The sequence below is a fragment of the Perca flavescens genome, chromosome 6 (genome assembly GCF_004354835.1).
Source record: "Perca flavescens isolate YP-PL-M2 chromosome 6, PFLA_1.0, whole genome shotgun sequence".
NCBI lineage: Eukaryota > Metazoa > Chordata > Actinopteri > Perciformes > Percidae > Perca > Perca flavescens.
In genome coordinates this window covers 16156658-16300836 of record NC_041336.1, presented here as the reverse complement: position 1 = coordinate 16300836, position 144179 = coordinate 16156658, and the positions used below count along the sequence as shown (strand labels likewise).

Below are 144179 nucleotides of genomic sequence, written 5' to 3'. Positions count from 1 at the left end.
TTCATCAGGAGAGGGCAATGTTCACAACCTAACTTCAAATGTATGTACTGGTGGGTAGGCATCTGTGCAAGGCTCACGTTGTGATATTACTTTCATATTCTAAGCATGCTGAGTTTTGTGAACTGTTTCACCTTTATCCAAATCAGTTTTGCATTGCTGCGTTTCTTATGAAATGTTTTTGATTTCTAATCCCCTGGCAGCCATGGAGAGTTCGTCAGTCTACATGTGCTTCCCTTGCTACCAGGAGTTCAACACCCTGGAAGAGGTGCTCGAGCACCAGTTGACGTGCACAGCTGAAGATGAACAGACGGAAACACCTGGAACCAACGCTGTCACTATTCCACTGCTACAGACTCGGGTAAATACTGGCACAGTCAACAATTTCCATTTATCATTATCTAGATTTTAGCTGGGAATAGAACCGAAAAAAAACATCAATATTGTGGTGGTCTGGCCTAAGGCTACATTTACATTGCTACATTTTGGTTTAAAAACAAATATCTTTTGCTACCTTAACACCTCACATTCACACTGCTCTGGCGTGTCAGAGCCCCTAAACTGTAGAAAACGGAGACCTTTGGCAACACTGACGCCAATGTTTCGCCGCCTGATTGGCTCATGACGTCTCGCTCTCTGAGACTAAGCTACTAACGTTACCATGGCAACTACCAAGGGCAGAATATACATGCTGCCTCCTGTTTATCCCGGCACGCGCATGCCCAGTATACAAGAATGTTCATGCTGTTTGACAGAGTTCGCTTTTTCTCAAAACTCCACTTAAAAACCAAAATGTAGCAATGTAAATGTAGCCTGAAACAACCAGCAGTGTGATTGCATAAAAGCCTCTGACTCAGATCTGGAGAATGATCTTGAAGTGACAAGTATAACTTTAGTAATAAATTGACAATGTTCTTCTACTCATCATAGTAATGGTGACCTTGATCAGAGCACTTAACATTGAGTTGTTTGCTCTGATTTACCGACTCATTTCAAGGGGTTGCTGTGTATTAATATCTGATTTAGGTGTACGCTGACATCATATGTTAAGTCATAGAATAACCAGTAGGTGTTTTTTCGCTAAGATAGGAATAGTGCTTATTAGGTAATGAAAAACAGCTATAATATACACCCCAGTGAATTAGTTTTAGCTAGGTGTACCTAATATACTGGCAACTGGGTATAAATGCCAACGCTGATTTATTTTTGACAATGTTCAGTTGAGATGCATAAACGCGCCGTATGAGTTTCCAAAATTATCTTAAATTAAGTAAAAACTAATATCATCATAAGCAATCACAAATACTGTATGTTAGAAGACTTGTAAACCATACCTTTTGTAAAATGTGAAGTTTGTTTTATTCAAAGTCTTTTTGAAGTCAAGTGGTCAGTAGACATGGAGATCTTGACATTACATATAATGTCTTGGGCTTGAATGGCTGGAACAAGTACATGTGCATACTTTATGCAGGTAAATGAACCTATTTAAACCAAATATATGGCACTGTGTCATTGCACCAGTACATTTGTCAGACCTCTATCTGATCTGATCTATCCCTGATGAATTGGCAATGGCTGTGTAGTAAGGCCTGCTGATTATTTAACAGTTTTCGAAGTACTTAAGTGCTACCTGGAACTTCTTTCTGTCTAGGGTAATGGCAAAATAACACATTAGCACGTTGTTTATCAGAGTAATGACTTACAAGAGAGGCAAACAGGTATAACTGGCAAAAGTGTGGCAGCGCTAAAAGTGGATGGATTATGGAGTGTTGGACTTTAAAATCAGGCTTTATTTTACAGAATCTAGCGCATGATATAGATTTGAAATAAGCTCTGTTATATCATACATATCAGGTTGTATATATGATACAGTCCAATAGCAACGTGGTTAAAAGAAATATGTCAGTACTGCATTTTGGGCATACATTTGATAAATCACAGTATAGGTAAAGATGGAAAATTGGGAGCAGAAGGGGATGACGTGATAAAGGTCGCAGGCCAGATTGAGGTCAAGGATGCCACATTAACGTGGTACATGACAATAACAATGAATAATTAGTTTTTGTGGAAATTTTCTTTCTTTGGGGTTTTCCTTCTTTGTACTACATGTATGGTTCAGTGTGTAAATTCAGTTGTATTTCTATGGTTTTGCCTCATAGTAAATTTGAGAGGTCTGTGGATTTTTGCATTGTATAATTTAACATTTTTTCCATTATGTGTCCTGTTTGGTATATATTCTTTTGGGATGAATTTCATTGAAATGCTGAGCTCTATTCTTTCTGAATTCTGCAAAGATATTTATTTGAATTGCAGAGTTTGTAAGTTGTATAATGGGGCAAGTTATTCCAGTTAACTTTGACATATTGAGCTCAGTCTTGGTGCAACTGGCACCTTTTTCTTTGACAGCTTTAGAAAGCCCTCGGGGTTGAAAGCAGTCATTGGCTCTCGTTTGGCAGTAGGGTGCATGACTGTCTGAACCTGTGCCTGAACTTCCATCCTTACAGTCTTCAACATATGTCCATAAAGGACCTTACACACTCATGACAGCCAAATTGCATCCTGAGTCGCAAGCGGGAAGAGGAGCATGAGAAATGCATCAGTCAGTGCCACCCTTTCTCCTGATGGATCGCTCATTGGCCTTCTCATAGATGAATCAGCTGGAGAAACACTATAAAACCTGGCGACCTTATGGCTTCCTTAGCCCCACTTTGCTTTTAAGCTGGTTTACTGCAAGCATCCCCACCTCATTGCCATCATTTCTGTGTATATAATGTGACTTTGCTATGAAACAATGACTTTTTATATCTGAAATGGAGACAAAGAGCTCTTTTAACAAATGTTTCTTCCCATTACTTAGATGAGTGATGGAATTCAGGCAACTATAAGGATAGGACATAAAAACCAATGTGCTTTAGTGTAACGGACACTTAGTTTTTGTCTCCTGTATCTGGAAGTGAGAGGATCAAGCACTAAAGGAAAATGCTGCAGAAATGTCTCCTCAAAACGGTCCACTAAACAGGTCAAGGTTTGCCTTTTCACCTTGCTCTGACTAAACACATTCACCCCTTCTTCTGATTTTCATTTTGGACCAAAGTATGACTCATCTGCTGCATCTGTAAACGTCCCTATCGACATACTAAAATATGCACTTCACCATTAGAAGCTCTCCAACAATGATTTAGTAATTTGGTAATAAAATTCACTAGGGCTGCTCTCTGAAAGCTTAAATCCTTTTCTTAGTTGTAAAAATTATAATACGTTAACTGCATGGTCATGTGTTGTTAGACCCTAAGACTCGAAATGTATGTGTATTCAGTCTTCGTGCACTAGTTAGTGGCTTGCTACCTGCCTTGCTGATAATGCTAATAATAATCAGAGGCATTGCATAGTAACTACTTTTAGTAGTTTAATTAATTGTAATCAACAGCAAAACGTAAGCAGCAGATAAACACCACAACCTGTGCAATACATTATTCAAATAAATAGAGAGGTTTGATGTAGTCTTCTGCAGCAAGAAAAATATATGTGAAATATTATGGCAGGTTTATATAGCATTAAATTAGCCCGTCCATGAGGTCAGTTGCTAAGTGGGTGCAGACAAACCTTGTAGGAGAGTTAAGGGTCTTATATACTATGCGCAGCTCAGCTGGTGCGTGCAAATGTGACGTCATGAGATCGTTGTGACTCTTTTATACACGTTGGTGCAGTCTTCTCCTGAACAGCAGTGGCGCTAATGAGCAAAGGCTACCGACGTTGCATTTTCTACGGACTACAAGAAGAAGAAAAAGGTAAACAACGGCAGAACTGGCAGCAGCATTGCCGTCAATGATCCGATTTGATTGGATGACCTACTTGGTGGGATCACGCCTTTCATTCACCATAAAAGAACTCATCTTAACCCTGTAAGTTTACAAGACAGACTTGCAGTCACTCTGAGAGTCCTGGCATCTGGTTGTCGGCGAACTCGTTCAGGCTTCCTGTTTCCGCGCAACCTCTGCTCGCGCGCTATAAATCGGGGGCGCCGGCAGGATATTACGTCATTTTGACGCCACGATGGCGCGCGCCACCTTGGATGCATCTGGTATATACAGTGGGGAGAACAAGTATTTGATACACTGGCAATTTTGCAGGTTTTCCCACTTGAAAAAAAGCATGTAGAAGTCTGTAATTTTTATCATAGGTACTCTTCAACTGTGAGTGACGGAATAAAACAAAAATCCAGAAAATCACATTGTATGATTTTTAAGTAGTTAATTTGCATTTTATTGCATGACAAAAGTATTTGATACATCAGAAAAGCAGAACTTAATATTTGGTACAGAAACCTTTGTTTGCAATTACAGAGATCATATGTTTCCTGTAGTTCTTGACCAGCAGTTCACTGCAGCAGGGATTTTGGCCCACTCCTCCATACAGACCTTCTCCAGATCCTTAAGGTTTCGGGGCTGTCGCTGGGCAATACGGACTTTCAGCTCCCTCCAAAGATTTTCTGTTGGGTTCAGGTCTGGAGACTGGCTAGGCCACTCCAGGACCTTGAGATGCTTCTTATTCCTTAGTTGCCCTGGCTGTGTGTTTCGGGTCGTTGTCATGCTGGAAAACCCAGCCACGACCCATCTTCAATGCTCTTACTAAGGGAAGGAGGTTGTTGGCCAAGATCTCGCGATACATGGCCCCATCCATCCTCCCCTCAATACGGTGCAGTCATCCTGTCCCCTTTGCAGAAAAGCATCACCAAAGAATGATGTTTCCACCTCCATGCTTCACGGTTGGGATGGTGTTCTTGGAGTTGTACTCATCCTTCTTCTTCCTCCAAACACGGCGACTGGAGTTTAGATAAAAAGCTCTTTTGTCTCATCAGACCACATGACCTTCTCCCATTCCTCCTTCTTCTCCTACTTATTAGGCTACTTGTAGTCCACCACAATTCAGAGTCAAGTAGGCTATTGAACGTTTTACTTAACTATTTATTTTATAGCTTTAGTTACTTTGCAGCGTCAGATTAATAATACAAAATAATATGAATAAATTATGACATATTAAAGTGGATAAAGATGAGACTTTGTTGATCCCGTGGTGAAATTCACAAGGTACCTGCCAAGAATACTTCCGCTTTTATTTTGGTGAAAGTAATTCAAAAGTAACATGAGCATTACAATTCAGAGACAGTAGTGTTGTAATATAACTAATTACTCTCAAATGACAGTAATTAGTAATCAATAATGTATTACATTTTGGAATTAACTTGCCCAACACTGGTGTCAATAGGCTAGCCTATCACACCGTCCATCCTTCCCATTATTTGGGGGCAGTTAGAAAAGTGGTGGAATGGCTAGAAAACTAAAAGGTTTTAGAAAGGCCAGGTGCTGATTAACGTAAGATAAAGGTAACAGTTAGGCTCTTTATGTGATGTGATGGCAACTGACATAATGCAATGTCACCCATGTCAAATTTTTAAAAGCGTATCTGAAAATATCTGACCCATGTTATTTATTAGCCTATAATTGTGTTTCTGTCAGGCTTCAATCTTGTGCTTTTTTAGTAGTTGCTTTAGGCCTATTTAAAGTTGCTTTACTTGGACTACTTCATTTCCCTTCAGTAATCAGAAGAAGGCTACGTGTTAACCCGGTCTAACTCTCATCTTTAACACAGAAGTACTTAGGCATATTTATTATCTCTCTCTGCCTCCTGTTGGTTAGACTAACAAATATATGGGCAGGATATAAGAAAACATTTGTATAGTAGTTTCACTACGAGTACAGCCATTCATCCACTCCTCTACACAGTAATAATAATTTATTGTAATCTAGAAGGTAGTGATGAGCCAAACAATGTACTTTCAGGAGGAAGAAGTTTCCATGGGCTATGCCTCCTGTACAACAGTTTGTTTTCAATTTAATGTTAGGAGTGATAGCAGTAATTGTATAACATTTATGGTCTAGTTGTATATGGTTATGGAGTAACTAATAAATCTTGATTGGTGAAATTATATTATGTAGTATGGTGTTGGGTATCTCATAGGTTTCTCATTGGTGTGTGCAACGGTGGAGCATATATATTGGCGGTGGGCTGTCGGTGATTGGTGCGCGCGGGGAGGGCGGGGGGGGTGTTGTACTCAAAATTTATTCAAGGTTGGCAGGTCTGCTAACGCTGTGGTGACGGTCCATCTGCCTCTGATGTCCGGCTGCAAGTATAAAAATGTATTAAAAAAAAAAAAAGAGACGCTGTATTAACGTTACTGTTTAAAACGCTTTCCAGGTTAGTGGGGTTCATACCACTCAAAACCAACATTAAAAACGTAGTAATCTTCCCTCACCGTTTAGTTTGTTGCTAAACTGTGTGTAAAATGAGTGGTGACGTTTATGTTTTCAGGTAACGTTATTGTTGACGTTCAAACAGGCCTGTGTGTGTTTTGAGAAATATCTTTATACTGCAAGACTATATTATATTAAGTTGGATATTGGATGTGAAAAGAAGGAAATGGTTCTAGCGTTGCACTTTAGATGTGTGTGAATTTCCCACACCAGGAGTAATTTATATAGTTATATTTTATAGTGATTCATTATCTATTTTAAAAAATGTTCTATGTAAAATGTTCTATTAAAGAAAAGATAGAAAATAAATATTTGTGTGTGCTGTAGAGTGGTTAGAAAAAATTAAATCGGAATCGGCTAAAATCGGTATCGGCTGGCCTAACTCGGAATCGGCCTAGAAAGTTGTAATCGGTGCTTCTCTAGTTGGTAGGTGATCAAATACTTTGTCATGCAATAAAATGCAAATTAATTATTTAAAAATCATACAATGTGATTTTCTGGATTTTTGTTTTAGATTCCGTCTCTCACAGTTGAAGAGTACCTATGATAAAAATTACAGACCTCTACACACTTTGTAAGTAGGAAAACCTGCAAATTTGGCAGTGTATCAAATACTACCCACTGTAAGAGCCTTTAGGGTCTCCTCACTTGTGTGTACCATTCACTGTATGCAAATGTGTATTCTTTGTTTGTGGTATCATCCTCTACTGAAACTTCAACACCACCCAGCAATACACAGTCAAGTCATATTAATTTTGAGTAGTCATCTAGCTGTATTTTGTCTATTTAAAATAATGTACAGAAGCCAGTCAGTCGTTTAGTATTAATCACAATACGAAACAACAAGCGTATAAACTTTGTGCACTTATCACATAGGTCAAAAAGATTACATTACATTACATCCATATGCAGGTTTATCAAGGCGGGCCCCCCTACTGCAGCACGTCATGATGGCACAATGTCTATCCAGGATTTCGCTAGCCTCGTGAGACCGTCCTGATCTCGCGAGCTCCAGTTTTCCACTCGCAGATCAAAAAAAATAAATTTGGAGCCGTTAGCCAAACGACCGGGCCAATCAGCGTTGGTTTTGAGGTGGGTTAGGTGGTGATAGACCGATGGTTTATCCAATCAGCTAACCAGTATTATCAGCCAGCGGTAGCCCTAATTCTGTTAGCCGCTCGCTAATGCTTTTTTTCTCTTGGATCCTTCTTTTGGAATATGGTCCGGGAACCTGAAATGGTGCCTTTTCTTCCTAAATTCTCGTTACACAAACGGCAAATATCCTTTACCGACACGTTGCTTGCATGCTGAGCTTACGAGCTATGCTTTGCCTGCAGCAGCAGGGGCGGGCTTGTGGTTGTATTTTCATACGCTTTGTGGATCTGATTGGTTGATTTGGCCCGTCTATCACCAACATAGGTGATAGACAGATGGTTCATCCAATCAAATAACCAGTATTCCGCCCCTTCCCAAAAGTTCTCCAACGGAAAGTTCCCAGATGGATATGCCGAGCAAATGCGAAGCAATCCATCTGGCGGAGTCAGGTTAGGATTTCTTTTGTATGTTTGTTGCAATGAAGTAGCAAAAAACAGTGAAAGTTGCAATTTTTTTTGTATAGTTCTTTAAAAATAAAAAGGAAACTTGTTTTGGGGAGAATAGTAATTATTACTATTAATAATTAAAACACGTCAGTCGCGGGGGAAATGGAGCAGCAGCCCCGCCCGCTGCAGAGAGCAGACAGTATTGAAACAGCAGCAGCTTCAGTGACTTTATAGTGAAAAATCGAGGCATACATTGATTTTAAAATGTATACAGGTTGGCAGGACGGTCTGAAATGTTTTACACGGTCTTTCGCTGTACGTTTTGTTGGTAAATGTGAGTTGTTCGAGTCACACACGTCTCGTCTTTATAACAGAAACGAGGAAATTAATTTGACCCGTTCTCATTCCCGCTTGGTCAGTGGCTGCACGTGGGACTGCAGGGATTATCGCGAGTAATGAAAATGCGATAGGGGGCCCCGGCTGTCAATCAATATCTTCCAGTTATGCGGGCCCCTGATTGGTCCGGGCCCGTAAGCACCGCTTACCCTGCTTACCGATAGTTACGTGTCTGATGTTATGCTTTTTCAGACATTGGGATTGCGTGGAGGCAAAAAAAACCAAAATCTATATTTGAAAACTGGCTCTACTTCTTGCACAATGTAAAAAACGCTTCATTGAGAATGGTAAAGGCCTGTCCACTTATCAGAAGAATCACAAGTTCAGACTTGTGTGGTTTTTTTATAACAACTTTATTTTAAAATGAAACCTCTAACATTGCTAGGTTGCTGCAGTTATTGAGTGAGGGAGTAGTTTTTGGTGAGCCACTGTAAAAAAAAGAAAAAAAAAGAAATGCTATTGTATCAGCCAGACCACATTTGAAGGTGGTCTTCAGTATTCACACAACTAGAATGCTGAAACAAAAGCCCATAAATCATTAGAGTATGTGAAACATGTTGAACTGTCGTAATTGAGAATGTTTCAGACGTCTTTAACCTCAACCTTGATGTTCTGTTTTTATCATCCAAATAGATTGAGGGAGCAAATGTAAAACCCTGTGGAGTGACTCATTGGACCCTGATGGGCCTTTGATAGTTTTTCGGCCAGGCTGAAGCCTTATCGTGGCTGTCTGGAGCTCTCAGAGGAACCTTGGCTCTAAACACATGCTGCTCTAATTGACCTCTGTACCTCTGAACACGGACTTCTTATGCCTCATCTGACAGAAAGAACAGAATAAAATAAAAACTATGCAGTTTGTATTTACTTGATTCAGCTAATGTTTAGTATTACGAGGAGTCATTTCCTTTGTACACAGAAACAAGCGAAACATTAAAGATAATCTCTGATTTCTTTTTTTTCCCTCCCTTGTCTTTGCAGCAACAGGTAATAAATATATCAAAAGCAGCCCCACAGACTCATGTCCAAGCAGTACACTCCTCCGTGCAACCTGTTGTCAAGCAGGCTGCAGTCAGTGCAAGTGTGACATCAGACCAGCCCAGAATCCTCTACCAGTGTGGGGACTGTGATGAACTTTTCAAGAGCCTGGACCTTTGGCAGCAACACCGTAAAGAAGAGACATGTCAGCAGTCTGCCTCTGGGAGCAAGCTCCCCGACTCAAAACCTGAGCCAGAGACCGCTTCAGCTCAGAGCTCCCATACAACTTCAAATCCAGATGAAACCACATGTGAAATCCTTAAACCCGAACCAGTGGATAATCTCATAGCAGAGGAAGAGAGTCAGCAAGTTGCAGAGACCTCTTCAGCTCAGAGCTATGATCCTCCTGTTTCTGAGGTGGCTGCCTCGACCTCGAATCAAGAGGATTCGTCTCCCAGGAGGAGAGGGGCAAACAAAAAGCCTAAGCCTGAACCAGTGCTGCTGTGTGTGGACTGTGGCTCATGCTTTGGCCTAGTGTCTGAACTAGTGGCCCACCGTAAGACACAACATGGCTTTGAGGAAGCTCTGCACCGCTGCTCTGTGTGTGGGGAAAGCTTTCTAAACACCACACTTTTTCTTTACCACCGCAAGCAACACCGGCAGAAAGGCGAAGAAAAGGTGGTCGTGGATCCCGAAGAGACATCAGAGGAGGTTTGTGCTCAGAGCAACAGGACTGATGAGCAGGGCCAGGACGCCACTCCCTCCACCACTAGTGTCCCCTCCAGTTTCACACAGCCGGATTTGTTCATGTGCACCCAGTGTGGGGAGAGCTTCAGCGACGAGGGAGGGCTGGGCACCCATCGTATGCAGTACCATGGCCTGAAAGAGCCACTACATAGTTGCCCCCAATGTGACGAGACCTTCATGAACACCACCCAGTACCTGTACCATCGCCGGCAGCACCGCTTCACGTCAGGGACAGAGGTGGCGGATGGAGCTGAAACTGGTGTTGAAAAAGTCACCACTAAACCTCAGGATACCCCACAGAGCTCAAAGCGGCTGCTTTCCCCGCCTGCCTCTGCTAGTGAATCAGGTTCACCCCTTCCTAAGAAAAGTAGACCCTCTTTCAGAATCCTAAGTGGCATAAGTGCGCTCAAAGGTAAGTGGAAATATTTGTTTTAAATCCAATTTGGGGGAAAAAATAAGGCATCAATGTCACGGAATGTTTTGGTCCTTAATGAATCGTTTTTTGTTGTCAGGACACAAAGACACCAAAGACGAATTGGAGGCCAGCACTGCAGCAGACTCGGACAACACCAATCACCCTCCACCTGCCAAGCTGCTGCAGGACTGGGCACGCACACCACTACCCCATGTTTGCCCCTACTGTGGCAAAACCTTCACTCGACGCGTCTTCCTCCGCACCCATGTCTACAGCCACACCGGAGAAAAGCTTTTTACGTGCAAGGTGCCAAATCAAAATGTTATCAAAATTTATCCTTTCTTGAGCCTGAGGGATAATTTCCTGTGATGGAAATGTCATTCACGCCATGCAGCAGACATTGTTGAGATGATGCAATGCTTTTGAAGTGTTAGGTAAGGTTTGAGGCAGATTCTATCTGAACCTCATTATATGTGACAGATTCTCCAGTGTCTCTGCACAATTGAAATTGTTTTGAAAATTATAATTTGAGCAAATGGAGCCATATGCAACTTTATTTTCCTTACAAGATGTACTGTTGTAAATACAACTATGGCACTGATCCTGATTGTTGTTGTTGTTGTTGTTGTTGTTAAGGTTTGCACAAAGTCCTTCACTAACTCCCAGAGCCTGCTGCGCCACAGCATGAGCCACACGGACAACAAGCCCTTCATCTGCGATGTTTGTTGCAAAAGCTTCTCCCAGGCAGCCACCCTGAAGAGACACCAACGCATTCACACATCGACACAGCCTCGGCGCAAGCGTGGACGCAAGCCAGTACAGTCTCTATCATTTTCAAGGGTTTAATTCCAAAATCTCATGTATAAAAAAATTTGAAAAATAAAGGCTACATTAAGCATGTTAATCAACATTTGTTTGAAAATGATTCTGATTTGTTGTCACACTTTTTAAACTTTTCCAAATTTAGAAAAAAGAGCACATTTTTGGTAAATAACTTGCTGTAAATTTACTGACCTTGACTTCTGTGTCCCTCAATGCAGGTGTGTACTTTGGACAATGAGGGAGCGGCTCATCTCTTCGCTTGTCCTCACTGCCCGTCACGGTTCAACACAGAGGATCAGCTTGAACATCACAAGTAATAACACAACATCAATAATGCTTTAGTAACCTCCATTATTCAGCATCTTTATTTGCAGGAGTGTAGGTGGAAATGACTCCAACACATCTAACTTACATGTCATGCTGTACATTATGTGTAACACTCTTAACTAGCTCTAAACCTCTGGATTCCCATGTAGACCAGAGATTGTCAGTATTCAACCATTTCCAGCAATATTGATGGCGTAAATGCATTAGAATTACGTTTCCTAACGGAACCCAGGACAGGATTTAGATAAACCTCCTCTCCCTCGCCAGGAGCTGTAGTAGCTGAGCCGTGTCTGACTACTGAGCAAGACCTTAAAGCTGTGTAGCCAGCACACTGACTGAGATGTCTGGGTGCCCTTGAGCCTCAGCCACATATGATTGACAGACAGAGCCCAGTAAATTAAGATGATAACGATAGCAACCCAGGACGGGGGGAGAGCCTGGTCCTGTCCTGCCTGGTTGAGCAAAGGGGAGAGGACATACTGTTTGTGTTTTTGACTTTGGCTATAGCACATTTAAGGTAAAATAAAACCGTGTCTGTAAGGTTAAAGCACTGACTTTACTGTGTGTTTTACCAGCAGGTTATCAGTGTTATGGCTTTTCAGTTAAACTGCCGATGACATTTTTGATTAATCGCCATTAATTGGTCTATAAAATAACAGGCTCAAATGTATTCTTTTGTGCCAAAACAGTCACAAAACTCAACTGCATCTCACAGTCTTTATCAGCAGATGAAGTTTGCTCATACGTCATTTCATACACGTCAAAAATAAACTTTAAGTTAAGATCGTTTTATTTATTTCCAAGGTCAAGAATGAACCTTAAGCTAAACAAATACATTCCGTTTCATATTTTAGAAGATGAGGAAAAGCAGCATCTTCTCATTTGAGAAGATGGAACCAGCAATTGTTTTCGCCATTTTTGCTTAAAAAAGGGCAAAAAACAATTCAGTGGATTATCAACATTTTTACATACACATCGACAAATTTATTAAAGTATTGTTTTAGCTCTAGTCAGTGTGTACCTACGTGTAATGCTGTACATAAAGCATTAATCCTACTCATTAAATAACATCTGGCTGGGAAAAGAGGTGACTCTGACCAAAATTTTAATTCTCCCAGCTGCCTCAGGGTCAGCTGTCCCTGAAATATTGTTTTCTCTTGTCTATTTAATAGGGAACAGGAACAGCCCTCCTATACAGGCATTGAGAGGTCTTGCACATCACCTCTAGCAATCCTGCTTTACTGACTTTAGTGACTTGTGTAGTTAAGTGCGTTTGCTGCAACTGTAGCAGTATGAAATATATAATACATATATGTGTGTGTGTGTGTGTGTGTGTGTGTGTGTGTGTGTGTGTGTGTGTGTGTGTGTGTGTGTGTGTGTGTGTGTGTGTGTGTGTGTGTGTGTGTGTGTGTGTGTGTGTGTGTGTGTGTGTGTGTGTGTGTTTGTGCAATATCTACTATTGGAATATTATGGTTCCTAAACTTCAACATCATACGTGTTTGTTCTGATTATGAGAAGCTGCTCAAAGAAGCAGTATTTAATTTTTCCTGCTGTGAAAGCAGGCCTGATTTGGCATTAGGTGAATGCATCCTAACACTTCTCCCCTAAGGCTGTATCCAGTGTAAATTTAGTTTTTCATGTAACTCAGACTCCTCCCAGTTTGCTGCTTGAAAAAAAGAAGAAGTATTATCTCCTTCCATTTTACACTCAGCTAATACCCCTTAAACAACCTGAAGCACAGCTAAGCGCATACTTACTGGTAATCCTCCTACGAGTCACAAAGAGGGTGGCAGCTTAAAACCAAAATATTTCTCCTGTTTATTACATTTTTTTATGTCTTTCATTTGTGACTTTTTAAGTCTTTATACTGTGTAATGTAATTGTTTGTAAGACTATTGCCTGTCCCTGTGACACATTTTTGGCTGGACCGCACCGCAGGACCAGCCCTACAACCTCAAAACTCTGTCCTGTCCCTGTTAGGGCTGCACGATATTTTGTTTCTTCGTCTACATCGCGATGTGTGCATGCGCGATAGTCACATCGCAGGATGTTGCGATGTTGACGCTACAACTTCTTTGCTGCTTGATAGAAAAGTAAACTTTCACCGTTCCTTTTACATGATTGTTACCGGCGACCCTTCCCCTTTAAGACAGGTGGTCATGTGACGTAACGTTAGTCCGACAGGGTTTATTGTTATGGGAAGTGATGCTCTCCCTTGTGTAGAAAAGTACCGTAAGCAGCACCTGCCACAGACACAGTGATGCACATGCTTTTCCATGGGTAGTGAAGCTACAGTAGTCAGTGTTTTATGTTCGCCGCAAAGACAAAATAAACCACCTGATTAATGCAACGTAATCATCTCCCGTCCATTTTTCACCGCAGGAAGCTGCTACCAGCCAGGCTAAAGCTAACATAGTTAGCCTAAAGAAACAAGGCGTCTGTCCCAACTAACGTTACGGTTTTATTTTCTATGTAAATGCACTCCCCTACAAAATCACCCCAGTAGTTGAGAATGATTTAGTATTTCTAAATAGGCAGTCTTTTTTTGTATATCGCAATATATATCGCAGGGAAAAAAATATCGCAATGTCAGCTATCAATGTGCTGTTTAAACACTCTACATCTTTGTAGCTTCCATGTTTTTGCCCACATTCCCACTTAAAGCTCACAAACCCACCGAAGTTGGAAGAACGACCAGAGACCGTTTAGAAATGAGACGCCCCAATTTAGAGTAATTTCCTGTATCTGTGTCACATGGGTTCCGCCGCTGCCACACCCCTAGCGGCAGGTCCTGAGTCTATTGATTCCAATGGGAGAGGTGAACGTTAACACAGATCACCAAAGTAAATATTGAACCAATTTTTCACAAGCTACATATCTCCCGAACACTTTGTTTGAGACCGGCTTCTGTCTCAGGAACAAACTTGCGAAATCTGGCAATACGGATCTGCTAACGTCAACTAGTGTTCTTGAAAGCCCTAGACATTTTTTTTCCGTAATGATTAATATGGATTTTAGCTGTGTAAATATCTAAAGTTAACAAAAGAAATGATTATCCATCTGCACAACGTTCTCTAAACTTTCAAACGAGGCTGCGCCTATTTAGGAGACAGGAAGTGTGTACCGTTTCATACCATTGGCACTGCGTGTAATGCGCTTTCTTTAGTCATAGAGAATCTTTAGAACGACTTTCCAACCATACACGGTCCAGCTGTGTACAAGGTTTTGACCTACCGGTAGTCTTGTTTTCTATCTGTCCATGTTTCTTTTTGCAGGTAAAACAAGTTTGAAACTTATCATTGTCAGTAGTATGCTAAATGGTTAAAGCACTTATGTGAATAAGTGTGTTTTTGTGTGTTAAACAGACTGCTCCACACCAGCCATCCATTCCCATGTCCTGAATGTGGAGAGGCCTTTAAACGGAGGAGAGACCTGGACCTGCACTCACTCACTCACCAAGGTGAGAGTTCAGTGCTCAGCCTGACACAATGTTGTTCTCCCCTTAGCAGGAGCAACCTGAAGCCATCAGAAACAACATACAGCAGTCATCTGGACTGTTAACTGTTAATGTCCTTTCTTAATTCAGCTTTTTGTGTCACATGCTTTCACTGTGTGTCCATTTCCATGAGACCAAATATGGTGAACAGTTCAGGAAATCAGATACAAGCCCTTTTGCCTGCTTGTAATGGGAACCAATTAGATACTGTATGTTTGTATGTAATGTTTGTATCATATCAGTACAGCATGCAGTGAATTACTATTGATTAATGCAAAGGCGATAAATGCTCTCATCATCTTGCCTGGGTGGCCTATATTGTTTATTTACAAACATACATACATGTTATACGTATGTGCATTGTTCCGCCGATGCATTAGGTTAATTAATTTCCATTGATTTGTGTCTCATTTGGAACAAAGGATGCAGTTAAATTAGGTCGACATGTTGACTCTTCGTCTTAGTCAGGCGGGGCCTTGGCATGGCAACCTCATAAGTTAAGCTTGAAGAATTGACATGCAGCAGGGGTCAGAGGTACGTGGCTCCTCTGAGAGAGACGATTGGAGCGATTGATCTATTGATCAGTCCAGGGCCATAGGCTGAGATTGTCCTTATTAAAGGTTTAATTAGAGGGTCCCAATGGGGAGCAGAGTGGGTTGCCCCCACAGGAATAGACACAGATGGTTAGCAATCTGCTAGCAAGATGTGCAGGCATGACTGCAGAACCATCAATGTCAGCGATTTCCCAGCCAGGTTCTCAAGGGCAACCCAGTGAGAGTGTGGTTTGCTTTGCCAAAATACAACTAGGGCACCAGCTGATCAGAGCTGAAATGATTAGCTGATTTAATTGATTAGCTAACTGACAGGAAAATAATCTGCAACAATTTTGACAATCTTAAATACAGGCTGAACACTTGCTGGTTCGGGGTTTTCAGTTTTCTTGGATTTGCAGCTTTTTCAGTTTTATATCACTGTGAATTGAATATTTTCCAGGGCTCCAGACTGCGACCAAATGGTTGCATTTTGCGACCAAAATTTGAGAGTGTGCGACGAAAAGCGGTCGCGGTGCTGTTGACGTTACACTTCCTCTGACACGAGCAGGCACAACAGTGGTTTCTATGCCCTGGTGACTGACTGACAGGCTGAGGTTGTAAGGCAAGGCAACTTTATTTCTACAGCAACAAGGCAATTCAAAGTGCTTTACATGAAACATTAAAGAGCAATTAAAAACGGTCATGATGAAAATAAAACCGGCTAAAAATAATATACAAATACAATAATAAATAATATATATATATATATATATATATATATATATATATATATATATATATATATATATATATATATATATATATATATATATATATATATATATATTTTACTGTCATGACAGCGATGGGGCTGTCAGTTTACCTTATATGTTGCATCTTCAAAAGTGACACTGAATTTGAAACAGCACATTGTAATTTCTGCATCTATTATCAAAGTATTTATTAGTAATACAGTGGAAATTAGTAGAAATGTGAATATTTGGTTAGCATGTTGATTTACGGTGTGTGCCCCTAAATTTTCTGGTTGTGCCCCTAAAATTTTCAGTTTGGGGCCACTGTGCTCCTAGTTAGTCTGGAGCCCTGTTTTCAGGTTTTGGACTGTTGGTTGGACAAAAAAGCACCTTAAAGATAGGACCTGGGAAATTGACATTGTTATAGACCAAATTATTTATTGGTTAATGTGACGTGTCAAAATGTCTTCAATGGAAAAGGCCTATTGATAAATCACTAATTACAACACAAGCTCATGCCAATATTACGTACAAACTCACCTTGTGTGTACATTATAAGCAACCATTGTTGACACTGAAAACCTGACTACATCTGAATCACCAGCCATTTGTATATGTACCACCTGCCACTGCATGATTGTTGGAAGGACAGCGAGCAATCAACAAGCTCAAATAAACCATCTGATATTAGCATGGTACATAGTATGATGACAGAGTATGACCACCTGCCTAAAACCTGACACTGTTCCTTTGCAGACAAGCAGCCAGCGACGTGTCTTCACTGTTCATCCCAGTTTGTGAACCAGTCAGTGCTGGAAATCCACATGCAGCGTTGCCCTACCTCAGAAGAGGACAAGAACACTGGTCGTGGACGGGGTCAGGGCCGGGGACGTTGCACTGGACAGGTTGGGAACCCAGAAAATAAAAAAATAAAAATTCTAGCAGGTTTTACTTCTCCACTGTAAAACTATATTTTGCTAAATCTTAATTGACAGATTTGTTTTTAACAAGGATGAAACAAGCACATAGATTCCCCCCCCCCCTGTCTGTGATCAAACAGTGACGTTGTGTTATGTCTCAGTCAGACCATGAAGACACCGACCTTTTCTCTTTTCATTAATTGTCCCCCTCTGTCCATTCTCCATCTCTATACGTTATGGTTTGTCTCCCTCCCGTTTCTTTCTCCTTCCTCGCTTTATCCTTCCTCCCTCAGGTTGAGTGTGACCTATGCGGCCACCGTTGCATGACCCAGGAGGGCCTCGACCTCCATCGGTTGTCCCACACGGGCCAGACACCTCTCAAATGCCCAGTGAGGCCTTGTCGCCGCCGATTTACCTCCAACAGTACCCTGGAGGAGCACGTGCTGGCCCATTTCCAAGGAACGCTCGGCAAGTCCAAAAACCGACCCCGCTTCCGCTGTCAGATTTGCCACAAGGAATTTGCCTACAATTCCACCTTCAATGTTCACATGAGGACGCATACTGATGAGAGGCCCTTCGAGGTAAGAAGAAAGGTGGTGTGTGTGATTGCGTGCTTTGTTTAAAAAGGGAATTTCTTTCAGTCATCATATTTTGTCCTTTTTTATATAAGACTTTCAAACCCTTTAGCACCTGTTTTTCAAATTGACATCCAGCATTGCCCCACCCCCCATGGTCACACCCGTTCATAGCTGTGGTTATCTCTCCGGTTCTGGACCCTTGCCATTTGTGCAGTGTGTGTCCTGCGGGTGTTTCCTCCCTCCCTGTGTACCTGTGATTAATGACAGGGCTGAGTTAGGGCCTGTCATCTCCCCTCTGTGCCTGTTACTATTTTGGGACTCTCTCTCTCTCTCTCTCTCTCTCTCTCTCTCTCTCTCTCTGTTGCTCTGGTGACGAGGCAGGACATCAACTATAAACTCATCCAAGCCCATAACAGCACGTCGGACTGTAGAAATTGATTTAACGTTTGTGGCTTTGCTTTGAGCCACATCTATCAGGCATGCTAAGGATCGAGGTTCAAGGAGCATTGGTCCTCAAAACGTGGGGATGAATTTCAATTTAAATCAAATAATCTTATGTATCCTGAAGGAACGCCTATATTTACTGGGTATATAAAGAGCAAACTCAATGGGAAAGGTGATTTTATTACAGTATATCTGACAGAGATACTGACAACAGGGATTACAGATTCAATTTGAGTGTCCCCCAGTGGGAATCTAGACTGAGCACAACAAAGTCATTCTTTTGTAGTGCTTCAGATTTAATCAAGTTTCTGGTTGTAGTTCATTGTCTGCGCTCAGATGGTAGCAAGCAGAGAGCCGATGTTTTAACAACAGAGCCAACATTTCTTTCTGGTGTCCGCTGTGTAGTTGATTATACTATCCCATACGCACTTGTAGAGCTGCAACGATTAATTCATTAGTTGATCAAGAGAATATTAATTGGCAGATATTCTGATAATCAATCGTTTGGGTCATTTATCAAGCAAAAATGCTACATATTCTCTGGTTCCAGCTTCTTAATTATGCATTTTTGTGATTTTCTTAGTCTTCTATGAAAGTAAACTAAATTGCTTTAGAATGTTGGAAGGATAAAATTAGGTATTTGAAGACATCACTCTAAGCTCTATGACATTTTTTTCAGTTTTCTGATGTTTTATAGACTAAACAGCTAATCAAATCTAACTGAAATAATTGGCAGATTAACCAATAATTAACTTAATTGTTAGTGGCTGTGTAACACACTTGTGTCGTTATTATTGCGGTGTATCTGTCTTCCCCATACCCTTTTCTCTCTGCTCTTCCTCTACCCTAGCCAGAAGTGCTGCATCTGCAGAAAAATACAAAGAGAGGTCTCAGGAAATATTAATTGCAGCAGAGTTTTGTGCATTGGCACTGTTGCAAACATATCTGTACTTTTTTTGCCATCCTTTTTTTTTTTTTTTTTTTTTTTTTATGTTTTACACTTTCCCATTCTCCATTTCCACATCCACCAGTGTGTCACATGTGGCAAACGCTTCCGCCAGCTGCCCCATCTGCAGGACCACGAGCGCATACACAGCGGCCTGCGACCTTTCTGCTGCTGGATTTGCGGCAAGAGTTTCAGCGTGGCCGCCCGGCTCACCGAGCATGCCCGCACCCACAGTGGGGAGAAGCCCTACCCGTGTCACCACTGCCCTGCTGCCTTCCGCTCTCGCTCCAACCTGGATAAACACATCCGGCTACACGGAGACCTGCCTGTGGAGAACGCTGAGCAGGAAGCACATGCAGCTGAGGCTGCCCATGTTCAGAAGGTGCTGGAGGGGGCCAAGGTGCTGTCTTCTCTGGCCAACACAGGGGAGATTGAGTCTGGCTCAGTGCAGACCATCTATGTACTGCAGGGGGCCGAAGGAGGTACTGAGACGGTCATGATCCCGTCGGATCAGTTCAGTGGCATTGACGGCACCTCACAGGTTGTCATCCTGCCCTCCTCTGTTCTGGGAGCTCAGGGCATTACTGTTCCCACAATCACCATGGATGGAAATGAAATCACCATGGTGGAGACAAGCCAGTCACCGCAGCATGCCATTGAGTTCATTGTTGAGGAGACTGTGTAAATGGCAGATTAAAAACTATTGCGGAAAGAGCAACACCGTAGAGAGAGATTAGTTGAGAATTTCGATTGTTAAAAAGTTTGCTAATTGAAGCATATGGAGTTATTACCTAACTATATACATTTTATTTATATAGTTTGATAGATTTCGAAGCCAGTTTCAACACAAGTCCTGTAGTAATACAATTTTACTTTTCTTGAACAGAAAATGTAATAGCATTGTTCAAAGAGTGTAAAACTAATAAATCAAAGGTTCATAGACAAGTGAAATTGAATGTACCTTCAATTAGTGTTTCAAACTGACTGAAAAACCGATCGACCCTCAGTTGTTTACGGATGTGTATTTACAGCCCCTATTTATTAGGGGAAGACAAGCGGGGGCCCATTAAATGTCTTCTGTTTTCGTTATAATAAAATGCTTCAGCTTTCACACTTTTGCGTGTCCATCAATTTATGACACAAGGGTATTGCCCCCATCCTGTCAGATGGGATGGACTTTATAGGTCCTGCTGTCAATTGCCACTACTGCCTTTTGACAAACAGTATGAGTTCTGCTGAGAAATATACAGACCCACTCAGCACATGTCGGCGTACAGTTTTTCAAACTACTCTGTTTCTCTGTCACACGTACACTAATGTTGGTGGAAGGCAGAATGAAGTAGTATTGTGTGTATATATCAACCCTAATGTTCTAATAAAAATAAGACATTATGTTATTGATTGGTTTTGTGCTCTAATTAAATACAATGATAACAGGGATACGGCAAGATTTATGATGATTTAGCTGAAGTACAGCATTATGCAGTGGCAAGTAATGCAATGAAATTATCCAGCACTTGCTGTATAGTTATCGAAAATAATGATCCTATTTGTGTCTAAATGGGAAGAGGCATAATATGATATAAGTTTTGCCAGCGCTGCAGTAGCCTATTATAGGCTTCTAAAGTGCAATTTATGGCTGTCTCTCACCCAGTGATTGCTGACAGGGGGGGTTTGAAACCACACACACGCAGAGGCACTCAGTCTTAGTTTGTTTTCATGTCATGGAGGAAGAAATTCTGATGATTGTGCGAGGGACTGAAATGGGGAAATGGCAGCTTTTCTGCAGAGTGAGAAGCATTTCAGGAAATAGAGGGCTCCTGAAGAGCAAAAAGAAGCCAGTGCCAACAATCTAGCTGCTCTTCAATCCTTTTCTGAGAGAGTCAACCAGCAACCAGTTGATAAATACATGATTTTTCCCTAGCAAATCTTGAGAGCTGATATTTTAGGGGAGTGCCATTCATCATACCTTCTGCTAAACATTGAAACTGAAAACAAACCAAACACACAGACCTGTAATTAAATTGGAGATGCTGGAGGTGAAATCATGAGCAGCCTGACTGAAGTATAATGATCTATTTGCTGGCGACAGTATATTATCTGTGTCCATTCCTTAGCTCAGACTTAACATTGTGCTTTTGTTTTTCTTTTTTTGTTCTGGGTCAGTGATGAGCACAGATGAACAAAATTCAAAGATTTTTCCCACTGTGATGCAAAGTCTTGAAAACCAGATTTCAATGTACTTCAAATTTTACAGAGTCCATAGTTTAACCTGTATCATGATGTCAGGAAAGTTAGCTGACATGCCTTATCTGGTTTTACTTGCAATGTGTCTTGGTTGTTAAATAGCAAACACCAAACTGAAGAAATACAGCTGAATTCAGCTATGTTCCAGTGCACATTCAATGTAATGGCAATTTGGTCACATATTCCAATAGTTATGTAACAGTAGTCAAGGAAATGGCATGGTTATATATTATAGTAATTGGAGTTGTTACTTTTTAAATACATTCAAGGACACCTTTTTGATAAAAACAAACACATCAGTTCACAGGAAATATGTTTAGTGTCACTGAAAACTGGCAAGTGTTCAACTGAATAGCTTTTCTATTTTGCACCTCACTGATGATAATACACACAAACCAACATGCAAGTAAATGATTTATAATCAAATCATGCATGTACATAGCTGAGAGGAATATAAATGACTGTGTATGCTCGCATGTGTGATTTCTACAATTATGTATTTACATTATTCATGGCATATATAGGCTGTAGAAGCAGGCAGTGAACGTTTTTATCTTGTAACATAACCACATGAAATTGACACTTATTATTATTATTATTATTATTATTATTCATGTGGGTAAAGTAACAATATTTAGGAATGTTCTTGTTACAAATGAAAACAATGATAAACAAGCTCACATGGAGTAGCTGCCCTCACCCTGGGCATCCCTTTAGATCTCACCTCTTTTTATATCATAAACACTAAAAATACCCAAGTGACCCTCAGGAGACGAATGTGCATATTCAGCTCTCACAGCAGTAAACTCGCTGACATCACAGTGTCCCGTGCAGGTGGAGGACACCACGAGCTCTGTTTCTGGATTATTCTTACACCTCCAGGTAAGAGAGGAACGTTAGTGGAGCAGATTTTAAATGTGTAAACAGGTTTAAAACTGTTAAGTTAAGTTGCTTTGAATTTTAACCGGGGCTTTTACAAAATACCAATATTTGGAGTGTTTGTTTTTCTGTGGTGTATGTAAACCCTTTGTCGGATATGCATTAGTAACGTAACGTAACGTTAGCGGACGATGACGTCTCAACCGTTTACTTTTAGTTTGCGTATATTTAACAATATATATTTATCGTCACTGTGTCCACGTTCGGACACCACTTGCTGCTATTGGCCATATCCGGACACTTCCGACGTCACGCGCTTTCCGGTCTTTTCGCGGTACTTTGAATTTTCAATCGCCCAAAAATGTAAGTATAATTGATTTATACCCATCAAACAATCTATGTATGAAATTTCGTATATGTACACGGACATTTACATGTCTATTTAGTATATGAAAGTGACTTTGATGAGGGAAAGTAGTAAAAACGCTTGGGCGACGCTCGGGCGGCGATCTTTCGCTCTACAAAGTTTATTATTTTTACTGTACTGCTGATATGATTTAGCGTTAGCATGAGTATGCATTTTTTTTGCTAGCTTTAACACGACTCTGTCTAGGCAGTACGCTTGTCCATAAGCCCAGCAACATCACGTTTATTCATGTATTAGCTAACTATCATCTAACTGCATGTGTGAGAGAGAGGGGATATTGTGTTAAAAGCCAGTAGTGGCTCTTGCTATTGGTAAATGTGGTTATAACGTTATAGCTAGATTAACCTCCAATATAATGCATTTATAAGCTAGCTAGGTTGACAAAAATGTAATGTGTTTTGGATCTCAACGTTTGTAACTTAGCAACTCTTGTGTGGTTTATGTGCTTGGCTGAAAAGATAAAGAAAGTGAGTCAGAAAAGAATAAGGAATAAGAGAGACAGAAGCAGAGAAGATAAAAAAGAGGAACAGTAGAAAACAAGGTAGGCAGTGTGTGTGTGTGTGTGTCTCTCTCTCTGTGTGTGTGTGAGTGTGTGTGTGTGTGTGAGTGTGAGAGAATTGTATTTCCTTTACAGGAGCATCAAGCCCAAAGAAAAAGTGGATATAGAAATTGCCACTTTGGTTGAAGGTAAGTATTTTTGTGTCTATGTGATGTGGCAATTTATAGATTTTGTCAACCTTATTATTAAACAAGACATGACATGCCTAACCTAATTTTGAATTTTAATGTATTTCTAAAAAGAATGTATGTGCATTTGCAGATGCCCAACATCAGGCAGATGAGGAAGAGGGAGAGGAAGACCAAAAATGGACCCAAGAGGCAATGGACCAGGCCAAGCAGGAGGTGGAAGCAGGCAGGCTCTCTCTACGGCAGGCAGCCATGAGGTTTGGGGTCCCTAAGTCCAGCCTGAGTGACCGAGTCAGCGGAAGAGTGGCCTCCGATTTTTCCATCTGTCGGAGGTCACTCCTCACCCATGCAGACGAAGACTCCCTGGTGGAGTACTGTCTGTACTCTGCTCTGCATGGGTTTCCGCTGACAAAGCCTCAGGTCCTGGCCCACGCTCTGGCCATCTACAACCTCCGCCACCAGGATGCGCAGAGGACCGCGCTTGGCCAGACGTGGTGGATAAACTTCAGGGAACGGCAAAAAGATCGCCTAACATCCAGGACCCCAGACTTCATTGACCGTGGGAGGGCATCCTGTGCTAAGAGGGGCCCATAGAAGACTATTTCCGGCTCCTCACCACCACCCTGGAGGAGCATGTGCTGAGGGAGAAACCCCGTCAGATTTATAACTGTGACGAGACGGGGTTTCAGCTGGAAACCAACAGGCGGCAAGTCATCGTGCCCGGGGGACCAAGCATGCATACAGGCAGGCCCAGGGAACAAGGGAGCACATCACTGTCCTGGCCTGCCTGAAGCGGCTGGGGAGGATATCCCCATTTATCATCTACAAGGGGGGATATCCAGGGGGCCCCTACAATAAAGTAGGAGTTCCCAATGCCCTCTACGGGAAGTCGCAGGCAGGGTACATAGACAGTGAGCTGTTCAGGAAGTGGTTTGTCGGGCACTTCCTGAAGTTTGCCACCCAGGAGCGCCCGCTGCTGCTGTTAATGGACGGCCACATGTCCCACCTGGATCCAGAGCTTGTCCGGACGGCACAGAGAGGGGGGTCATTCTCCTTTGCCTGCCACCACATACGTCTCACATCCTTCAGCCACTGGATGTGAGTTTCTTCGGACCCTTGAAGGCAGATTTCTCTGGTGTTACAGGAGATCTGTCGGCAGTGAACCACTCCTTCATGGTTTCCAAGAAGGAGTTTTCAAGGGTCTTAAGGGACTCATACCAGAGGGTGAAGGATCGGGGGCTTGTGGTGGCTGGGTTTAGGAAGAGTGGCCTTTACCCTCTGGACCCGATGGCCATTGACTGGTCACGGGTCATGCCGTCCGGGCGTGGGACCTCCTCACCACTTCCACCAACCCCATCGGCATCTTCCTGGGCTGGGCCTGATGTTACCCACCCCATAACACCCTCACCCCCACCACAGAGTCCACCTACCCACCCCATAACACCCCACCCCCACCACAGAGTCCACCTACCCACCCCATAACACCCCCACCCCCACCACAGAGTCCACCTACCCACCCCATAATACCCCCACCCCAAAGTCAACCAGCCCCTATCCTTCATCCCCAGAATCCACCAGCCAATCCCTACCTCACCCATCCCTGGTAACATCAGGCGGATAACAGTAGATCTGGCCCACCTCCTGGCCGAAATAAACTACAACAAAAGCACTGGCAAGGTCAGGAGGAATATCACCAAGGCCAGGATACTGACAGCCCAGGAGATGTCCGACACCATCGAGGAGGTGGAGGACCGTGCTGCAAGGCAGGAGGCCCAAGCTCTGGCCAGAAGAGACCGAGAGCAGCAGCGGGCCAGAGACACCAGCCCGGCAGCCACTTCCTCTACCCTGCCTAGCGGCTCCCGCCCCAGCCGCAGAAGAACTTGGCCCCTCGGGGCTGCACCAGCAACCAGCTCCGGCATTTCCATCGCCGGTCCCTCAGCACCCTCTGCCCCCTCTTGTGCCTCCCACGGTTCCCAGCTGCCTGCCACCAGCGGCAGACCATCCCGGACGAGCCTGCCTGCAGAGGGACACCACCACCCTCCATCTCCTGGTCAGCAAATTATATCAATCAGTCAAAATACTTGTATTAAACCTTGTTATAATAATAAAATATTATTATTCTTTTAGAGCCTTCCACATCGGGTGCAGGATTGGGCGCCGAGGGTCCACTTCTTCCTCTCCCTCCCACTGTAATACTTAATATAATCTGTTAAAAAACAAGCAAGATTTATATTTATGTTAGTGACATTAGCCATGGTGAAAAGTAAACAAAACATTTTTATTTATACAGCAAAAAGAACCAGCTCCTCCTCCTCCCTGTCTGTTGGGCCCACGACATCCACCGGTAGTGTACTCAATGTTAACGGTCTTTGCATGCCAATTATTATTATTATATTATATATATTCTTAAAACACTTTTCTTTTTGTGAGTAGGTCACACCGCTGCAAAGAGGAGACTGGAGCCGACAGTCTGGCGGTGTGGCCGGTGCAGGGAACCCGAACCTCCAGAGGCTCCAGAGGGATTGGTGTCGTGGGTCCAGTGTGACAACTGCCACAAGTGGTTTCACACCACTTGTGTCAGCTGGGAGGAGGATGAGCTGAACAATAATGAATTTTGGTGTTTTTGGTGCTCAGATGTTTAATTTATTTGTATTTATTTATTTATTTATTTATTTATTTATTTTAAATGTTTTGTCTGTTTTTATTGTTATTAAATATAATTTTTGAACAATTATGAACACTTTTTTTTTACTATAAATCTTAGTATAATAGTATTTTATTGCATGCATATATATATATATATATATATATATATATATATATATATATATATATATATATATATATATATATATATATATATATATAAAAAATGTATGTATGTTGCTTATTTTCATGCAATAGTTGTAAGATATCGAAAATGAGAATTGGTAATTTAACAAAACATCCAGTAGGTGGTGCTATAGGCTAAAAATGGAAGTTAAGATGCTTTTATTGCACAATTCAGAGTTGTCATTTTATTGTGAAGGACGGAAGTATCATCCCGGAAGTTTTGACAGCACTGCAGCAACTTAATACCTCCGAAAACCCAGCAGCGGCCATTGTTTACAGTTAGGAGATAGGGGTGTCCGGTTATGGCCAAGGGTAGCGTACGGCTAATTCAGCGGTGTTCGCGGACTTTAGCCAACTCTTATAAAGTAAAACCTTAAGTAAATTGTTAAAACAATATACCGTTAGAAAGGTGACAACTTACACTTTAGTTTAACACCATTAAATTAACTGAAAACATTAATAGATCATTTATATTCCTATCATAACAGATATTGTGATAGAACGTTAGCCAATAAGTGTCCGAACGTGGACACAGTGACGCTAACGATGTAACAAGTAAGTTACTTTTAGCATGTTCAACCATATATCCATTACTTTTAACATTTTCAACGATAAACCCACTACTTTTAGCTACCGGTATTTCAAATGTTTATCCTTGCGTAACTTTTAGCTAGCTTTAGCTTTTTCCAGTGGCGGAATGTAACGTTAGTAACCTTAAAGTCAACGTTACATTAACAATTTAACAAAAAAAATATTTAAGGTACTTTACCTGAGTATTTCCATTGTATGGTACTTCTATTCCACTGCATTTATTATAAAGCTGTAGTCCTAACGTTAGTTAATTTGCAAATTTTGATTATTAATACGAAATATTAAACCAAGTAGTAAATTATGATATTATCGGTTAAGCTTCCCCGCAGTGTAAAATCAACTCCACCTTTACCAGCTGCAACATTAAACTGAGGTACATATTAATAATCCAGTAACATAAAATGTATTATTCTGAAATAGGCCATTCTGTATAATGAGTACTACTACTAGTGGTGGTAACAATACTTATATAAGTATAATATGCTAATACTTGTGTAACGTTACTTTTACTTGCGTAAGATTGTGAATGCAGGACTTTTACTTGTACAAGTAACATGTGTTATGACACTTCTTTCCACTTGCTTCCTGGCAACTGCAGAAGTACACCCTGGGGTGCAAGTATCCCTGGTTGGGTCACTGGTGTAAACTCTTGTCCAAAAGGTTTATATTCCGGAGCAAAAGACACCAATAAATGATGAAATACTACTGTATTATCAGTACTCTTGCCTTCCGGTTGAATATAAATTGAATCATTTTCAGTCTGCAAAACGGCTTCTAGTACAAGGTCTCCAGTAATGCTATAATGATTTGTCTGAAGGATACACTGCAAATGTAAGTGCAAAACTAGGCTACAATATCTTGGAGGTATATTATAGTAAATTGGAATAAGAAATATAGAGCTACAGGAAACTTCTATACGGTCTCCGTAAACCCACTTACCACTGAGTCCCCAGAGAAGTATTAAAGTCATGCTTTGTTGATGGCAATTTTATGACATCTTGGCAAGTTAAAGATGCTGGGCACAGCTTTGTTTCCAAGGTAACATGATTTAAAATTCTGTTTGCTTTCTTTAAAAACAATAATTGCAGTGTTACTGTGTTATAATGTGTAATGTTTGTGTTATGTCTTCAAATGCTGTAGGAGCATGAATGGATTGATTGATGTGTTTATGTACACTAATAATTTTGCCCTTAGCATTTCATGCAAATCATGTCTCAGTTAGATGTGATGGAGAGTAAGTTGATTTCGTCCAGCCCTTAAACAAAGAACTAAAGAAGCACTGCACTATTTTTCTGAGAGATACAATACATATACCTCAGCAAAATCATCATGTAGTCATTAAAGGTCAAAGATGTTACCAGGGAAATTCACATATAGCGGTAATGCTACAGGAAAAGGAAAATACCATACATCACTTTAAGGTCAATGTGCTTTATGTGCAGTGCTACACCATATGTCTCTGCAAGAAAAATAATACTGTTTTTGTATGGGAGACAGACATATTTTGTTAAGTTATATTTGTAAATGCACTACCTGAGAGATGTATGCAGAATCTCAAATGACAATGGTTGCACCTCTGCCTGGGGTGTGTTATATATTTGTTAAAAGTCAAAATCATGCATCCATATTTAGATTTACCTTAGCGGCTCTACTATACTGGTATTACTTTCTTTTTTGCACACGCAGCTCATGAGACGTTAGGATGATTAAGATTATACAATCCCATCTGCAGCATCATGAATTTGTAGATGCATTTCACCAGACTTAAATACTGTATATTTAAGACTGTGTATTTTGTTGGCTGTCTAAAATCAAAGAATCAACATTTGGTCTATCTATTGTTAAATACCATTAAATATTGATATTATCTATACAGCGATTGATGTTATTTGTTGTGCTCTACAAGTGACATTATATTATAATACTGTAGCTCAGGATTGAAAAACACTTTTTCATTTATCTTATGATAATCCGTTTAAAAAAAATAAAGTCTGAGTTAGGGGGCGTGCAAAAACATGATGTAGTTCTTTGTATTTGACTAAGTGAGCACACTTACTCAGTCTGCTACAGCTGACTTCCCAACTCTATTATCATATCATTGTTATTAATGTATGATTGACCTATTTAAGTAATGGTATACGTTTATCATTCTCTATGCTTTGTGATTACATATTTATCGCTTGCACATGCTTTCTCTCCACCCTCTGTCCTTCTCTTATTTTCTTTTTCTCCTTTTTCATCATCACTTCCCCGTTTTGTCTCTCTGTCTCTCCCTCTCTTACCCCCATGCGACATAGCCTCTGTCTCTCTCTTTGCTGAGGTGGCTGTACCTGCTGTGACTTTGACAAAGTAGTCTCCATGCGTGTGTTTGTGTGTGTGTGTGTGTGTGTGTGTGTTTGCGTGTGCATGCGTGTATGTGTGTGAATGCAAGGGTGCACAAGAGTGTTTGTGTGCATGCACTTGCTTCATTTTTAGTTTGCAAATTTGTCTGACTGTTGCATTTGTTTAAATGTGCATTGAACACATGCAGAGTTTTTGTGTGTGTGTGTGTGTGTGTGTGTGTGAGAGAGAGAGAGAGAGAGAGTAAGCATACTGCAGTATACTTGCACCTACGTCCACTGCTTATGTCATACTATACACTCATCTGTTCTGTCCTCCATTCTCACTTTTTTCATCCTTGCTCTCTTGCTCACCTCCTTTTTCCCTGTGTGCTCCTCTTCTCTCGCGCTCCATCCTCTCTCCCTTTCGCTCCCCCACCTCCCTCTGCTTGTCTCCTCCCTCTCTGTCCCCTCCCTCATGTTTCCTCCTTCCTCTCTCTCATTGATAGTGAAGCATTTGTGACTAGAATACTGAGGAGCTAATCATTATTCCACGAGCACAGAGCGCAGTGCTCTGGCAGAATGTCAATTCTCCCCCCTCCCTCTGTCTTCCTCTCCCTCCCTTCTTTTACATGCTTTCCAAGCAATAGTTAACACAGGTGCCACATTTCTGTTCTACAAAGAGAAAAGTAAGAAAACACTCTTACAAATACAATTTGCAAACACTGTGCTCTTAACACATGCAGCAAAGTGTATGTGTAATGGTGGAGTAAGGTTTACATTTGTGCTGCGGATGGTATTTGTGTGTGTGTGTGTGTGTGTGTGTGTGTGTGTGTGTGTGTGTGTGTGTGTGTGTGTGTGTGTGCATGATACGTAGTTGTTATGTAAAAGCGCTCCACATCAATTTGTCAAGAGCAAAGTGGTGTAGGATGGAGATGAGAGAGAGACAGCTGTTGAATGCATATTTAGAGAAAGGAGGGAGACTGAAACAGAGAGTGACAGCAGATTTTCAGTGGATGCAGTGAGGCCTGAATTGCCAGAGATATTAAGTTATTTTTCTTTATTGTGTTTCTGCATGTTGGATTATCAATAGTTTAAACATAAAATGACTGAGGAAAAATCGCAGCCAGTCACTCTCGCAGAGCAGATTTACTATCACCTAGTCGTGCTGAAGACCAAGAGAGGGGTAAATTAGACAACACACACACCCACACACACACTAGGACTGCGGGGCGTGTCATTGTGTGTGATGGAATGGGAGAGACAGCACATGGAGACTCCTCCTGACTTCCTAAAATCTGCAGCTGTGGGTCCCAGCCACGGGTAAAGCTCTGTACGTAACCCTCTCACACACACACAGACACACACACAGACACACACACACACACACACACACACACACACACACACACACACACACACACACACGTGCACATAGTCTAATAAATAATTTTAACTTTGCAAGTCGGACGGCATATCTAAATGTACACGCACACACACACACACACACACACACACACACACACACACACACACACACACACACACACACACCAAAAAATGCCATGGCCTAAGGGAACTTCTGGCGTGACATGGCTGCAGCCTAATAGGCTCAAGCATGAGTGAGTAATAGGTGTTCCAGCACTGTCCGCCCACTGGACAGACATCTTGAGATGCGCATTTTTTTATGAGATGCAAAGTGAATAGGTGAAAACATGATGAAGCATTGGGTGGGGGGGGGGGGGGTTGTTTGAGATCAAAGTAGAAGAGACAGCTCAGCATTGTCACATACTATATTTGCTTCTCTGTTTGATTAGGGGACAGCTTATTGGATGAACCAGAGTTGATGTATCCAAAGGCTCAAATCAGAGGGTAATAGTCAATATGAGAGACACAAAGAGGCCCGAACCTTACATTACGTCACTGTGTAAATAAGATTTTTGATTGGACTGGAGCAATGTGGATTAATTAGTAATACACCCATGACAAATTTAGTTGTCATTTTGGTAATTTAAAATCTAACAGCAATCTTGTAACTGAACATTTAAAAAAAAAAAAAAAAATCAAATATCACAAATATCACTGTAGGGCAACACAGTGTTGTCACTAGCAATTAAAGAGCCACCTCGTGCACAGTGTGACAAAATCAATAATTCAACACACTGTGGTGGGTTTAATAGCCTTGGAGGACATAAAATGCTAAAGGAGCATCGCATTGGGGCTGCAAGGTTAAGAAAACGATCTATATTGAAAAGGCTTCTTGGACCGACCAGAGCACCAGAGAGTAACAAAGCCATCATAAGGCCAACGTCCCAGTCTCGTTAAGGGGGATAAGACAGTGTAGCGTGATAGAAGTGGGATATGGGAGTTAGGCAGTGACATCATATAGTGTGAGCAGCTTCTCTGGAGACTGCTGTCTGCTTGCAGTGGGCTCATGCTGTTGTGGAGTTGTGCCTTATATGAGTGAACATTATAAATAGTGAGAAGGACGTCAGCTCCATTCAAGGCAGTCCCACATGAAGTGTCAGGCTGCTCTGGTGAGAGGAGAGATGATTTTCAGCAATGTGAGTGTAACATTACAGTATGTGTGCCCAGTGATGGAAGAACTATTCAAATCATTTATTTAAGTAAAAGTAGAAATACAACAATATAAAATATACTCACTGTGCAGCAAGGCCCTTTCTGGAGTATTGCATTATGTATTAATGTGTAAATAGCATTCTAATTTTGTAGTCATTTAAAGTGGAGATACTTTTATCTTCTTTATATAATGTATAGTAGTATGAACTGTACGTCTGCATGGTAAATCTATGAAAATGCATCACATTCTTTTAACATGTTAACATACCGATAGCATGTTTTGATGTAATCAAAAGGGAGCCCTGGTAGCTGAGGCATTGGTGATGAACAAAAACTGCAACACAGTTGCATGCCATTCCCCATCTCTCTCTCTCTCTCTCTCTCTCTCTCTCTCTCTCTCTCTCTCTCTCTCTCTCCTATCATTTCCTGTCATCTCTACTGTCAGCTAGCCCATACAGGCATAAAACGACCCCCAAAAAAATCTACATTTACAAATTAACTAGTAACTATTGCTTTCAAATAAACGTTGTGGAATAAAGACTACATTTCCCCCTGAAATCTAGTGCAGTTGAACTAAGTAGCGTAAAATGGAACTACTCTGTACAACTCTACAGAATTGTACAGTACTTGATTAAAGTTACTTACTTACATTCCACCACTCTGTACGCCTGCATACATGTTTGATCTAACCTCCTGCTCTGATAGGATTTATGCCTGTATGTGTATACCTCTACTTTCCCTGCTTGTTTGTGCATATCAGTGACATTATGTCAATATGTACCTCAGTATGGGAGCCCAATTGTGTTTACATCTGATTCTGCTGTGTGTGTGTGTGTGTGTGTGTGTGTAGATATACTGTATATATGTTTGTGTGTGTGTGTGTCAGTGCGTGATGTGTGTCATAGGGTATGAGGCGAGTCGAGTAGTGTGATAGTGTTTGTCACCCTGAGCATGTAGCCATGTCAAACTCTGTCAGGATAGTTTACCCTGGCAAGGGATGTAACACATCCCTATGATTACTCTCTCTGTTGGCTTGTGTGTGTTTCAGATAGTGTGTGTTTTCTTCATGGCCAGTTTTTTGCCTTTTCCCTTACTTCAAATGCTTATCGCAGACACTGACTGAGAGAGGGGGGGGGGCTGAGTTGATATTAATCTTTGAAAAAAATACCTAGGAGGAGGAGAGAGAGAGAGAGAGAGAGAGAGAGAGAGAGAGAGAGAGAGAGAGAGAGAGAGAGAGAGTAAAGGAGTGGGTGTTGGGAATGAGAAGGGAGGGAGGGGAGAGAGTGGGAGGGTGCAGTGAGAGAGAGAGAGCTGATTAGATTGGAGAAAGCCAAGGAGGTACGGGTATACTATTGAGCAAGGGGAGAGACAGAGGGGGAGAGAGGCAGAGGGGAGGGTGACTAAGTGAATGCAGTTTGCCGTCGCGTGTCGCTGAATCACAGCGAAGTCCACACACGGGCGGACGTTTTGGACCTGAATCAACAAATGGATACAGAAAAACTGGATGTACACTGCATATGAGGAGACAGTAAGAGAGGAGGAAGTCTTTTTTTCTCGTATCCTTTTATCTTTGCATCAGATACTGCTGTGAGGAACCCACAGGGAGGGAAAGGAAAAATAGCGGACAACATTTCCCTCACCCTTGGAGCTGTGAGCCAGAATGGAGTCGACTGTGGGACTCGCCGGGATTGAATATATGCTCAGTAAGTATTTGTATAGACTGCAAATAACAGTGTATGGGCATGTCTATGTGTGTGTGGATTGGTGCCTCGGGCTTGTGCACTGCCTCTGATGCTTTTTTCATGAAGAAAGAGAAAATAAGAGAGGAAGAAAGGAATGCAAATGCAGTTGTGCTGCAATGTCTCTTCTTTTGTGATATGCTGTTTGCATCACTGAACAGCTTTTCCCCCTTCTTTTTTAAACAACTACCCCAGACTTGACACTGTGTGTTTGTGCCACTTCCTCCACAGTGCCGGTGTGTGTGAGTGTGTGAGCTGATATTAGCAGCCCCATTGGTATTCAGTGGAGGGAGCTCCAGGATCTCGCTGCGCCTTTCCCCAGGATGGGATCACAGAGCGGGGATTGTGCTCGCCTGTGGAGAGCCTGCTGAAATGGGTGAGTGTTCGTCCTCCTCTCCCTCGCTTTTTCCCTCTTTCCATTTTCTTTCACCTGTTATTTCTTGTTTCTTATATCCCTCTGTCTGCCTCCTTTTCTTCAGTCTGCAGTTATGTACAGAGCATTTTCACCAATGACGGGTCTTCCCTTCGTTTCCTTGTGTCTTTCACCCACTCATGCTGTGCAATCCACTTCCCTACCACTCCCCCACCTGTTTCCCTCCATCTCTCCTTCCATCCTCTTTTCATCCAGCGACCCCCCCCACACACACACACACCCCCATTGAGACATAAACAAGTCTGTCCAGTTTGATGGATTTGGACAAAATCTGAATGGCTCACTTCAATTTGCTTCTCTCCCATGATTCCCTCTTTGCTTTTTGTCTCTCCTCCCCTCTTCGGCTGTGTCACCCCCCCTTGTTTCCATCCCTCTCTCGGTCTATTCTGTTTGAATTCAGACACACAAAGACGTTTGATTCTCTTTGCTGTGTGTGTGTGTGTGTGTGTGTGTGTGTGTGTGTGTGTGTGTGTGTGTGTGTGTGTGTGTGTGTGTGTGTGTGTGTGTGTGTGTGTGTGTGTGTGTGTGTGTATGTATGTGTGTGTGTGTGTGTGTGTGTGTGTGAGAAAGGATTGCTTTTTCTGTGTCAATCATTTTTATAGCGTTTCATGTTTGTTCATCTGTGACACAGTGCAGAGAGGCAGAGGTGTGTGTTCAGCCTCGGTGTGTGGGATTGGTGGAACATAAGGTTAATGAAGTAGATCAATGTCTTTAATTGCTTCAGGCATGACAGCTGTGACATGTACACACACACACACACACACACACACACACACACACACACACACACACACACACACACACGCAGGCACATGCTGTCACTCGTTTGACACGCACCTTTGTCTTTGCTCCTTGCTGATCTACCTTCTGCACACCAATTCACACCCACCTACATCTTTTACACACACACACACACACACACACACACACACACACACACACACACACACACACACACACACACACACACACACACACACACACACACATATGCAGACACTGAGCACTAACCTAACCAGTGAGCCAACACACACACACACACACACACACACACACACACACACACACACACACACACACACACACACATGGTCTCATCCTAAATGGTCCTAAGAGGATATGGGTGTCACAGGAGGGTCACATCTGTCCACACAGTAGTATTGATTGCAGCTGATACACTGAATGGCCTCTAATTTTTCATTTTAAATGGACCATCACCTCACTAGACTCTGGCAAAAGGAAGAAGTCACTAAACCTATTTAATGATTGCATTTTGTTCTGTTAAAAGAGGCAATATTGTCACTGCATGGCTCTAAGTTCATGGCTACATTTAAAGCAATGCATGCTTTCTCTGTGCTGTTCTGAATTAGAAAGGTATTCGTCATGCAGCTGTGAGCTTTTTGATTAGAATTCAAAATTACTTTTGTATATTCAACAGGTGCAAACCTGTTGGGTAGTTAGGATTTGACATTTTGCTGCTATTTTCAGATTTAGGCAACGTTTTCAACAAAAGGCAATATGATTTATTAAGAAATGAAAAAAGAAAAACTCAACAAGCATCCAAGTCTGTCTAAGCTCAGGCCAACATTAGTTTTGCCATCTGTAATCTGCATACCTGTCTGCCTGGGATATTGTTAGTTTGAAGGGATATGTCTTTGCACAATATAAGAGAAGAAGAAGAAGAAAGAAAGAAGAAATTCATTTTCACTCTGTTATTACAAATTACATACATACATGCAAACATGACCTATATACATGCATTAATTGCAGAGATGTCAGAGTGACGGGGCTGCCTCACAGGATGGCGCCCCGAGCAGTTGAGGGGTTTGGTGCCTTGCTCAAAGGCACCTGAGCTACTGCCGCCCCAAGGCGGCAAATGTGACATTATGCATCATGGAGATGAAAAGGTGATCAAAGTGTAAACTAAATCTGACCAGACTCCCAAAAGGCACTAATCTTGATTTGCTTGCATTAAATGCAAGAGAGCACGATCACATGCCAACGTTAAGACCTTTCATAGGTCTCAAATGCTGCCTGAAAATCTTACAGTTTAAAACGATGTCCTTGTGTTAGTCCTAAATCTAAAATCTGTTCAGTTCACACATTTGTTCATTTTCTTTATGAGGACATTCTCTATACTTCTTTATTCTTCTGTTTATTAATATGTAGAATAACATTTCTCAAACAACAGTGCTGCTCGATGATTAATTTAAGAGATTGTATTATTTCCATTTGCCCTAAAACGTAAAAGAAAAAGTATGAATAGTAAAACTCAAAAGTACAGTTTTACCTCCAGTTTTAAGTCCAATTGCTTTTACAGTAACAAAATGTTTCAAACCATGATCACTGTATTGTAAAACATGAGTTACTGATTATTAGTTAAATTCTAGTCTATACGGGGGCTTTCACTCTTTTTTTTTAAGTAGTTTGAACAAATTCTAACTGATATATAATTTGTTAGACTGCAAGACATGTTTGCAAGACCATGTTGCCTTAAATACATTGTAGAAATAACTCTATTTTGTTCCATAGTTTTCATGAGTGGTGCCCCAGCTGCCTCACTTGAGTGACAAGCTAGTGTTGCTACAGTATAAGGCAGTTGCATTTTACAAAGTTTGCAAACAGCCATATCATTTTGGACCATTTCTTCATCTATGGTGTGGAATCCAAAATGCTTCCTCCAATTACCTCTGAGATTATGTCATGATTATTCATTCAGCACAGCTCTCATGTCCCTCTCTTCCTTTTTTACGTCAGCAAAGAATGCAACAAAAGTTCACTGAGGGTAGCACGGCTTGCAGTGGAACAGAAGGACAAAAGATTTTTTTGGGGCATTTTAGGCCTTTAATTGACAGGACAGCTGAAGACATTATAGGGTAGAAAGAGGTGGTTTGACATGCAGCAAAGGGCCGTGGGGCGGAATCAAACCCACGGCCACTGCGGTAAGGACTGAGCCTCTGTACATGGGCCACACGCTCAACCAGGTGAGCTACCCAGGCATCCCAGGGACAGTGTGTTTTAGGAATGACCCCACTGGATTTCAAGGCACATCCTATTGCACTTCTACAACGCAAATGTTTTATTCTTTTACATCCTAACAGATCAAATATTTTATGTTTTCCCAAGTACGAATGCTAGTTTGAATTTTGAATAAGAATTACACCAGGCTGTCTACACCCGTCAAGTATGAATATTTGACTTAACCAATGCTTTGAGCCTGGACTGCAGTCCTCCAGCTGCCTCAGGCACATTCACCAGTCAGAGGTCTCGCTCGGGCCTTCAGTGTGCTCCATCACATGCATCTTGGATACTGTGAAATGTGTTGGACAGCTAACTTGGAATTGAAGAAAAAAACAGGAGAAATGATTGAAAGAAAGCAGGCTGGGTGTAGATATAAGATTGGATATAGGGAATAGAAGAGAGATGTGACGGGGGAGAGTGTTTATAAATAAGCTTGTTTGGGAGAGAGTGAAAGGATCAAATGATAGCGTGAGTGGAGAGGAGGAAGGAGCCAACAAGCAGCAAAGTCGGAGGAAGAGTGACAAGGACGGAATAGACAGCAGGACAACAGGCAGGGTGGAGTGTGACGAGGAGGAGAATGACGTACGTGATAAGGCAGAGTGACACAAATGTCACCATGCTAACCTTTTCATGCACTCTCACTCTCTCTCCTCTCTACTTTGCCTCTCTTCTTCCTCTCCTTCCAGATCTGAAGCCTTGCAGAGATGGACACCAAATGGGCAGCATGGAAGCCAACATCCACCCTCCAGCGACTAGCTTTCCACACCTAACCGCTTCCACCATCTCCAGCCATCAGCTCGAACCATCCCAGCAAAGACCCCACATGCAGAGTTGAGGACGGACAAGCTAGACTGAGATACCTGAAGCTGTCTACAGGAAGTAGAGAAAAGCAGAGGGTGACATGCCTCAGAGGAGTTAACTAACAGCAAACCAATCAACCTGTTGAGCATACGATTGACTTCATCTGAAATGAAATAGGCTGCAGTGATGCTTGAGCAATGGTATGGAGCTATTGGACATGTCTGGATTTATCGCCCGGATATCCTATCAAGATTACGACACTTTCCTGCACACCTCAGAGCTGGGCTACTTTTCCAGATTGGCTTGTGGGCAAAAGCGAGTAATTGAAAATCCCCCCTCGAGAGGTTCTGATTTGTTGTGGGGTAGGAAGGCTTTTTTTTGAAGGAACAATTATTTTAAAAAAACAACAACAACCTCCCTTTATCCCACATTTTTCCCTTTTTTGCCATCTTTCTCACTCATTGCAGAGAAATACATTATGAAGCAGCACCATTCTTCTTCATTCTCCCTCAGTGACGGAGAGATAGGAGGGCCAGACTGTCCAGAATAGATAACAAGCAAGGAGACTGGCACTGAGGAGAGGAGAAGGGGGGAAATAGCAGGAAATAGAAAGAAACAGGTAGAGAGAGAAAGAAGAAGAGGAAGCAAGAAAAGAAAAATTGAGAATTAACTAGGATTGTTCGAAAGTCTTAGAGTCTCTTTCTAATTCGCCTGTGCCGTATTGGAGGCTAGTTAGCACAATGTGCAGGGTAGAGGTCAGGATTCACACCAGGGGGGGCACTTGAGCAGGAGAGGAGGGTTATGTGCCCCCTGCACCTGCCTGGTCTGTATCTTAGTGTTTGGCAGGAAGACAGACTGAAAGATGGCCCGGTTAACAGACAGCTATACTGACAGACGAGCTCTGAGGCTGGTAAGATAGACAGACAGACAGACAGACAGACAGACAGACAGACAGACAGACAGACAGACAGACAGACAGACAGACAGACAGGTACACAGTGTCAGGCACAGTAGACAGCGTGCGATTCATTGTCATTCTATGCAGTGTGTGAGGAAGAGACAGAGAAAAGGAAAGAAAGCAGAGACAGAAAGAAATAAGAGGAGCATCCCTGTGTTTGTAGCTTCTGGAGAATCTCACTTAATTTGCATCCACCTCAGTCAGTACTGTGACAAGCCCATGGACTAAAAACAGACTGGGAAGGGAGGGGGCTTTACTAGAAAGGAAATACAGGTTAGAGAGAGAGAGAGAGAGAGAGAGAGAGAGAGGGAGGCAGGCAGGCAGAAACAGAGGGAGAGAGCAGGTGTCGGAAATCCTCCCCTTCATCTGCTTGTCATTTACTCCTTTATGTTCTCTCGTCGTCTGGCGAGGTGATTGGTTTTCTGATGCTGGCGTTCCTCTGCTCATAGGCCCTCCGCAACCCTGAGAAAAACAAGAGGTGAGCAGACAGAGGAAAGCAAAAAAAGACAGCATAAAAGGAAAGGTGGAACCCCATTTTGATTGACAAATTTTTCACCCCTTCCTTTTCTTATTTGTCAAGACGGGCTGTTATTTTTTCTCACTTTTTTTCTTAAAGTAAGAGATAGAAAGAAGAAAAACACCGGCCCAATCAATCCTTCATTTTCTTTGTACACAGAATTGAACCTCTCCTTCCATCAATTGTTGATTTTTCGTGACTTGCTCTAAGGGATTATTTTCTTCATCTGAGTATAAACACTGGAATCCTCCAGATTCCTTCTATATGTCCTCACCCCCAATGACACAGTGTGAACCCCTCTGACTCCTCCACGGCGTCCCCCCCAGACCCCCCTTTGGCTGAAGTGCTAAAATCCTGTGGTCTCAGATCTCAATGCCTGTGTTGACTCACTACTACAGCGATAATATGGGACAACGCTTCTGATACCGTCTGATTCATTCTGTAAGTAGGACTCTCTTTCTATGTGTGTGTATTTATGTGTTCACATGTACTCTGCATGTCATTAGCGTATATTCAGCTCATGTATGCAGAAACATGGACATGGCCCGTCTTTCTGCAGTGTTGGTTTTATGGTGTCTTCACAGAGGATTTGCTTTCCTGTGCTTCCTCTGCTCCAGGCAATTTGAGCATGTGTGTGTGTGTGTGTGTGTGTGTGTGTGTGTGTGTGTGTGTGTGTGTGTGCGTGTGTGTGCGTTTGCGTGCGTGCGTTTGTGTGTGTGTGTGTGTGTGTGCGTCAAAGAAAGAGATTTTGATCTTACAGCCAAGCTTACAACAGCATCAGAGTGGTGTCAGAAAGAGGGGAAGGTGGTGCCTTTCTCTGTGTGTGTGTGTGTGTGTGTGTGTGCATGTGTATGTGTGTGTGTTTGTGTGCATGCCTACATATTGGTCCTGAGGTTAATTTTAACTAATTAGTGTTGAGTATTTTTGCTTGTCAGAGTGTTTTTTTGGTTCTGTGTCAGTGTACTTGCATTCATTAGGGTGAGATGGAAAGGGGCTAAAACTGAAGAGGGTGAACCAGCTAATGAGAATAACTCTGATGCCCTGACTAGTTCTTTGTTGCCCCCATTTCACGTCTAATGCTCTGAGCATTACACCCCGGCTGCATATAATTTAAACCTCCTTTTATCTCTCTTTTTATGTGTTGCCTTGGATTCAACTGTATACTGAGACCCAGCCTTTGCAATGTCCTGCATATTACTAAGCCCATCTATCTCCGCAGACACATCCACATCTTTATACACTCCCACAGTCACCAGGCCCTGCACCGGGAGACGCTCAATCAAGATAGTCCCTTCAAACAGACCAATGAACTGTGAATAACGCCATTACACAAACTCCCAGCTCAGAGCGTTACATAGACAGAAAGATTGGGAGGGTGGAAAAAAAAAGGAAGGAAAAAAGCAAGAGATAAAGAGAGAGAATGAAAAACATTCTGTAGATTGAAGAACAAGAGCAGAAGGCAAATGAGAGAGGAGAGTGTGAGACAGAAAGCAACAGAGAGGAGGACACAAAGAGGAGGGAGGGTGAGAAAAGGGAGTGTGAGGGACTAGAGGGGGCCGCGGAGCAGGAAAAGACCTCTGCTCCATGGAAGTCCTCTGATGGGCTTAGCAAGGCCCCGCTCTGTTCACACTGTTGGTCAGCCTCTCAGAATTAAGATTACTAAATAATACGATTACTGCAGCTGCACACTGATAACACACTGCTGCCAATCCCCTTTGTCACTGTCACAAAACCCAGAGAAGAGAGGAGGATTGGCATATGATGGCATCAAAGGCATGACAGTACTGACTACATTACAATGTCTCAAGGGCCCAGGCTTCACAACATGGCTTCTCTGCTTTGCAGCTGAGTGGAAGTGGAAAGACATGGTGTGACTTTTAATATGACATGTGGCCATAAACAAAAGGACGCTGAGGCAAAAATAATGTTAGTCCAGGTTTTCTCCTCACATTGATGGATGTTGTCATTATGTTCAATCATGTGGCATAAATGTTGACTTTCTCCAGTTATTAATGTTGCGCTGTCAGCTCCAAAAGGGACTAAAAACAAGCACAGTGAAACCTCAGTATATTACTTGATTCCACATGTGTAAACATAAAGTAAAGCTCTAATAGTGAAACATCTGCCCCTTATCTCGATGCTTTACACCGCATCCTCTGCGTGGGCTATTTGTTTCATGTTTCCACGCTTGACAGCTTTGACACAGATTCCTGCCAAGTTGACCTTGCAGTTTAAAGTGTAATAAAAGCTGAATTCCCAGGCTGTGTTGCACATCGATACGTGTTCTTGTGGTAGCTTATAAATGGTCTCACACCCCTCTGGAGAGGGGGAAAAACAAGCAGGCAGCAGAAACTGCTGTCCAGTCCTGCTCAGCGGAAGTAAAGTACAACCGTCTTAAACCCACTGGTCCCAGAGTAGTGAGCTAATATCAGGGTTGGGCTGGGCTCAAACCCCCTCCTACGAGATATGAAGTATTTCTACTCTCCTCTCAGCAGGAGCAACCATTTGCCTGCAGAGCTAAAGATTAGCTTGGAGCAGGAAATAGAAAAGACGCATTTAGCATGTGATGGTATACAAGAGTAACAAATAACAAACCAGAGCAGAGGGCACAAAACAAAATCGATGAAATATGACACACAGCACAAAGATGCAGCTTAAAACAGCCCCAAACTACTGAAAGTTGGCAACCATTCATTTCAATTACTGTTCCGGTGCAGCACATTTGTCATCTAGTGGAGGTTTCATGTACATGTCATGGAGTGTATTTGCTTCAGTGACATCAAATGAACTTTGACCCCAGGCCCTCCCCAGCTGAGCCTCATAGTCACAAAATAACTGTATGAGTCACTGGGTAGAACCAGTACAGCTTCAGTCAAGAAGCATCCATGTTGAATCACATGCACACTGCTTAGCGAGTGCAGACATGCAGAAACAGAAAGGCAATATGGAGCTGATGTGCCAAATTATCAGTTGTGTGTTTGTGTCATTCAGTCTCTCCCTTTTTTAAGTGCTTTTCACAACAACAGTATACTGTCTTGGTAGAGTATGCACCAATCATTTCACTCGACTTGGTCTAAATTGTGGCAGAAATGCACACGGTTCATAAAATAATCTTTCACGTTGGGTTTCAGAGCTTCCCGTTGCCCCTGTTTGTACTAGTTAGTTCCTTTCAGATCAGTGATCCCATCATCCATCAGGGTTAGATTTGCTAAACGCTGGTGTAGATATTTATTTTCTGGTTCCAATTGGCGATATCGTTCCTTGATGATTCTCCACTTACTGTCTTTGCACAAACACATTTCCACATTGTCTACATCATCAATCATTTTATAGTCCTTTGGTGGGAACAGCTGTTCTTTTTTCAAAGGTGGTCAGCAGCTGTTATTTCTTTAACTGTGCTGTAAGGTAGCAGGGAATGCTTCACTTTTCTCAAAAAGGTACAATTTTATTGTGTTATTGCAGGAATAGATAATTGTTATCAACGCTGAATCCATCATTTTCTGTGACTGGCTTTTGCTATCATGCCCCATGATTCCTCTTGCATGGTAGTTCACCCCTGAAGTGTCTCAGACAGCCACTGCTCAAAAGAGAGCCAGGCTAATTTGGGATATGAGATCTCTTCTAACACTGAGCAGCACTTCAGTTTCTTCTGCCTTCAATCCTCCGCCGCTTGACCACCAGCGCGAGGCACTGCAGCCTGCACTAAACCTTTGTTCCTCATTGCCTAATGGAGCACAAAAAATGGCCCTGTTTGGTTAGTCGTTTGTCCACTCCTGCTTGCTTCAGGCTAGCTGGCCTTGGGGGGAAATATTGTGTGTGTGTGTGTGTGTGTGTGTGTGTGTGTGTGTGTGTGTGTGTGTGTGTGTGTGTGTGTGTGTGAGAGAGAAGAATGACAAGAAATGGACATTAGGACACACATGCCCTTTTTCGTAATGTGCTCCCAGCTGGGCTGTTTGGATGGCCATAAAGTGAATGCCGCTAATGGCCTTTCAGTTAATGGAGTCATTAAGATTGGATTGCAAAAAGATAAAAGCAATGTGTGTAATGTGTGTGAACCAGGTGGAAGCATGATTTTTTGTATATGTGTACTGTTACTGTAACCACTTGTGTACTCGTGTATTTCTAGTTATTTAGTGCTTCAGCAGATACACCCAGGACAACACTAAAGGGGGCAGTGACACTTAGTAGGAAAGGTCAGTATTTTGTCAGTGTAATTGTAATAGGGTCTGAGGCTCAGGTGATCAGTTCTGACCCGGGATATCCTAATCACCTGGCTAATGTCTTACCGCTAGATTGCCACTGCCTTGTGTGAGTGTGTAAGTGGCAAAGGCTGAAGGGCTTAATTGGAGGTCATTTCAGGACGTGTCCCCAAAGGAATATTGCAATGCTGGCGAAAGGCATTCTGGGTAGTGTTGCGTGTTGTTTTCATGGTGGCATGACATGCCTATTAAGTTTATGTCAATTTCTTGATTCTTACCAGAGGGTTTGCTTATGTCACTGTGCTCATCATGTTTTAAGCTTCAGCTGCGGTCTAGCTTGCCTCATTTAATTGTTGTATTCAATGAAATGCGGACTCTATTGCACCACAAGGGGAAACTAGTTAGTAGGCAGAATTAACATTAAATTACATGATAACATAATTAAAACAGAATAGAAAACTAGCCCAGACTCAATAGTTTGGCTGCTAAACTTTATGTATACTCACAATTGTTTTTCTCAACTTTGCAAAGTACTTTTTTTTTCAAAATATATGTGTATTTTACTACAGTGTTAAAAATAATATTATAACTATTTCACACTCACAAATCTTTGCCAGCCTAACCATATTTACCTGTCAAATGGTGTCAGTCCATGTATCAGGAGATCAGAAATGAATTTCAGAGTGAAAGAGCACACCTTTAAATCTTATCAGTTACTAAGCAGGCAAGGACGTAGCTGGAAAATGGAGTCTCAGCAGGGATGTCATACTGCAATCACTGATCAAACCTGTCTGCAGACCCCTGAGGAGGCCTGTGGGAGTTCTGCTGCAAAATAAGAAAAAATGGTTTAATTTCACTGTTATTTTATTTTGAGATAGGATAGTGAAGGCATATTATTGGAGCTACTGTTGTGAACAGATATTTCATCATTGTTAGTCAACACAGTATAAACAGTTGTAAATGATATTGATTTGAAATTATATGTGTATCTGTTTGGGGAGCCTTTTAGTGAAGACGTTTGAAACCCCTTTATTTAGACAGTGTCACTACAGTAGAAGGGCAACATATTTTATTACAGTGTGAGCTGAAGCACTCTGCAAGCAGTCTTGTACTGTTCATTCACTCTGGTACAATTCTACATAATTGCTTTTGTGTGAAAAAATGTTCAAAAGTCATTCAGGTAACAGCAATGGCAGCCTTGGTCTAGTGAGTCTATTTTACATTTTAATGTTTTACTGTGGCTCCTGCTGAGCGGCAGTTTGCCTGACAGTGTAATAATGGCACTCATCATGATATCTATAGGTACCGCCTCTCTCTGAAGCCGATAATTAATATACGTAGGACTCGGCTCAGCTCTGCTAGACTCGACAGAGCTCCATGGTGGACCTGGATAACATAGAATTTCCGCATATTTCCTTTAATGTACTTAAAATGTACAAAAAACGCTGTTAAAATAGTTGAGGACCACCCATGTACGCCCTCGCGCCACCCACGCGCTGTCATTTATTACACTGTAATCAGTTTTCTAGAATATAACATAAATTATTCATAACAAATTTCACCTCACTAGTCCAGGGATGTCCATGCAAAACGTCTGGTTCCCATCTCATATTATGACCTCAACTTGATATCTACAAACATGACGCAGCATTTTCTTACTAAAATCAACTACCTGAGAGTTTTCATCTCTTGAATCATTATCATAATAGTTTGGTGTTAAATCATCCTTATTTATGATGTTCCCTAGCTGGATGGACGTCAGCAGATCATCCTCTGTTAAATAATCTGTTAAATGTTAATTCAATTTGCAAGGTTGTCACTCATTGGGGACTTTTATCTCTTCAATTAGTCAGCCACTAAGGTTTTTCCAGCAATCCTTAATAAAAACTGTAATGTAAATAAACTTGCCTTGCCTGAATGTGCTATTTATAACACAAGTTTATTTGTAAAGAACCAACAACAACAATATGATTTAAATTGCTTTACATAATTCATTAAAACAAGATATCAAAGGAACACAAGGCAACTTAAAAAGATTTAAAAAATATTAAACAAGACAAATCAAACAGTAGAATAAAAACACATTGTTGAATGCTGCTTCTTCATGTTTAGTTTTAATTCTGGGGACCCCTGTCCCAGACGACCTGAGAGGTCTGGACAGTCCATAACGGAGCAGCGGATCAGAAATATATTTTAGCCCTAAACCATTCAGTGCTTTTTATAAACCAACAGTTATATTTTAAAATCAATTATTTGACAAACAGTATGCCAGTGTAAAGATCTGGAAACTGGAGTGATGCGATCCGCTGCCCTAGTCTAGTGAGGACTCTAGCAGCAGCTGTCTGATCGACTTTTTAGAGAGACCTCGAAAGACAGCGTTATACAAGTGGTTTTAAATCCTGCTGAGACATAAGTCTAGATATATTCTTAAGGTACATACACCAAGATTTCTGGCCTGGTTTGTGTTGTTTAACGCTAGTGATTAGATGTTAGTGCATACTTTTAATCGTTGTTCTTTGGGTCCAAAGACAATTCAGACTCAGTCCTTGAATGGGACACTAGTCATTTGGTGATATGGCTATATAAATCTGTGTGTTGTTGAAATAATTATGATAAGATATTTTTTTTTTTCCTATAATCTGTGCTAGTGGGGGCATGTAGATGTTGACCAAAAACTTTGCACTGTATTCAGGTGGCATGTAGGTGTTTACGGATGCAGTTTGACATGAGGCTTTCGACTAAGGAGCAACATATTCAAAAGGGGCATATTTTTTTCATAAGACGTTAAACTGGATAAAATTATTAAACTTAAAGGTAACCTCACCTCCTTTCTTATGCACTCTAGCTTTGCTCATGAAACTAAAGTTGTAAGAACTGCTGCACTTATCTTGGTCCAGCCAAGTCAAGTCAAATCAAGATTGTGCTTCATAATTAAATCAATAATTAAAAATGATTTGGCTGCCAAAGACCTGATGTTTAATAAAGCTAAATTTAGTGTGTTAAAGGTGCTGTAGGTAGGATTGCGAAGATCCAGGACTTCGGCAAAGAATTTGAACATCAACAACTTCTCAGTCCCTCCCCACTTTCTGCTAAAGCCCAAAACGGTCTCCTAAGCCCCTCCCCACACAAGGGAGAATGAATGCGTGTGCCTGAGCAGTGATTGACAGGTAGTAAGACACCCCCCCCACCCCACCTCCCTGGCCCTGATTGGTGCATCTGAACAGGGAGCGGTGGGTTTTTGCAAATCGCACTACAGGTTGTAGAGGAGGACACAGATTTTAAAATTTAAAATTTTAAATTTTTTAAATTACCTGCTTCATGTAGTTCTACTCGAACATAGGGGCAGTTTCAGCAAATATGACAGAAAGTTAGTTTTATAAGGCTTACCTACTGCACCTTTAAATGCAATATATGCCGCCTATGCTTCGTGTTTCTATACTCTAAGCCAAATTGCATCACCACCTCAATGTTTTGGCCGGTGTCTCATTGTCTCCACTACACTGGTGTTTTGGGATTGTGAGTCAAGAGTCTGTAATCAGCTCCACCAATCAGAAGTATTAAAATGCGAGTCAGTTCCAGCTCTGCTGCCTCGGTCCAAATGTTGATGCACAGTTGATTATGGGCTACTGCCTGATTAAAACTGCTGAATATTTAATTGACTCAATGAAACATACTCCAAATGGGCTCATATCATATCATTATAACTGAATTAAAAACAATACCACAGATGTGATTAATTCATTCATTTGTGATTTTATGGGCTTTAGATTTCCATGTGGTGGATTTGGAAAATATGGCAGCTTTTTTCTTTTCTTCAATGAATCAAAACTTGAATGCAATGACAACCCCCGCCACTGCCCCCTACTGCAACCACATATACAGAAATGTCACGAAATAGTACAATATTATCTGTGTCATTGCCTTTTTGGATTATAACTTTCAGATGAACCCACATGCAAAATGGTAGCCTGTGTATAATGTGAATTCAGACACCCAGGGAAGGAAGTGTTGACTGTAATTAAGCTAGTATGGAGGTGTGCGTGACATCAAGTAAAAATGCTTTGCTACAGCAAAGTAAGTCTTTAAACGGTTTGACACCTTCCTGAGGGCGATACATTTCTGCCTCACTTAAGCTAAACAATAGCAGCACATCATCCAAGAGGCTTATTTAAAATGAAAAACATTTCTTTTGTCTCTGCTTCAGTGGTACTTGATATAATCCACAGAGTTGTTTGACCAGTGGTTATTTCAAGTCGTCCTGATTTATTTACTTGCTCAGGAATCAAAGTTTAAAACTCGAGTAATTTATCTTGTGCTTTTCTCTGTGTGTGCTGCGGTGATTTTTTACTTTCACCAAACCCAGAAATGTTACAGTCACATGAAAACAAAATGCTATATGTACATGATTAACAGTTTTTTTACACAAGAAGATTGAGGAAGAGCTTGTCTTTTGCATGTGTGTTTATACATAAACATATGATGTAACCTGGGTGGCAATGCATATGCCATGTTTATACATACCATGCTTGTACTGTATGTGCAATATAAATGTTGCGTGGGTGTCTTTTCCATCTGTGTCAAGATGAGTGATTTATCAAGAGCCGTATTGTGCTGCCCGTGTGTGTTTATGATTCCTTTGAATTCCATACATGATGAAACCCTATGGGGAGGGCCTTTATCTGTGCATTCTGCCGTTGTCACAGTTAGCTCTGGTATGTGCAGGAATCAATGTATTGGGTAGTATCATGCTGAAAGGCACAGATGATTTCAGCCTTCTCATGAGACAGTCTTTGATCTGAAAGTAAAATACTCTGCTGATCTACACAGGTGATACCAGCCTATTAACACACGCAGTGCCTCAGCGCTGCTGTTGCAGATCAGTAGTAGAAAGTAAAAAGTCAGAAGGATAACGTGGGACACAACATATTGTGTGTCTTACTTAGAAGATGCTCGATTAAAGATGTTAAGCATTGGGTATTAGTGAGCAAATTGTGGATTAAGAATAGATTCTAGGTATTATATACCAGGTGCTATATTGACTTTAATTTGATTTAATGGCAGAAACAAACTCTAAACAAAATACTGACATATAATCTCCTCATACAATGTGTTGCGTATAACCACCAAATATTATATTTCTTGAGCTCTGAAAGGTGCTGTGAGCACACCAGGCACACTGGCTTCCCGTTTACCTCTGTGAAGAAATAGGAACTGGTCGATCTTTCTTGGAAAACCTGACACTCTGTGTCCACTTTTCACCTTATTTTTCACCGGTGGCTCTTGCTGGTTTCCTTAACGTAAGCATGTGGGATCTATAATAGCCAGTATCCAGCATATGGCCTGCTACTCTTATTAGGACCGCGCAACCCCCAGTTAATTAATAGGAATAGCAGTGCATTTCATTGAAAAATTGGAATTAATGACTTCTCTGAAATTTTCAAACTCAGCAAAGTCATCCAGTGGGCCGGATTGGACCTTTTGGCGGGCCAGTTCTGGCCATTGGGCTGTATGTTTAAATCATCTGGCCACCTGATGAATGAACGTCCTATTGTCACTCTTCTTTCAGCTCTGTTTTTGCTCTCCACCAATTTCTAATGCTCCACTATGTCCACCAAGTTGTTGGTACCTTTGCCTCTGTGTCATTTGGTACTAGGCAGTTATCGTACAGTAGGGTATTAGGCTGTGTTTAGACGGAAATGATCTGAAGAGAAAACGCAAAAGTGGCGATGCGTTCTCACTTTTTATTCCGTGTTTAGATGAGCGTTTTGGGGGGGAAATTTGTGTGCATATGGTGATGCAAAAGTGTGTGAAATTCGATGTAGTATGCACACCAGGTGGCTAGGTGGTAGTGTAAAGCACTGCCACACAACACCACCAAGTCCGCGCACCTGCGTAGAACCTTTCTTCTACTTCTCTTCCTAGTAGCGCAAAACCAAAACATGGCAAAGCAAACAACAAAAGCTGACAATTTTGTCTGGACAGACGAGGAGGTGGAGTTATTGCTCCAAGCAACCTTAGATTACAAAGCCACAAAGGCACAAAAGGCATGGACTGGGAGTCCTGCCTGTCAAAATATATAGACATATGGACCGAATTTCTTCAGCAGTATCCTGTACCTGGAGGGACGTCATATCCACACGAGAAAGACGCTATCTGTAAAAGTCAGATATCATCAAAACTGAAAGGTATCCGGACCAAGTATAGGCAGGCTGTGGATACCCAATGGCGGAGTGGCCATGGGCGAGTAATCACTCTATATTTTGATTTATGTAACGAAATATGGGGTGGGTCGCCAGCAACCACATCAATAGAGGCTGGTGTTTAAATGTGTTGTGTTGAGACGTATGGAAATAATCCAACGTGTTTGTTGTTATTTTCCTGTACTGGTGCATGACTGTGACGTAAACGCGTACGCGACGAGAGCCAACGTGAGCAGATCGGAGCAGGCTTTTGCGTTTTTACCCTTTAGACGGAAACGCGACGGTGGAGTGTTTTTTAAGATTCCCGCTTGGTGGGTGGTTTCACTTTTTTGCATTTTTAAGCCCCAAAAATGCACATCTGATGAAATATTTTGTCGTTTTCACCCGCGAGCGTTGTCGTGTGAAAACAGCTGTGTGCTACATTTGGAAACAATGCTGATGACAGCAGTGAGAATGAATCAAAACAGTAAAGCCAAAACAATGAGAACAAAGATGCTAAAACGCTCTCTGGGGTTGAGGGGACCTGCAGAGTCATGTGACTATTCTCTGTGTCAGAACTTCAAACGACCCCTTTCACATTATACACAGCAGATTTAACGGTACTACTAGGAATAATCTGCATAATACATAAGAAAATAAGATGTTGGGGCTTGTAATCTTATTGTATCCTGGTGAAAATACACCCCAGGTAGCTAATTAGTAGTTATGTTTTCCCAGTGTTTACCTGACAATGTCAGACCTTTGACCACTCTGACAATTTGCACAGCTATCATTTGCACTGCCTGAAGATTTGTGTAACCTCAGCCCCTGATAACCATTTTCCAATTTTGCCATCTAGTCTCAATGGGACATAATCAGTAGCGAGCAGTCGGCCGGTGGCACTTTCCGGTGATATCCTGTCCACGATAATAACAACGACGTCTCATAAGGAGATAACCTGCCTTATTGCTCAATGGATTTACATACAGCAGGTAATCTTTGTAACCGCAGGCTATCTGTGACTGATGGTGTGTGTCAGCACTGTACATGCAGCCTTTGTTTTCATTTGGCAATCAGGCCTGTCGAGCCATGCTGCTACAGAGATCAATGTACCATTGTGCGTGTGTGTGTGTGTGTGTGTGTGTGTGTGTGTGTGTGTGTGTGTGTGTGTGTGTGTGTGTGTCACCTAAATGCTTACCTGTGGGCCATATCCTTGCTGCCGCCATGTATCCATCTCACTCAGTGTTGCTGTGAAGCAGATAAAAAATATAGGGCTCTTTTCACGAGAGACCAAGCCATTACAACAGCAACCTACTCTCCCACTAAGGCTTTGATATTAAAACACTGTCGTAGAATATTCCATTTTAAGAGCCATATTCAGAAATATGCTAATAAAGAGAAGAAGGGGCGGACTAACTCTCTCCCTATCCTCCACTCTCTCCTCCGACCACCTTCTCCAGCTCAGGCCACTGCTTTCTCACGGGATCATGAAGGTACAGCGAACAGAAGATTGAAGATGGAAGGAAAGCAATCAAAAGAAGAAGAAAAATGAAGAAGGTGTGTTGAGCGAGAACAATTGACAAGGAAGACAGGAATCAAACAAACAAGCAAGCCCAGAACAGCCGTGTTTTGTTTTGCTCTGATCATAAGCCAAAATCTGAGAGTGTGCTTGTGTCTGCGTGTGTTTGTGTGTTGTGTGTGTGTGTGTGTGTGTGTGTGTGTGTGTGTGTGTGTGTGTGTGTGTGCATGCACGGCAGCTGCTGAGTTGCTGTGTTTATCTGTGTGAAAGCTTTACGGTAAATAAAGCTCAGGTCCTGGCAGGGAGACAGGTGCAGCAGGCTAGGCCAAAGGAGAGCTACTGTAACTCTGGAAGAGAGAGAGAGAGGAAGAGTGAGAGGAAGAGAGCACCTCTCTTGAAAGTGCCAACCAGACCATCTTTTGAAGTGGCACATATTGGCATATCATGAATAAACATGAGCAATGTTTGCTTTCGAGCAAAGCAAAGCTGAAGGTGTGAGGCTCATTAAAGACCAACAGGCCATGTTGATAAAGAGAACTGGGGCCACGATCATTTACTGCACTGAGAAGTGCTGCAAGTTCATCCGGTAGTATTTACCATTTTAACCCTCGTATTCGTCTAATCGCGCATGAACTGATGAGAAAGAATGGAGGCACTAATTAAAAAGAAAGTTCCCCAAAGTTGAAGTGCACTGTGTAGACGTTAGATCATCTACTGTATTATCTATTCATTGCTCAGTATTTCAATATAACCTAGCAATTATGTTTTCAGCTACTTAATGATACTATTGTGTCACTACATTTATTAAGAAAACCAATAATCTTCTTAGTTGCTGGAATCAAACTGATGATAATGTCTATTATTGCTGATAATGATAACGCAAATTACCTAACTCTTCCTGCACTTCCACTCCAAATCATAACTCATCTATAGGCACTTGGAATATTAACCCAGTGCTCCCTCAAGGCTGAGAATCCAGTATGAACCAGCACCTTATGAGCCCATGCAGCCCTGTGCAGTGTTGGTATGATTAGAAACCCTGCCTGGTGAACTTCTAATACACTCGCTGGAGTTTGATAGCCTCCAGTATGGCAGGCTGCTGGTTATGAATAACCCTCTGCATAACCGACCCTCCCCCACATCACACAGTTTTCACTGCCTTTCCTTCAGTGTTATAGGGTGTGCACTTTAAGTTTTTTTTTTTTCTTGCTAACTGAATACATGTCAGAGCATAGGATTCATCTGAAAGCATTAGAGGAATCAGTAACAGCCCTTAAGTCTGTCTGAGGCGGATCTGGGTGGAGATTAAGCAACATCGGTTAAAAGGAGACGGGAGGGTAAATGTGTTTTGGTCTTATAGGCATCTGACAGCTCCTCCATAATAGTGAGCTAATCCTTTTTATGCTGTGTCTGTCTGTCTGTCTTCCTTTCCTACACACATTGGCAACATCCAAACACGTACACACACACACACACACACACACACACACACACACACACACACACACACACACACACACACACACACACACACACACACACACACACACACACACACACACACCCATGGGCACAGGCACATGCATTCAGAAACACAGACAAAACAGTACATAAACACACATCTTGGCACATCAGTCTTGGCTGATTTGATGAATGGAGAGGCCTTTGAACTGTTAATAATTTTTTAACGTGTTTCAACATTTCAACTTGACATCTGTCAAAACTGCTCAGGCCACCGCAGCCAAATACATGTGTGAGGAAAGCAGTGTGTGTGGCTACTCCTGGCACATCACTACAAGCTACTTAGACCCCAAATTCACTCATTGTAAGTGCTAATGACAGGTGTCCCCTTATATCTGGTTTGCGGTTTAGAAACGCTGCCAAATTCCTGCCATCACTATGCTGCGGTGTGCAATATTCTGTAGCATGAGGTCTTAGCTTATCTTTTGCTGCACACTTGTTCAACTCATTAAAAATTAATTGACATGTGACATTTGATAACCATTGTTGAATCACTTTAATGACATTGATGTGACAGACTCAATTTAGCCAGTTAGGCTGCATCAGAGTAAGAAGTCACTTTGTCCCTCCCGTCATTATCTTCCTCGTCACATACTGTGATTGCACAGACCAATTAAAACAGATTAACCTCCCATCCAGTTTGCCCCTTTCTGCCACCAAATTGTTGTCATTTGTTGAGCATCATGGCTGCCCAGGCTCACTCTTTGTTTTTTTTGTTCAAGTCTCTCAGGGGCTGTCGAAAGTAATAATTGTGTTTCTTGCTGTGTGATAATGCGGTGCCCTCTGTTCCTTTCGGCTCTGTATTGAAATCTCGATCCTGTCCCTCTGCAGTGGCTATCTCCCTCTTTATTTGAAGAACTAATAGTATCTCCCTCCCCCTGTGAATTTCCTCCTCTCCAGCTGAATTATCCATTCTTCCCCTATCTTTCTCAACTTTCAATATTTCCTCTCCTCTTTATCTTCTCCCCTTATCTCTCCTTCACCACTACATTTCCTCCATCTTGCTCTCTCTGTCTTACTCTCCTACCTTTTCCTTTCTCTCCTCTATCATACTCTCAACCTCAATCGCTCTCTTTTGTCTCACTTTAGTTTAACTCGGTATCCTAAAGACGCTTTGCATGTCTCTGGCCAGGAAGCATCCGAGTGTAACCTGCTAAATTGGAATGTTATGGTGAGGCAACACACACGCATGAGAAACTCTTGAGTTAATGGACAATTTACCTCACCTCATTGTTATTGCCTTTACATTCATTAAGCCCCCTCTGCCTCTCTTTATCTTTCTCACACTCACTCATTTTATTCCTTCATTCTCTCCTATCTTTCTCCACCCTGGTTGTCTTCATCCTAAAAGCCTGGCTGCATTCTTCTTCATTGTGTCCATCCTATACTGTATGTTTCCTGTGGCTCTGGTGTTTGCCTTTTCCCTCTTCTGCTCTCTGTCCCCCCTCCGGCTTGAGCTGTCCAGCCTGGTTCCTCCAGCACGCTGGAGTAAATGGTAAAATAATGGTAACGGCCAGCCATAAATCAACCCAATTGAAAAACATCACCATTATATGTCTCGCTCTCTTTCCCTCCCTCATCTGCTCTTTTCTGTGCCCTTCACCTTTGTTCCAGGAGCGAACAAGGGAGGGGAAGATGACTATTAGCAAGTGTTGTGGGGGAAAATAGAGGCTTCCAGTGAAGGTGAAGTATGATGGAAAAAAAATGTAAACACATGCGTTACTGTGTATGTGTTTATTTGTTTCTGTGCGTTTGTGTAGTTGTGGAGTTCAGAGAATGAGATCTAGTCTTTAAGCTGTTACGGGTGTGTAGATGTTCTGTCCTGACCAGAAGCTTAGTGGAGAAGGCTCATGCGAAAGGAAGAATATCCTTGTGTCAGCACATCCGCAGTCTGTGTGTGTGTGTGTGTGTGTGTGTGTGTGTGTGTACACGCGTACATTACAGGCTTAAGGGGGGGAAGAGAAAAATGCGTCACTGTGAGACAGATAGCACAAAATGGTAAAAAGAAAGGAGTGATAGTGAGAGATCATCATGGTAGTAAGAAATTTGCAACAATGGGTGGTGTGACCCGTTAAATGTGATATGGCAGAGACGTACATTTTGTAGACACACAAGTCTACTCATTCATAGAAGACAAACGCATTGATACACCCACACACACACTCCCACATATTTAGTTGCAGCAGCTGATTGCAGGCAACAGTGCAATGTTCAAGCTTTATTGGACCAATAAAATAAAAGCCGGTGTCAGGCAGAGTCCTGTCTGGGTTTGGTTGCTGTGGTGATACATTTTCACTAGGGCTGGGCAATATATCGATATTATATTGATATCGTGATATGAGACTAGATATCGTCTTATATGACAATACTGATGATTATTTATCTAAAATATAAGTGTGAAGATATGTTGTTAAAGCACCAATTGTCAACCCTAGAATATTGCCGATATCGAGGTATTTGGTCAAGAATATCGTGATATCTGATTTTCTCCCTATCACCCAGCCCTAATTTTCACTTGCTTTTGGTGGTATCTAGCCATTCAGATAGTTTGATCTCCCAAGATATCCACCCCTGACATTACTTCCTCCTCCCCAATGCTATGTTGGTGAATCAGATTTTTGATTTTGCAGCAATAAAATATTACCTTTAAAAAATTCAGCAGCAAAGTGTTCTAATTACTCTGGATGATCCACAGACTTTAGTGAACAGTTTTCATTGGAACCACTTTCTCACCAAGAAATAGTCACTAATAAAACCACTGACAGTAACCAAACCAAAGCCTATACTATCGAAATCAAAATAATCTGATAAAAGTAGTCATTATCCAAATTTTCCTTTTCTGAAAGTTATGTTATCATATTATTGGGTTGCATTACTGATTATTACATGTAAGCAGCATTTGGGTACTTTCTGAACTGTTCCATCCATAATAGTATATACAATATACAATAATTTATGTGATTATATGTTTTGAATTAAAGTTTTATTTTGGAAAGTAACAGGTGACTATAGCTGGCAAATTTAAGTGGTTGAGTTAAAAGTCAAATCAGCCAAAAAGCAACTCAAAATACACAACTCTCATGTACTGTAGTTTACAACTCCTGCACACTTGACTGAACCACATGTGCAGTGACACATCTTTGCAGATACACGGGCCTCAAAGCATCCTTACAGACTCCCAGCGCAAAGGCCACGCTGCACAGAGGTGCTGACGGCTGTCATGTTATTTTTCCAGGGAGGCTGGAGGATTTGGTTGTTACTAGCAGGATGAGCTGGAGGAGTAGAGGAGAGGCAGGAGAGGAGAAGGGAGGTGGAGTAGGAAAAAAAATGTTTTTTCTTCAAATTCTTCATCCAGCTCTTTTAAAATGAGTGACATCTAATATTGCAAAGTGATCAAGTGCACAAAAAGCTTATTTTTTTTCTTTTTAAAAGTTGTAGGCATATTAAATGATCCATAACACTTTACAACAAAATGAGTAGTTACTAAGGAACGGCCTGATGATTAACAAATTGTTAATGAGTAGTTCCTGAATAACTCTGACATGTAATAGATAATAATTAGTTACTAGAGAAGAGACTGGGAGATAAATGGTCCTCTGTGGACCATTGCTGGATTGCAATTGCTGGGCATGAATTAGTTTTATACGTGATCTTGAATATATATTTTGATTAACCTGAAAAAAATACTGTTATTAATATCCTGTTGTTAATTAATCAGCTCCAATACAGAAGGATCAACTTCAGGTTGCCAGTTATTTCCATAAAATGAATACACAGAGGTGTGGAATAGAGGCCCTATGTAAATGATAGTGGATGCACAGAGTGGTTGATGAGATGAAGATGAGGGGTGTGTAGATGGGGGAACGAGGGAGAGGGAGTTAGGGAGTTAGGGAGTTAGGGAAGGGCAAAAGGAGAAAGCTGCCCAGGATGAGACAGGGGAGAGAAGTCAAGATTGAGAAAAGCAAGAGGGAAATCTGATGATAGGATGAAAATACGCAGGGCGGGGGGAAGGGTGAAGGCATGTTGTGAAGTGGGAAAAGGATGGATTGTTGAAAGGAAGGAAAGGAGGGGGATTTGTCCTCTATCCTGCAGGAGTGTGGTCTTCACTGGCCCCTGCGGCACCGTCCTCACAATTTCTATCCCTTAATCAAGAAGAACAAAGATATGCATGTTATTAAAAATCAGGCCTGTCAAAGGGAGCAGGGGAGAGAGGGAGAGAAATAAATAAATAATGGCATAGTAGAGTATAAATATAGTGATATCCTCCAGGCATGTTCTATCTATTGCTCTTTTTTCCTCGACCATTAAGGAATTCTTCTCTCTCTTTCGCCTCTCTTTCAAATAAAAATGAAATAGTGTTGATTTTCACTGTGTGCCTTCACCATGTCTCCCCATCCCATCTCTGACTGCCCATCTCTTTTTTTCCTTCTCATTTATGCTACTGTTCTGTGACAGGCTTTATCTCACAGTTCTAGTTAGGTTTTTTTCTCATTCCCTCACTTGTTCTTCATTTTTCTCTTATACTCGCTCCTTCCTCTATCACACCATTAGTATATGTGATGTCAAGCTAATCCCTCTGCCACTGTTTCTCTCTGCTTCTCTTCCCTCTCTCTGTCCCTCTGTGGTGTGAAAGTGATTGTGATGGCACACGCACTGAGTGGTTGTGTGTGTGTGTGTGTGTGTGTGTGTGTGTGTGGGAGTTATGATGATCATGCATGATGAGAGACAGGTGAATGGTGAGGCACAGGGTGCAGCTAGAGACTGAGGCGTCAGTGTGTCATCTCTTATCAGCAGTATTTAGTAGCGGATGTGTTACCCCAGCTTAGCTCAATATGGAATTATACAATATTTACATCCCAGGATAATTAGAGGGCTGCAGTCAGCTTTCACAGTGTCAACAAGACACAGGCACGTTTAATTACATGTCACATGTTTGGATTAAGTCAGACTTTAATATTTACAGTGGTTTGAGAATGATAGTTTGTTCAGTAATAGGGAAGCAAGACTCAAGCTGTGTCCCTATTCCATACAATATAAACAGTGAATAAATGTTTCTGAGTATCACAACCCCTGCCCCCGAAATGACTCTTTGTATTACCAATTTGATCCATTCGGTCCAGTAACATTTGGAAAATCTAGAAGAGCCTTTTGATTTAATTATTTTATCCCATTAATGTATGTGGGGAGCCAACAGGAAGTCAACCAGCTAGGCCAGTGGAGTTTTTTTTGGCAAATGTGCTCAGTTAGCTAACATTAACTGGAATGAATGGGGCAACATTAGTGAACGCGTTATTAAATTCTTCTTAATACATCCATGTGATGTACACTATTCCCAATGCAATACACAATGGAAATGGAGGAGTGAAATACTAAAAAAAAAAAAAAAAAAAAAAAAAAAGTGCATTTTAGTAGAGCTCCCTGCTAGGGTAGACGGCACAGCCTGTTGCACTTATACACACAAATCATTCCAGATCCAATACTATATAATTTACCCACAACTGAATGGTAATTTGAATTTGAAATTTAAAAAAATGACAGCCCTTCTAGTATTGAATTCTGTGAGGTTGTAAACGCTTATTATGAACCAGACAACAAAATAGTGGGGGAAGACTGGGGGGAGGGGAGTTATAATTTGGCTTGAGGGTGGCACCAGAGCAAAGGCCATATTGTTACATAAACATCAGGGTTTAGCATTCTTTGAGTGTACATTTTAGCACATCTCAGCCTCTACTTCCCTTAACTTTGATCAGACTAAGCCATAGCTACAGTGAGAAATAAGTATTTGAACACCCTGCTATTTTGCAAGTTCTCCCATTTAGAAATCATGGAAGGGTCTGAAATTGTCAACGTAGGTGCATGTCCACTGTGAGAGACATAATCTAAAAAAATAAAATCCAGAAATCACAATATATGATTTGTTAACTATTTATTTGTATGATACAGCTGCAAATAAGTATTTGAACACCTGAGAAAATCAATGTTAATATTTGGTACAGTAGCCTTTGTTTGCAAGTACAGAGGTCAAACGTTTCCTGTAGTTTTTCACCAGGTTAGCACACACTGCAGGAGGGATTTTGGCCCACTCCTCCATACAGATCTTCTCTAGATCAGTCAGGTTTCTGGGCTGTCGCTGAGAAACACGGAGTTTGAGCTCCCTCCAAAGATTCTCTATTGGGTTTAGGTCTGGAGACTGGCCACGCCAGAACCTTGATATGCTTCTTACAGAGCCACTACTTGGTTATCCTGGCGGTGTGCTTCGGGTCATTGTCATGTTGGAAGACCCAGCCTCGACCCATCTTCACTGCTCTAACTGAGGGAAGGAGGTTGTTCCCCAAAATCTCGCAATACATGGCCCCGGTCATCCTCTCCTTAATACAGTGCAGTCGCCCTGTCCCATGTGCAGAAAAACACCCCCAAAGCATGATGCTACCACCCCCAATGCTTCACAGTAGGGATGGTGTTCTTGGGATGGTACTCATCATTCTTCTTCCTCCAAACACGGTTAGTGGAATTATGACCAAAAAGTTCTATTTTGGTCTCATCTGACCACATGACTTTCTCCCATGACTCCTCTGGATCATCCAAATGGTCATTGGCAAACTTAAGACGGGCCTTGACATGTGCTGGTTTAAATAGGGGAACCTTCCGTGCCATGCATGATTTCAAACCATGACGTCTTAGTGTATTACCAACAGTAACCTTGGAAACGGTGGTCCCAGCTCTTTTCAGGTCATTGACCAGCTCCTCCCGTGTAGTTCTGGGCTGATTTCTCACCTTTCTTAGGATCACTGAGACCCCACGAGGTGAGATCTTGCATGGAGCCCCAGTCCGAGGGAGATGGACAGTCATGTTTAGCTTCTTCCATTTTCTAATGATCGCTCCAACAGTGGACCTTTTTTCACCAAGCAGCTTGGCAATTTTCCCGTAGCCCTTTCCAGCCTTGTGGAGGTGTACAATTTTGTGTCTAGTGTTTTTGGACAGCTCTTTGGTCTTGGCCATGTTAGTAGTTGGATTCTTACTGATTGTATGGGGTGGACAGGTGTCTTTATGCAGCTAACGACCTCAAACAGGTGCATCTAATTTAGGATAATAAATGGAGTGGAGGTGGACATTTTAAAGGCAGACTAACAGGTCTTTGAGGGTCAGAATTCTAGCTGATAGACAGGTGTTCAAATACTTATTTGCAGCTGTGTCATACAAATAAATAGTTAAAAAATCATATATTGTGATTTCTGGATTTCTTTTTTAGATTATGTCTCTCACAGTGGACATGCACCTACGATGACAATTTCAGACCCCTCCATGATTTCCAAGTGGGAGAACTTGCAAAATAGCAGGGTGTTCAAATACTTATTTTCCTCACTGTGTATGTAAAGTTCAGATAATATTCCCTAACATTAGATTGCTAGAAAATAGCATAGCATGATAATAAAGACATTTAGAATTTAGTTCAAAAGCTCTGCAATAGCTACCTTTGTGAAGCTGTTCTGTTGTAGGCCCAATAGTTTTATAATACTATACAGTTCATGTTATTGTGTTGACCCCTGTATTTGCCATAATGTTTGAATCAGTCAACTCTTCTACCTCTCTTATAAAAAATATGTGAAAACACAGAGAGGGTGTTGAGCACTTTGACCTTTGTTGACCAACTCCTTTGTTACCATTTATGAGTTTACAGAGGTTCGGTAAGCACATAAACTGTGTGCTCTTTCTCTGCCCTGTTTAGCCTCTCTCTATTACACTCTCTCTCTGTCTCTCTCTCTCTTTCACACACACACACACACACACACACACACACACACACACACACACACACACACACACACACACACACACAAAATGTACCTGCCTGACACAAACCATTTATTCCAATATATAAACGATCTACCAAATGCTGCTCAGGCTGTTGAGCAGTATTTATGATTTTCCTTCTATGACAAATGGAACATTTGTAGGACAAGAAATAAGCAGATTGCAGGAAAACAAGTCAGATTTCTTGCATTGCTCCAAAGCTGTACAGTTGATAGGCCCAGGTGCAGAACATGATTGGTTTTCTAATAGGTAAGGTGACGTGAGACACAATGAGGATGTGGGACCACCTGAGTGTGTGTATGTGCACATGTGATTCATAGCATGTTTGACAGCAGTGCGTATATGTGTGTGTGTGTGTGTGTGTGTGTGTGTGTGTGTGTGTGTGTGTGTAAGAGTGTGTAGTGTTGTGCTCATTAGGCTATCACGTGGATGGTATGTGCTCATTACCAAGTGAAGATTCAAACGAGCTGCCATACTATCCAGCATACGGTCACTGAGGAGATTATTATTAACAGAGATTATGAGTGGTCAAAACGCAAAAGTCATGCTAAGAGGAAAGGCTTTTTTTTAAGTTAAAAGCTGAGTGGTGATGAGGTTAAAGTCATGCGACTGTGGAGTGTTTTGGTAAAGCCTAAAGTTGGCTTTTTACTTCTGCCGATTGCATTTACGCTTCAAAAAATGGTGGTGTTCATTTGTGAAGATTATCTTGCTGAACAAAACATGTATTATAAACTTCTGTTTGCCACAGATGGCCTGTGGTTAGCCTTAGCATAAAGACTGGAAGCTGGGGCTAATGGCTAGCCAGGCTCTGTCTAAAGTTCAACATTATGCCTACCAGCACCTTTAAAGCCCAGTAATTAAGACATTGTATCTTGTTTGTGTACCTTGTGCCCATACACAAACTAAAATGTATAAATGACAAGTTGTTTCCCAAAACATCAAACTATTCCTTTAAAGGTTACCAACCTGATAGACTGAGGCTGGTGGAGTGGTGAGCTAATGGACTTGTCAATCTCCAGTCGAGACATAGCTGTAACAATGGCACCACAGAGAATCCAGGCATAAAAAGAGGCAAAGATAAACATAAGGAAGGATGAGGAAGAAACTGTTATAATAATGAACATATAAAACAATAAATGAGCATGTTTTAATTTTTCAGAAAGACAGATGAAAGAAACCCTCAATAGGACATAGCATTGATTTACAGAAACTTGTAAAACAGATATAGCTTGAATAACACAGCAGGACTTTGCCTCCTTATTGAACTCCTATTTGGAAATCCAAAGTGAGTATACAGTAAGTCAGTCTCAATAGATAATTGCACTTTATCTAGTGGGTTTATTGGTGGTGATTTTGAAAATGATTGTTCCATTAAGGGAATATTAAGATTTAAATTGAAGTACGTCTACCAAGCTACTGCACTCCGCTGTGGTGGTTGCTACTTGCTTAAACCATGTCAGCTCCACACAGCCTCTGGGCCATTGCCAAAATTAGGAATTTCTGGCTTTGGTATCTGATGGCAATTAATCCAACTTCAGGGTTTAACACCTCCCATCAGACACCATAAAGTGATGTCAAAGATGCTAATCCCCTGTTCTCCTACAGTCAATGAGTCCAGCCAATCACTACCTTCTCTCTCTCTCTCTCCCGCTCTCTCTCTCTCTCTCTCTCTCTCTCTCTCTCTCGCTCGCTCTCTCTCTCTGATTCCAGCAGTAGCTGCTTGGCGTGCTGTGGATTTGTCCTCATTTGCAGACATGACTAATGCATGGAACACACAATATACCTGCCTGTCAAAGCAAGCTAGACTTGAGTTGGGCGAGAACGTTGTCACATTTACCTTTTGTATATGCTTAATAAAATAATGTAATCTGCTAAACATACATAATACCTGGATTATAACACACACACACACACACACACACACACACACACACACACACACACACACACACACACACACACACACACACACACACACACACACACACACACACACAGATTTTCTCATCTCTATGTTGATTGTCCTTCACCTGATGAGTGTGTTTACGTAGCGGTGCTGAGATTCCTGTGGTTTGCTGATGTTCCATCATAGCGTTCTCTCTCAGTGAGCCGGCACTTCGCCACAGGGCTGGTCACGCTAATACAGACCCTTTGAACTGAACCGAATTGACTTGAGACAAGCGGAGAAAGGGGGAGGAGAAGGAAAAAAAAGAGAAAGAGAAATGGAATTAGGAACACAGACCAAAAGAAAGAAAGAGATAATGAAAGGTTTTGTCCTCTAGGTAAAAACCTTTTTCTGTCACCCATGCTAACATTAATAATTAAAGGCTAGGCAGGTTGGATGGGGTCCCTAGATAAGGGCAGATGACGTCCTTAGATAATGCTTGTTTCAACCTTTATTTTGATTTCTAAGGTCGTACTCGAGGGGCATTTGACATTTTGACATCTGACATTTATAGTAGGCAGTGGACTTCACTTTGGCATTTTATTAGTATTTTTTGGGGGGGACAGTACATTGAAGCTAAAATGTGAAGAGAGATGACACAGGCCTGATTTGAACCCATTTCTGGCTCTCATGTCAGTACTGGAGCATTGCCAGACTTCATGTTGTGCCCTCCTCTCCAGTCATTCTGCACCTCTAACTGTTCCTACAATGACAACGGGAGTCTTCAAATTCCATCGCCCTGATGTTGTATAATACTTACTGTTTCAAGTCACATTCTGACAAAATGCTGTTGAAATGGATTCTTAGAGATCCGTGTTGAGTTTATTTTAAACCTGGTTCCAGTTTAGCAAAAAGGTTACCATAAGAACCAGTCAGTATGTCAATCAAAATTTTGGCACAACAAGATATCAGCGAGGGAAATGAAACCTACAAGCTGTGTGTGCAATGCATTAGTTACTGTACCACCTATGAAGCAATGTAACATCTTGTGTGTGGACCTGTGGCAGATTCAGGCCTGCAGAGGCTGTCTAGTCCGACTAATGAGGATGGAGAGAGAGGTCAGAGATGATAGCCAATCTAAATAAGGACCTTGATATGACTTTAACACTGTGTCATAGTGTGTCACTCTGTATGTGTGTGTGTACGCTTGGAGGTGATGTACTCCCACCTTCCTGCTGTTATGTTATGACTAGCGTCCTCGCTCCGAGCCCACTGTCAACGGGAGGTGTCATCGACGCGGCGCAGCCAGCAGGGCACTGCATTCTGAACACTGATGGAGATGGAAACACCTTCAAAAACTCACAAGTATTTAAATGTGCACCAATACACACACAGCTGTGTGTCTCATGTACTCCTTACTAGGCATTCTGCATGCATAGACAAATATACAGGACACGCACATGCTCCCACGTGCACGCACATGCTTCCTGCTCTGTCAGTTTTCCCACTGGCCGTTGGTAAGTGTCCATGTTATGCAAACTCATAACAAAACACTGTCTAAAACTGTGAGTGTGTGTCAGCTTACCTGACAGGAACAGAGGGCTGTCTTCCTCCCTCACTATCCCATTTTCCTTCAGTCCAACCTCATTCATCCTGAGGCAGACTCTTTACCACGACACTTAAATGCAACTGAAGTTGACATATACTCACTTTACATTGACACATTTCTTGTTTCTGTCTCTTTTACTTATGTAGTTCCTCTGTTACACCTGATCACTGATGTATTTGTAACATATATAAAACAGAATTATAGATCAGTTACCAGGGTACGCTGGACATGTAATTGCTTACCTGAAATTGGTACTTTTTATTTTCAGGAAATCTGTTATTTTCCCAGCTCAGAAGGACTCTGAGTGGAAGCATGCCTGTCTGTCTAACATGGCATGCAGAGAACTATTTTGGTGCGCTATCCCTATGCTTTAATACAGGGCTTAGCAGCCACAGCGGAGATGTTAAGAAGTGTTGTAGCAGAATGTTAACCAATACTGTGATGCCAACAGGCCTCATTGTAAGTGTAGCTGTCAGGAAGAACAGGAACAAAGCCCCACACTGGGGCCTGTTTCAAGCGCACACCAGATGAGCGGCTGTTGAAGAAGACGGTGCCTTGCAAAAGAACGCAAGTGACATTTGAACACTTGAAAAATTCCCAGAGTTGTTGTTGAAAACATTCCCTGGGTGTAGGGAAGGGATTTGAAAATCTGCTGTTATTAGGCATATTTTGTGATGATAATGGGTACATTTGTATGTAGGCTATCACAAAATACACAGAACACAGCATCTCTTTGGTGTGCCAGTGTTTACAGATACATCATGGTTAGTGTATGTTTCAGTTTCCCTATGAAATGTATGTTCGCTCCTCTGAATCTTAATAATGAAGTCACAATTGTTTAAAGCCATATGCTGCTTTTCTTACTGCCCCAACAGCTTGTATATAGTTTTTCAGCTGTTGTTGTTTTAGCCTGCAGGCCCTTGTGATGGGATCATTTAAGACTTATTCGCTTCAATGACAGCGAGAGTGACACCTCCCTTAATGTGTCCACATATAGAGCAGTGTAAGGGGAATTCACTTTGTCACATTAAGAGCCACTCTCACCTAGCAACCCTATTATTTGAATGCATTTCTTGCAGTCTGACAGGCTTTACTGTACAGTATACAAGTTGTTTAAGTTATTTCCACAGCTGCAGCATTGTGGTTGTTTCTGCAGCTCCTGACACAGAAGCTATAATGAAAGAGACCCCTTCTTTTGAAGCACTGCTTCTCATATAATGGCTTAATTCAGGCAGGAATGGAATTTGCTGCACATACGGATGTGAGACCCGCTGGTCAATCATAGCAACTCACATAGCAACAAGACCTGCGTAGGACAACTGAAATAGATGAGATGAATCAGTAGCAGTGCTGTACTGTTGGCATGCTTTATCTCCTGGCCATGGCAATGCCTTTGTAATCACTGTTTGTCAGTTTGTCCCCACATTCTGGGGTGGACAACATTGCCAAGAAAAACACTGTGGACAAAAGAAGCTAATTAGTAGTGGGAATAATACATAACAAAAATAATGTTTACAACATGCACTGTTGCTTTTATCTGAGAGCACTGCTTTCACTTCTTAAGCTAGAGAGGACACAAACAACTACAGGAGGGCAGCCACTTGCAGCGATGCCCTCGGTTAATCCGTATTTTTACATCCCTGATTGCCCACCATGCGTACAGATGTTACAGCTGAAGGTTGTTGACCTGGCCACATGGTGTGTGTGTATGGTACTTGTCTCCAGTCTATTACACCGTATCCCGAAGTGAAACCTGAGGGTAGCGTCCATAGATTGATGAGTGTTCATACAGCTTGGTGGAGCCCCAGGTGGCGTGAGACAGATGCACAAAAGCAGGCGGGCACACACATTCACACACAAACACAAATGGACAGGTACAATGTATTCACCACCTGCTCAGTCACCCTCACACACTCTTATCACAGTTTTTCTAGATGGGGTTAGCATGTCAACTAGCTCACCATGAAAGAAAGGGAACTAGAGCCATTAGTGTGTCTATGCATGCTTGTGTGTGTGTAAGCATGCTGTAGGACCTTTGTTTGTATATTCGGCCCAAGTCCTGCATCACTCATTCTAGCACGACACATCACAGAGACAGGAGCCAACGCTGCTGCCCGCTGACTATACATGGTTCTTCCTGCATCATCCAGGCTTTGGTTTAGCCCATTAGAGAAAGTAGGACAGAGCTGGGTCCTGATGACCATATTTGGCCGGGTGCTCTGTCCCCTGCAGCCATTTTGCCTGGCTCCACTGCATGGTGCCAGGGCACTGTTGCTCAGCTCCTTCCCTCTCGTCGTCTATCCCCATTTCTTCTGTTTTCTCCCCCTTCTTGTCCTCCTCCTCCACCACCAGAACAACACTTTTCATCCCCCTCTTGGTTTCTTTTTTTGCTCCCTCTGCCCCTTATCACTCGCTTCCCCTCCTCTCCTCTCCAGCTCATCCTGTTACTGCGCTGTTTTGTCTTTTCTCCCCAAACCCACTTCTTCCGCTCATCCACCTTCTCCCTGCTTCACCCCCTTTACTGCTTCCTTTGTTCTTTCCATTTTCATTACTTCCTGTGTTCCTTTCTGCCTTATCCTTCCCCAGCAGGAAGCTGTGCACATCCAGGTTTACTCCATTGGCTGTGTACAAGGAGCCAGGGTCTGCTGGCCCCTGGCCTATTCTGGCTCCATCCCTGTGTTCCTAATCAGCCCTGCTGCACGATGCCCACGTGTTTGCAAATTCATTAACTTACGCACATCCTCACACATGGGCACCAACACTTTTATTATATACGAGTCTGAGGGTGATAAGCCTACATCTGCACACGCACACCGATGTGTTTGTTAATGCAGGTGCACTCTCACACTCACTCAATTTGTGTGAGCGCTTTAATACTCACCACACACATACTCTATCCACCTCCTGGCAGCGGGTTTGATCGCCTGGAAAATGAATACTAAATGCAGGGCAAAATGGCTGGCAGGGATCACCTTGGCTGCGTGCAGCTCACCGCCTGCTCTTATGCAGGCATGAAACTGGAGCACCTCCATACCTGTCTCCCCACTCAGATATTCTTGGACTCCACAGCTTGGTAAGGAGACACACAGTGATAATTGGCTTTTGTTATTAATTTGGTGTCTAAGTAGAGAGGTAGAGATCTCCTCTTGTGCACTGGCTTTAGCATTCCCTCTGAGCCCTCAGCCTTCCCTCTTACCACCTCAGACTGGAAGGAAACAAACGCACATACTGTTCACACTCACACACACAAACAGAGGTATACCGTAAAAGCTCATATATGCACAAGCAAGCACACACACATGCAGAAACTATTTAATGTGCATGCACACATCCTCTGGTACTAGGGTTGAAAGTTTTCCCTTGATTTTAAAATTGTTACTTTCCGGGTGTCTATCTGTCCTAATTTTGATTTTAAACACAAAACTATTAACTAAGTAATATTGGTACAGGATTTCTCTTAAACTTACACTCTCTTTGAGTGGACCAACCTTACAGAATCATTACATTCAATGTGTTTCAATACAGCCTCTTACCAGTTTTAATACGTCTGAGTGTGGGACCATGGGAGCGTATGAAAAAATATTATAGTGCTGACCTGAGGTTATTACTGGGGTTTTAGTGGTGTGTGGGCTAGATGCACTATTCTTGTACATTTAATGGTAACATTATGTCTTCTGCACTTGATCTTGTTAAATTCCACTGATTTGAGGATAGAGGCCTGCATGTCTGAATAGCCCACTCCGTTGTATTACCATAATAAGGCCATCGCAAGGTTGGACTTTAAGTTTGGAGTTTCTTTGTTTCATTACATCAATGTTGTTACTATGTGAACATGAAGGCATGCACAGACACACAAGCACACATTGTAAAAAACAGCGGGTTTCCACAGCTATTTTTCCTTTGAAAAATTGAGTAGATTTTGGGCAGCATTTCAGTTAATAACGGGATCTCAAATTGTCTGTATTCAACCCTCCTTGGTATCCCTCCATTCAAACCACAGTAGCAAAAGGTTAGAGTTATTGCAGAGCTGAAAATGAACAATTATGGCCCTTGCCATGGCTCATTGTGTGCATTTTATGTCTGCATGTGTGTGGCAGGAGAGTGGCATGGCTGCTTGGGTGGAGTGTTTACAATACAGCATGTCTGTGTGTTTTTATGTGATTATGAATCTTTTTGTGTGTAGGAGATGTGTAGCTCAGCAAAAGTGTGTTTGTGTCCGAGTGTTTGTGTTTGTTTGCTTCTGTTATCAATCCGGGCCAGACGACAGAAGCTCTTTAGTGGAGAGTTCGTTCAGTTTAGCATGAAGATGAGGTTTGCTGGCCCGTGTTTGCCAGCGTTACTTTGCCGAGTGTATTCCTCGTATGTGTATCAATGAGTGTGCGTGTATGTAGAATAATTGTGTGTGTGTATGTGTGGTCTTTGATGTCAGCTGGTGGCTGCTACTGTTTGCAGATGTGAGTGTTAGGTAATCACAAAACACAATCACTCTGATCTATTCCTGAACCTCTGCCATTATATATAGCATTCTCTTCATTCACCCACAACCTCTCTCCATTTCTCCCTTTTTTAGACACACACACACACACACACAGTTTCTCTTTTTTTTCCCTCTATTTTCCATCTCTCCTCTGCCTCTGCCACTCCTCATCTCTGTCCTCCATCTCCTACTCCCACACTCACTCTATCTCTGTGTTTTGTTATATATTACTGCTCTCTGTTGTTTGGTCTCCAGTCTCTGGACATTTTTCTTGTCATCTCTCCTTTTCCCCCTGTTCCTTCACCCGCTGCCCCGAAGCCCTACACTCCCCATCACTAACGCTTCCCTTCTCCCCAGCCTTTCTGCCCCTTTCCTCCTTTCCTCTCTCCAACATCTCTTCTTTACCCTTGCTGTCCTCCTCCTCTGCTCGCTTTTTACCTTCCATCACATGTGTGCACGCTGTCGGAGGGGGAGTATTGATTGCATGCTTGCCTGACAGGCACAGTAATGGACGATTTGCAGCGTGTTTGTGTGTGCGTATGTGTGTGTGTGTGTGTGTGTGTGTGTGTGTGTGTGTGTGGTAGGGGGTGTTTAAGGAACAGTCCTGGCAATAACTCACCTGACCAAGCGGATGGCCAGCCGGCAGGCGGAGGGAGAGGTGCTGCAGCACGTGGGGCAACTTGACAGGCTGCATTTGAAAGCAACTGAGCCAAATATAGGGCAACTTTCACATCACACCCCATTTCTTCCTCGGGGAACACATTTTTGACCATGTGAAAACATTGGCAATAAAACGGACGAGTAAATTCAGGAACTGCAGTGACTAGTCTCCCTTGCCATCATATTATATTGTTTTACATTTATCTCAGACATGCAGGATATCAAAAGTGCCGTTTTCAAAAAACACAGTATGCTTTGTTGTTGCCAAATCCTGAGCCATGCTCCTCAATAATCACCACTGCAGCATGGACAGCAACACACTATAAGACATACACTGCAGTTAAAATGCTAATATGGGCGATTCAATTAAAACAATCTCTTTTCCATTGCCCATAACACTGTTTTGTGGTGTTTTGTGTCCACTTTTTTTTAGATTATTATGAAAACAGAGAGTTTGGCTTCTCTTCTCTCAGGCAGTTTTTGGACATTGTCATAATGATTGCAGAGCTTTATGCAGCAGCTCCTTTGACAGTGGAATAGCTTTTTTTTTCATGGTGATGATCTAATAGAGAGAGCTTGTGACATTTGGGTTCAGACCGGATGCTATTATAAATACTGTACACCTAATTCTGGTCCATGTGCTGCATGCCAACAGCCTAATTATGGATTATCTGTACACACCAGTACAATGCAGTGTGTATCATTACTAACATTGCACACATAAGTGATATCATCTTTACTGCTGGCATAATGTTCAGCACATATAGTACATAAATGCATGCTAATATACATGAAATCCCATCGTGTGATGGGACATTATAGCCTGTATTATATCACTTTCATCCTCAAACCACATCATTTTAATTTATTTAATTCAATCTGCATCGAAAAGTGAAAACATAAAGCTGCTTGGCATGAAAGAAGTGCTACTACACAAATAGTAATTCAAATAAATAAGCAATTGAATAAACACACATCTCTCATACATAATTAAATTAAACCTGACCTAGATCAAGTTACGTGAATGACTGATTCTAATTTGAGATGCCAGTTGTACGGTGGATAAAAAATGAATGTGGATATTCATAATTCTGTAGTAAGTTGTGGAACTTCTAAGGCTAATGTACCATAGGCTAACTAAATGTATTATGCATTTATTCACCAGCATTTGGTTCTGATTTACTGAACAATGGAGCAAACAAATGCTAATCCGGCATTAAATACGGTGCCGTTGCATAAATATTTCGAACAGACATTGCTTTTAGCATATGCTACCATCTATTAGCATAGAGCCGGCGGAGAGATAACCAGCAATTTAGCATGAGAAAGCTGAGCATGAAAAACCACTGAATGGCAAACTGAATCACTTAATTGACCTTGTGAAGGTCACACTCACTGGTCATGGTGACACACACACACACACACACACACACACACACACACACACACACACACACACACAAACACAAACACGGGCACACACAGCCTGAAAGTGACCTGCATTTTTGCTAAAAAATAAGCAGTACAGCACTGTGTTTTCATTTTATATTTGGATGGCTCTTCTGCAGCGAGGCAGCTCTCCCACTCAGCTAAAATACGGTTTGTGGAGATGTTTGAAGAGCCAATCTGTCCAGCTGGTGAGGGACATTAAATATTGACTTACAGATAGAATCAAGGCCCAAATGGCAATAAATTATTCAACATTTGTCTGATACAATGTTTTGATCATCTTAGCCATTGTTATTTTTTAGACCTCTGGCCTAAAACCAATGTTTGTACTGTTGGTTTCTTTATTGAAACAGGATCAGTTCGCATTCTTTTAATTGCTTCCTTGAACTTAAACATTGTAAGTAATATACAGTAGCAATGTGTGGCATGTTGTAAATTTGATGCTTACTTAGTAATGATAGTAAAATGCATTCATCGTCCCACAAACATGGAAACAAATGTTGTGTTTATTAATCACGCTAAGTGGTTGAATCTTCAAAAAGTCCTCACTTCATGCATAATGTCCTTTTTGTTTCTTAACTGGGCTTGAGGGGTATAGAAAAGGAGAAAAGGCCTTTTGCCCAGGGCATCTGAAAACAATTTGAGAATGCTGCTGTTGTTAATGCATTTAGCACAGATGTATACACAAATAGAAAGCTTTTTATGCAAAACTGACGCACACAAAATTTTTAAAAGTGCCTAGTCACTCCATATTTCTGTATTTAGCTGAATCTCGCTGCCCCTCCCTGTCCCCTCTTCAGTCAGTCCCTATCAGGCCTAATAGTGTGATGTCTCGTGTTGAGGGAAGATGACCAATTTTCGACTCAGTCATGGATGACAGAATTATACAACATCCTGAGGAGACATGCAACATATTTAGGCAAACTGTGAAATAATTTTAAGGTAATAAAATTCAGATAAGTACTAACCATTAGCCTGTATTTCAAAATAAAAAAAAATAATTATATGACTAATTTGATCTCATTAATATGTATCGCAGCCGGTTGAATAGCTCAGCCAGGCTTACATCATTTAAAGTTGGACAAACTATCTCTGGGCAATTTACATAAACATAAGTCCCAATAAATTAAACTTTTATTTCATAGTATACAATTATAATCTGAAACAAGCAGCCATGATGGAACATACACACAGCTTGAGGATTATTATGATAAAATATGGTCAGATGAAAGCAGTTTTTTTATGGTTACAATACAGATATTAATGTATTTATGGTCTGTAGGCTTATACAGTAAAATTGGATAAGGAGAGTAAAACTGATAAAATCCTTTGATTAAAAGGATTATGTATGGCTTAACTCAAATAGAATATTGAAGTTATTATTTTGTTGCTTCCTCCAGCAATATGGCATTTTCTAGAGCCATTTCACAATCTGGCAAAAAACTGTTCTCCTGGCATTTCCAGTGTGCTGGATATTGCAGAGTGCAGAATGAAAGACACCATGGAAGAGAGGGAATTACATCGACCAAGGTCATGAGCTATATTCATACCCATGTTGTTTTCAACATGAGACACAATGAAAATAAATCCCTCAGGGCTTCAGTGTGTTATCCTATCGCTTCTGTGACCTTTATAAAATTGATGGGGCTGTTTTTTTCTGTTGCAATGAAATTGCTCTAAATAATTTGATCAATTATGTAATCCAATACAGCCAACAGGAGTGCTAACAGTTTTTGTTCTTTTATCTATGCACATACACATTTTAGGGAAAATAAATACAGCTATTTATTTCTTTAATTGTAGATATAATTTTAAATTAGCCTAGTTTTCGGTGACAGACAGATTATTCCGCTATAGTGACATGAAGGCCAAAGTCAGTATTATCTATAAAGACGCAGACTTCAGATTTCCGCTGAGTCAATACAGATTGGCGCTGTCTCGAGTTGTGCGGCATTATTCATGGCTTATTTTCACCATCTGGCACCAATGCATAGTTCTCAGCTATTTTAGCAGCAGCATCAAAAGTAAAAATTTATTTTTCATGCATTTATCCCAAAGGCACAATCCAAAACACAACCAGAAAACAATGTCAGACGAATAAACATGGAGTGAACAAGATAATTACAACATTTTTTCTCATTAACTTAAATTATTTTTCCATCCACTGCCTGGCGCCTACTTAACTTAAAAAATGTATTACAGTAACAGATTAAGAAGTGAATATGTGATGAAGGCTTTGATGCAGACAGGAAGTTGAACTGGCCGGCAAGTACTTACAAATGGCAATTACTAATAACACACTGTTCTCATGCTGATGTTAATTTGAAATAATTACCTTGTCTGATCATTTTAATGATCAAGTTAAAAGTCTGTTCACAGAGAGACATTTACTAGAAACTCATAATGATGTTTTCATTTTGTCATATTGATTTCCTGAAAGTCTTTTATGATACCTGCAGTGATCTTAAAAATATTTTCATCCATTACACATACGTACATGCAAATGGATTTCTTTGTAGAATGTCTCAAATGTAAGATCTGATACAAACCCCCCGAAAAAACATGATGTAAGATTTAGTTTTTTGACAGAATTTAGCAATTTAGCTTAGAATTTGACAATTTAGCTCTATAAGAAAGCATGATCATCCCTCTCCTGAATGAGAAACAGTGGCTTGCCCTATATATTTTGGTCGTTGCATAGTTACTTTGCATATTTGCAAGTGAATCCTTTTCAGATGTTGAACTGAGTCTGAGAAGTGCAGTCAGAGAGAATTTGTCTCTTGCCCGGGGGAGCTGAAAACAAACCAAATTTGAGCATGCTGCTTTCAGCAGAGCAAATTAGTACAGACGAAAACACAAACCAGAAGCCCCACATGTAAACTTGAATCACAAGAACACTTTTACAGCACTTAGTTGCCCCCTTTCATGTTTTTTTTCCTGCTTTTCGTCTCTCTTCCCAGTTGCTCTCTATCAGCACTGATGGTGTGATGGCTCGATCTCAGATGACCGATTTTAGACGTAGTCGTGGGTAACAGAATTATTCAACAATCTGAGTGGACACGCAACATGTCCTAGTCATGCAGTACACACCAGAGTGTTGCGCAGCGTGCACACTTGTGTCCAGTCACGTAGCACACATTCATTGTGTTTCTGCCTCTCACTACTAGAGCATAGTCAATCACACACACAGAAAAACACACACTGCAGCAGCGATGAAGCCCCGCCTCACATGACCAGTGAGCTCTGACTCCCCTATCTCTCATTTACCTGTTCCATCACCGATCCTTCTCCTCTCTCTCCATCTCCCTCACACTCCTCCCCACTCCCACTCCCTCCTCCTCTCATCCTCGACTCTGTTGCCACAGCAGCAAAACCTGACAATGAGAGAGAGAGCGGGAGAGAGAGAGAGACAGAGAGAGCAAATGCCATCTGAGTCATTTAATCCACAACCTGTATTTGTGTGTACTTATGTGTGTGCATGAAGGTGAATATGTTGGATGTGTTTGTGTCCATCTCTATGTATTTGTTGTGTGTGTGTGTGTGTGTGTGTGTGCGGCGTGTGGGTGTCTAAGTGGGAGAGCTGTGTGGAGTAGGTTCATCGGTTCATCACAGAGTTATGGCAGTACGAAGGCAAACACTCTACCTTTGTCTGTCTCACCGCATATAGCAGTGCTGTTTCCGTTTTCTATTTAATGTTCACTGTAACTGTGGTTCTTTTAAAGCAATATGCCCTCTGATTGATTCGTGTGAAGCCTTTGTGCTCTGACTGATCGAACAAAGTCAACTTCTGACTCTGAAGTGCTTTCATGATGTACCATAGCTTCTCTTAGCGTACAGTTACAGACATTATTTAAATATTTTGCGTCAGTAGTCTGAAACGTTGCAGAAATTATCTGTGTTGATATGAGGTCAGGATGCCATTGCACCAAATCAACTCAAGTCAAGTCAGATTTTTTTGTATTGCCAAGTATAGCCGAATGTCTTTACAGGCTCACACCATTGGTGCTAAGCTCTCAAAGACATGGAAACTACTATTAAAACACACACACACACACACACACACACACACACACACACACACACACACACACACACATAAGCGAAACATTTTTAAAGAAGCCTAAAGAGAGGTAATTGAAAAAGACATCCCTCCTCGGATGGCCGCCTGTAGGAGCAGTAGTTTGGGAAAAAGACAAGTAGGCTACAGAAAAAGAGCAAGAAATCGTAACAGTTACAGTAGTACAATTTTGAATCACAATGGGTTTATAGTCCAACAATATGATTACAATAAATCAAATACCAATACTATTATATTAAATTCTATAACTAAACCCATAACCATGATGAAAGTGAAAGCATTCACTGTGACGTCCTCCTGATAGCTAACACTGATTTAAATTGACAGCGCTCTATTCTCATTCAGACATTGTTCTCTTTGCAGTGCCATGTGTAATAATATCACTCTTATATTTCCAAGGCTTTGTTCTGAATGCAAATTTTAGCTCTGCAAACAAGCCAGGGGGCGAGTGAGTTCAAGGAGAGCTTCCTAATTGTGATTAAACTGCTGTGCTTACATAAACCACAGCTGCAACAAGTGGGACCTGTGTCGACAGCTAGTGACACTGAACAGTACATCTTTTTTAAACAGCTCCTAGGGAAAGCAGTGCACTGAGCTTCAACCCCCACCCAACCAACCCCCATCTGCACTGATCTGAACAGCAGGTGGTAAATATGCATGCAGGAAGGCTAAAATGCAAACTCACTGCTGGCACGTACAAACAGATAACACGCAGACATGCATCAGAACGCAGATGTGGAGAAAACCAAAAGACACATGCTTACGCATAAGCAAGCACACACACAATGTTCTTTGAACCTTCCTCGAGAGTTAGTGTATGTGTGTGCAGCAGCAGCTAGTAGATGCTTGTGTGTGTGTGTTTGTGTGTGTGTGTGTGTGTGTGTGTGTGTGTGTGTGTGTGTGTGTGTGTGTGTGTGTGTGTGTGTTTGTGTTTGTGTGTGACATACTCAGATGTGACAGTGTCACAGGAGCACGGTGGTTCCCCAAGCAGGCGGTGTCACTGACTGAGGGCCTCTTTGTCAAGGAGAACACTGGGAAGAATTTATCCATGTCCAATGAACAGGGATAGAGAGGGAGAGGGGGAGAGAGAGGGAGAGGGGGGGACTGTAACAGAGAAAGTGCACTGTAGAGATTGAAGAGACCAGTGAGAGCTAAGATAGGGAGAGAGAAGAGAGAGAGGTCAGTAAAGAGACAGGGGTATAGAGTGTGTACTGAGACAAAATACTGTAGATAGAGGCTGTGTGAGAAGAGATACAGAGGTTGGGGAGGATGAAAAGTGAGAGAGAGAGAGAGAGAGGAGAGGGCAGAGAGGCTGAAAATGAGAGATCAAAGTGTCTGCAGCCCTGCTGAGGGAGGACAAGGTGAAAACATATAGGAAGTGGGTGGGAGTAACAGCGAGACAGAAAGCCAGAGACCGGAGTTACTTAGGTTGGACACAATAACACGAACACCTGAGGAAACCCACAATATGATTGTCATGAAATAAATGCTGAGGAGATTATATACATAGGGTTGCAACTAATTTTTATTCTACAAATTAATAGGCGCGTGTGTGTGCACATCACATTTGGTTGCAAGGCTACTGGGAACTAGCATTGACAAGAAGTCTACACACTTATTTGTCTGAGTGAACAACGTTTCGATCCCATTTGGATCTGCGTTTGACTTTTTTGTTCTTGACCTGAAGAAGATCCGACTGGGATCGAAACATTGTCTACTTAAATAGATTTGTTGGTTTGGAGTCAATGTGCGTGTATTACTCTTTTCTAGCCTGACATGGTCATACTCAGATTCTAGTCAGAATGCGAACTTCCCGACTTCGAATTTTGTGAGCAGGGCTAAGTTCGGCTGGCATCCAGGCTAACTCTTTTCATCATTATTCTACAAATTTACTTAACTTAAGAATTTAGGATGATGTCTTCAAACTGCTTGTTTTGTCCAACAGACAAACAATGATTGGAAACAGTAATGCAAGAAATCCTCATGTTCAAGTAGCTGGATTCGTTTTTTGTTTGGTTTTTTACATTTTTGTTCATTATTGATTTAAACACTTAATGATCAAATTGTCTGCTGGTTGACTACTATTTTAAAAAGTAAAGAAAACTCTCTGAGCTGCCCAGTACCTCTGTTCATATTGTAGGATTCTGTGGTGCATTATTTATGTCCATTGCCAGTGTTCGGGGCCAATCAGTAGTCTCGCATTGCCAGACCTTTCTCCACAGAGCTGTAGACCGGCTACACCACAGATACATTCTGGGATAGGAGGAAAAATGCTCTGGGTTGTTTGCATTTCTTTAAACCAATCACAATCGTCTTGGACAGTACTAAGTTCCAGAACATTGTTTTGGTGGAACATTTGCACCCTGCAAAAGAAAATGGCACATCAAATAATAACTTAAGTTAACTGTTTACACAATACAGTAACGTGAGCTATTTAAATTAGCTGGACACATGGTTAAACGTAATTTGCTCTTACCAGTGTATCGACATGTGTACTTTTTGTCCATAGCAATCCCGGCCAATCTGTCTGGAAAAGTCCCAGTTAGATAGTAGTTGCTGTAAACACATTCTTTGTAAATATTTACAATCATTCATCGAAAGAACCAAGCAGGCACGCCTTATTGCACAAACCAAATTTTCGTCAAAACTTGCTATTCTGAAGCTAGCTCGGGGGTGGTTGTGAAGGCTTATCCTGGCAATGTACTTCCGTTGATCCAGACTAATAATATGGTAACAACGCGGGTAGGAGTTCACAATTTCCATCAATACAACATCCCACTCACCTTAACCATGTAGAAAGACATTATTTAACAAAGAATCTCTAACTGGATGTTAAAAAATGTTGTCATTGGAAGCACTGTGGGGTTTTGCAGAACCCTCCAGTATTGTCCAAGTTGTGTCTGGCAGTGGGTTTGGTTTAAATCAACTCATTGTTGAGGCTGCAGTTTGTAGTGTTGCTGTATTAGATTGCACTACATTGTCAGAGGTTATTTTTCTTTTCCCCTCACTGGAGTGAGAGGAACTCTTTTCAGAAACATTCAACACTCTAATCTTCACAAGGTTGTGGTTATTGCACTACTTGGATTGAATTGCATTATTTATTGTACTATAGCTGTTCATGTTATTGTTGTTTCTTATTCCATTTGGCCGAGCTAATATCATAACTTTTACCCAATATTCTGCCGTCAAGAAAACATTTTCAATATCTCGATTAAGATATACGTACCAGCTTCCTGGTAGGCAACATCACATGAATGTGCTCAACATGTTTAACCTCACCTTAAAGGTATGCCTCAAATCCAAATTCTCATAAGCCTTGAACACGGAAGATGGCAATAAGAAGGAAAGGTGAGGGTAAAAAAAGAAGAAGTGAAAATACTGAAACAAAAGGGATAAGAGGAACAGGGAGACAGTGGTATAGAGAGGAACACAAATGTAAGATAGAAGAGAAAGGCAGAGATGGTGAGATTAGAGAGGTGCATCTTAGAGAAAAGTAGAGGGAGAAAGAATGGGTGCAAAGTGAAAATACTCAGTCAGTGCGACCAAGAACATGTGCTGCTTCTTTGATATTAGATGCAGAAACAAATTACTAAACACTTAATCCTACAAAAAGCCAAAAGGGGTGAACAAAGGGCCCTTGGTGTTTTTCCACACACACACACACACACACACACACACACACACACACACACACACCAAACAGACCTCCCTGGCTTGTCCATATTGTCTGGGGGGTAAACAAATGCTCTCAAATGGCCTGACCATGCTCATTCAGGGACAGAAGCCCAGCTGTCTGCAGCAGGCGCTCTCTCGTCAACAGTGACTTTTAATTGTGAGACGAATGAGCAAAATAACACTTCTGTCCCATAATGGCCGGCGGTACAGTCGTCTTAAATCCACAGCCACAGAAGCCGTTCCACTTTCAAATTCAATTATGGAAATGATTCATCCTTCCATTATGATAACTGTCAGATTTTCTTGTGTCATACAATAAGACAGAAAGGGAAAAACAAATGATTTGCCAGCCCCCCGCTCCCCACCGACACCCTTCTCCTCTCGTTCTCCTCACCCCCCTCCCCCTCAAGCTGCTTTTCTCCATCTGAGTTCTTTTTTGTCTTTCTCTGCATCCCTCTCTTCTTCCACTCCTCCCTTGCTATTGCTCATGCTGCTTGCTCTGTCTTAGTCTCCGCTCATCCTCTCCTCATCTGCTTGGGGGTGTGAGGCAAGATAGTGTTACCTTGTTTTCAGATTTTCTCCACCCTCCGTCCACACACTCTCTCTCTCTCTCTCTCTGGACGTCCCTTTGCTTCCCCTCCCTCTCCTGCAACACACTCCCCCCTTCTCCCTCACGCTGTCTCTGGATAATTAGGATCTCCGATTTTACGGTTTTCTCTTTCATAATAGGCACTGCAGACACTATAAGCAAGCCGCCAAGTCTACACACACACACACACACACACACACACACAGTATATATATGCCTTCATACACACACAAAGATGAATGCATGCACCATACAGCTAAATCTCCAACTGGGATGAATGTCCCCTCTCTTATTCTCAATTCTCTCTCTCTTTTATACTCCCTCCTGCACACACACACACACACACACACACACACACACACACACACACACACACACACACACACACTCGCACACAGCGAGTCAGGATATTTATGTATTTTGCTTTTTTGTATATCTCAGTAGTGCCAGCGTGCCGGGTGACTTACAGCAGAATGAAAGCAAGCGAGTGAGGGGGGCTAGAAGCGGTGTTTTCTGTACAGCTCAGACTAGTCTGGCCCTCTCGCTGTTCCAGCTCCCTGCAGACTGACACCCGACTGCTACAGGGACTCAGCCATGTACTACTACAGCAACAGAGCACATATAGCAGCCAGACACACAGTCCTCGCAGATTAAACACGGCAATAGTATCTCGCCGTTTGCTCTCTCTTTCTCTCTGACTGTATTTTCTTTGATTCCCACCACCCTTCACTACCATATTATAATTGCTTTCTTTCACTCTCTTGCAATGGTGGAAGAAGTTTGCCAATCCTTAAGTAAAGTCACTAATGCAACTATGTAAAAATAATCCTGCATTCAAAATTGTATGTACACATTTAAGTACAGAAGTATTAGAGATACTGTATATTTACAATAAAGTATCGAAAGTACTCACGATGTAAAATATCCCATTTCAGAGAGTTATGTTTTAGTAACTTTATTTTTTAATACCATTGAGATCAAGATCTAGTTTCGAGAATCTAGCCTGAGGGCAGTTTGCAGTTCAAACCATTCAAATGGTGCGTAAAGGTTAGTACGTACTGTACATATGGAATATTGAATGATGTGTTTCAACTTCTTGGTACGGCTCTGCTCAACGTGACTCAACTTTTGGTACCTGGTCCTTTTCTCTCTTTCATTTTCCACTGCGGATAGTAACCGTGGCATTCTCAGCTGAGATGAGAAACTGCCTTGATATTATGTCTGCACTTGGTCAATTATACAACCTAGTAGTTCTGTGGGGCTGCCATTTTTTAAATCTTATTGATGGTAGCTTGATTTTTAAAAAATTGTGATTTGTGCAGGATGTCCCGGGTCGCGCTAGTGATGATTCTTTTAGACCAATCGGCTCATCTTACTTGGAACCTTGACCGAGGTGGTACTTAAAAAAGTACCAGGTACTTAAAAAAGTACCAGGTACTATCCACAACTTTTGCTAAAGGAAAACCAAAGAAGAGCAAGTCGAGTTGAGCAGAGCTGTACTAGGCAGAGGAAAAACGGCATATATATATATATATATATATATATATATATGTATATATGCCTTGCATCCATTGCTATTATTTTATGATATTTCATTTTTGTTGTGTGTGTCCTATAAGTGAATGTCTTAACTTTTACAATTGCACACTATTTCTGTTGAACTGACACAAGTTTTGTTGTGACAAGATGTCATGGATCGTGTACTGTAGATACAATACTTACAACTTACTTACAATCAGTTAGGGAGAGAGGAAAGATGTGAGGTAGCTGTAGCTTGTAGCTGTCAAATGGTGGTGGTAGTGGAGTAAAAACTAAAAAAATTCCCTCTGAAATGTGGTTAGTATATCTGAGTACAGCACTTCAGTCAATGTACTTTGTTACTTTCCACCACTGCTCTTTTGTCTTTCTATCTCTAGCCTGCTCTTTGTATCTTTCTGCAGATACACTTTCCAATCTCTTCTCTCTGTATTCAATTTTGTTCTCATATTCTTGCATTTTTTTTCTCTCATTCTCTTTACTTCTATCACAGCTTTCCATCTCCTTCCTCCCCCTGCCCTTCTTCTTCTCCTTGGAGTATAGATGCTGTAATCTTCTCTGTCTAATGCTGTCAATAGCTCTCAATAACAATGAAATAGCACCAGTTCCATCCCATCGTTGATGAAGGCATATCCTCAGGTAGGATCTTATTCGTCATCATGGCAATCTGCTTCTTGGTAAGCCAATCGGAGGGCGCCGGTGAAAGGCAGCGCTCCCATGATATTTTCCCCGTTGTTTTGATCGACTGCACCTGAAGGTTCGCCACTTCAGCTGGGCTCGATCAATATGCCATCACACTCGCACATACCCATACATGCCCTGGAATAAACACACCGGTCCGGACACCACACATGAACGCACGCACACTTTGGTGAAGAGTAAATTGAGAAAGAGACAACTGGTGTGGGGAGCAAACACAATACAGTAGCAACAGCCAGCTCAATGGAGTACCTTGCAGCATATTACACAGCTGTGTGACAGCAGTGTGCAGTGATCTCACCGTGTGGTCAAAATAATCAGCTGTTGCATAACTGTCTCTGTTGTACATGTACACCATTATACACATGCACACAAATATGACAACAGCATAGCACATTTTACTTTTAATGCAGCTATTATTTATTTTCACCTAATGTAACAAACTGTGCTTAAACAAGAATGAATTATTGAAAAGCATGTGGGGAAAAAATTACTCCCACTGTGTGCTAGTTATTCTATGTTGTGTCACACATACAGATGTCCTCGCATAAGCCCTGCCTATGCTCACTTTGAGCTGCGGTAACCATAATGAGAGCAACACAGCCATCTGCACAGTATGACGCATGCTATTAGTATTACAAACATGTTCGCGCACACGCTTGACGCAGCAAACACGAGAGTGAAAGACAAGTATAGTTAGACTGGAAGAAAGATAATTTGGTAATTGCATAGAGGACAAACAAAAAAATGTATGGTGGTTGGTTTATGAGATGTGAAGAGGGATTCAAAGCACAAGGTTGCAGATTTTTTTTGATGTGCTTTAAACATCAAAGTAAATGTTGGAAAGGTGAGCGCAGAAAAAAACACACAAAATAAAGATCTCAAAGTGAAAAGGCTGTGAAGAAAAAAGAGAATGGAGGTGGGAGGGATGTTCAACACAGTGACTGACAATCCACATCATCTGCCTCTTTGATGTGCACACAAGTGTATGCACAAAAACAAGGTGCCAACTCATTTCCATCCCCACATTTACTTGTCAGTGTCAAAGGTCAGCCTTCAACCTCTCTAGCACACCTGTGTTTACAGCTGCAAGGGTCAATTGAAGGTTATGAACTGGCTTTCAGCTGTCTGTCAGACCTGTCCAAAGGTTAGGCCGGTGAACCGACGTTTGCAACATTCCCAGGTCAACAGCACCATGCCTCCCTCATCCTCCCTGTCTGTCTGTCTGTCTGCCTGTCTGTCTGTCACACAGCACACCTTCTCCTCTCCTCTGTCTCCATCCCTCCCTTCATCTCTCCATCCTTTCACACTGCCTTGTCAACACGTCAGTCAGAGCAAGGCTTGTCACTCCTGGAGAGGGCTGCTTAGCACTCAGCTGGGCTCTCTTGGTGTGCTTTTTTTGTTTGTGTGTCTGTTTGGAGGTGGGGGTAGGGCTAGGTTATGGAAAACATGTCAGTGTGTTTAGGCGTTTGTGGGTGTATAGTACATGGCTGTGTGTGTATTCAAAGCAGTTGTCTTTGTACTTTGTGTGTTTGGTAAGTGCTACTCATATGTGACTGTATCTCTTTGTATGCCTTAGTTTATATGTACGTATGCGTTTGTATGTACAGAGTAGATGTGTACTAGTGAATGTGCATCAATGTGTGTGCCAGCTGTTGTGATGTCGTCTTTAAACCCCCGAGAGAGCTCTTCAAGGCCAAGTCCTGTCACTTCAAAATGGCAGACTTTCCAAGGGAGACATGAATAGAGATGTGTGAACTGTATTTTATTATGTGTGCAAGGGATTGGGCTGCGTCTGTGATGTGACAGTGAACATCTTTATAGCTCAGTAAGTCTATTGTATGTGCTGTCAAATTATAGGTGCTCTCATTACATGGAAGATGTGACAGAACAAACTGAGGATAAGCTGCAGGATGACAATTTTAGGAGAGACATCTTGTGCCAGGAGAACGATTATGTGTCCAGTAACACGCAGTGTGTCCTCCAATCCTGCAGGTGGTGGTACAGGCAACCAGCAGACCATTCTCCATGAGGAGAAGTAGAAGATGCCGGCTCTGCCAGCACTGCTGCTGTCAATACACTTCCTCTCCTTCCTGTTAGTCACCATGCCTCCACGCTCCCTCAGTCAGGCCCCTTTGCTCTCCTCCGTTCGAATGGGTGAGTGGCCAGCCGTCCCTCCATCCTTGCTCAATGATGTTTTTTGCCCCCAACTGCTCCATCCAGGCAGTGCTGCGACCGCTGCCTTCAAGGCACCTGACCCTAACCTTAACCTTAACCCTAACTCTAACCATAACCAGTGCCTCCCATCGGTGTGTTGGGGGCAAAAAACACAGATAAACTCCATCCTTACTATGCCTGGATCAAAAGGTTTCTCACATACTTTTCATGGTTTGTTTTTAGCCTGCTTTGGTGCCTCAAAGTGGGGTTTTCCACTTTGGTTATTAGAGTAAAAGATGAAGTGACAGCAAAGCACCTAAAAAATGTGCACTAATAATCTACCTGTTGATGTCCAAACTATCCTTATACAGTACAATATTTCCCCAAGTGATTGACAGATATAATCTTAGTAGAATTATTTAAATCTTTTTAATCTACTGTATGTATGCAGGTGTTAACGCCTCTATCTGACACCAGCAATGTTTTAAAAATCTGTGGATTTCCTGGATTCAGCTGTAAGAATACCTGCACAGTATTCAAAATTAGAATTTTATGTAAGCACTAAAGATTTTTGTCTGACCAAAACAGCTCATGTACTGTACACAGAGGCTAGTTCTAGACAAAATAATGTGCGCATATCAAAGACTAAAGGACTTGACCTTTGCAGCAACTTAATCACAACTACAAACACTAAAGGAATACTGTAAATGTTTTGGAAAAACACTAATTTGCTTCTTGGTGGAGAGTTAGATGAGAAAACCTTCACCAATGTCTCCTTCCCCTCTCTGCCTCTCTAGCGGCAATCCTGGATGACCAGTCTGTGTGTGGGCGTGGGGAGCGGCTGGCGCTGGCCCTGGCCAGGGAGAACATCAACAGCGTGATGGAGGGTCCGTCCCGAGCCCGAGTGGAGGTGGACATATACGAGCTGCAAAAAGACTCCCAGTACGACACTACTGACACCAGTGAGTGGAGCCGATGAATGCCAATAAAAAAAAAACGTAGAGCAGATTCACCCAACCCATCAGAGTGATAAAGACCTGCTTAATCCATTATAGTCCAGTAGGGCATAACGTCTAATTAGCACAGGCAGAAAGTGACCACTAAAAATACCAGTAGATATTATTAGTAGTGTGGAATATTAATATTAATATTGACCAGAGTAGAAATGAACAGTAGTCTACTGAATACTGCAGGGTTTTTTACCCCTTAAAATATCCCCCTAAGATATTTGTCAAAAGAGAAAATGACATATGCTAAATTGCTGCCTTTTTATGAGCAAAAACCTCCAATGATGACTAGAATAATAAAACACCACCACTTTCATGTGATTAGGAACCAGTAAGAGCTTTTACTGATTAGTTTACACGTCATTGGAGACCAGTAATGGGCCAGTAAGCCTGTCTCATTAAAAACAGTGGGCCAGTGCCCTCCAGTAACAGCTGGCACTACTGTGCAGCCCACGACAAAAACAAATCATCAAATACTAATACAGATCAGCAGTGTAGGCCAGCAGAAAGAAGCAGCACAGATGCCAGTCCATGAAATTTGTATTGCTATACAGAGTTAAAACAGAATGTATGGAGTGTATAAAGACAGAAGAAGTACTGTTGAATCCAGTCACTGAGGAGACAAAAGACTCCCTGCTCCTATTCCAATAGGTTACTGACCCTGCCACAAGCTACAGGCAAAATGTCTATGTGTGCTTGAGTAGGGTTGTGTACATATGTGCATGCTTGAGTTGTGTGTGTTTGATGCGTTTGTGTGTGTGTCCTTGACCAATGGGCAGGAGACTCTGACAGGCTTGTTTGCTCACAGCGTTTTTTGGTCTCTGGATCAGAGAGCTCATCATCTTACAGCTACTGCTGTCTGAGGCACACTTGCACGCACACACCCAATCACACACACACACACACACACACACACACACACACACACACACACACACACACACACACACACACACACACACTATAACACACGCACACACTGGCAGGGACTGAGAAGGACTAATTGGGATGCATTTAAATACCAACCAAATATACCAGCAAGAAAAGAGCTTTAGGAATATCAGCATAACACAGTTAAGACTCCAGACTAATTTACTGCTATTTCTGTGAAAGCATTTTTCAGGTGGGTAGACATAAAACATCAAAAAGAATAAACTTCCTGCATATCCAAAAGATACTGTACAAAAACAGGCAAGTATTTCTGTATGCTGAAGGATGAAGCCCCTGAGTACATGGCATGGTCAAACTTCTAACTGTAATGGAGACTGGTCAATAGCAGAAGTTTGATTTTAAAGAGAGAAAAAAACTCATTAGCTTTTTTGCCCAGTAGTAGATGAGACGATTGATTATATCTGTGGGCTAAATACAAAACTATAGCCTGCAGCTGGTTAGCTTCAAATTTATCGCACTGACATGGGACATTGGTCTTATTATCTGACTCCTGGCAAGAAAGTGATCAGTAACACAGACTGCAGGCTGGTCAATTAGTCAAATATAAGACAGACAATGAACATAATCTATTACCTCTTACTTTTAATCATTCATGTATCTCAACATAGTAAGGACATTTCAAGTATGTGCAAAAGAGCAAACTCCAGGCACTCACATGTAGAGTACTCACTGTATCTGAAGTCTCTTTCCCCAAATTCAGCCTTGGTGCAGAATTACAGCCACTAGAGCCAGTCCCACAATGAGCTTTCCTTAGGATGTGCCATTTCTGTGTCTGTAGCTATTGAGTAGGAGAGAGGGGGGGGCAAGGTGGAGAGTAAAGGTGTGGCCTTGACCAACTGCCACTTTTCTCATTTGAAAGCCATGATGCCTCTCTCTCATGGGTTGGCCAAATAGAGAGCCGAAGTCCCGCCCCTTCCGGTGGACCTCATGGGACCTTAAGTCAGAAAAAATATGAACGGTAGTGAACGGGGAGAGGCAAATTATTTTTTGATCCCGTTTGAATTGAGCCATGGATTACAAATATGATGTTCGTCAATTTAAAAGATAATTTTTCAACCGAAGAAAGTCTCAGTTACCCGTAGGTTTGTCATATGACCACTTAGTTTTGTGTGAAACCGCTCAGTGGACTACATCTCCTGTTTCACACAATCTACGTCGCCTAGCTTGATGCTTGGTTCGCTAGCTAGCTAGCTTAGCTCTGTTCCACAACACATGTAACGTTATCTTAACTGCTGTGTTTTATCCAGTCAAGTGTTTTCAGCAGAGAAGCAAAAGAACAAGCAAGATCCTCTGCTCATTTGTGTAATGTTACATCCCCGGTACGATACACAGAGACATCGTAGCTTCAGAGAGACGTCATCCATGAAGTTTGTAGTCTTTCTAATTACGTGTTTTCACAGTCTTATACTTCAACAGTTTAACAATAAATGGAGACTTTCTTTGGTTGAAAAATAATGTTTTAAATTGACGAACATCATATTTGTAATCCATGGCTCAATTCAAACTGGATCAAAAAATAATTATTATCTCTCCATTGACCCTTGTTCATATTTTTTTGAAAGATAGGTCCCATGGACCGGAAGTAGAAGGGCGTGACTTCGGCTCTCTATTCTCTGGGCGGGCAAAACAGAGAAAGGGGAGGTAACCTTGCTTGTTATGACCTCATAACAAGCAAGATTCCAGAACAGCTCATCTGAGCTTTCATTTTCTCAAAGGCAGAGCAGGATACCCAGGGCTCGGTTTACACCTATCGCCATTTCAAGCCAATTAGGGACCATAGGCAGGCTGGGGGAACTCATATTAATGTTAAAAAATGAAATTTTCATGCCATGGGACCTTTAATAAAAAATGATGGGATTTGGACCTTAGCTGATCTTAGTAAGAGTTTAAATGGAGAGACATTACCAAACCTTACATTTGTATGCATTCATTCAAAGGTGTGTCTTGATTGGGTAATTGCGACAAAAGGTAGGACATAATAAGTGCTTGAACAGACTGTATACTGAACCATAAAGGTAGTGTTTACCTAAGCCATTCCTGAGCAAAGTACTTACTGTAATAGACAAATGTGTAAAACAGTTTTTCCCACATAAATGCCTGCTTGCAAAAGGATAATCATGCAAACTGGATGTGTTATTTGAAAGCGACTACCAATCTGTTAGTATTGTTCTGATGCCAGATATATAATTACAGCTAAATATCTTAAAAATCAAAAAGCTACTTTCTAAACAAGTAAATAATAGCAACAGACAACCCCTGGCCTGCCTTGCTGTAGTCTTTGGAGTATTTATCTCAAAATAAATCTGATTATAATGTGACAGATTTTGGTACTACAATAGAATTCGTGGTTAAAGTGAGTTTTTGCTGCATTTTAAATTTCCACACTTTCCCCTGACTGCAGCCCCTACTGTATGCCAACTCTTTTCTGCCATCAAAATGAAGCGGAGGGAAAGGTATGTGTCTGCATATTCAATGGTTATTTTCCCTTTTCCCTTTTAGTGTGTCAGATACTACCCAAAGGCGTCGTTTCTGTGATAGGTCCCGCCTCCAGCCCTGCCTCTGGCTCTACTGTCAGTCATATATGTGGAGAGAAGGAGGTGAGTGTGGAAGATAAACACACACACACACACACACACACACACACACACACACACACACACACAAATATGTACAAATCTGTGTCTCAGTGTGCATACAAACCTCTGGTACCTCTTCCTCTCTGACTTACTACCCCTCCTACCCACCTAGACGTAATGATGAATGTATCTAAAGATTTGGGGTGTTTTTGTTTCCCATTGAACTTCTTCTCTTTTAATTAACCATCATGCACTTCTTCCAACTGTTTTCGCCTTTCTTCCCGTAGCCTTTTATCCTTTACGTCTCTCTGCCATCTTTCTCATCTCTTTTTTCACCCTGTAGCCTCTCTAATGGATTTTCCTTATTCACAGTTTTTTCCCTGCTGTGTGTGTTTGGAGGGGAGATAATCACGACACATTTGCCTTCCTTAATGTTTCCTTAATGTGTCTCCTCTCCTCTACTCTCTCCTTCTGTCAGATCCCTCATGTGAAGATTGGTCCGGAGGAAACTCCCCGATTGCCATACCTGCGTTTTGCCTCTGTCACTCTGTACCCTAGCAACGAGGACCTGAGCCTGGCCATAGAAGCCATCTTGCGCTCGTTCAGTTACCCCTCAGCCAGCCTGGTCTGTGCCAAGGCTGAGTGTGAGTACACATGCACCCCTCTTTTATAGTTATACTGTACATTATGTGCGACTGCATGGCTGTGTGTGTTGTTTAGGTGGGTGTAAGTGCACAGTTGTGTTTGTGTGAACTCATTCATCTAGTGTGTGTGTGTGTGTGTGTGTGTGTGTGTGTGTGTGTGTGTGTGTGTGTGTGTGTGTGTTTGTGTGTGTGTGTGTGTGCAAATGCCTGTGGGAGTGTTGGCACATTCACACTGTTCGGGCGGATATGACTGTTTTGCACTGTTGGATACTCATTTTGACAGTGTGGTCATAAAAGTTCTGTCTGTTGTCAGAGTTCAGAACATGGCCCCACTGCTGCCGCCTTCCTATTATTATTTTTTTTGTCCTTGCTCTCGCACACTGTCTCTTATCCACCTGAGAAGGTTTTTAAGCCAAACCAATTTAATAAATATTCATATTTGAAATGCTGTCCAGTATTGCAAGAACTTAGGGGACATTTGATTCAACTTGCCAGGCACTCAGAAAGCTTTAACATCACAGGGGATTCGGGGCTTAGTCACTAGCCCTCTTTATTTTCATTTTTATAGAGTGTGTTATTGATTTATTATGCACTGCCCCATCGAGAGACACATTAATTAAAGGGCTTGATTTAAACAAGCTTTGTAAATACATGCTGTAATACACTGTATTGCACCTCAGCAGGAGGTGACAAAACAAAAAAGAATTGACCTGAATAGTCAAGAATATTTGCTAGTCCTGAGTGAACTGAGCTGGGATGAGTTGTTGTGCAGCTGTTGACTGCTCACACCAGCCAAGTAGGACCAAACAAGAACTGAAGGGCAATTACATAAAGAATGAGTGGGACCATTAAAGTCTTTGAACACTTCTCTTGGCAGTGTGAAAAATGTAGACTTTGACAAACAAAAAGCTGTGACATTATGAAAAATGGATTCAATCTCTGAGATGCTTTCATTATCTCCCCAGCAGTTAGCCAGACTGCCTAGGGTTTCCTGAAAGTAGCTGAATTCCTTGTGGACTTGCCATTTCATTGAACTAAAAGAGCTTTGAAATGGCATCAGACATCTTTTTCCAGTTTTGATCATCAGTTGAATGTCTAGATACGAGCCCTGTCTTTTACCAGGCTTTCTTGTCATTAGAATTAGAGGCAACATATAGCATCATAGTTACCGTCCGGGCCAAAAGATGCAGCTTTTATCGATGGAGAGGCCAAGGGCTGTGTGTGTGTAATATGTTTAGCTTGAAGGTGATCTTTACAAGGTTATCACACTTACAGACTCTGACCCACTTGGCTGCGCTATCTATCGCCATGGAGCTGGTTGCCATGGCTGCAGAATAGGTGCTAACTGCCACTCAACAAGCTTGTTCCACACTCTGAGCGACTGTGTGGGTGTGTGTGGCGCAGTATGTGTGTGTTTGATATATTTTCTCTGAATGCTTGGTTCACTTTGTCCGTACATGTGCGTACAGAGAGTCCAGAGTGCTCTGGCTTATGTATGCGTGTGTGTGTGTGTGTGTGTGTGTGTGTGTGTGTGTGTGTGTGTGTTTGTTGCCCCTCAGTGTACTGTACTGGACATGTGTGAGTGGGGTTTTGGGGTACTTGTATGATTGTGTATGGAGCTCTGTGTAGCGCTACAGAGGTTCGACATCAGACAATGTTTACCACCAGCCCACTTGTTTTATTCATTTTGTTTACCCCACTAGAGTGGTGTGTTCAAGTGAAGTAGACATTCTCTCTTTTTTTCAGTGAGGGGAATAATGTGTGAAGTCAATGTGGGTGTGGATCCTAATTAACTAACATATGTGTGTGTAGCCTACTGGTTAATTTTATAATCACATTTTCCCCTTTTTAGCCCATGGAAGCAGCGCAGATATTGTGTTAGATGAGAGCAAGTCAAAGATTTTGGGTAAATCTGACATATCGTTGTCTCGATATGCCTGGGTCACAACGCGCTATCTGAGCCTAATTCCATTATGCAGGTTTCATGAGATGGATGAGGTTAAGGACAGCAAGAGGGAGAGACTGAGCACAAGGAGGAGGAGATGGTGGTGCCGTTAAGAGTGAGATGGAAAAACACAGAGAGAGGTAACTAGAACACAGGGCTAAGACAAGAGAGATAGAGACTAGAGCTTATGTGTAAGAGAGAGAATATGTGAAAGAAGGAGAATGGGAGAGGGGAGGAGAGGAAGCTGTAAAGTGCATCGATTTCCCCCCCCTCCTTCCTCAAACTAATTAAAGTTTTGGCCTGGTTCAGTGATTATCCCACTGCTTACAGGGGCTTTCTCCTGCTGAAGGGCTCTGTGTGCTACCTCTCCCCTCCTCCTCTCCCTTTCCCCTCCGTCCCCCGGATGCCTGCCCTACCACTTATTTACATAGCTAGGGGTGCTTTACTATGGAATTACAATTAGAAAGCATCAGGGTAGACTTTCTAGTAAAGGTTCATTCCACACACAATGTCAAGTGAGTCTTGACTGCCATTGGTTATACTCATTTCCGAGAGGAATTTGCTTGAAGTGGGTGAATTGTCTCAAGTACTGTATTTCAGTCTTTCTGCTTCTGCAGGTCTGCTCCTGTTTTTGTCAAATTTTTCGCCGAAGGTTTGCAGAATCCTTGAATCTACAGTTTTTGTTATTTTACTTTAAAAACACATACTATTTTGCTCACAGTACATACTGTACATCACTCAAAGAACTGAGAAGCAGTCATTGATGGATGAGACAACAGACACAAAGTGAATTACAAAGCACTCAAAAAGCGCATTCCTCTGTCAAGGCTGCACAACTCTAGATTTATTATTCTATTAATAGAAAATGTTTAGAAATTTGTCATACTGATTGGTTGATGGCATTCATAAATTTTGGAGGGTACCTAAAACCTCTATGGGAATATTAGGGCTTTGTACAACGATTCATTTTAATTAAGTCAGACTCATAAGAACTGAGTTATGGTTATATTTTATACATGCAAAATGTCATCAGATTTTGCTGTACCACTGGAAGTTGATATACAGTACATGTATTATCTTGTTGCATTTGCACAGTGCATTTAAATGTTATGTCAAATATAGAAAACCTTTGCATATAGGAAAACACACTTGAAACCTCCGGTGTACTTACACTGGATGGAAAGTAAAGCAGGATATATCTTGTGTTTAGTAGTAGTAAACTTTTAGAATTTTTTTTTAATTAGATAAATTATTGGACTTTTTAATTACCATTCCATGCAGAGTTTTTTTATGTATATATGTATAGCATAAGAAGAAAGGCTCTTTACATTCTCTGGGCTCATCCAAATATTTTATGTACCAAATTTTTTTAAGATTGGACAAGATGATGTGATAAAATCTTTCTAAATGTAATGTAATGTGATCTGACGGAAGCCACTCAAGCGGATAGCTTTAAAAACAAAGTAATACATATACGTTATGGTCTGAACTCATTAATTAGACCAATGTGTACTGTATGTGTACCTTTGTCTCCATCAGTCTGTAGGAGGAATGCTAAAACAAAATTCAAGATGGTGGAAAATCTGTCTGGGTGTAAATGGATGTCGTCTGAAAGATTCATGTCGAGTCAAAGAATCCAGATGAAGAATTTTTCTCCTGTTCCTCATTCTTCAGGTGTTAAGTGCAAAATGTAAATGGATTCATAAATAGCCACATAGAGGTGTCTACAGCTACAGCACAAACTAGTCAGTTGTCCCCTGGCCCATAACCTAACTCTTTCCCAAATAACAAAATCTGTCAAGTTCATTTTGAGATATGCTGCTAATTAACAGATAAACAAACAAACATATGGCACTGAATACAAAACCTCCTTGGTGGAGGTCATAATAGATGAAAAAGTCCTTTTTAGAGAAACAGTGAATGGAGACACACAGTAGACTCCATATTAAATAATGTTTAATTTCCTGGGGATTTAGGTAAACCATCGATCACGCTTTGCAAAATGACACGCACTGTATATGACCACCCAAGAAGATATCAAGATTTTCACACGTCCTGCTAGGCTTACATTTTGGAAATATGAGTTGTGTCTACTGATACAGGCATTGAAATGCAGCTTGTCTGTGCTTTGGCTCTGCCTCAGGCCTGCTGAGATTGGAGGAACTGGTCCGCCGCTTTCTCATCTCTCGGGAGACGCTGTCAATCAGGATGCTGGATGACAACCTGGACCCTACGCCGCTGCTGAAGGAGATCCGTGATGACAAAGTGGCCACCATCATCATTGACGCTAACGCTTCTATCTCTTACCTCATCCTCAAGAAGGTCAGTTCTCAAACATTGATCATTCTTCAGAGCCGCCCATTCGCGAAGGATATGAAGTTGTATACAGTGCACATAGTAACTCAGCTTCTCTCAACTTCTCTTATGTATGTTTTATGTAAAGCACTTTGTGATTTTTATCTGTGATAAGCGCTCTATAAATACATTTTACTTACTCATTTGGGAAATTCAGGTTACAGTCATGAAGGGCATGCAGAGCTTACCATCTGTAAAATAATAAAACAACTCTCTCAAGGGCTGCATATTTGTTGCCATAACAGAATTAACATGCATTTCTACCTTCTGTGCCCTCCAGGGCTGCATAGGGAACATCATGTATGCAAGTCTGCCAGCAACAATCACTTGTACTTTTAAGAAAATATTTGACAAAAGAACATCTTTTGCTGGGATGCGGTGCAGATGTTACCCAGTCTTGTTCTGATTCATAGTACGGCCTGTAATGCCGATAGCCAGCGCAGTGAGTCACAGTTTGAATGTGTATGGGATGTTTTTACTGGGCACATTGGAGCGGCTCTCCGCCCTCAGCGAAATGTCCAATGTTAGCCTGATGATGTAAAACTGTTATTAACGTATGCTCCCTCTCCTCTACCATATTCCCTCCTGCTTTGTCCCCCAACTGTCTCCTTTGCTCCCTTCTTCTTAATAACTCTCTCCCTTTTTGCCCCCTCTCACTCTCCTTCCATCAATCTTTCCACATCTTCTCTCATTCTCTCTTACTACATTCTGTATCCTACCTGCCTCTTCTTTATTTTTTTCATCTTACTCTCTCTTTCTCTTTGTCCTACAGGCATCAGAGCTGGGGATGACATCGGCATTCTACAAGTACATCCTCACCACCATGGTAAGAGTGTACCAATTCTGCCCCTTCCTGTCTTCTGTCTTTCATACCTCCATTTTCACTTGTTCCTCTCTCCTGCTCCTCCTCTTCTGTCACTTCATGAGCGAGCAAAGGTGCTAAGGCGGAGAAAGTATGAGATAAAGGGAGAAGAGAGAGGTGACAGAGAGAGAGGAGATGAAGGATGGTGAGAGAGAGAGATCTGAGAAATGAGCACTCTGTACAAAGATGTGGAAATGCAGAGGAGGATGGCAAAGAAACTGAAGAAAAAGGGTCTGAGGTGAAGGTGTTGACAGACGTGATGTGCCCTTTTTCTTCTGCCACCCGCCACCTTCTATACGCTGCTGGTGTTTTTCATCTGCCTCTTTGATACACTTCACCCCCCCCCACCCTTCTACCATTTGAATTAATGTGTCACTTTATGCCATGTGCCTTTTTTTTTTTTTTCTACATGATGTGCTCTTGTGCTTTAGATGCCACGTCTTGTGTGTATATATCTGTGAAAAGCAACTGAAGTCATTTCCATCAACCTATCTCACTTTTTACCCATTTTCCTAGCTGTCTATATCCTTTTCTTCTCTCTCCGTCAGAGATTAGATGTTGTCACCCCACGTAGCTTCTCTTTTTCTTTATCTCACTCTCCATTGCACAGTATTTTACTTCTGTGCTAAGATTTGATACACTGTCAACATTGCCACTCACCTGAATTTTCTATTTCTCTCTGCAAACACCCTCCCTGCTCCTCCTCCTCCTCCTTGATAGGACTTCCCACTCCTGAGACTGGATGATATAGTGGATGAACAGTCAAACATTGTGGGTTTCTCCATGTTTAACACCACCCATCCCTTCTATTTGGAGTTCATCAGGAGCCTCAACCTGTCTTGGAGGGAGGGATGTGACCTAACGTACCCCGGCCCTGCGGTCAGTCTCATGGAAACTTGAGTACTCATGCATGCGCATATTCAGGAGTAATTTTCAAAGCTTTGTTTGTGATCCATGTAACATTAAGCTACTTTATTCCTCACACTGATTCATGGAGCAGTTAAAGAGATTCAGCTAGTCTTTTGCTTGTACTTAATGGGTATTGATGTAGCCATCTGTTTCCTCCCCACTGCTTTTACTCATACCTCACATCTCTTCTCTCTGCCTCTCTCCCTCCATTCCTGTTAACCATTCAATCATCTGTGCACGCACATCTTTCCTCATTGCATCTTCTCCCTTGACTCCTTGTCTCTCCTCACTCACTCCCCTCTTTGCCTCTCTCCCCCTCTGCTTCTCTCTGGTTCCCTCTCCCCCTTCCACAGCTCTCGTCAGCGCTGATGTTTGATGCGGTGCATGTGGTGGTGGGGGCGGTAAGGGAATTGAACCGCAGTCAGGAAATCGGTGTGAAGCCACTCAGCTGCACCTCACCTCAGATCTGGCAACACGGGACCAGTCTTATGAACTACCTGCGCATGGTAAATGCTTGATGTATTGTAAAATCACCTGCTGATATACGGTACATGCTCATACACATGTAAATGCATGCAAATACATCACGAGAAACATAAGTAAAATATGTGAGTGTGATCTGTTATACTGTATATTATATGATATATATATATGATATTCACATTTCATGTGAATATCGATATTGATAGAATTTTTTTTGAAAATACCTATCTTCACATTAGAGTTGAAACAATTAATTAGCAACGATTTTGATAATTGATTAATCGTTTGAGTCATATTTCAACTAAACACGCCAAATATTTGCTAGTTCCAGACTCTAAAAGGTTAGAATTTTGCTGCTTTTCTTTATCGTATGTGAATCATTGTGTTTTGGACTGTTGGTCCGAAAACCATTTGAAATACCTTAGACTCAAAGAAATTGTCATGCTATTTTTCAGTGTTTTCTGACATTTCATAGACGAAACGATTGATCGATTAATGAAAAGAATTGACAGATTAATCGATAATGAAGATAATCATTGCAGCCTTGTCTTGTGGAACCAAACCCAAATATTTTCATGTTATAATGACATTAATAAGAGTAAAGCATTTGAGAATGTACAACTCACAAATGTTTGACAATTGTGCTTAAAAAATGACTCAGATGATTATCATTTATCAGAACTGTGGTTGATTAATTTTCTCGATTGACTTATAAATAAATGACTACAGTACAGCTACATTCTGAATCATCCTCATCTCATGTTGCATGTAACCTATCTCTCTCTCTTGTTACTCTGTCATCTCCCATCTCTGGTCGTCTGTGTGTTCCTCTCATCGACTACCTGTTGTCAAGGCAGCCTCAGCCCCATCTCTCATTGCCTCCTTCCCACTGGCCCGACATCTGCCTTTGTTAGTCAACATCATGATGTGCTCCATCTTCAGCCCCGCGCCATTCATCATAGATCTTGCTAACTGTGCCAGCACCTGGGTTTTGGAGAGGCAGAGCTGAGCTGTGAGGTGCAGATCTGAGTCTTATTAGGAAGCTGTTGACTCTCTGCTGCTCTATCTGAGCCTCTCGCTCACACTCACTTTCTCCTAGTTGATCCAAAACTGATCACCCCTGTCTGGTCCAGCCTCACACACACTTCCTCTGTCTCTCTAGCTCTTTCGTTCTTTTAGTCATCACACTGTCTTTCCTCCTAATCACTCTAGATAGTAACTGTCTGCCTAATCATGATGGATAGCAAGAAGAAAAATGTTTGGTTTTTTATATAGAAGATTGCCTGTATTTATTTCTCTATCTCTCCTCATTGTTTCTACTTACTCTCCTCTTATTTTCCCATCCTTCTTCTCCTCTTTTCCCTTCCTCTGTCATGCTTTCTCACTATACTCTCTCCGTCTGCCTGCCAGGTGGAGTATGATGGTCTGACAGGCCGCGTGGAGTTTAACAGCAAAGGTCAGAGGACCAACTACACCCTGCGGATCCTGGAGAAACACAGAGGAGGCCACAAAGAGGTCAGGAGTCACCTGTTATCATGCAGCAGCCAGGTCACACCGGCCATAGGCTTTGGGTTAGTTACAGGTCACCCGTCTGATGTCACTATGCCGGAGGAGGTGTTTAACACTGAGGTCAGCCTCATCGCCAGCTCCCCTGATAGTAGCCAAATATCTTTACTTTGTAAAGTTGATTTGATGCATTTCACCTGTCGGCACTGTAATGTCAACTAACATCAGACATGGGTCGTGTTATAGCTGCAAATATGTGTTAACATTTATTTTATCTGAAGGCTACTGGAATACGTCAGCTGCCTGTAATGTTTATCAACTGAATTTCAAACAGTTGCTAAATTTTATAGCAGCTCTATATCGAGTTCAGTGTACGTTTTTTTTTTTTTGTCTCATGTTTCGACTGACCCTGTCCCAGGAATCTTTGTTTGTTGTTGTTTGTTTGTTGTATGTTGACTTGATGTTTTCTGATCTAAAAACTTACGTAAATGGCATTTTATTAATGGTTGGTTTATTTTCATACCATGCCTACAAACAATGACATTTATTTGTAGGAATGTTTGTCTTGGCCTCCAGCTCAGTCCAGAGTGGATGTGCAGATAGAACTACATCTTTGCTCATCCTTCTCTATATATAATACTGTATGGAGGCTTAATGGAGTTCAATTCTCTTTGTCCTGTATAGCACTGGATTTGCTCAGGCCTAGTTTGTATTGGTTTTGGTTTCTTTTGGTCTTCACATGGACTCTTCTGGATCAGGTCTTGCAGTTGATTTAGACCTTTAAAATGTAAGAGGAGTCACGTTATTTCCTCTTTGAAAAGTTACGCTTTACAGTTTTTTTTCTACACATGAATTCCATTTCATTCATTTTGGACCAGACCTCCACTGTCAGTCTGGGCATTTTATCTTTTTGATGTACAGGTTACATGCCACAACAAATTTGTTAAGGGTAGTTGGACAATGTCGGGAACCAAAATAAAATGTTGGCAGACCCAGCCAACAAGGATTTTCAGACCATTTTGGTGTCATTATTCTGTCAATGCAGACTCCTCCATTGAGCATTAGAGGGATAGGTGAGGGAAGATAGAAATCAAAATGCATTTCAAAGTCATGATTAAATGAAGCATAAGTACACACATCACTGCAGATCCAGACTGAGGGAATTACGTTGCAGTTCATTGACTGGAGGAAACACTTTCTCTCACCTTCCCTTATTATGTCTTGCTGGGTTCTGCTATAAGCCAACTGCCTCCCATGCTAACACAAAATACCACCTTATAACCATACTTACATCTAGACTTTAACTCTGTGGGAGAGTTAGGTTGGGATAATTAACATTTTAACTCTGCCCACCTCTCTGCACAGCAGCACCCACACTGTAGGCAGTTGTGGTTCACAGAGAAAAGACCACTCTTAAATGTCATGGAGGGATAAAGAGTGTTATAGAAATACTGTGATTCTGTCTGAGGAGTCATTACCTCTCCTCTGACCTATTGAAAGGTGTATAGTTGTATTTCCAAAAGAAATGCTTCTGTGAGCGGCGGTTCCAGCCCTGCACACTGGTTAGGTCATAATCACACAAATATCTACCTAAGTGACTTTACTGTCTCCATAAAATGGAAATATGTGGGCTGTTTTGTATGCAATTTAATAAAGGTGTTAGTAAAGGAAAATAGACATGGCATGAATGCTTTTTATATTTTGCCATCTTGTCCCAGATCATTGCTCTGCCTGTAAACAGTAGTTATTTTTATTTTTATTTTTTTTACAATGTATGGTACTTGCCGGAATGTGTTTGGCTCCAATGGGGACATTTAAATCAGTGTGCATATACAGTACGTAACAGTATGGATATCAAGGAAAAGCATAAAATATTCAACATGTAAAGGTACTCTTTAAAATAGACCAATAGTGTTAATGCACTCACTGAAATGCTTATTTGCTATAGATGATGTGTAGCTTGCCACAACAGTAAAACAGTTGAAGTCGGAGCTTAATAGTACATTCTTTATCCCACAAAAGCCATTGATTTTTTCTTGCTTTCTCTTCTCTGTTAGATCGGGGTCTGGTACTCCAACAACACCCTGGCAATGAACTCCACTAGCTTGGATATCAATGTCTCAGAGACTCTGGCAAACAAAACACTCATTGTCACCACCATACTGGTAAGGTCGCAGTTACCTTCTGGACCACCACGCTGGTGAGGTCAGAGTTGTTTTTGTGTTGCTGCGCAGGCTGTGCCGCAGCTCATGCTGTGTTGTGGTCTGTTTCTGCTAATGTTGCTGTCACTGTAGCTGTCATAGAAACTGACAGAGCACTGAGAGAGATGTGTTACTAAATTCAAACGGCCAAAATCCTGGTCTTCTGATAATGACAGAACACTACAAGTTGTCTCCTGCTGGTTTCCATATGAGTAATGTCATATCAGAAAATCAATAAATCCCGTACATGATGCTGCTCCATCATCTTCAGGTTGGCCCAGATGTGTTAAAACACCTGATACAATAAATCCCCTGCACCACATTATGCTATAAAATAACATCAAATAAGCTTTATCAGCATGTACGTCACTGTTACATTATTGCCAAAGCTTAACTACATTATTGTAAAATAATCACAGGACAACACATAATCTTAAACAGTATAGTCTTTTAGAACATAAACTAAAAAATAGGCTTTCTGGCACATCTACTGTATATTGACAAACCGACTACTAATACTCCCCATTTTGATGGAATTTCCCTTAAAATACATTAATATAAACGCTATAGAGAGAGTTACATTTGAAAAAGAGGGACACTTGCTTTCACAAAAATACCAATGACATGCTAATAGCAACTTGTGCTATCTTAGGAATAGTTTGATATTTTGGGAATTACACATATTAGATTTTCTTACCAAGAATTAGACAATTAGATCAATACCACTCTCATATCTGTACAGTAAACATGAAGCTACACCCTTTTAGTTTAGTTTAGCACAAAGACTGGACTGTACCGGATAAAACAACCAAGCTATTAATTAGTGAGATTTACTGTAGAGGAGGTGGATTTGAACATCCACTAGAGCCAGGCTAGCTGTTTCAACCTGTTTCCAGACTAAGTATGGAATTGGGAATGGTATTGGTCTTGTCTCTGTCAGGAAGTAAATTTCCCAAAACGTTATGTCAATCTATTATTGACATAACATTTTTTATTCATTTTTTTACAGTTGAAATCCTGTTTTTGAAACACTTAGTCTTACTTTCCACTCAAGCAGGATATTCTTAGTTTTGAATTGAATCCCTTCATGTGTTCCCCATTCTCAGGAGAGCCCATATGTGATGCGCAGAGACAACTATCAGGACTTCCAGGGCAACGACCAGTATGAGGGCTTCTGTGTCGACATGCTGAAGGAGCTCGCAGACAGCTTAAAATTCTCCTTCAAGATCAAGCTGGTGGATGATGGGCTGTATGGAGCTCCAGAGCCCAATGGCTCTTGGACTGGCATGGTTGGAGAGCTCATCAACAGGGTGAGTATGCTCCGCCTCTCCCTCCCTCTCTTTCTCTGTCTCACAAGCACACCAGAAACATGCTCAAATGTTCGAACCAGTGTCTCTACAAACAGAAACTTATGCTGAACACACGCATGCACTCACACACTTACTCATGCTGTAGCCCCAAACCACAACTCTACTATAACTTCCCATGTCTCAAATTGCCCTCAGAGGGGAGTAAGACTCTTATCTAGGACAAAAGCTGACTTGATAATTCCCCAAAAGAGAGTGGTAGCATTGCCTAGAATTGATTGCACCATCTTTCCTTGCAGTAACTCTCTTCTCTCCCAGCCTTTCCCCCCTCTTTCTCCCCCTGTCCAGGCCTAGTGCGCCTCTGATAGATGCTCTGGTTGAATCAGGCTAATGAGAGCCCCTCTCTGCTTAATTACCATACGGTATACTTCAATTACCAGACTGTGGTCCCTGTGTGGGCCTGCCACACTGGTGCAAACCCCAGCTCTCCACATGTCCTCTCTCTCCATGCCCCCCCCCCACACTGCCTGATCACTCAGCTCTAATTAGCGGCCCATGTTCATCAATTAGCTTTTAATCGAAGAGATGGAGGGGAGGCAGAGCGACCAGAGACCTGCAAGGTTTTATGCAGGTGGAAAGACCAGCCACCCAGTGCTTACTTGCAATTAGCCTCATTTGGATGGTGGATAATGTGTGAGTGCGTATGTCAGAGCGAAAGAGACAGAGTGCACGTCTGTATGTTTTTCCAAATGTGTTTTCAAGTGCTCTAGTCCAACTTTTAATTTTTCATTTGGGAAATCAACATTTTATACAAACAGAGCTCTCATCTACTCAGTGCAGCGTCGAGTGTCATTCTATTTTTACGCAGTTACCTGACCACTTGTTGTTTTTCTCCCTAACTCTCCTCCACTACCTCTCTTTTCTCTCGCCCCCACTACTACTATCTATCCACCTATCTATCTTTGTCAAACCTACAGAAAGCAGACCTGGCCGTAGCAGGCTTCACCATCACATCAGAGAGAGAGAAGGTTATCGACTTCTCTAAGCCGTTCATGACCCTCGGGATCAGCATCTTGTACCGAGTTCAACTGGTGAGGGTGTTATCTGGGGATGCAGGGCACCCGCTGGGTGATACTCACTACAGATCTTGGATTTCATGTCTTTTGTTTGCGCTGCTTTTAAGACAACAGGCTCCATTATTCTTATGGAGTTGGACTAATTATTACATAAGAGTTGATTTTATCTTCGAAGCTGAGGATAGAGTTTGTGTAGTATGCTGCATGCTGTAGCCACTATGTCCACAGTGAAATTTATAGGTGTAATTTCAATTGCTCAATAAGTCAGTGCTCTGTAACTGGGTAACAGTGGTGGCTTTACATTGCTAATGAGGTTTTGGGTCCAAGCCACATATGCTTCAGCAGTAGGCATTGTGAAACGGAGCATATATGGATTGTAGCATTAGCGTATCAAAACACTGCAGACTTACTCTCAGCGTGCAGTAAAGGATACTGCCCTCCTGTGGTGCAGAGGGGACATTCCCTGACTGCTGAGACATGACACCTTGTTTTTTAACACATTTAACACAATCTGTCTGTCTGTCTGTCTTTGTTGCTCTATCCATCTCTCCACTTCTCTTTCTGCTCTTCTTCTTTCTATCTGCACCAGAGTCGGAAGCCGGGATACTTCTCCTTCCTCGATCCCTTCTCTCCAGCTGTTTGGCTCTTCATGCTGCTCGCCTACCTGGCTGTCAGCTGTGTGCTCTTCCTGGCTGCAAGGTCAATACTTTACATCACACACTGTACCCATAGTCTGCAGCTCTATCGCCATTTATCTTGTTGAACACGAGTCGCCTGTCACATATCATAATTTCTTACCTTACGCAACCTCCCGAAGACAGATTGACAGGGATCGAATGACTGATAGGTGGTGGCTTGAATGATGTGACAGAGGTGCATTACTGTACTGCAGTTTGACCTCAAGGTTATTCCAACTCTATTTCATTGTGTTTCCCCACCAGGCTGAGCCCCTATGAGTGGTACAACCCTCACCCGTGTCTGCGAGATCGCAGGGACATGGTGGAGAACCAGTACACGCTGGGAAACAGCCTGTGGTTCCCTATTGGCGGCTTCATGCAGCAGGGATCAGAGATAATGCCCAGAGCCCTGTCCACCAGATGTGTTAGTGGGGTGTGGTAAGTTACAGAATGGTTACGTTTGTGTGCCGGCCAGTTTAAAGTCCCCCTCCACTCAAAAATGTGTTTTGAGTATTGTTACTTCACTTTGATGTTTGAGCTTCACTGTGCAATATGACATATGTGCAGAGTTTGACACTATAAAGCTGTTTTCACATTAATCTGCTGAAGGGGAAAAGTTTCTCTGTGCTCACGTTAACTCTGGGTTTAAAACGTGTATGGAAATTGGAAATGGAAATTTTGCATATTTGTGGATTTTGGATTTTAAGAATTGTTGTGTCAGATATGTTAAATGTTGCTGTATGATGTTATACATTTAATTGACATGTTGCCATGATATTAAATTGTATTTGTATGGCACAAAGTCAGAGGTTTACAAAGTGCGTAACAAAAGGAGATACAAAGGAATGGTAGAAACCATTAAGATGACACATTAATACAATAGTAACAAAACAGCAATAAAATACGATAAAAACACATTAAAATGATAAATAGGGCTAGTAGACAAGATTATATAATAACAAAAACAGGAGGGGGCAGTAAATGCAGATTTCGACAAGTCCAAGCCATCTAAACGAGTCTAAACAAAGCTTTCTTTTTTTTTTCAGTCATTTTTTGACAATATATTTAAATTTTGATTTTAAATTCCCCTTTATATATGTGTTTTGAAGCAAATTCACTCGTTAATTAAAGGACCTGCATTTTTCCTTGAGGTTGCTGTTTTTTAACACACCCACTGTGTGAGATAATGACATTTAAATTTTAAAGTTTAAAGCATATAGCTGACATATTGCTCATAAATTTGTCCCTTAGCACTAAAAAAAAAAAAAGCCAAGTTCACAAAAATACTACAGTAGCCTAATGATATTCCTGTGGCAACAGAGTGACTGTGAAAGACACACACGCATGCACACCCACCCACACACACACACACACACACACACGCACACACAGTAAAGAAATAATAATCGCTAGAAGCTAAGGAGATAAAGGCTAGAGGAAGACAGGAAGAGCAAATTACACTGAGTTAAGCAAGATATGGGAAGGGGGGATATTATTAAGTACAGTGAGTACATGATGTTCTTGAAAAAAGTTTTTAGACATGCAAGAAAGGTTATAAGAGTATCATCTTTGATGTTCAACGTGTAAAGTATTATCTCTTAGTCCTGGAAACATGAGCTCCTTTTTTAGCATGATAAATACTGTGAGACAATACAGTATATATTGAGGAATTTCACAGATTTTGCTGTTTATACTGAGATATCTCTCTCTTTTACATAGGCCATTGTGAGCTATGTAGCAAATCAATAAGCAGGACTTATTTATAGTTATACTGAATTCTTATATGATACAATGTGATAAAATATCTGGATTTGTCAGGTAATTTTCAGACATTTTGATACAGAAATCCCATATGCGGTGATAAAAGAGTGTCTCTTTATTGTCCATCCTTACTTAACCTTTTCACTGTTTTCTTCCCCTTGTCTCCACCTCATAGGTGGGCATTCACCCTGATCATCATCTCCTCCTACACGGCTAACTTGGCAGCCTTCCTGACCGTCCAGAGGATGGAGGTTCCCATCGAGTCTCCGGACGACTTAGCCGACCAGACCAACATCGAGTATGGCACCATCCACGGAGGGAGCACCATGACCTTCTTCATGGTAGGACCCACTGCAGCAGCCATGGCTCTGGTTGGCTTTGTGTTTGGCATTTTTGAACGGGTATATGCGTATGTGTGTGTTTGTATTCTTGCGCACATGTTGAATTGTGTTGTTTTTGGTGGCAGTTGGATTTAATCTGACAATTTCCTGAATTGCCTTTTATAGCATCAATTTTTCATAAAGGTTTTGCTTTTGTGTGTGCATTTGTGATTTAGTGCACTGCATTTGTCTTTATTGCCTTGCCTAGAGTGAGTGGTTGTCCTCATATTTGCTACTATATCTCTGAGTTCCTCTGTTGTTTTCTTTATGGCTGTTTGTGTTAAGTGGCTGACTGCCCATGTTTGCTTATGAGAGAGCTGGCAGCATCTGTGTCGGCATCTGTGTTTGTCATTGAGCTTGTGTGTGTGTGTGTGTGTGTGTGTGTGTGTGTGTGTGGCCTATCTTTGTGTGTAGGTTTGTTTGCATGTGGGAGTGTGTTTAGGTGAGTGTATAAGAATATGTATTTGTTTATTTGTGTGCATGCATGGGAAATGGCTGCATGCCAAATTGTGAGCGTGTGCTTTGCATTCTCGTGGTGTTTATCCATATTGAGAATATAAAAAAGAGTGGTCTGTTTGCCTACATAAACCAGTTTCAGTGCTACAGTACATCACCCCACTCACTGCCTAATCCACACACACACACACACACACACACACACACACACACACACACACACACACACACTTGCATTATTGCACACAAATTCCTCCCTGTCTACTCTTTTCCTTTCTTCTCACACAAAGAGATGCAACATGTAATTGTACACTTTAATCACTCAATCCTGTTTTAGAGCTTACCATATTTGCTGAACCACCTCCTGTGTGCTGATTTACCTCCATCTGTATGAAAGATGATGCATCAGCTACACCATGAGCGAATAATCTGTTGCCTTGATTCACGTTGCTTTTTCCACCTCTATTCTCCTCTCTCCTTTTTTACATCTATTTGCAAGTGATGTTTTACTCTTCTTTAGAGGTCGACCGATATGGGTTTTCTCTGGCCGATGCCAATCTTTAGAAATCAGGGTCAGCCGATGGCCGATAAATGCTGCCGATTAATTTTGGCCGATATTTGGCCGATATGTGCTTGTTTTTAAACCTCTATTTGAAAGATAAAATGTAACACTAATATACACAGAATTTCTCAACAAAAACATTTATTGAATACTTCACCAATCGACACTTGTATAATGTAAAAACATACTGTATATTGTATAAATAATGTATGAAAAATATATTAAATAAACGAAACAGGTAAGAAGAAAATAAACTTTGTCAAATAAACTTTTAAATGAAAAAATAAAGTTTAGTGCACTTAGCAGCATTTAAACTTCTGAGAATACAAATCTGCTAGCTTCACAGAAAGTGACATGTTAATATTAATCTCAACACTATTTAACTCCTGTTGAATCACATCAGACTAGGGCTATCTAAAGTCAATTCTTGTTCACCTTGTTTGTTAGATCATTGTTCATTTGTTGAAGTGTTGTATCTGTGTTTTGGGGATCCTACTGTTACGTCCTGTTGCACTCATTAGGATCTTATCTGAGCAGATTTCTGTCATTCAAACAACTCTGAGTTGTAATTTAAAACTAGTCCAGCCAATTTAATAAAAGTAAGGGTTTTATTCGTGCTCGAGTCCATAGATGCAGTTAATGGATACAGGCACGGAGAACTGAAGGCTCCGTTAGCGGTTAGCTCCGTTAGCGGATAGCTTCAGTTAGTGGATGAGACTGTTACGGACAAAGGTAACAACCAGACTCTGATAAATGACATTCGGGGAGCTTCCACAGCGGTGTGGCCGCGGTGTTTTGTACAGTTTTATTAGTACAGTTAAACAAGGCAATCAAGGCAAGAACACCAGCAATATGCTAACGGTAGCGTCTGAGCCTGAAATGACTGTGCGAGACACACAGCGCAAGAATTCACTAGGGGATGGGCTGGAGGCAGCTGGTCTGAGTGCGCTGTAAAAAATGTCGCCTAATCATGTTTTTAACACTAGGCTGCCCGCAGATGCGCCTGCCAATAATCGGCTTGATATACTGGGATATTGGCCGATGCCGATTATGTTAAAAAATGCCAAAAAATCGGCGGATTAATCGGCCGACCGATTAATCGGTCGACCTCTACTCTTCTTGTCATTATTAATTCTGTGTAAGTATACTTCCCTCCCATGTTTATCGAGGATGCATCTCTCTTTCTTTGTCTTCCCTCTTTCATTTTGATCAACTTTAATTTCTGTTTCAAAGACAGATGATAGGACATGTTAGGACAAACACATCTGTAATCTGCTTTTAATTTCCATTGTTGTGGGTTCCCATTCTTCTGCAGAACTCACGTTATCAGACCTACCAGCGGATGTGGAACTACATGTACTCCAAGCAGCCCAGTGTATTTGTGAAAAGCACAGAGGAGGGCATCGCCCGCGTGGTCAACTCCAAGTACGCCTTTCTGATGGAGAGCACCATGAACGAGTACTACCGCGGCCGCAACTGTAATCTCACAAAGATAGGAGGCCTGCTGGATACCAAGGGCTATGGCATTGGCATGCCACTTGGTAATAATACTAATATATAATTTTTCAAACAAAACATACATGCCTGTAGCAGCTGGGAATGTAATAACTAACAGGTAATAACTTCCAAATGTAAAACTTGTAAATTTGATGAATTGCTAGAAGGTAATTACATTTGTACATCATAATAATAACTGAGATGAATTAGTTCATTACAGTCAATTAAATGATCTGTAACATACCTGGTAACCAGTGCAGGGAAGCTACAAGGGATGCAACACTGATTGTTTTTTTGGACCTTTTTTTGGAAAAAATAAGAGTATTGTGGAGTTGAGCCGTTAGTGACTTTTCTAACTACACTGCTTCATTCGAATAGGCCCAGAGAGATAAAACTATATAGTATTTCACAAGAAAATAAAGCTTAGAAAAGATTAGAGAAATGTCTCAAAAATAAAACATGACAATATGTAGCAACATTTTACTTCATCTTGCAACCCCTTATTGGGAATCATTGTGATTGAATTTGCAGTGATATTCTTGCAATCAAGTTTTTCAGCTTTGTTTATGGTCAGACACACGTCAGACATCCAGCCCCGAACATCAGCTCATGATATACTGTAACAGTTTGCTTAGACCGGTCATTGGGCTTATGTTATTGCAGTACCAGGGATGTAAACATTAGGGGTGTGCAAAAAATTGATTCACATTCGAATCACGATTCAAGCTCTACCAATTCAAAATCGATTCATAGAATTCCAAAAATTGATTCATATTTTTTAATTTAAAATTATTTATTTTTAGGGCTGTCAATCGATTAAAAAAAATTAACTAATTAATTGCACAATTTGCTGTAATTCATCGGATTCATCGCTTTTTTAAATTGAGACTGAAGCTTATAATAATGGATATTTAAATGCTAAATCACTTAACTTTGCAAATATGAAGAATAAACCAAACAAGGAAAGGTTCTGCTAAGTTCAGAATGTTTAATATCTTTCAGAACAACAGCAGCAACAATTTAGCTTATTTAGTCCTGCTGAAGGCTGCTGAAACGGCTAGAAACTGTCTGACTTGAGAGCAGATTTTTGTCACCGTCCCCGGCTGCTGTCGCCTGCTCTCGTCTACTTTACAGGCGAGGCGCAGTTCATCTCCAACGAGCCTATGTTCAGTCGGCGGCAGGGCAGTCGGGACTCACCCGGAAATGGCGAGCGGAATGAGGTGACTAGTCTCAAAATCTGACGAAAATCTTCTAAACTGACCTTTGTTGAGCTGAAATGAAGACAGATTCAGCAACTGCACGGCCTATTTCTCGCTTAAAATGTTTTCAGAAACATGTTTCAGTGAACTATTTTAGTACAATATGAGATCGTATTCTGAACGGCCGCCATGACAGTCTGGCTCTCAATATCCGGAGAAAACAAACCCATGTGACGCGTTCGTCCAATCAGCTGCCGGTTTTCATTACTTGGGCAACAATACAGAGTAGCACCGCCTGCTGTTATGTAGATGTATTACATTTGTTAGCCACCACATGAAGTAAACAAACACAGCTGCGTTAATTTTTTTTAACAAGTTAAATATTAAAAAATTAACGCAAAAATTAACGCAAAAATTAACGCGTTAATTTTGACAGCCCTATTTATTTTTAATTGTATGTCTACTGCAATCACATGGGAAAGGTTTTAATCAAGAATCGTTTTTGAATCAAAAATCGATTTTGAATTGAATCTTGAGCCTGATATCAAATCGTGACATTTTCTGAATCGTGCACCCCTAATAAACATATTCTCTATGCCTCTTATGATCAGTATTGTCACAAATTTACTGTAGTTTAAAATATAAAGATGAAATATATATATTACAAGTGTGTTAATATGCTGATTTAAATGGCTTTCTCTATACACCACATCTACCATAGTAAAAAAAATGAAATAAAAAAAAGTAATTGACTGTTGGAGAGGCAGAAACACCTGCATGAGATCAATTATGCTAAATAGACACATGTAGTAGTACTGATTGGTGAGAGATTAGATCTGAAAAATGTCTTGTACGTGCTTGATTTATTTTTATCTGAGGGATTAGTAAGTATTTCAACTGAAAGTAATGAACATGCGGTTAATTGCTTTTTTCACACACGTCCGGCTCCTCTGAAGCTCACAGAGGTGGTGTCACTGAATCACAGTGATCTGTTCTAACGAAGAGGAGGAAGGCATGACTACAGTGAGGGAGAAGAAGGACAGAAAGTTAGATATGAAAGACCAAAGATGTGCAGAAAGATAAAGCTGAGTTACTGTATATCAGCATGGAGAGCAGACACAGCCATGAAGAGCCACACCAGGAGAAAGATTTTGATATTTCAAAATACTTTTTAAAGGGTTGGTTCACCCAAATGTAAAACAAACAAGCAGGTCTTCTGGCTCACCTCCAGGCACAATTCAATTTAAAGGGATAGTTCGACCTTTGGACATTTAGACATTTGGAAATACACTTGATTGCTTTCTTGCCAGGAGTTTGATGATGGATACCACTCTGAAGTCAGTGTGCAAACTGTCTTAAAACTGTGTTGTTTTTACGTTTTGGTAAACATACAAGGTATACAATGTTATTTAATGGGCTTTATAGATGCTGGTAGATGGATTTTATTTACCATTTGGACAGAGCCAGTCTACTTTAGCTGTTTCCAGCTAATCATCTCCTGACTGTAGCTATATTACAGTAAATATACAGATATGAGAGTGGCATCAGCCTTCACATCTGACTTTCTTCAAAAAAGCGAATAAGCTTACTGTATTTTGCAAAATGTGAAACTATTCCTTTATTTCCACATAATTCACTTTGACGACCAAACCGATATGCTGGTGGACTTGCTGCAGTGTGTAAAAGCACATTTGGAGCTAGGAGTTCAGGTTGTGTATTTCAGTGGGGGATAAAACTATTGTATTTTTGAAATGGTTGGTCATGGTGGGAAGTGATTTGTTTCTGCCTCCCAGAAGATATGGGCCAAAACAGGTGATCTGGAAACAGCAACCCTGTAACAATTCACAGAGCACACTATCAACAATTTTGCAGAATGCAGTTCAGATGAAAACTGCAGGTCTACTGAATAGCTAAAACTAGAATTAAAAAACTATATAAACTATATAAATTATATATTGCAATTTGTAGTGAACCTACCATTAAACCTTTCCATTGTTTTTTACTGTATCTAGTTTATAACATGCTTTGTGTGCTGAATGACTAGCAGCTGTACCACTGGCTCTTTTAATCTCGCTCTTTATCGCTCACTAATCCTCTCTTTATTCTCAAAGTAAGATCGCTCGTAGCCATCTCGAGGCTGCAACAGCAATACTATCCCTGCAATTGCTCTCCTTTCCTCTTACACTTTTTCTCTTCTCATTTCAAGGGTTTTTCTTCTTCTGAAATAACCCATTTCTTGTTCCTCTTGGGCTCTTTTGCTGCACTTTTTCCATCCTCCACCACTTGCTCTTATCCTGATTTCCTGTCATGTCCCAGGGTCTCCGTTCAGAGATGAGATCACGCTGGCCATCCTCCAGCTGCAGGAAAATAACAGACTAGAGATACTGAAGAGGAGATGGTGGGAGGGAGGCCGATGCCCCAAAGAGGAGGACCACCGTGCAAAGGGTCAGTCAACCGCAGCTGTCTGTCTCCTCTCCCTCCTTCCCTCTAATGTCCCCAGTAATAGTCTCCTTATTCTTTGCTACAGCCCATCTAATGACTAATGCCTAACCTAATGTCCTTGTGAAGGGTGCTTAGCACAATCTACTTTCCCAAATGTCTTCTGTTGTCTCAGGTGGTGTGCAATGGGAATTTTATTAGAGTGAGTCTGTCCGCATTTGTGTGTGTGTGCCTGTATAAATGACAAAGACAATAAAAATGCCTCTGCATTTCTGCCATTGCTGTCAGATAGAAATCTCTTTTGAAAAAAACAGACGCCATGCTTACAGTACTTTTCTGCATCATTTAGCTTTATCTGTACGGTGTATCTCAAGTGTTCCAGGGCCTCATAATTCTGGTATTCACTCAGCCACTCCATCATGGGCCATTTGGACTTTTTAATTCAATTGAAAGAGCACTCCAGCAATTTAGTATTGCACTTAGATAAAGTTGAGTACGACGGAGCATTAAGGCCACATCAAGGGGAAAAAAATTAAGGAGGAAGATTTGTTTTTATTTATTTAGCATTTCGAGAATAAAGTCAAAATGTCGAGAATTAAGTTGAAATGGTGAGAATTAAGTCAACATGACGAGAATAAAGTCAACATGACGAGAATAAAGTCAAAATACCATTTCGAAAATAAAGTCAAAATGTTGAGAATAAAGTCAACATGACGAGAATAAAGTTGAACTACCATTTCGAGAATAATGTCGAGATTAAAGTTGAAATGACGAGAATAAATTCAACTCCTTTATCACTTAATCACATTAGAGCGACTGGCTGCCATGCCAGCTGCCATGTAGGCAACATCGTACATATGGGTTACATCCTTGGAGTGCTGCGCTCACCTGAGCTCCACTCCTTCAGGATCAAACAATTTGATCAATTGTCTTATTGTGTATTGTGAGAGGTTACAACATATGCTCTCTGTATTGCGCATAGGTGTAACCATCGATACCCTTGCATCTGTCCATTACAAGCTATTTCAGTTTGCAGGAATACGGCCACCTCTTCCAAGTTTGTGTGGTTTCTCCTTCTGAACAGATGCAATTTTCGGCACAATCTCTTCAAAGTCCTATTACTTATCACCATACTGTGTTCATGCTAAAAGAGAAAGAATTTCCTTGTTATTAAAACCGATTCTGAAGTATAATTTCACAAGTTCATATAGGCCTTCACAAGGTATTTTGTAGAAGACTATAGGTAAAGCTAGTAGTTTGGTTTATTCTCAAAAGTCCGACTTGATTCTTGAAATATAAATTTTTTTCTCGACATGTCGACTTTATTCGCGAAATGGTAGTTCAACATTATTCTCATCGTGTTGACTTTAATCTCAACATTTGGACTTTATTTTTGAAAAAGTAGTTCAACTTTATTCTTGTCATGTTGACTTTATTCTTGACATTTTGTTCTCAAAATGCAAAATAAATAAAAAATCTTCCTACTTAATTTTCTTACCCTTGATGTGGCCTAATGCTCCGTTGTAATTGAGACACTTGCAAGAGACAGATTTTTTATTAAGGGGTGCTGCAGAGGCTGAGAAATCTACATTTTTAGATGCTACATTTAGACCCTCCCCTGAGTGGTCTTTCAAACTCCCTGCAGGCTGTTGATTAAACATTTGGGGTCTCAAAACCCATTCTGAGAAAAGTGAGGTCACTTTAGTAATCTTTATCAGACTTAAATTTGACCAGATGGCCTTAGTATAGGCCTAGTACATTACAGAAATATATGGCAGTTATATGACATTTGATACCATGTAGCCTATCTTTTTGCAGAAGAATTTGAAAATGTAAATGGCATGATGAGTTGTCAGGGCATAAAACAAATGATCTGTTGATCTTTACGAATCAAGATTTTATAGTCTAACATTGACTAACATGTCTTTATTTATTTAAAATTGTGGATTTGGATAATTATGACACCCCTAATATTTATCCTATTAGAGTGGTATCAATCTTCTCACCTAATTCTCTGCAAGTCAGCAAACAATTAGATTTCCCAAAATGTTGAACTTTAACAGAGCTCTTCCAGATCCACAGAAGGTATTATACAGTTTTCACAGGCTGTGTAGTAGTCCATGTCTAGTCGATTTTAAAGTAAAGTAATACATTTAAAACCATGCCAGTGTGCATGTGTGTACTAACGTTTGTCTCCTGTGGCCCACTCTCAGGTCTGGGCATGGAGAACATTGGGGGCATCTTCGTGGTGCTGATCTGTGGCCTCATCATTGCCGTGTTTGTGGCCATTATGGAGTTTGTGTGGTCGACACGGCGCTCTGCAGAGACAGATGAGGTATGCCCCCATACCTGCCCTCGCCGACCCCACAGACACACCCCAGTAGGTTCCCATGGCATCCCGCCAAACCTTTTTTATTATGTTGTTTTGTGTGTTTGTGTGTGAGTGAGTAGATTTCTTTCAGCTTTTGCCTCCATTTGTAAGTGTTTGTTGGTTTGTATGTGCTCTAACATTTGAGGATCAATGTGTTATGTGCATGTGAGATGAGAGGAATGTTCAAGTATGCGGCACTGAACTGCTGTAGTGTCCAAAATGTATACAACAAATAGATAATTTGATTTCACTTTGCATGTCCTGCCTGTTTTTAGCGTTTGGTGTTTAACAGTGGCAGCAAGTGTTTGTGAGCTAAATTTGATGGTACGGATAAGCAATATTGAGAAATGCCAATATTTGCTTGCATTAAGAAGTAGTGTGATCTTTTTCCCTGGCATTAAATGTCATGATGTATCTTCTTTTACATGCCTCACATGTACGCTGGTATTCTTCGTTTCCATTCTTGGATTACTTCTCACCCATTTCACTGTGTCTTTCTCTATCTCTCTCTCAAACACACACACACACCTCCTGTCATCAGTGTCTGTTCTCCGATAACGAGTATTGTTTCTGTTTATGTGAGCACATTACTTTTTTATTATGATTTCAATGAGAATGTTGTTTGTCTGTAGTGGACATGTTGATGCATTTTGGTCGTTGTGTGTGCAAATTACAGTAGTGTCATGCTGTTGGAATGATGAAAAGATTTGTGGGTGTCTTACTGTTTGTATGTGTCTGAGTGTGCCTTTCTTTATGTGCACCTGAGTATGCAGGCCTGCCTGTCCGTTCATAGTGCATAGTGCCATAATGAAGTGCTCATAAACTAAACATTTTGGTGTTTGGATTGTAATAACTCTCTCTGCTCCTTGGATATTCTCCCATCTCTATTCATCTCCACATCCTTCCCCATCACCTTCTCATTTCTGTTTTAAAACCATCCCTCCATTTGTTGATCTCTGTGCCCTTGCATCTCCTGCGACTTTTTTTTTTCCATGCCTTACTGTGTCTGTTCTTTCTGCCTTGTTCCTGTTTCTACTTTTTGTTTTTGCTTTTCCTTAAAAAAAAAAAATTGTTTTCCCTCCGCTCTCCTATTTATGTACTGCCTTACCACCGTCTCGTTCTGCTGCCTGTCTTTGTGTCTGTGGCGCCCCTCCTACCCTTTTTCCTTCCTCCTTCCTTTTCACCTTTAGGTGTCTGTCTGTCAGGAGATGATCACAGAGTTCCGAAACGCCGTCTCCTGTAAGAAGACCTCCCGCATGCGCCGCCGTCGGCCCCTCAGCAGCTCAGCAGCCCTGCGTCATCCCACACGCATAGCTCTGGGGGCCCCTCGGCCCCTGCGCCTGGTCCGGGAGATGCGCCTCAGCAACGGCAAGCTCTACAGTGGAGCTGGCCCGCTGACAGGTGGAGCTGGAGGTGGAGCAGGAGGGACGGGGCCTCCCGATCTGGGCCCTGGTCCCCAACGGATTCCAGATGATCCACTAGGGGCCAACACCACCCCTCCTCCACCAGCCCCTACCCCTGTGATGTTGCCCGCCCGAAACTGCACCCATGTGCGGATCTGCCAGGAGTGCCGGAGGATCCAGAGCCTAAGATCAGGATCAACCACAACAAGAATACCACCTTCATCTGCACCCTTGCCGAGGCTACCCCCACCCCCACCCCCATCCTCATCCAACACAGACAGTGAGGGCGGAGGGGGGGCCAGCCCGAGGCGGCATCACCACAGCCCCCCGCCTCATACCTCCCGACCCATTCCACCTCCACAGAACAGCAACACCACAGACCTACTCGGCGACCAGGACTGAGACCAGACGCAATGGGCAGAGTGAGAGGGCTGCAGGGAGCTGGTGAAGTGTGAGGAACATTTGTGCTGCGGAGAGAAACACTGCTTGTTTCCACAGTTTAAATTCATTGGAGAACAAAAGAGGGAGAGATGGAGGGACAAAACGTTGAACTCTGCGAGGTCAGCCAATAGAAAATGAGACGATCTTTCAAAAGGAGAATAAAGGAGAGAAACAGTGACCCTTTCTCCAGTTGAGCTTGAGGCCTACAGACAGAACTGGCTACAAGCACGCTGTGAGATGCTCGTCAGTTAAGCTTCTGTAATCAACTCCGGAAAACAGTTCAGTTTGGACAAATCTGAGCAGAAATGCACATGACCAGATGATGGTTTCTATTGGCCTCGTTTTTTTCTCCTTACTCCCCCTCTCACTTCACCTTTAGATGTGAGGGTGTTGATTTTCTTCCACAGACATTCCCTGGAAGCTTTCTACCCCTCTAGTAAAATGAAGCCTTGTTGGAGGACATACTGTTTCCGAATGTGATTAAAAACAGCAACTAAAAGATTTCCAGAGAATTATTCCTGTTTTCTTTTTCTTTTGTTGTCTTTTTGGTTTTGCTACCATTGTTCTAAGTGGGAATTACAGAGTTAAATACAGACTATGTGTGACAATATGGTGGATTATACTAAGAAACTTGACTGCAGCTAATTGTGTCCTAGAGTTTTGTGTCCCTCCCTGCGCCCCATAGCTGCTTTTTGGATGTTATCAGGGAAGGCGGATGAAACAACTTCAAGACAACATAATGCAAACGGTAGCAGAGGAAACTGTCTGCCTTTCTTTACACTGTGCGTGTGTATGTAAAAATGTGTGCTTCCTGTAAGTCTGTAACTACTTAAAGTGAGGAGAACCATGTACCCAGCAACAGCACCCTTCTACAAATGTTAGATAATCAGACCACAAAAAGACTAGGAAGAGCAAGAGGTTTTGAAATGTGAAATGAATGTCCCTCGTTATCCTGGGTACCACTTGCCAAGCCTTTACTTCTTTTTCACCTGTGTTCACACAGCGTAGAAGAGATAGAGAGACTGGGTGAGGCAGAGCCAGAGAGGCAAGAAAGAGAAGAACCGATAGAAAGAGGCAGAGAGTGAAAAGGACGCTACTGAATTTGAATGAGAAATCCCTAACTGAACTACTTCCATTATTAGATCTGTCCTGATCTGTTAATTCTGGGCATCTTTTAAAGGGGCTAGTTAATGCGCCAGCAAACTGTAGCTACAGCTTCTTCCCTTCTCTCTGTTTAACAGACAGATTTGGCCGTTCACAGTAGAGGCTCCCGCCAGAGTGATAGCCTCAACACAGCCTTGTCAATACAGTCTCAAGCTTTTGATCGCCTAATTACTCCCCTCGGTGGCTGGGGACTCATTCAGGATGGTGTTGAACACAGGGAATCATGCTGATAAATAGATTGAGAAGAAATACATGTTTTTTTCACTCGGGCTGGAATAGGAACCTGTTGTTAATGTTACAGGCCTAGGGCCCCATTTTAACGATCTGAAACGCAAGTATGAAACGCAGAACGCAAGTAGCTTTGTGGGCACATCTCAGGCGCTGTTGCTATTATACCGGCGGGATAAATGACTCTTGCGCCCAACACAAATCTAAAATGGGTTGGTCTGAAGTAGCTAGGTGTGGTTTGGGCGTAACGTGAAAATAACCAATCAGAGCGCCATCTCACATTCCCTTTAAGAGCAGGCGCGCTTGTTCCATGGCGGATTGCTATTATGACGGCGGATTTGCCTGGCGCACGCCAGCGGGAGCTGTCCGGGATGCGGAAAAGTAATAAATACCCGTCTTGGCCGGGTGGCGATGTTGCTGCGGCCTCTCGGGCACATCAACCCAAATCTGGAGAGGATTACTGCAGCCGTGGAGCGTGGGCCTCCAAACGCACCACCTGCTCCTGTTGTGCCCCTTGCTCCTCCCCCCCACTCCATCTCCGTCCACCCGCATCGCGCATTACCACTCCCAGACCAGATCCCGCCGGAGTGTCCAATCCCGCCGTAGTTCAACATCACGTCTCCTTAAGTCCTCTAATATTTCCTCATTTATGTCATCAACACGTCCATGATTCATGGAAATGTGTAAAACACAACAAGCCACAAAGAATGCAGCGACTTTTTGAGGACTGTACTGTAAAGTGCCTCCTGACCTATCCAAACACCTGAAGCGCATTTTCAGTAATATTTTTTCTTGTAATTATGTATGGTTTGCAAAAATGGGAATTGCTTCATCCTGTAGATGAGAGAAGCAAGGTGTAGGCCTATATGCGCGTTGTGCGCACGTGGCCAAGCATGCGCCCCTAAAATAGCATCTGAATAACGCGCCACTGACTTTAGACCAGGTTTTTCCTGGTCTGTGGCGGAATTGTTTTCTGAAACTGCAAAATAGCATCAGGGAACGTCTTCACCTCAACACGCCTCCCCTTTTCGCTGTACCGCCCCCCGGAGCGCAAATACATTCCCTAATTTACAGACGTGCGTCTGTGGAGGGAAAAGTCCGCTGTATGTCGGGTGCAAAATAGGAATGATACATGTGTCGGTGTACAAAGGCAAGTGCAAGATAGGGCCCCTACTGTTGTGTGAAACTCCAACTAAATCTTAACACTACAGTATATTAGCTACGGTGCTTAAATAATACACCAAATACACTGGTGGATTTGCATGTTTTAGCCCTTTAACTTCAAATTTGGAACTTTATTTATTGTTGAGAATTATTCAAAGCATACCATACGTTTTAAAACAGATTTCCAGTCTCCCAAGTAGCCACTGCTTTTACAGCAAGTAATTGTGTTATAATTACAAGAAGCATGAAAGAATAAGGCTGCTGATATTTCATATTTTTCTTACTGTCAACAGATCCAATGAAAAGACCAAAACCACCAATAACCTGATGAATTGATCTGACTTATAAGTAGCCAAAGCCTCATGTAGCTTATTTATCTGTGCTAGACCTCCATTTAAAAACGATTAAACACACAATAGTGAGTCACACTGTTTGCTAATAACTATTTTCATAAAAAAGTTTATATTTGTGCCCATTTTTTAAGAGTTGAGTCTTCAGTGAGACCAAAGGGGTTGAGTGCCACAAACAGGCTGCAGAAATTGTAAAATATTGAGAGACAGACCAACACTTTGGTGGTTCTGATCTTTTCATGGAATTTGTTATATATGTAAAATATACAACATTGCCAGCCTTATTCCTTTGAGTCTGCTTTATTTTTAGTACAAAAAAATGACATTTAGATCACAATTAAAACAGATCAGCTTTAGGTCCGTGGGAATAAAATGAGGTAGGATTACCGCAGCAGGATTTCCCTTAAATGTAACCAAACGTACCACTTTGTGATCACTTTCAAGTGCTGCAGCTGTGCTCTCTGTGTACAACACCTCTGTGAAAGAGTCCCCTCGGAAGCAAATGCCTGGTCTTTTACTAATAGCCCATCATCCCAGAGATTATGTATTTTGTATTATTATATGACATTGTTATCAAGTGCTGTATTAGCATTTTCTGCACTGCAGGTCATTGACTCATCAGTGTCTCAGTGTTCATTGAATCAGTTATCTAATCAGGTCCCAAAATACTCACTGTAGACTGATCTAAGGGGCGGTTTGATACACACCCTTAGTTATAGTTACTATACTCAGTTATAAAAAAAGTCATTCTGCTGTGTTAAATGAGATGCTGACATCCAAGATTTGAAGGTTAGCTGATGCAACAGTTTCAATTCAAGATATAACTAAATTTGCGTTATCCTGTTCAGTGTTTGCTTATTGTTTGTCTTTTATATTTTAATTTCCTTACAGCAGATTTTATGAATGTCATGCTTTTCAGCAGCTGATTCTCAATTCTCAAAAGCCAGTGTTTCTTGCCTCCTGAACATATTACGTTGTCTTTTCCTTTTCCTCTTCTTTGCCCTTTGATTTGAATGCCACCTCCAATACATATAAAGCTGCTTCACTGTTAGTCAAGGAGCTACATGCTATCTTCTCAGATCTCCACCAGTACATATTCAGCAGTATTACAAAATATATACAAACCCACCAGTTCAGCCCTTTATAAATCCCCTGAAAAAAATGTGAAATGCTGGCATTGTTGTCTGGGCAAACATTGCATTGCTGTACAAAATTATGCATTTTGCAGTGAAACAGATTTGTCGACAATGTTGTGCTCCAGATAATGAATGATAACATTGTTTGCACACATTATGCTGTTTCCCTGAATGATTGCTGTCAGCAGAAGCAGGCCCAGATTTGATGTCTCTTTCTCTCTGTTTACTTCTGCCTTTGTGTTCAGAATGCTGACAAGGCAACAGGAGCCAACCCCATTCCGCAAGAAGTCACAGTGTACACACACACACACACACACACACACACACACACACACACACACACACACACACACACACACAAACAAACAAACAAACAAAAACACAAGCGGAGACACCGTCCACATCTTCCTTTCTGATTCCCTTGTTGTCTAAAGGTTGTAAAACCACTGGTTGTTTTTGTGTCTCTTTTTTGTGTCTTTGGTTTGTTCTGTGTATGAATTCACACTTGATATGTGACAGCACCACATAGCCAATAAGTGGCTACCAACAGCTTTAAACCATCAGCTGAAAGCATTTATTAGCTGCAAAGCATCATTGTGGAGAGGCAAGAGGAAGTGTACAAACCCTAAACAGCCAAAATATTGCTAGTATGAATAATTATGAAGGGAAGGGAGGGTCACAAAACAGATCAGATGGGGTGTCTGAACAGTCACTCCGCAAAACAAACCTTTTTGTTTACTTTTATGTTCTTTTCTTTAGTATTTTTTCATATTTCTATACTAGTGCTACATGGATTATTAAACCTGATGATGAATATTATGATTAAATTGTTGTTATTATTCCTATTGAAGAGCAAGAGGTTCTATAGTGTGATTGTGGGTTGAGGGTGTATGATGGTGTTGGGACGAAGGTGCAATGATATTCTTCAGAGAGATCGCCCTGTTGTTCAAACCTATAGACACACAAACGTCTTTTGGAATAAAAATATTCAAACAGTCCCACAGTGACACGTGTCTCCTCTTTGTCAGTGGAAAGTTCGCTGCATTTTTTCTTTTCATGTCTGAATGAAATGATTTTCTGGTATGGATACACTGTCATAATGCCAGGGGTGGAGGAAGTACTCAAAATACTTAGCTTATGTAAGTGCCAAGTGTAAAGTACCATGGCGATCATTTAAAAATACTTTATTACTATACAAGTAAGTCATGCATTCTAACTCCTACTTAAGTAAAAATGCAGAAGTATTATAAGCAAAATGTACTTAAAGTACATTTATAGTTTATAATACTTATAAATATATGAATAAATGTATTTAGTTACTTTCCCGAAAACTGCATAATGCACTCCCTTCAAACAGCATTTGTCTCATCTTTTATATCCATTTCCTGTCATGGCAGAACTCTTCAGTACATACAAAATATGGGAAACCACAGATTTAAGTAAGGTCTGGTAAAATGTGCAACTATATTAAGTAACAATAGACAAAACAAAAAACAATTTACAGAACTGTGCCCTGTAGTATATCTGCTCGCCAGCATGATTTGATAAACAAGCAACAGGACTGAATTATCTCAAAAGCATTACACTGATTGTAAACAAATCATAAGCACCAACTTGCAGAAAACAGATGTAACTGCACAACAAATAAAAAAAATCTAATATGAGCCCTTATGTTTATATTTTTACACTTCAAAAAAACTAATTTTGCTTCAGCACTGAATTTAAATATAAAATCAATTAAACAACACAGCAAATAAAACACACTAAATGAGCCTGTAAAAATGTTGTTGTTCTCACATGTTCTGACAGTGAGTCTAACTTTCATGAGGCCTGTCTAGTTGTTTGTTTTGCCTGCCATTCTCTACCTGTCCACCAGATGTCCTCAGACCTTCCCACCGGTCCCAGTTACCTGCTCACCTGTTTCCACTTCCCCTAATCAGTTTGTCAATGTTGCTATGTGTTTCATGCTATTGCTTCCCTGCCTCTAAACTCTGAAACCTGTATCTGTACCTGCCTGGGCCTTTTCCCTGCCACATTCCGGTTACCTGTGGATTATCAGTTACTTCCGTTTTGGACTTTCTGCCCATGTCCTTAAGCGAATTTTCAGAATAAATAATTGAACTGCCTCGCACTCACCTCCATGACGGTACAGACAGGATCAGATCCAGGGCCCCTCAACTGTTGAATGAGCTGCTGGAGGAGATGGTAGGCCAGCTCTCTTTCTTTGTTTAAATCTTTTTTTTTTCAAAGATTATTTTTGGCATTTTAGGCCTTTATTTATATAGGACAGATGAAAGCATGAAAGGGGAGAAAAAGTGGGAATGACATGCAGCAAAGGGCCACAGGTTGGAGCTGAACCCGCGGCCACTGCGTCGAGGAGTAAACCTCTATATATGGGCTCCTGCTCTACCAGGTGAGCTACCCAGGCGCCCTTCTTTGTTTAAATCTATTTTAGAAATGCATAGTTTTAGATTTGCATTCTCTTGAACTGTTCTGGTTTTATATTTATGTTTTAGTGAAATAGTTTCAACATAATTTGTTACTATATTTGCTTTAATTGTATTGAATTATTTAATTGAACATTTATCTGGTGTATATTTGCTTCATGTTTTTGCAAAGTATTTAACGTACGTTTTGTGTTTTTTAAAAAGTTATTTTCTCCCATTGACAAAATAACACGGTGGGGAAACACTGGTTGAGAACTTAAAACTGACTGTTGTTAATGTTAAGTGATGAGGTGTTTGAATCTTTACAAGACTTTAAACAACATTTTGTCGCCTTTTTGGTATTAAAAAAAACGATATTGCAATATCTGCTTACAAGATTCTGACGTTAACACTGAGCATATAAAGTTTTACAGGATAAGAGAACAAACTACAACTATTACTAGAATCGGTGTCATTTGAATAGTTCTGCATCATGATATGCAATTTTTGATTTGGGTTTAAAGCTGCTGTAGATAGCTGTGAAGAATTGGTACAAGATATCCACCCTTTCTCTCTGATTCCCAAAGCCTCTAACCCTAAATGAGGTTTGAATTCAAACATTGGCTAGCAAATGATAAGAGAAACATGTACAAATTTTAGCTGTCATCACAACAACACGGGGCATCTATAATCTTCCACAGCAATCAAAATGGTCGTTGCTTTACCCAGTTTAGTTTCCTTTCGGTTGTGGAGAAAGGAATGTGTGTGCTACTCTTACCGTTTCCTGACCTTGAGCAACAGAGTGAAATGTTATGTCAAACCTTAGGAACAGTGTTTGTTCTGTGTGGGATATTTAGAGAACAGCCACAGTTTATTTTGAAAATAAGAAACATGTAGAATAACATGGGCCTTATGCTTTTAAGGTCTGCTGCAACTCCAATCTTTTAAATCAGGACTGAAGACTTTTGTGTTTGCCGCTGCCTTTTATTAAATCAAATAATTGATTTCTTACACTAAAATATTTGTATTTTATACCCATCTTCTATTTGTTTTCATTTTCTATTCTCTTGGCGCTTTAATGCCTGTTATAATGTTTTTTTTAAATGTACTTTTAATGTTCTGTGTAAAGCTCTTTGAATTGCCTTGTTGCTGAAATGTGCTTGCCAAAGGAGCAGTTATTTAAATGATAAGCAAAATTGCAAATGCAATTTACAGTAAAACCAAAGGCAAGACAGTTCATTTACTGATGTCTTGATGTGATAAGTTTACAAAATGATGGCAAATGCAATTTACAGTAAAACAGCTTTAAAAGTAAGTGCAAGACAGAATGTCATTATGACTGCAGTCCACATCTCTCTTACTTCCAAGCTTCCTACTGTGTACTTCCGTTTGGTGAGAATCACGTGACCATTGACGTCCGAAGCTTCGTTTCACACACTCCCACGTGACCGCTTTGAAGTTGAAAGTTGAGCGACACTGGGCACACCTTTTGTGGGTTGTTGCAGTAGAGAGTTATACAGAGAGTTAGTGCATAGAGAGATTATTATAGCGAGTAGAGGGTTTATAAAAGAGTTTTTTATAGCGAGTAAAAAAGTTGCTCTAGGCTACATACTCAATATAATCACAAATGTGTGTGCAATGTGTTCTTTATTCATTTCCATCCCAAATTGATGTATTTCTTTACAAACACTAAACACGTCCACAACCAAAATCCTAACTTTGAGTTGTTTTTTTTTGTGGAGAAGGCAATTACATTTTATTTATGCATGTCCCAAATAGGCTTAGTTATTTGTCATTATTTATTTATCCATGAATTCATACTCAAAATGTATTCATCTTCGACTTTCATGGCTAATGTCTAACAGTTTGTGACACATGCTATCCTGAACTTTCACCACCAGATGTCCTCCTACAGTTCTGAAGCTTAGAGTACTGAACCTCATTTTGATACAATTGGATTGAAAGCTTCATCGGTTCAGAAAGCTTCAGTTCGCCATCACTACTATACACTCACCCCATCGTTTCAGTTCTTGGACAAATATCTGCTACTCACCCTGAACAACAAGGTTGGTGGTTCCTTCGAATGAACCACTAGGATAGGTTGAAATGCTGCAGGTGTACGACCCTGTATCTCTCCTTTCCTCCACACCTAATGATCAACGATTGTTTTGAAATCTCCACTCTGTCCTTTAGAAATGATACTTAAACATTAAGTCCAAATTAAACATTAAAAACAATAATGAGGATTTCCTTTCCTTCTGCTGAGATGAGATCCCACTGAACCTGAGTAATATGGCATGGCAGGGTGACATCGCGCCCGAGGTATCCCGTTACTTCAGGCATCTTGTGCCTTATTAAGAACTACCAACAAATAAGAATGTATGGCAGAAGATTAAAGTAGGAGATTAAGGATTCATCAATCAAACCCAACTTTATTTTTTTGTAATTTTTAGACATAGTAGTTTTAGACATATTCAGCCATCCTTTAGTAAAACCTTGTTATAGGCGACTGTCCCCCATGCACCAATCTCCCTGTGTACGCACAAAGTAGTCTTGGGTACATTTATTCAAGAACTGTACTTAACAAGTTTGAGGTACTTGAGTACCTTAATTTTCACTTACTTTACTACTTCACTACATTTCAGAGGGAAATATTGTACTCCTCAACATTTAGTTTAGTGTATCAGTTAAAGTAAATTTGAAGATTAAGATTTTACATACAGAAACTATATGAGCAACTTGTAAAATGTAATGCATTGTTATAGATTAAACTACCCAACTGCATGTAGTAAAAATGTTCTCCACCTCAACCAGCTAAATCATTAGAAGCACATTAATATGCACCTTACTGTAATGCATTCCTAATAATCCAATGATATAACACAATGCCGTTTCTTAATGAGTACTTTCCCTTGTGATGCTTCAACATTATGCTGCCAATACTTTCACTGTACAGTACTTTCACTTAAGTTTTTAAGCCTTTTGTCTTACCTGGGATTGTGATGTGAATGAACCATACAAGCACAACCAGGCAATCTGCTGCAAATTTTCATTGTGCACAAATTAAATAACAAGAGCAGTAACATAAGGGTTTTCTCAGTTTTCTCGTCTGTTATTCACTAGTTGTCATGATTTCCCTTTGGTTCCTTCCTCCCTGCTGCCAATAATAACCTTCAGTAGCAGAGTGACCTCATGTGGTCAAATGATAATGTACAGAGAAGTACCATGTGTCTCAAATAAGGTGAAATTACGAATATAATGTTTTCTTATTGCTTATGCGAATACACACACAATCTCCCTGGTGCAGACTTTCCAAATAAACCATGTTTATTTCTCCAAACGTTTTCAGCTATCTTGTCTTAATCAGGGTGGTGTTTCCTTAACGCTTAATTATGGTTATTATGGGGTTCATTTCCTTAAGCTTTTAAAGAAAATCTCCTGTGGAAATACACTGAGTTGAAACAAGAAAGCAGGACATCACTAAGATTCAGACCTGTGCACAACAAGCTCAGGATTAATGCAAAGGCAAGAGTGGGTAAAGTTTTTTTTTTTTTTTTTTTTACCTTGAGTAAAACTCAACGCAACAATATGCTTTTACTGTAGGCTATATAAAACATTCAGCTCTGCAATGAATCCAATGAATTTAACCTTTTATTGGTGCAAATGTAAGTCCCCCTTAAGTTCATACTGTAAAAACAGTAACATATAATAGTAAAATGTCTTTTAATTATTGGAGCAACCAAAAACTTTATTTTAATGCAAGAAACTGCCAATTTGCACACCATCTCTTCCACAAAGTCCATTCTTGCTTATTGTTAACAACATAGCTCATGAATGTGTGGCTCCTTCTCAATAGTACTACTGTGACATGAATCTGCGTTGTCTGATTAATTTGAGTGCAATGGAAATACTTTTTAACACACTGCCTTATCTTTCTGATCTATTTCCTGCCATGACAACTCTGAGATACATGAACAAGAGGAACCACGGATCTGGTAAAATGTAAAACTTTATTATAACAATAAAAGATATGCAAATGTAGAGACAATTTAGAGAACCATGCTCTGCTGCTTCTGTCCTCAGTTTATCTGCATTATTTGATAAACAAGTAACATGTCTGAAATATCTCAAATGCATTTCATTGATTGTAATCAAAGTTACAAGCACTGATTTTCAATATAAACTAAATGGAGAAAAAAAACGTAAAGTTAAATTAATATTTTTACACAACAGAATATGTTCCGATGACACAAAGTGAGTGTATAAAAAGCCATTGTTTTATATCTATGATAAAAGCAAACAATCTCACACCCACAAAATGAAACTGTCAGGAAATGCTTCTGAAAACCTGCGGCTAACAGATTATGACTGTTGGTAATGTTCAGTGATGGTGTGTGCATCATTGCAATAACTTTGCAAACCACATTTTGTCACCTTGTTACATAAGGCACACTCAGACTGCAACACCTGTGAACAATTCTGACATTCATACCCAGAGCAGACAGAATACTATAGGCTAAAGTACTACAGCAACTATTACCAGTGTCTGTATTTTTTTTGGATCAGGAAAGCTCAAGTAAGAAATTTAACCTTTTATCCCTAACAAAGGCTCACGTTGTGCAAGCAAGAGCTACACATCATAGTCTCCAAACATCTTGACGTCCAATTTAGTTGAACCTAAAAAAATTTAAATGGGGAGTTGGTTCCTTTTTTGTCTTCCTCTTTTGATGGTCAGCAAAGGAGGAATAGGAACTTTGTGTGATGAGATCCACCGTGACGACTCGAGCCATGTTGGCACACTGCAAGTGTTTTTCCATTGTACAATATGGCAAGGTAAAATAAGTGGTTAACCTTGATGACATGTTGGAGCTGTGCTGGTTTGTACCATTCCTGTCTTCAATATTTAAAACCAAGTGGCACCAAACGTTTGTGGTGGTAAACATTATACCTGCTGAACCTCAACATGCTAGCATTGTCATTGTGAGCATGTTTGCATGGTATGCTGGTTTGACCATTTAGCTCAAGAACAACCCCACAGAGACGCTGGGATACTTTGCCGATTTGATAACCGCTCTGTGTCATCTTTGTGTGGGCAGTGTGTTTAGATGAATGGTGCTTGGCTTCCCTTCATGGTACCATTGCACTGTGGATCTCAGCGGACCACTAGGGGATTTCGGCAGACCGCTGCTGCTCTGCTCAGCTGGGAGTTCCGTGCGCTGCGGCCACAGAGGGAAGCCACACGCCATTCAACTGCTCACACTGCCATGACACAGAGCTGCATATAAATCAGCAAAATATCTATTATTTATCTTTAAGAATACCACCACTAATTAAAGCATTGCTAACTTAATGATAAACATGTTACATTTGCTTTTATACTGCATCACCTGTTGTGAGGTTGCTGTGGAAACACGGGACCATGGAAAAACCATATATGAGAGGATGAATAGAAGGCGTGGAGTAGCCATTAAGGTTAGGTTGTATTGACCGCTGTCAGGATGTGCTGATATAAATAGTACCAAAATAGTACATTTCATCTCATTTGGTGACTACGACCAACTACGACTTCGGAGTATGTGACATCATCCACTGTGTGTTTCTCATTGGATGGAGGTGTAGCATCTCTGAATGGTTTAAGCTTGACGTCAGAGTAGACCACACCCTATGAAGGAGTGTGAGAGAGTGTTATGTGGAGACTTTGTTGTCCATTGTATCTGTATTTTACTACGGTGAAACAACTAATTTTCTTATCACAAACAACCGCATAATTAAACTGTCTGACTGAAACTTATTCAGCTTAAATTCGGAGAACCAGCTCACCTCGTCTATTAAAATCACAGATGTCCTGACCACATCCATCACTGGTCCATGTGTATCTGAAAGACAGACACACTAGTTTAGTCAAGGGAAGTGAAACAAACAAAATATATAAATTAATCAGTTGCTGTCTAGAAATAGAGAAAAGTGCTTTTATTCTTACCAATGTAGACGCGGTGCCTGACCGTACGATCATGTCAAAGTAAAGAAATAAAAAAGTGCTGTTAGTTTTTCTGTAAGTGACTTTTGATCTGAAGTGATTTTCTTGCTAATCCCAGAAATCCTTTGTGAAAAAAGTCCCTTCTTTAAAAAAAAAGATACAACAAATGCTTTTTTTAATGTTTTGAATAAACTGAATATAAAATATAGTTAATCCTTTAATTTTAATTTGATAAATATTTAAAATGTGAGTGGAAAGCTATTTCGAAGATATTTAAAAAAATATTAAGGACCATGGTTAGGATACTAGAAATGAATCTCAGTAAAGGGAGTAAATCTATAGAACAATCTCTAGAATGAAGAACCAAAATGACTTCCTAATTAGGCCAGCATATACAATAGTTAAATATAACCTTCCACGTGACTTAATGTTAAAAATAGTACTTAAAAGGATGATTAATGCTAAATATATGTAACATAAGTCTTGGTTATGGGAAGAGGTTTCTTTTCTATAGCTTCTATACTCCTACACAAAATACACATCAGACGCACACACTCACCTTCTGATAAAGATGAGGTAAACTATGGCTGCCATGCTCACTAACGGCAACAGGACAGCAATCACTATAGCAGAAACCACAGCTGAAGATAACTGCATCTGTTCTGGGAGAGGAAACATTACTATGGTTAACCCTGTGTGTGTGTGTATGTGTGTATTAAGGATATACGGTATAATCCCAATTTATTTATCATTGCTGTATAAATGATTAAGTTAAGAGTCATACAAGGTCACACAGCAGTTGTATCAAATGATCCACTTATTTACTAAGATAATTAAAGACGGTTTTCCCCCACTGACAAGCAAAGGACAGTAGGATTAAAAAACCTTAAATGGAAACAAATTATTTAAATTTAGTTTTCAGTTTAGGATCACAGGGATTTTATCTTTACTTAATTTTACAGTAAATTGGACAGTTTGTGTGAAAAGACTTTTTATACTCACCCTGAACAACAAGGTTGGTGGTTCCTTTGAATGAACCGCTGGGAAAGGATGCAATGCTGCAGGTGTACGGGCCTGCATCTCTCATTTCCACACCTCTAATGATCAGAGATTGTTCTGCAATATCCACTCTGTCCTTAAACGATTCATTAACATAAAGTCCATCTTTAACATTAAAAACAAAAATGAGGATTTCCTCTCCTTCTGGTGATATGAGATCCCACTGAACCTGAGTAACATTGGCGCCTTGTGGTGCTGGGATGAATTGGCATGGCAGGGTGACATCACGCCCGAGGTATACCGTCACTTCAGGCAATACTTTGACTTCTTGGGCCTCAAGAACTGCAAAAAGATAAGGTAATATGGTGACAGGAGATGTTCAGTCTTGTTTAACTCTGGTTGCACTTTTTCATATTTCCCCCTTTTTTTTCAACATTACTCAAACTTATCTTTTCACATCACTGAGCATAGAAGCTGTGTAGGATTTATAGAACTAGGTTCTAAAATTAAAGTTAAATTCTGATAAAGGTGAAATGTGGTAATTTCAGAAAATCCTTGTATGACAGCATCCTGTTGCTTGTGGTCATATGTGGGCTTTGAGCTGATGGGATAACATTTCACTAGATTTTTACCTTGTAGCCTACTAGTTCATGTGACTTGGGAAAAAAAAAGAAATCTTCACATTGTACCTTTTTTAAAGGGGAATTTTCAGTCTTAAAACAGTCATTGTAAATACGTAAGTTCTACACACAGTAACCAACACTGTAATCAGCCTTTCAAGACAAAATTTCCAAAGTTTGAATCCTTTTGTCTTACCTGGGAGTAAGGTGATGCAAATTAACTTCAGCAGTATGACCGGTGATCTGCAAGTTTTCATTGTTCATCACTACAGGTGGTGGACAAAATAACAAACGCATTACAATACAACACAAAGTGGCATATACTAATTAATGCACCAGCAATTTAGGAGGTTACTGTCATAATACTATTACTAATAGTATTGTGACAGAGTAACCTCCTAAATGTTAACCTTACGTCGATCACTTTGTAATAATTACAAAGTGATCGACGTAAGGTTAAAATAGCATATCATTGTATTTGGAACAATCAACATTTTCATTATTTTTTATATTTATCAACTTTAATGAAACTTACAGTTTTAAGAGTTACAAAGAGGCAGATCGGTGGATGACCAGCTGCTGGCGTTTTAGTCAATAACACTGGGAGAAGTGTGGCAACATAAGAAAAGTCTCACATGATGACATGTGGCAAACAGAACAAAATAGCATTTGCAAGGAGGAACGAAGTTTACTCAGAACTAGGTTGTCATCACCAGCACTGACTGATAGACCACACAACCACGGTCTCAAAACTGATCCGAGTTGACTCAGATAGGCTACTATTAAAAAAATAACTCTGCCCTGATGTATGTGTAGCCTATAAAAGGCTTATATTTTGTCCACTTCATGTAGATTTAAGCTTCAAGTTAGATAACCGAACATCCAGATTTATCAACATCTTATTGAAGTGTGTCTAGGCTAAATTATTAGACTTACCCAAGAGAGAGAAGAGGATATGACCTCGGCAGGAAGCATTTTCCCATCTCTCAGGACTTTCACCAGGAATGAAAACAATATCACAACTCTTACAGGCCGATCGTTTCTCTACTGAGTATTCAAGTCTGTAATTTTCAAGCCGGCAATCGGCAGTCAGCATTATTTCCGACTGCTGGTTTATTAAGTATCTACCAGTATAACAGCGACCTCTGGTGGTCAAAATGTGATAATGACGTCTGAAGAAACAACATGTTGCATTTTACAATGACGTGTATGACCTAAATGGAATACAGGTACAAATACAACACATACAATAAAGTATACAGTTAATTTATGGAAACTGAATTTATGTGAAGTCAAAAGTTTTGATAGCTAAGGGAGGTAAAAAAAGATGGTCATAAACGGATACTATTGAAAACATAATAGCAGGTGTACACTCTCTACAGAGCATCCTCAAAAGAGGATAAATTCCTCCATTATTGCAAGCTCCAAATTACTCATCATAGTGTATATATACACATAAATTCCACATTCTTTAATTTGCAATACATCTTTAAATCTGTATAACTCTAATTCCAGTGACTGGCTGGTAATGTCTAATTTAAAACCATTTGTAAAGTATGTTTGGGTTTGTATGCATGTACTTTTATGTGTACTATGCATGCTAAATGTTTGATTGCACACTTTGTTTGATTTTGTTTTTATATAAAGCACTCTGCTCATTTAAATTTAAAAGGCCCTTTTAATTCAGTGTACTTAAAACAGATTTTACCACTACATGTACTCAGTGTGCGTCAAAGGCACAGCTCGCCTTGCTCGACCGTTTTAGTTAAGATGCTTCACAAAAACAGTGTCAGGAGCATAAAGCAGAACACTGCATTCATTTTATAGCCTCTCACCAGTGACCTTGTGTCAAGCCTCCTGATAGAAGCTGCATCTCAGAAAAGTGATATATAATTATCTCCACCAATCAGAGTCCCTGGCTAAATTAGCCCCAGGTGTTCAACAGTGTAATCAGGTCAGGGATGCAAAGCTTTTCCTGTTTCAGTTGGTCGAACTCATCTTGTTGCCTGCATGTAAATTGCTGGTCTTACGGGGCACGACAGGAATAACAACTGCAACAGGCACAGTTTTGCATCCTTAGTTACATTCCTCCAAGACAAAGCATGCAAAATATTTTCTTATAGGAGACAGTGGTGCATTGAACATAAATGTAAATGTGTTGGTATTGGTTGGTATTGGCAGCAAATACAGCTCTGTGTATATGTCTAGAAATTCTTAACAAGCCTATATTTTGGTAATAATAGTACCGTAGTGTATTGCTGTCTAGTGTAGGCTCGATTAATAATGTAAAAGTCATACCTGGCCAGTTTCCCCAATAATTCTGTTAGACAGACTCAGGACAAGAAAATATTGCAGAATTCCTTAACAGGCCATAAAACATTTCTTCAAAACGTTTGCATTTATTTCATGCTCTTAACAGAAATTATATTTGCCACAAACTTAAGCTTTGCTGCATCTTGTAAATGTACACAATCACATTTTCAGCAAGATTATCATACGGTGCTTAGCAAATTATGTATTTATATATAAAGAATACAATAATAGTAATACAAGATGCAACTATGCCTTTTAAACATTTTCATATAACAGGAAAAAAAAATGACAATGAGCAATTTTCTGCATATTATAACCACACCTTTTTAAATACACAAACTCTGATGCACTTAAATCCAAGTGTTCATTAATGTGTGTTTAGCTTCTTCCAAAATAATCCCAGAAGACTTTTTTTTTTATTTTGGTTTTAAAATTGAATATTTCTGCATTATAAGTAACAGCGGAATAGGGAATTCATGGGGCTATTATTTGTGGTTCCAAATGTGGACACACAGACGTTTGCACTCTTACATCTCTAAAAGTCTATTTAATTAACAAGAAAGATAATTGTTTATTTTCAAAGTGAGAGTTTCAACTTTGTCTCAGTAATAAGTTCTGGCATCTATTAAGTCAAAATAACATTTCATGTACAGCACATTTTTATTGTATTTAATCAGAGTCTTCAGTTGCGAGCAAAATGCATCAGGGAATAAAGAATCTGAGAAAAAAATAATGCAATGAAAGTTAATATGACAAATAGATTAAAGGGAAGTTTAATATGAAAAAGATGACAGATATGAATATTAATCTCACCTGCCACTTCCTCTTACATTAACTCTCTCAGAGTCAGCGCATTGATCAGCATCAGTAAAAACGACCAGCAGGGAGCAGCACAGGATGCTTCATGAAGTATTAAAAAGACAACAGTTATTACCCTTTGAAATGCCACCAGGCTCTAAAATGTACTCAACACTGACAGAAAGTGAAATCTCACCTCTCAGATTCAGAACTGTGGAGTTTTCCAACGTGGTCACCATATTTCTGGCAGTGCAGGTGTAATTTCCGATGTGTTCTGCCTCCAACCTCTCTATGATGTACATGGAGTTATTAACATGTGTCTCATTGCCGTTGAATATCCAGCTGAATTTTGCTGGTGGGACAGAGTCAGCTGTGCACTGCAGTGTCACTCTCTGGTCAGGGGCTGCTGATGAAGGTCCACTAATTGATATGTTATGTGGACCAACTGCACAGAGAAAATAAATATAGGAAGTATTCAGATCCTTTACTTATGTAAAAGTACTAATACCACATTGTGAAAATACCCCATTACAGGTAAAAGTCCTACATTTGCAGAAAAATGTCCCCTGTTAAACTAATATGTGTTCTATCATTAAACTATGAATGTAAATAGCAGGATTTTAATATTGGTTGATGTGGAGCAAATATTTTAACTATTTTGTATAGGACTACAACAAATGATTATTTTCATCATGGATTAATCTGCTCATTATTTTCATCATGGATTAATCTGCTCATTATTTTCTCAAATATTTGATTGATTGTTTGGTTTCTAAAATTCAGAAAATCATAAAAAAAATAATAGTCAAAATTACAGAGTCTAGTCTACATCCACGACGTCCACGACGTTCCACTTCCGGGGTTGCTCCAGTGGCGGCGGGAAATCCGCCACATGTCACTCTTTTCGGCCGGATGTCCATTACCTTCCTCTTTCTTTGCGTTGGCATTTTAAACTTTTGTTGATTTATGAGGACTATGGTTAACTGCTCCTCAGATCTCTGCAGTGTAAATCCAGACAGTTAGCTAGACTATCTGTCCAATCTGAGTTTTCTGTTGCACGACTAAAAAAAAACCTTTGAACGTGCACGTTCACCAAAACAAGTTCCTTCCCGAGGCTATTTTGCAGCAGCACCGTGGCTCCGTCTGGCGCTTATTGTGATTGGTTTAAAGAAATGCCAATAAACCAGAGCACGTTTTCCTCCCATCCCGGGCTGCTGTGTGGACCAGCCAGACCCTCGTTCACAGCGCTGTGGAGGAAGGTCTGGCAATGCGTGACTATCCAGAGTCTAAAGCAACATCATCCGAATGCTAGTTTTATCCAACCAACAAACTGTAAAATCTTTTTGTATTTTTGCAACTTTATCAAAATAGTTAGTTTCAGTTGGTGGTCTATAAATATTCCGTCAATCGAATCATTGTTTCAGCTGAATTTTAATGTTTTTTGTGCAATAATCTTAATTTGTAATGTAACTACTAAAGTTGTCAAATAATTGTAGTGAAGTAAAGAGTACTATATTTCCCTCTGAATTGTAGTGGAAGTAGAAAGTGGCATTGGAAGAAATTAGCCCTTAATTCTTTGCTGTTATTAAAGTTATTTCTCTACAGGTCTGAACTTAATATAGTGTATGCAGTGGTGAAATGTAACTAAGTACATTTTTATTAAGTACAGAAATGTACTTTATCATTTTGATATCAGTCTTCATGGTGTTTTTTTGCTTAACAACAGTTACTGGAAGTGTTCAGTGAGCATTACTCACAGTTAACAGTGAGATTATAGGCTGCAGTCATGGTGCTGACTGGGTTGCTGACTTGACACTGGTAGGTGCCGTGGCTGGAGCTGTGAACAGGTTGCACGAACACCGTCATGTTGTCTGTTGAGAAAGTGACTCTGTCACTCTGTTGGAGCAGCTGGCCATCCTTCATCCAAACTGTGGTGCTGATGGACCCGGAGGCCTTGCAGCTGAGGTTGGTGGAGCTTTTGTCTTCTATTAAGATGGCTGCAGGGGTTTGAATGGTGGCTCCGGTTATCAGTGCTGGCAGAACATAAAGAGCGTCAATACAATGAAAAACATTTCATTTTATTTATCTATTTGTTTCAAAGTGTTAATACAGATACATATACAGAACAAAATTATAAACGCAACACTTTTGTTTTTGCCCCCATTTTTCATGAGCTGAACTATCATTTTGTTCAGTGTATTACATAAAAAAAACTATTTTATTCACTACTGATCTTTGTTTATCTTTTATCATTTGTTCTTTAATAGTTTTTAATCATTTATATTTCTTATTTTTCATTAGTCTTATTAACCGCTACATTGCATTTCAAACTTAAGAAAACAAAGAAAACCTATGAATCCTTGAATTCTAGCAAGAACTTTGGTGCATTTATAGGACAATAGACATACAGATTTATTGGACTAAATTCAATGAATCCAATAAAATCAAACAACACCACATCCTGTTTGCCAACAATTTAACACAACCACCTTGCAGTCTAAAATTAGATTAAAAATTAAAAAAGGTGGAATTCACTGCAGGATTACGGTATTGGATTGAATTAGACATTGCATCATAATAGTGTAAACCAAATGGGTAACATCAGAGTTTTGGAGTATCAAGAGATATGGATTACAATTAAGACGTATGTACTAAAATAATAATATATTAATGTCCTTTGAAGATAGCACTTACTTTAGAAAAAATATTTTCAAATGATTGACGGGTGATTTCTTGTCATATTTTAAACAGCACTGCAACATTAAACCCACCATACACATTCAGTGTGGTCTTGCCCTGTTTCTGCTGCCCTCCGGCCAGTGTGATGGTGACTGTGTACTCCCCACAGTCCTCCAGCACCAGGTTCCTGAGCTCCAGGCCCCCCGTGGCTTGGTCTAAAGTGATCCTGTTGACATATCCAGGCTCAGTGATGTTGGTGTTGGTGAAGGTTATGATGTTCACATCTTTGAAGCTCCAGCTGACCAGGAGGAATGGACTCCCAGGAGGACTGAGGGTGGTGGTGAACTTCACTGTGCCCGCTACAGCTCCACTCAGGGGCCCTGGGGGTAAGATTCCCTCACCCACACACACACCTAGTACACAGAATAGATCATTAAGAGCAACACTGTTGTGCTTTTGGCCTTGTGTTGTTCAGCCAAACAATAAATATTGGTTATTAATATAAACAATAAATAATTCATGATGTAACTGACTAACATTTTTTTCCATCAAATCATCTGAATTTTAACTACCTGTAAAAACCAGTGCCAAACAAGCAGCCGTCCTGAGCATCTTGTTTTCCATGCTGAATAATGACGTATGAAACGTTGTCTGACAGTTGTCTCCGAAATCAAAATCATGTAGAGTCACAGGTGCTCCTGCTCTTTTATCCTCCCACACACCCACAGCACAGGACCAACCCCCTACTCGGTAATCAAAAGCACAAACACTGTTTACGATGCTAGTGTGTAAATACACCAAAATGCCTTTGGGCATATGTTTAGTTAGGAGTTACCCAGACCCAGGTTGATTTGTTGTTTTGTAGAAATGTCCTTTTAAACTGACAAATAGTGGCCAGCAGTGATTAAAGAAACCCTAATTATTGGTCCAGATCTTGCTTTAAATCTGTAATAGGAAAAAATCAAAAGAAGAGTCAACAGCCACCCAACAGCTCGACAGATCACATGTCTTTAAGCTAAACCTTGACATGATCTTGGTAATCGCATGAAGCTTTATAAAGGTCTGCCCCTAATATTGTAATATAAACACAAAGTAGGCTACTGTATGATTGATATTTTAACAATAAGCTAGAAAGCCACAAAACTTCTATTTTGAATGATTTTGCTGAAGATCTTATCCTGCCGTAGGTCTCATCAGCCTGCCTCTCCTTGCAGAATTGTACCTGATTCTTGTTTTGAACATAAAGTATGACTCATGCATTGATATTTTCTACTTGGCTGAACCACAACTGATAAAACACAATATTTGGACTCTTTGTGCACATATTGTTTTGCTTTGGATGACAATTCAACTATAAAAAAAAAATTACTAAATTTAATGACAGACTGATCATGATGGATATAAATGTATTATGCTACATGACTACTGCATGTGTAGCAAAAGTCTGAGTCTCGATGGTGGATTGGTGTGCGTCAGTTTTATGAGCTATTCAGTGAGTGCTTTTGGGTTTCTTACTGTGTGGTGTTTGAGGAGCGTCAGTGAGGCGTGTAGCATTCCTCGGGGAGGAGGATCAAAGATGTCCAGGCGACACTTAGCCTCCTCCAGACAGATTAACAAACATGTCTCTGGTTACAGTGTCTGCAGATAGACTGACTTTCTTAAATTGAAAAAAGGTTGGGATATTTTATATTGTCTTTTAAATACTGTTTTTTTTTATAAACCTCTATCCAGAATTAATCTGATTAGTGACATGCCCGTTCAAATACTGTGACCCAACCATCAGATCAGCTGAAACAATAAGTTATTCACAATGTGTCACATGTGTCTATAATTCCTGAAATGTACAGAACGGGAGGTTAAACATCAGTCAGGGATGTGTCACCGACAGATACGATGTGGCCTCTCAATAACAATGTGCTTTTGTAAGTGATGCTCGTAGTGTAAATATGATGTTACTCAACCTCTGTTGTGACACTGTATACTGGGAGTGATGGGAGTGAATGTGGCTTGCTGAGGTGCTGAGTCACAGATAAGAGAACATGTCCTACTACTAGAGAAGTGGCTCTCAATATTTATGGCTTGTGAACTCATAAAATGAAGCAATCTTCTATTTGTGACCCCAAGATGTTAGGAGTTTAACCAAAGCTTTAAATTGTTCCTGTTTTGCTTGCTGTTTGATTTGAAAAGAATGTTAGAGGACTGAAATATGGAAACTATTATTAGGTAGTTTAAGTAAAGATAATAGAAAAGTCAAAAAAAATCTTGTGACAAGAAATCAAGGTAATTTCTCATAAAGACAAATTATTTACTGATGCTTTATTATAAAACCATGTCCTTCATAGTAAAAAATAATCAAATATCCCACTTCATTCAGTTTTTTTTTAGAAAGCTGAATTTCACAACTATAGTTTAATACAGAAACCAGTTTTATGTGAAACAAAATGCATTCTTGGAGTCATGTTACATCTTTAAGTTTTTATGAGCTCTTTATGGATTCTTTGGGTATTTTCCAAGTCTGTCAAGTTTACTGTAATGTAAACAGAAGACAGACACTGTTTGCATCCAAAACCAAATTCCGTTTTTCAATGCAATAACTACATCAATAGTGTCACACTGTTCTGTTTTTAAAAAGCAATGTAGTGCTGAAAGAAATGCACTCCTTACCATTTTAAGACTTTCACTTAAGATGGAGTGTCATGATAGAAATTGATTTAATCAATTGTGCTAAATGGTTTCTGAGTAAAAATAGCATCACATTTTGTTGTAAAGAATAAGCAAAATCCTTATTTATCACAACATTATTGGTTTAGAAAGCTATCTAATACAGCTACACATTTGCTACATTACATCTACACATCACGCTGACATTTTACCTCCTACAAAAGATTAAGTTTCCATACACACAAACAAAGAAAAAGGAAAAACTTGGCCTGTTTTTTGTTTTACAATAAACAAAGGGCTATTGATTTATTTATTGCACTTCTTAAAATCCAAGGTGATGTCCTCCGATGTCTTTTTTTGTTGTTGACTAAATCCCAAAGAAATCCAGTTTACCACAAACTATTTAAGACAAAGAAAAGCAGTAAATCATTTTATTTGAATCATCAACCGTTTATCAATTTTTTGCTTGAAAACAAATAATCAATTATCAAAATATTTCTTTGTTGACAAACTGATTAATTGAAAAAAGAAAAACACACACACACACACACACACACACACACACACACACACACACACACACACACACACACACACACACACACACACACACACATTCTTTCACATGTACTGACTCACCAAATGTCCCAGAAACAGTGCAGACTGACAGTTTCCTTTAAACATATATAGTGATAAATGCATATGCACATTATAAACACTAAAAGGATTTTAATCCACTTTGGTGTCGAAAAAAGCTTATAACTTTATAACAAGGAAATGAACATGTTAAGGAGACAATATGAAATGTATTATGAGCTTGATTTTGATAAATGGTTATAAGCTTTTTTTATTTAAAAAGACTCAACTTTTTAGATTTTTCAACCAGACTGACCTGTGACCTCTACAGAGTGTCGCTACTGCAAAGTTTTATCTCTTAGCTGTTAAATTAGTAATATAATAATATTTTACAGCAGAAGAAAGCCACTGTTTTGCATCTCAGATAATCCTCAATATTTTTTACATAATTATGTCGCTTGACTGCATGAACCAAATACACTAAAGTTACACATTGTTAATCGCCACTTCTCTGTACAGAAGCGTTGCTCTGTATAGACTGGAGTGATAGATTTAGAAAGCAAAATGTTTTAAACAATGCTTAAAAGTCTTTAATGTTGCTAGAGGATGTCATTGTATTCAATAATCAGTGAATAATGTAAGAATGTGTAGAGTGCAACACTGTGTGTTTGTCCACGTCTTTCTCCTGCAGTCAAATGAGAGATGGAATTAGATAGTGAGATTATTATCTGTCTGTATATTTTATCTTTTGGTATAAAGGTGACAAACAGAAAGACGACTGGTGCCGAAATACAGAAACAAATGTTGCTATAAAACCATTTCAAACCAGTAGATATTTCCCTGCTGTGTGACGTGCCTCCTGCTCCTCGTGATCAAGGTCACCATGGGTTTAATCGAAGGTTAGAGATTACGCAGTATTGGTTTGTCTAATGTATGACTGCAGCCTTATTGTGTACAGTATAGGTGTTGAAAGTTTGTAGGATAGGAGGTCATTTTTGTATTCTTACTTAAATTATCTAATGCCCGTTTGTTTTTGTTTTTATTTATTTTTAAACAAATGTTTTTGTAACAAATTCACTGAGATCATCAAGTCTGACAAAAGTGAACTTTCTATGTCCTTGTCCTGGGCTGCCTGTACAGTATATTTTAGATAAATGATTTACATGTGAAAGAATAATAGCCTAATAAAGATGATAAGATATCATCTGACAACAAGTCAGAGTAGCTACCAAAGACGCCTCTATTCCTTTGTGTTGGACCAGACCAGCTCGACACACACATGTGTACACATCTGTTTAAGGGTCAAATACATAACTTCATGCTGTCATTAATAAATAACCGACAAAGTCATTTTTTTTACTTTAAATGTAAATTATGAACTAAGAAACATTGTTCTTATAATAATATAATTATTATAATAATTAACAAGGCTGATGGTGTGATGATTTTCTGTCAGAATCTACACCTGCCCTGGGAGTTCTTAAAACATTTATCAGTATTTGGTATAAATTCATAAACCTTCAATAAACATTTCACACATTGTACTAGATACCGATACACTGTATGCATACAAATTAGATTAACAAGATATCTCCTTTAATTTTGCACAAACTGTAATACTACAGTTGTTAAAAAGTAATTCCTGTTTTATTAACATCACATTTGAGAAGAAAGAAAAGACAGAAGTTTAATTATACTATATATTTTTTTATGGTTAATGCAATACTTGAATTATAAAATTGGTTGCTTTTCAATGCCGCAATAACTAAGTAGACCAGTCAGTTATTTATCATTCCCTGGAGCCTTTCCCACTTCACCAATTCACTAATTGATAAACGCATACAAACACACATAATATGATAACGATTCATATCTGTTGTCAAATTAATCCCCAACTGACTTAAATTTGAAAGATTATCTCAATGTATTGTATTGGTGGATAGTATTGGTTAAAAAATCAATACGAGGCCAAAAATGGGCAAAGTGACGCTACATTTTTAAACTGAGCATTGTCTAAAAAGGCAAGAGACATTTTTTGTGAATTGCTTGTGTAATGTGTGCCATTATCTGAGTAGTAAGCTGTAGGCACTCATTAATTTATATAGCACTTTATTAAACCCATTCTAAAAAGTTCTTCATATTTTAATATTTAAACAAAACCATAGGCAGAATTGTTAAAGAATATGAACATTGGGGTACAATTGGGGTAAGGAATCATTAATACATGCCGCTGAGAGCCAGGTCATTACTTGTTTATAGTGTTCATAGACAGATAAAAGCTAGAATAAATAAATACTACCAAATACTTTAGCAGAGGACCAATGGTCATTAAATAAAAAATATTTAAGATGATTTAACCACAACTGTTTCATATCAAAACAGTATGTGTTCTCACCTGTAATTGCTATATGAGCTTCAAAGATAAGATTAGTGAGTGCATTCAATGAAATAAAAAGGTTTATGATCTCATTAGGAAACTTGGCATCATTGATATATTACAAACTCTGCTGTATGAGTCACTGTCATGTTTAGTCAATAGATATGAGTATCAGGGCTGCTTAGTGTAGAATGTCTGATGACCTCGTTACTGTAAGCAGCTTAAGTATTTTAAACTTCATCATCTGTTAAAAACATCATAGAAAGTCTTTCACACTGAGTTATGAACTCTTTATCTTCTAACTCACATACATGGGCATATTGAAGAGTGTGCACAAACAACCAATGCTGGTGTATCTCTGGTCATTGAATCATTAAAACATCTGTATTTAACCCTAATTGAAATGCTGACTTATTGTATGGAGATCACCTGATACAAACTGTTCAGGAAAACATGAAAAGGTCAGTCAATGTAAATTGAATGTCAACATTTAAAGAACAGCAGAAGTCTGGAACATGAGTTAGAGAGAATGTTCATTAACAGAGAAAAGGACACACGCAATGAACTAGAGAGGCTGAAGAGAATCAGTGACCCAGAGACCATGAACACCATGAGGATTGCTACTGAGGTTCAAAATACTATCAAAACAAAGAAAAAGAAGGTGCTTCAGAAAGACTTTGAGGACCTCAAAGTGGCTTACATTATCAGTCAAGAGTAGTTCTCAGCAGAGCTCCAGGTTGAAAAAAATAAAAATGGAGCGCTTCAGCAAGAACTTGAGCAGCTGAAAACTTCACATCAGATCAACCCGAGCTTTAAAACTGAGCTGAATGGTGAGAAAGAAAAGGGCGACAGCCGTCAGAAACACCTGGAGAAAGAGATTCACTCCCAAGCTGAAAATGTTTCAGAGTACCTGGAGGCCATAAAGCAGCTGATGGTTGAAAAGGATGCTCTTGTTCATCAGATGGAGGAGGACATCCAGAATCTGAAAAAAGATGCCTCTGAGCAAGATATGTTTTTCAAAAAGCAGGAGGACCTGATGTCTGTAAAGGATGCTTTGGTCCATGAGATGGAGGTAGAGATTCAGACCCTGAAGGAAAATGCCTCTGAGAGAGAGAAGTTTTTTGTAAAAGAATTGGAGGACCTGAAGTCTGTGAAGGACACTCTGGTCCATCAGATGGAGGTAGAGATTCAGACCCTGAAAAAAGATGTCTCTGAGCAAGAGAGGTTTTTCAAAGAGCAGCAAGACCTGATGTCTTTGAAGGACACTGTGGTTCTTCAGATGGAGGAGGTGATTCAGAGCCTGAAAAAAGACACCTCTGAGAAAGAGAAGTCGTTTGTCAAAGAGTTGGAGGACCAGAGAGAAGAACAGGCCTCAATCAAAGATCTGATCAATAAGCTCCAGACTGAGGGGGAGATCAGTCAGACCCTCCGAACTGAACTTGCCAAGCTGGAAGATGAAAAGGACAAGACCAGGGAGCAAAAGAAGGACTCCCCCCATCATTTACTGGATGTTAAGCTGCTGGAAGAGATCGATGACTCTGAGGAAAAGCTTGAGGAAAAAAAAAGAAACCTTCAGCCTGGAAAAAATGTAGACACCACATCGGTTTGAAGAAAAGGAAGGAGGAGGAGAAGCTGGAAATGAAGATATAATCCACCTGACACTCATACAGACACTGACATTCAAACCTCTAAAAAGTAAATAAAGTAACAAATAAAAATGTCTGCCTGTTTTGTTGTGTTGGGTTTATACTGGACTTGACTCTAATCTGCTATTAGAATATGCTTTGCATTCTGTATTCATTTGTTTTAATGACACATTTAGGAGCAAATAGCTAATTTCCAAAGTTATGGGTTTGGATATGGAAACAAGTTCATTCAGGTCCCTTTGTCAACAATTAGATTGATTCATAGAATTAAACATCATTTTGACTGTACATTTGCATTGTATTCCTAATGTTGGCTAGAGAATTTTAATTTCTCATACATGATCTAAATGTTTCACATTACATTTGTGTTTAATAGTATATGGTCCATTAGAAATAAATGCTGTACAACAAATAAATAAAATTCCAAATGTATATTCTTCCCATAAAATGGTCACATTTAAAATATGCCTACAAGCACCTCTAAAGTGACAGCAGTTCTGTGTGGCTGCATCTGCCGGGATATATGAAGGTGCTGTTGGTCTCACAGAAGTGAAGGATGTAATCTCAGCATGTTTAACACCTCAATCAGAGAAGACTAAAGCAGACAACAGGTAAATAGTGCTGCCTGTCTTACATTTTTGTGAATTCATGATGGTTAAACTTGATGTGTTTAGTTGAATTCAGAGGCAGTGATACCGGAGGCATTGGGAATCCAGTGTTTATTGAATATACATATATATATATATATATATATATATATATATACTTATACATACATACATTTTGAGCAAATTCTTGCAAAACCTTCAGTTATCTTAGTAAAACCAGGTTTCACAAATGTTGCAATGCAGCTATGCGTTTAACATCAAACTCAGCACAATGAACTCTAATCTGAAGGAAGCAGAAAATGCTTTCATTTATGGGTTGAATAAATGAAAACAAAAAACAACAAAAAACTGCTGTTTTTCTTTGAGGCTGTTGGTCTCGGAAATTGTGGAAGGCTTCTTGTGTGTTTGTGTTTCCTCATTTTTTATGCTGCAGAAGAAAAAGCAAACAAATGAGCAGAAAGATAAAATGATGATGAGAACATACAGATGTTCTCTCTTTAAAAATACATTTCATTCAGGCATCTTCAACTCACCTTCAAAGGAAGACAAGTTATTTTCTGTTACTGAGATCTTATACACGTCTGATCGGTTCTCTTTCACACTCAGTTTTTCTAAAGGGTCAAAACAGAGTTTCATTAAATCTCATGATTAATTAGGTCACTTTTATGATTGAGACACAAGCCTTTCCCTTTAATTCTTTCTCTGTATAAGATCTGATAGCACAAGAACTTGGATCATATGGATACTAACCTTTCTGATGTGCTTCATAATTGTTATTGACTCTGCTAAACAAAAAACGCATTGTTAAAATGTTGTGTGCCAGATGTTACTCAAAATTCAAACTAGAGTCCTAATATTTCAGCCAGTGTGACAAATAACATTGTAATCTAAGTATTTATTGCAGGGCTATCGCATAACGTTGTGAATCACTTTTTCTCACTCATTATAAAAACTGAGGTCATAAGCAATGTTTTATTAAACTAATTAACCATTTTTTAATTAGGTAATTATCATGAAGACATGTTTTCATGTTTCAATTAAGTCATTTTTTCATGAATCAATGCATTAACTTATGTTAGGTAATGCAGCTGTATTACAAATTATCTCCTGTGCACATGGCATCATTTTTACAGACATCATCTTGTGTACATGTGAAATTTATAACAAAACAAATTGTCAACAAATTAGTTAAAAGCATAATCTGTTTTGTGCTTACCTTTTTCTCCTTATACCATACACAATTGTTCCACACACTGTTACTATAATAATAAGACATCCAGCTGTTACAACAGAAGCTCTTCCAGCAGCAAGTGAGCAGTCTGAGAAATCTGAAATAATCACCCAAGACCTTAATGCCTTTGTCCAAAACACATAGAAAGATACATATCTAATTGGTATATATACTGTACTTTTTTCTGTCAGTTTTTTTGTTACTTACCTACAACAGTTAACTTGTGACTCACTGTTTGACTCAGCCCTGTAGCAGCATTAATAGCAGAGCAGGTGTACGTCCCACTGTCCAAGCTTTTAATGGATTTTATGACGTACACAGCCTCATGCAAACTGGTTGGCTTTCCATTATAAAGCCAGGTGAAAGTTGATGACGGTACAGACATAGTGGAGCAGTAAAGCATTGTAAAATCTCCAACATGTACTGATTCAGGTCCTGTGATGGCCACATTATCAGGTCCATCTGTAACACAACCAAAACATCATATTGTTTAAAGTTACAGCAGTTTGGCTGTATTCTTGAAGAGGCTTCTGATTTTTCCATTATACTTGTTTTAGCAATACTACAGTGTAAAACCACTCTGCTACAAGTAAAGGTCCTCTAATCAATATTTTACTTAAAAGTACAAAAGTATTGGTATCAAAACATAACTAAAATACTAAAAGTAAAACTACTCATTATGCAATATGGCCCATTTCAGAAAAAATAGTTATTATATTATTGGATTAGAATTGTTGATGCATTAATGTGTCTATCACTTTAATGTTGCAGCTGGTAAAGGTGGGGCTCATTTATTTACTAACACATAGGCCTACTGCTGGCTAGCTCGTGAATTTAGCCCAGGGATTAATAATGTTTTATGATAAAATAGATAATAGATTATAATCTATAGATTATATTTTGTATCATTAATCTGAATTAGCACAGTAACTAGTAACTCAATG

At 40.6% G+C, this 144179-nt stretch overlaps 3 protein-coding genes and 2 long non-coding RNA genes across 6 annotated transcripts in view; 4 read left to right on the top strand and 1 right to left on the bottom strand.

Moving 5' to 3' along the window:
• Nucleotides 1-20311, top strand: part of znf574 (zinc finger protein 574) — a 22535-nt gene extending 2224 nt beyond the window's left edge. Inside the window, exons 2-10 of the mRNA XM_028581388.1 lie at nucleotides 201-358; nucleotides 9224-10379; nucleotides 10480-10688; nucleotides 11019-11198; nucleotides 11423-11517; nucleotides 14897-14991; nucleotides 17069-17217; nucleotides 17526-17813; nucleotides 19286-20311. Coding sequence (XP_028437189.1) covers nucleotides 203-358; nucleotides 9224-10379; nucleotides 10480-10688; nucleotides 11019-11198; nucleotides 11423-11517; nucleotides 14897-14991; nucleotides 17069-17217; nucleotides 17526-17813; nucleotides 19286-19885 — 2928 coding nt within the window. The 5' untranslated portion in view covers nucleotides 201-202 and the 3' untranslated portion in view covers nucleotides 19886-20311. The remainder of the gene's footprint in view (nucleotides 1-200; nucleotides 359-9223; nucleotides 10380-10479; nucleotides 10689-11018; nucleotides 11199-11422; nucleotides 11518-14896; nucleotides 14992-17068; nucleotides 17218-17525; nucleotides 17814-19285) is intronic.
• Nucleotides 20312-25603: 5292 nt separating this feature from the next.
• Nucleotides 25604-26068, top strand: LOC114557288 (uncharacterized). Its single transcript, XR_003692782.1, has 3 exons — nucleotides 25604-25629; nucleotides 25731-25784; nucleotides 25874-26068. It is a non-coding gene; the product is annotated as an uncharacterized LOC114557288 (long non-coding RNA).
• A 7239-nt stretch (nucleotides 26069-33307) lies between these two features.
• Nucleotides 33308-38713, top strand: LOC114557289 (uncharacterized). Its single transcript, XR_003692783.1, has 3 exons — nucleotides 33308-33464; nucleotides 33732-33876; nucleotides 37641-38713. It is a non-coding gene; the product is annotated as an uncharacterized LOC114557289 (long non-coding RNA).
• Nucleotides 38714-39568: 855 nt separating this feature from the next.
• Nucleotides 39569-115806, top strand: grik5 (glutamate receptor, ionotropic, kainate 5). Its single transcript, XM_028580508.1, has 20 exons — nucleotides 39569-39671; nucleotides 83113-83274; nucleotides 84072-84236; nucleotides 87732-87829; nucleotides 88287-88452; nucleotides 92541-92719; nucleotides 93525-93578; nucleotides 94335-94493; nucleotides 94877-95029; nucleotides 96417-96521; nucleotides 98570-98677; nucleotides 99820-100023; nucleotides 100998-101111; nucleotides 101686-101795; nucleotides 102038-102211; nucleotides 103710-103875; nucleotides 106248-106473; nucleotides 109945-110073; nucleotides 112281-112447; nucleotides 113629-115806. The coding sequence occupies exons 2-20, from the start codon at nucleotides 83163-83165 to the stop codon at nucleotides 114241-114243; spliced, it is 3204 nt and encodes a 1067-aa protein (XP_028436309.1). The 5' UTR covers nucleotides 39569-39671; nucleotides 83113-83162; the 3' UTR covers nucleotides 114244-115806.
• An 8935-nt stretch (nucleotides 115807-124741) lies between these two features.
• On the bottom strand, nucleotides 124742-129444 carry LOC114557675 (nectin-2). Of its 2 annotated transcripts, XM_028581276.1 has the most exons (8): nucleotides 129283-129444; nucleotides 128882-128946; nucleotides 128543-128612; nucleotides 127730-128068; nucleotides 127287-127389; nucleotides 126731-126747; nucleotides 126571-126626; nucleotides 124742-126412 (listed from the first exon to the last, which is right to left on the bottom strand). In XM_028581276.1, exons 3-8 carry the CDS (start codon nucleotides 128601-128603, stop codon nucleotides 126284-126286), a joined length of 705 nt encoding a protein of 234 aa, XP_028437077.1. In that variant the 5' UTR covers nucleotides 128604-128612; nucleotides 128882-128946; nucleotides 129283-129444; the 3' UTR covers nucleotides 124742-126283. The 2 variants fall into 2 exon arrangements, with proteins under 2 accessions (XP_028437077.1, XP_028437078.1); XM_028581277.1 differs by lacking the exon at nucleotides 128882-128946.
• Between the last annotated feature and the right edge of the window lie 14735 nt (nucleotides 129445-144179).

Bases quoted from the DNA above. Each gene is read 5' to 3' on its own strand.
- grik5 (XM_028580508.1), top strand. From the start codon at position 83,163: ATGCCGGCTCTGCCAGCACTGCTGCTGTCAATACACTTCCTCTCCTTC. The intron at 101,796-102,037 runs GTCAATACTTTA...TTTCCCCACCAG, and splicing joins GTGCTCTTCCTGGCTGCAAG to GCTGAGCCCCTATGAGTGGT. The intron at 110,074-112,280 runs GTCAGTCAACCG...GCCCACTCTCAG, and splicing joins GGAGGACCACCGTGCAAAGG to GTCTGGGCATGGAGAACATT.
- LOC114557675 (XM_028581276.1), bottom strand. From the start codon at position 128,603: ATGAAAACTTGCAGATCACCGGTCATACTGCTGAAGTTAATTTGCATC. The intron at 127,390-127,729 runs GTGAGTATAAAA...TTCCTCTCCCAG, and splicing joins CACCAACCTTGTTGTTCAGG to AACAGATGCAGTTATCTTCA. The intron at 126,413-126,570 runs GTGAGCTGGTTC...ACTCCTTCATAG, and splicing joins CTGTGATTTTAATAGACGAG to GGTGTGGTCTACTCTGACGT.